This window comes from Eumetopias jubatus, unplaced genomic scaffold (genome assembly GCF_037043125.1).
Source record: "Eumetopias jubatus isolate StellerSeaLion01/CBP00866 unplaced genomic scaffold, mEumJub1_p1.0 scaffold_1, whole genome shotgun sequence".
Lineage (NCBI taxonomy): Eukaryota > Metazoa > Chordata > Mammalia > Carnivora > Otariidae > Eumetopias > Eumetopias jubatus.
The window spans coordinates 129,222,062-129,366,240 of record NW_028274807.1 but is presented as its reverse complement, the minus strand read 5'-3'; the positions used below and the strand labels follow the sequence as shown (position 1 = coordinate 129,366,240).

At 40.3% G+C, this 144,179-nt stretch overlaps 2 protein-coding genes across 2 annotated transcripts; both read left to right on the top strand.

The window, feature by feature from the left end:
• The first annotated feature begins 18,053 nt into the window (after nucleotides 1–18,053).
• LOC114205667 (large ribosomal subunit protein eL42-like) lies at nucleotides 18,054–18,390 on the top strand. The gene has a single exon (XM_028099205.2). It carries the CDS (start codon nucleotides 18,055–18,057, stop codon nucleotides 18,373–18,375), a length of 321 nt encoding a protein of 106 aa, XP_027955006.1. The 5' UTR covers nucleotide 18,054; the 3' UTR covers nucleotides 18,376–18,390.
• Nucleotides 18,391–42,262: 23,872 nt separating this feature from the next.
• Nucleotides 42,263–142,734, top strand: COL6A5 (collagen type VI alpha 5 chain). Its single transcript, XM_028099230.1, has 40 exons — nucleotides 42,263–42,329; nucleotides 43,558–44,157; nucleotides 56,190–56,822; nucleotides 61,909–62,469; nucleotides 65,715–66,269; nucleotides 68,294–68,869; nucleotides 77,998–78,573; nucleotides 80,301–80,641; nucleotides 80,751–80,832; nucleotides 82,727–82,869; nucleotides 83,452–83,544; nucleotides 85,119–85,172; nucleotides 86,999–87,070; nucleotides 87,415–87,441; nucleotides 87,550–87,594; nucleotides 87,682–87,735; nucleotides 89,617–89,679; nucleotides 90,565–90,630; nucleotides 91,087–91,140; nucleotides 94,813–94,848; nucleotides 95,341–95,403; nucleotides 96,858–96,920; nucleotides 97,959–98,021; nucleotides 99,344–99,406; nucleotides 100,871–100,921; nucleotides 101,043–101,078; nucleotides 102,439–102,501; nucleotides 103,747–103,809; nucleotides 106,193–106,228; nucleotides 106,345–106,381; nucleotides 109,925–109,936; nucleotides 112,007–112,491; nucleotides 114,880–114,973; nucleotides 115,521–116,180; nucleotides 119,469–119,556; nucleotides 121,746–121,954; nucleotides 134,840–135,529; nucleotides 136,902–136,998; nucleotides 137,714–137,955; nucleotides 142,706–142,734. Exons 1-40 carry the CDS (start codon nucleotides 42,263–42,265, stop codon nucleotides 142,732–142,734), a joined length of 7,842 nt encoding a protein of 2,613 aa, XP_027955031.1.
• Nucleotides 142,735–144,179: the final 1,445 nt, after the last annotated feature.

The window sequence follows — 144,179 nt, the reverse complement described above, 5'->3', positions numbered from 1 at the left end:
CTTGAAGCAGTTTACATAAATGGCTCTATTTAAATCTCACAGTAATCCTGAGAGGTCAAAAAATAGATGTGTTTATTACCACTTCATTGATAGAAAAGTTGAGGCTTAGAATTAAACCCTTGTGTAGGAGCACATGCTCAGCACAGAGCTACTCTAGACCTTAGCTTTTCTGGCACCCGGTTGACCTCCTTAATCAGGAAGGGTCAGGCTGTAGAAGAAATGAGAGAAGGAAGATAAGTTGGCATACTTCATTTTTACCATTGCAATAAGGTAAGAAAAAGTTGGGAAAGAGGGAGATAACATAATGAAATTTTGTAATTTCATAATTAAAGATGATTTAATGATCTAAAAGCCTATATACCTGGGTTCAAATCAGCATTTAATCACTTACTAGCTGTGTAAACTTGGGTAAGACATGTAACACCACTATTTTTTTCTGTCTTATGAGGTAATAGTAGTACTCGCCTCATAGAGATGTTGTAAAGATAAAGAACAAGAAATAGTGACTGGTACATAATAAGAAATACATGCATGCTGCAAGTGCTTGCTGTTTCACATAGACCATAGCTAAGAGAAAAACTGGAAATCAATTGAGTTAATTGAGATAACTGACTGCAAGATAAATTTAGGAAAGAAACCAATAGTTTTTCTATAAAGTAGTAACAAGCAGCTAAGAGTATAATGAGAGGGAAATGTCTATTCTCAGTAACAATAAACTACAGAATAGCCGAGAACTATCAATGTGAAATGTGTAGGACTAAATCCTGTGGATCCCTGCTGCCTGAACTTTACCTTTCACCCTCGCTGAAACACACATTCAAAGAAATGCACAGAAAACCTAAAGCATCAGTATGGGTTTTATGCAAAAATACTTCCAAGAAAAAAGGAAGCATTTGTTATATGCAACACAAAGATAAAGAATTGTTCCAGGAAACAGAAGAAAATTACTCTAAACTCTAAGGCATTAGAGAACACAGGTTTTCTAAAGCAAGGGCTCAGAGAAATGCAAGAGGTAATACAAAAAAGACAAAGCCAAGGAAAGCACAGAAAGGACATAAAACCAAAACCCAAATTGGAAGGCATGGGTCAACCTGCTGGAAAATTAGGTTTTGACTTGGAGGACAACTTTTGGAAAAAATCTCATAGATTGCAGAGGGCAAGGACAAAGAGAAAAATGGTTAGAATAATAGTGATATAAAATGAGGGGCGCCTGGATGGCTCAGTCGTTAAACATCTGCTTTCAGCTCAGGTCATGATCCCAGGGTCCTGGGATCCAGCCCTGCATCAGGCTCCCTGCTCAGCAGGAAGCCTGCTTCTCCCTCTCCCACTCTCCCTGCTTGTGTTCCCTCTCTCGCTGTCTCTCTCTCTCTGTCAAACAAATAAATAAAATCTTTAAAAAAATAGTGATATAAAATGAGAGAAATAGCATCAGACTATGTGGATTTTCTGACCAAAAAAAGAGGATAAAAGGAACTGAAAATAAATATAAAACATATTGCATGTCTGTGATCTCAAATTATCATTAATGTCAAGATGTACCTTTGATTTAAAAATAGTTTGGGGGCAAATAAAAAGGAGCAATAAAACTGTATATTAAATAGATGTGTCACAAACTATTTCTCATTTGAGAAAGATTAATTAGATGAAAACTTTTCCAAAGTAAAAGAACATCTGCATTAGCAGGTCAAAAGTTTCATCATATTCTGAGAAAACAAAAAACCCCAACCCCAAATAAGATTAGCATGGTGTTATTTAAGGAAAAAGAATAAAATATTCAAGCAGAAAAATAAAAAAATAAATTAGACTGGCCATATAAATGATCTTAGCAGCATCAGATTTCAGAAGACAATGACTCAGGGGTGCCTGGGTGACTCAGTCATTGGGCGTCTGCCTTAGGCTCAGGTCATGATCCCAGGGCCCTGGAATCGAGCCCCACATCGGGCTCCCTGCTTGGCGGGAAGCCTGCTTCTCCCATTCCCGCTCCCCCTCCTTGTGTTCCCTCTCTTGCTATGTCTCTATCTGTCAAATAAATAAATAAAATCTTTGAAAAAAAGAAGACAATGACTCAGTGATGAGAGCTTAGAGGGAAAATGGCAGGAATGAGACCAGGGAATTCTATAGTCACATTCAGTAGATGGCTTGTGCTATATTTTCATTAAACACCACTGATTTAGATTGCTGTGGATGGCAAGTGGGAAGGTATCAGAAAGACATTCTTCAAGTTATACCAGATGTCAGGACTTATAACCTAATCCTTGTTACTCAGGTGTTTTCTGAGGACCTGCATCCTCTAGGAGCTTGTTAAAAATGCAGAATCTCAAGCCCCACTCCAGAGCTACTGAATCAGAGCCTGCATTTTAACAAGATGCCCAGGTAATTCTTGTACACATTAAAGCTTGAGAAACACTGTCTTCCTTAGCCACTTCCTAAAAGTTGTCTAGCCCAGTGCTTTGTAACTGGTGTGTGTCGTAAGGATTGTGGATCTGCTGAGACATTGATCTCCTTAGCCTGTGGGGTAGAAGACCTTGGGCTGAGGACCTAAAGAATAATGTCATTTCCTTTGTGTATCATGATCTATGGCTTTGCTGTCCAGTATTGGTAACCACTCATCATATGTGACTATTGGGTGCTTGAAATGTGAGTAATCTGAGTTGAGTTATGCTATAGGAGTAAAATACATACCAGATTTTGAGGATTTAAAATGAAAAAAGAATGTAAAATGTTGTGTTAATAATTATTATATCGATTACACATTGAAATTACAGTATTTGGGGTATATTGAGTTAAGTAAAATACATTATTTAATTAATTTCATGTATTTCTTTGCTACTGTGGTTGCTAAGATATTTAAAATTGCATATGTGGCTTGGGGCGCCTGGGTGGCTCAGTCGTTAAGCGGCTGCCTTCTGCTCAGGTCATGATCCCAGGGTCCTGGGATCGAGCCCTGCATTGGGCTTCCTGCTCAGCAGGAAACCTGCTTCTCATCCCACTCGCCCTGCTTGTGTTCCCTCTCTCGCTATGTCTCTATCTGTCAAATAAATAAAATCTTTAAAAAAAAACAAATTACATATGTGGCTTGCATTCTGTTTCTGTTGGACAGTGCTGACCTGGTTGCTTTAGGTGGCAAAAAGAAAAATCAAAATAAAGAATCCAAGAATGGATATGGACTTTGCCTAAGTAAAGGAATAAACCTAAGGTTTATTCCCTAACCAAAGAGGTAAAGGATCTGTACTCTAAAAACTACAGAACACTTATGAAAGAAATTGAGGAAGACACAAAGAAATGGAAAAATGTTCCATGCTCATGGATTGGAAGAACAAATATTGTCACAATGTCTAGGCTACCCAGAACAATCTATACATTCAATGCAATTCCTATCAAAATGCATCAACATTTTTCACAGAGCTGGGACAAATAAATCCTAAAATTTGTATGGAACCAGAAAAGACCCCAAATAGCCAGAGGAATGTTGAAAAAGAAAAGAAAAACTAGAGGCATCACAATTCCAGACTTCAAGCTCTATTACAAAGCTGTCATCATCAAGACAGTATGGTACTGGCACAAAAACAGACACATAGATCAATGGAACAGAATAGAGAACCCAGAAATGGACCCTCAACTCTACGGTCAACTAATCTTCAACAAAACAGGAAAGAAGGTCCAATGGGAAAAAGACAGTCTCTTCAACAAGTGGTGTTGGGAAAATTGGACATCCACATGCAGAAGAATGAAGCTGGACCATTTCCTTACACCAGACACAAAAATAGACTTAAAATGTATGAAAAACCTAAATGTGAGACAGGAATCCATCAAAATCCTAGAGAAGAACACAGGCAGCAACCTCTTCGACCTCAGCTGCAGCAACTTCTTGCTAGACACGTCTCCAAAGGCAAGGGAAACAAAGCAAAAATGAACTATTGGGACTTCATCAAGATAAAAAGCTTTTTCCACAGCAAAGGAAACAGTCAACAAAACTAAAAGGCAACCTACAGAATGGGAGAAGATATTTGCAAATGACATATCAGATAAAGGGCTAGTATCCAAAATCTATAAAGAACTTATCAAACTCAACACCCAAAAAACAAATACTCCAGTCAAGAAATGGTCAGAAGACATGAACAAACATTTCTCCAAAGAAGACATACAGATGGCTTATAGATGTATGAAAAGATGCTCCACATCACTTGGCATCAGGGAAATACAAATCAAAACCACAATGAGATACCACCTCACACCAGTCAGAATGGCTAAAATTAACAAGTCAGGAAACGACAGATGTTGGTGAGGATGTGGAGAAAGGGGAACCCTCCTACACTGTTGGTAGGAATGCAAGCTGGTGCAGCCACTCTGGAAAGCAGTATGGAGGTTCCTCAAGAAGTTAAAAATAGAGCTACCCTACCACCCAGCAATTGCAGTACTATGTATTTACACCAAAGATACAAATGTAGTGATTTGAAGGGGCACATGCACCCCAATGTTTATAGCAGCAATGTCCACATTAGCCAAACTGTGGAAAGAGCCCAGATGTCCATGGACAGATGAATAGATAAAGAAGATGTAGTATATATATACAATGGAATGTTACTCAGCCATTGGAAAGGATGAAATCTTACCATTTACATCAACATGGGTGGAATTGGAGGGCATTATGCTGATTGAAATGAGTCCATCAGAGAAAGACAAGTATCATATGATCTCATCGATATGAGGAATTTGAGAAACAAGACAGAGGATCATAGGGGAAGAGAGGAAAAAACGAAACAAGATGAAACCAAAGAAGGAGACAAACCATAAGAGACTCTTAATCATAGGAAACAAACTGAGGGTTGCTAGAGGGGAGGTGGGTGGGAGGATGTGGTTAAGTGGGTGATGGGCATTAAGGAGGGCATGTGATGTGATGAGCACTGGGTGTTATAGAAGACGGATGAATCACTGAACACTGCATTTGAAACTAATAATGTACTATAAAGTTGGCTAATTGGATTTAAAAAAAAATGGATATGGACTTATAGGGCACATTAATTCTATTTAAACTTAGAAATAAAATTGAAATAGTTGTGGTATTGTGATCACAGAGCAAGAATTATGTTCTTAAAAATAAAAAGCTGCAGTATAAAAACCCTAAAGTTTAAAAGATAATTTCATGATAACAGATCGGGAGACTTCTCTTGCCCCTATAAAATTCAATCAAAAAATGAAAGAAGAGGGGTGCCTGGGTGGCTCAGTCATTAAGCCGCCGCCTTTGGCTCGGGTCATGATCCCAGGGTACTGGGCTCGAGCCCCACATTGGGTTCCTTGCTCGGTGGGAAGCCTGCTTCTCCCTCTCCCACTCCCCCTGCTTGTGTTCCTCTCTTGCTGTGTCTCTCTCTGTCAAATAAATAAATAAAATCTTTAAAAAAAAAAAAAAAAGAAAAAGTTCTGTAAATAAATTGACTAAGTGGAGTTTGTTCTAGAAAAGCAAAAATAGTTAAATATTAAGAGCTGTAATAAATTATTCACTAATATTTTGTTAATAAGTTCAGTAGGTAATACGTAGTACATGCTGAAAAAGTCTTTGGTAAAATTTAGCAGCCATTCTTGATCTCCTTAAATCTTAGGTTAAGATAAGAAAAAAAAAGGGATATTTTCTTATTTCTATGATTAGAAATATATATTATAAATTTCTATGATTAGAAATATATATTATAAATATATATTATAAATAACAAAATATTTACTGTCAGCATATCACACTTAATGGTGAAAAACTTGAAATATTACCATTAAGTTAGGAACATTAACACCATTATTTAACATTGTTGTTGAAATTCCAGTAAATGTAATAGTTTAAGAGACTAATATATGTACATTTAAAAAGAAGGGGCCAATGTATCATCATTTGTATTTAAAAGAAGAGTATACTAGGATAATCTGAGTTAGGAAGGTTCAGTAAAGTAGCCGGTACAAATAATAATTTAGTGAGGTGAGTAAAAGAAAAGATTCCATCTATAAAGCAATGAAAGTAAAAAAAAAAAAAAAAAAAATCCAGCACTGTGTAGATTCATAAATTTTAAGAGTGTATCCAGATCAACGCAAGACAAACACTCATGAGGGGAAATGGGTAAAGATCTTAAGTATACAGTTCATAAGAGAAATATAATTACCAGTCTCACTAATAATCTTGCAAATTCAAAGAGCCATGTGGTAATATGGAGTTTCCTCCCTCTAATCAGGATTCCAAAACTTAAAAATTGTGTGGTGAGAATGTGGAGAAATAAAGACTCCCATATGTTCCTGTGGGAAAACACGATTTGGCATAACATTTTTTGTTACAATTATCTAATATTGATTATAATTTTAGATATGCATTTCCTTTGACCCAGAATTTCCACTCCTAGTAAGTGATTCTATAGAAATACTTCCTTCACTGTGCAATGCTGTTTATTGTGACATTGTTTGGAATTGTGAAAAAATTGGAAACAATCTATAGAGAATTGGTTAAATAAAGTAGGCTGCATCAATATAATGGAGTACTATGCAACTATTAGGAAGAATAAGGTAAATACAAAACTGATATTAAGAATATTTAATGACTAGGCATTGAACGATCAGAATAGGTGTTGGTTTCAACCAGTATGACTATACTGGTCTGTAACAATTATTGAGGATTCTCAAATAGTTAAATAAATAAGGAAATAGATTAACAGATAATATGAGTATTAATAAAATTTAAATTAGGAGGTGCATTTAGGAGGAGGAATATTTGAGCCAACAGTTGTTTTTAAAATTAAAAAATATATATATACCAGGAAGAATAATAGAGATTGTATCATAATATTAAACTTGTATAATTGTTTAGTGTAGAGTTGGCAACCTGCCACCAACTAGAGTTTTACTGAAACACAGCCGCACAAGGCCAACTTATCCACTACGCACAGAAGGCACCGTGTCTAGGGACCCCAGTACTTTTAGGGCCTCATGAAATGCTTTAATTTCTTTAACAATCAATCAGAAGGAAAAAATTAAACTTTTAGGGTCAAAAATATTTAAATTTTTTCTTAACATAAGGGCCCACAAAAGTCTGTTAAGTTTTGCCCATGACAGAAAAAAGAACATTTTTAAGTATCAAAAGTTATATCAAAAATAATTTTTAATTAACTTGATTCTGATGGGAACCTCATAAGGCAAAATTTCAGCGGCGGGACCCACCGCTGTCCTAATGGAGCTCTGCCGACATGCTCATTTGTTTCCATGGATTGTCTGTATTCGCTTTTGCAAGGGTAGAATTGAGTATTTGTACTGGAGTCAAAGCCCAAAATATTTACTGTCTGGCTCTTTACAGGGAAAGTTTGCTGACTCTTGGCTTAGTGTGTTAGCACTCACGATATAAAAACAGATTATCTTTAGGACCTGGATTTTATCCTTACTTATTACTGCCACCTACACCATCAATCTTTCAAGACAAAAAATTCTGTTTTTGAATTCCTCACATTCCTTCAGCCTTTGTTAAGGGGCGGGGGGGAATGCCCTTTATGTCAGCTCAAAATTTTAAGAGAAGGAAAATCGCCAAGTAGTCAATATTTATATTAAATTATCTTCATCCCATACATCATAAAGAATATAAAAAGAATGGGAAAGGGCGCCTGGGTGGCTCAGATGGTTAAGCGTCTGCCTTCTGCTCAGGTCATGATCTCAGGGTCCTGGGATTGAGTGCCGCATCAGGCTCCCTGCTCCTTGGGAGCCTGCTTCTCCCTCTGCCTCTCTCTCTCTCTGTCTCTCATGAATAAATAAATAAAATCTTTAAAAGAAAAAAAAAAGAGAATGGGAAAATGAGCAGTGTTAAGGAAAAAAATGTATCTCCACATAACATGCTCTTTCTGAATGTCATCTGCAAGCGAGTATTTGCTTTGTGTGGCATGAATGCAACACAGTGGCCTCAGGAATAATCCAGCAGATGACCGTGCTGAGAATATTGTTCCTGAACTGTAGTGCCAATGGCTTATAATTCCGCTTCTAAAGTTTTAAGAAAATAATACTAGTTTACAAGTTTGGCATAAAATTTCAGATTTATTTTTGGATCCCTCAGGTTTATACTATGATGCGGCCTCAGTTTTGACTATATATTAATGTTAAGAGTCAAGTTTGCTTTTGGTTAGCATGCATTATGATTCATTTATGAGTAGGAAAGCTTCTCAAACAATAATATGCAAACTAGTGTGAGTTTGATCTGTAAGGAATGGGAATATGTATCGGTACAGCAAGGTGGAGGTGTCTTAGAAGTAGTCCATGCAACTTGGAAGGAATAGAGTGTTACTGACATTGATTAGAATTTCCAGCTCATGGGGTTAATAAAATGCAGGTCAAGTTGGTTTTATTACTGTCTTAGTCACCCAGAGTCTATAGTTTACATTATGGTTCACTCTATAATGACCTATATCCACCATTATAGTATCACACAGAGTAGTTTCACGGCCCTAAAAATCCTCCATGCTCTGCCTATTCATGCCTCCTTTCCCCACTCCTGGCAACTGCTGATCTTTTTACTGTCTCCATAGTTTTGCCTTTTCCTGATGTTTCTACAGTTGGGGTCATAGAGTATGTAGTCTTTCAGACAGGCTTCATTCACTTAGCAATATTCATCGAAGCTTCCTCTGTGTCTTTTCATGGCTTCATAGCTCATTTCTTTTGAGCTCTGAATACTGTTAGTGTCCAGATGTCCCACAGTGTATTTATCCATTCCACTTGGTGAAGGACATCTTGGTTACTTCCAAATCCACTTTCAGATAACACTGTATCTCTCCATGGGTACTGCCAATACCTTATAATAACCAAGTATCCCTACTTCATCCCTCCTGTCTCTTGTATCATTGTTATCTTTCATTTCACTTATATATAAACTATAATCATCAATTATATTTTTATTTTTGAGGATATTATTATTATTTTGAACAATTATTATTTTGAACAATTATTTCTTAGGCTGTTTAAGAATAAGAATAAATGTATTTAGCTTTACTTATTCCTTCTCTAATGCTCTTATATTAACTACATTTTCTTAATTTCTGTATTCTTGAGGCTCTGGCATCTGGAGTCTTGCTGACTAGGGAGGGACTGCCTCTCCCCATGGTTGACTAATTCCTAGAGATAAGGAAAGAATTTGCCTGCAAGCCTTTCTTTGATAGTAAACCAACCAAACCGGAGTCCATACCCGCACTTGACTACTCTTACTGGGCTCTTGAACTCTGGGGCATTATCCCCTTTTCTTAATCATCCCAGGATTGTGCTAGACAACCAGGGACCACCCTGACAGCCCAGAGCCCACTGAGATTATTCAAACTATCCAATTCTAAATCCACCTGGCTTGTTGACTTGGCCTCACTCATTCCTTCCCAGGAAAACCACAATGGAAGCTCCCACTCACAGTTCCTTTCTCTTTCTCTGCCTGCTCCTCTTGCCTTAGTTCTTCCCTAGATGGTCTTTTGTCTTGTGCTTTGCCTCCTGTTACTAGGGGGCTGAAATAAATGCTTCTTCCTTCATGACAATCATTTTAGTGTCTGCATGTTTTACTATACCTGATTAAAATAAATCCTGGATACCATTAAAACTTGAATCTTTATGTAGATTCAAGTGTCTGGCCTCTATTATTTTCTTTCCCTGAAGAACTTCTTTTAACATTTCTTGCAAGACGAGTCTGCTGGTGATAAATTCTATCCATTTTTGTTTGAGAAAATGTGTATTTTCCCTTCACTCTTGAGGGATAATATTCCAAGATGCAGAATCCCAAGTTGGTGGTTTTTTCTCTTAATACATTGAATATTCCACTCCATACTCTTCTTGCATGGCTGGTTGCCGAGGAGATGTCAGATATAATAATTATCTTTGCTTCTTTATAGATAAGGTTTTTTTTTTTTCTTTCTACTGACTTCTTTCAAGACTTTTGCTTTATCTTTGATTTTCTGTAGTTGGAGTATGCTATGCCTGGGTATAGTTTTTGTTGGTGCTGTTGTTTGTTTTTGTTTTGTTTTGGCATTTATCCTGCTTGTTAGCCTCTGTGCTTCCTGGATCTGTGATCTGGTGTCTACATTAATTTAAGGGAAATCCCAGTCATTATTGTTTCAAATATTTCTTCTGTTCCTTTCTCTCTCTCTTCCCCTTCTTGTATTCCCACTACAAGTATGTTCTGTTTTTTGTAGTTGTCCCACTACAAGTATGTTCTACTTTTTGTAGATGTCCCAAGAACATCTAGGGATGTTCTTGCATATTCTGTTCCATTTTTTTTTCCCAGACTTTTTTCTTTGCTTTTCAGTTTTTGAAGTTTCTATTGACATATCCTCAAGCTCAGAGATTCTTTCCTCAGCCATGTCCAGTCTACCAATAAGCCCACTAAAGGCATTTTTCATTTTGTAATGACGGGGTTTTGGAATATAGGTGAGGTTCGGTGGGGCGAGGTCCAGAGCCGACGACAAAGAAAGAATTTTTAAGGCATCTTTGGTGCAGAATGGTGGTTTATTAAAGCACGGGGACAGGACCTGTGGGCAGAAAGAGCTGCTGCCCTGGGGTCTTGAGGAGTGGTGATTATATACTTGGCAGTTGGGGGAAGTAAGAAAAAGGGAGGTTTCAAAAGAACTTTCATATGCTAAAGAGGACCGACCTACAAGATACCAGAGGTCTTTTGTTGTTGTTGTTGTTAGTCACCATACAATACATCATTAGTTTTTGGTGTAGTGATCCAGGATTCATTGTTTTTGTATAACACCCAGTGCTCCATGCAGTACATGCCCACCTTAGGTCTTGCCATTGTCAAGTTAAGGTTGTTTTCCCCTCTAGCAAGGTATTAACATTTAGTTGGGAGATCCCTGGAAGAATGTCACACATGTCCCACCCAAGAGTGGGGGGTAGGGGGAGGTTACAGGGTCAGCTTATGCTTTGTCTTCAGCTTGCCTTCTGCTCGCTCATCAGTAACAGTGTTTTTGACCTCTTGTGTTTCTTCTTGATTCTTGACAGTTCCATGTCCTGCTTACATTTCGCATCTGTTCTTGCATGCTGTCTACTCTTTCCATTAGAGCCCTTTGCATATTATTCAGTTATTTTATATTCCTAGTCTGATAATGCCAATATCCCTGCTCTTTCTAAGTCTAGTTATGCTGCTTGATCTGTCTCTTTAAACTGTTTTTGCCTTTTAGCTTGCCTTACAATTTTTTGTTGAAAATTGGATATGACGTAGTGTGCAAGAGGGACTGCAATAAATAAGTGTTTAGTGATGTGGTAGTGAAGTGTGGATGGAAGGGAAGTGTTCCATATTTCTATGACTGGGTCTCGGTCTTTTAGTGAGCCTGTGCTCCTGGCCTGTGAACTTCACAGGTGCTTCTCAGGTTTTTCACCCCCCTTTGCTGGGACAGGATGGCTACAGGGGGCTGGAGCTAGGTATTTCCCTTCCAGGTTGATTAGGTTCTGGTAAAACCCCAGTAGGTTAGACTCTGGTAAAATAGTGTCTCCTGAGGGCAGGTCTTGTTAAGAAGAACAGAACTCTGGAATATTTCAAAATGGTTTCTCCCTCCCCACCCCCCACTGGCCCTCCTGCTGGAAGCACAGCGGTTTTTCTGGGATCCTCACTGGGAGAATGTGGTAGAGCTCCTGGAGGTAAAACTTACAAAAGTGTAGGCCTTCCCCTGGAGTTTTTAATGCTCCTATTTGTCCACATTGAGCCTCCAACAATTTGTCAATTATAGTTAAGTTTCCTGTACCCTGGCACTGTGGTTCCCATAGAGGTATCCAGAGAGATTTCTGCACATGGGATTCTGCTCTGATGAGTTGTGATTCTCTGTATCCACCTGTCTCTGCCTCTAATGGAGCCGTGGTTTACCCTCTTACTTCACTTATCTGATGGATCTAAGAAGAGTTGTTGATTTTCAGATGGTTCATATTTTTACTTGTGTTAGGACGTAGTAATGACTCTCAAGCTCCTTACATGCCAAACTGGAAACTGAAAGTCCTGGGATGCTTTTAAGAGAGAAACAGGATGCTGTTAATCACTATACTGAAACAACACAGTCTTTAATTTGGTATTATTCTAGAAAACGGCATCACATATTTGTGGATTATTTCACCCAATTTTTTGTTTGCTTTACTTAGGAAAAAAAATTTTTAATTTAAGAATCAACTAAAAGTGTCCTCAACCCCACATCCTAAAAATAAATATATTTGACAATTAAAAAAAATTGGGATCACACTCCACACACTCAACTTTGCATTTATCCCCTAACCTACTGTATGCTTTTAATTAAATTTAGCAAGCATTTACTTGCTTTGCATTGTATTTGGAGAACCCAAAAGTGGACTAAAACATGATCCCTTCCCTCAAAACTTACACTAAAGATGAGTCAACCAAACATGAACAAAGAAAGAAACAATACAGATAATAAAATACACACATGAGCTATTAAAAACTAGTGGTGTAGGCTGAATGTTTGGGGAAAATGGGAACATGGAAGGTAGATGCAGCCACAGTAGTCAGGGGACAGGCCAGGCGGTCTTGAAGTCTAGCTGTGATTTTAAGATGTCTATAAGACAAGGGCTATTCAGGCTTGGGACAGAGGAAGAAACAGTGTGGGTACCATGGAGTTTGGTCAGCTCCAGAGGGATTGGGAATTTGAGAGCTCTCTAGACACTCTGGTTCTGCAGAGTTGCAAGAAGGAACCATTCTAGAGGCCCCAATCCTGAATTTTCCAGTGGGTCTAGTATCTAAGCATATTCAAAGGTTGTCAAGTGCATGTTGGTCCAGATTCTTTTGCCTGTGAACTATCAAACTAGCTCAAGCACAAAATGGGATTTATTGACTAAAATACCTAAGGATGAGCCAAGGACATGTCAGGCTGATCAAAGTGTTCAGTTGATGTCATCACAAACATGTCTCTCTTGATCTTGTGGTTCTCCTTCATGGTGGCAAGATGACCCCAGCAGCTCTAGGCTTATATTCTACCAGTTTAGCATCTTTGCAGCAAGAGAGTTTCTTCCTCCCAGTAGATCTAGCAAAAGCCCATGTATTGGCTGATGCTTATTGGTGTTGATGGTCTAGGTCAGGTGCTCATCCTTGGATCAATCAGTGATTAGAACAGTGCTGGCTTAAGTCAGGTGTTCTTTCCTGGAATAAGGGCAAGATAATGATTACAGCAACTACATGGATTGAAAGTAGGGAACATAGCTTCTCAGAAGCAGTTGTGAATGTTGGGACACCAAATAGATGTCTACTGCAAGATGCCATATATATGTGATCTCATATAAACATCTCAACAACACAATGCTACAACCATTATTGATCACAACTTACAGATAAGGTCATTGAAGTACAGACTTTTTTCTCTTTGCGAATGTACCCCTGTACTCTCTATAGAGAGCTTGTTTAGGCCCTTTAGGATGGCCTAACCCAGTGGTTCTCAGTCTTGGCTGAACATCAGAATCACCTGGGGTGCTTTAAAAATAGCGCTCTGGCCACACCCCTGACCAATTGAGTCAGAAATTCTGGGAATGGGACCAGGCATCAAAATTTTTTTAGTGGTTATCTAGTGTGTAGCCATGGCTGAAAACCACCAGCCCAGAGGTTGTTTTCTTTTCAGAAAGTTGTAATGAGAACGAAGAGCAGAGCCACGTTCTTTTTTGTCAGCAGCAGCACCAATAATGAGGCACAGACTCAAGGAGATAAACTACTGCAGGAAAGCAAACTACCACTCCAGTAGAAATCAGGCAGTGAGAATATAGATGGAGATATAACTAATTGGGGAGTTTTATGATATAAAGGGCATCTATAGTTCAATGTCATTTATTCCTATGTGGATATAACAAGCCTTCTGAAGTTTTAGCAGGTGGAAATCTTAGAAACATAAGCAAGACATTCTTCTTTCTGGGGATGTTTATTAAAAAATAAATTTGGTCTGTAAGAAGGTTTTGGATGAGATGGTTGAAGGGTAATTAATAATACTTGAAAAATGAAAATTTCTGATGCCTGGGGCCTCTGTTATAGGAACCTTCTGGATGTACTCATGTGTTTTCTGCTCATGTTCTGGTAAGAAGGATGACTGCCTCGTCTGAGAGGTCCAGACCTTGGAGGGATGGACCTGCTTGTTTTCTGTCTTCATCAGAGCCTGTCTTCAGCAGAAGAACCAGGTTCTGATTCACAAAAGGAAGGCTTTTTATTGCTGAAGTTCAACCCTCTTGTGCATATTAGGGAACCAAGTCTCAGAAAGGAGATCACAATTTGAATTATGAATTCCAATGATGAATTTTTTCCCAACCCTTGATCAAACTTGTAGAAGTTGTTAGAATATATCAAGTGTTTTTATATGCTTTTGTTGATATTTTTCATAAAACAAAGTTTTATTTGTTTAAAGTTCTTTCTTACTCCATTCTTTATAACTTATTCCAAAATATCATGTTCATTTATTCTTTCCAGTAAATATTTACTATGCATCTAGTGTGTGCCAGGCACTGGAGTAGGTGCCATAAATCATTATTGTATGATGGTGTCTACAGTGACATTTTAGAAACCAACAAGTTCTGACCCTTACTATACTTTGGAGTTTAGTATTTGGTGCTTTTTATATTTTATCTTTTCATACAACTATTCCAGCTCCCTAAGTAGGCTATATATTCTTGGAGGGACTATTTAATGGCTTTTACTCTTTGTGTCCAAGAGCCTATTAACAGTTCCATTAATTATCAATAAATGGCAGTATTGGATGACTGGGCAAGTGACAGCTGGTAGATTTGTTAATTAAGCTGCAGCCCATGTTTCTTAGGTGCCTTATTTGTCTTGGTTTTAGAAGACAGTGGCATCAACATTTCTGCCTTCAGTCCTAATCTAATTTGCTCTGATGAAGATGTCCTCAGAATGGGATACCAGTCCTTCCCCAAATAAGAAAAAGCTGAGAAACTGTTTCCTTGTACTGATGCTCTGCACCACCAAGCTATGGGCTCCTCTGTATCTTAGGTCTTTGATCTCTCTTCTTACCCTTTGGGCATAAGGTAACCCCTTGGTTTGGAAAGTGGAGCGAGGGGCTGTCTAGTCAAAGTGCTGCTGATGCAAATATCAGCACTTCCACAGTATCCCCAGGGAATCTCCTTGCCTCCTCTTCCTTCAAGAACCATCATCAGCTCATAATTGCCAACAGAATAGAGTCACTCCTAAAATGCTCCTTGCAGCCTTTAGAGCCCTCTGCCATCTCGTCATCCCAACCCTTGCCTTTTTCTTTAGCTGTGTCTGCCGTCCCTCCTCATTCCACATCCTGCCCCACAGCCAAAGCAGAAGCCGGCAGCCTCTAGGACACACCGGCCGCTTGCTGCCATCCTGCCATCCTCGAGATTTGCTGTCCCAGCACCATGGACACCAGAGCCATCTCCGCCCATTATCTCTGCCTTTTGATATTCTAGGCATCCATCAAGTCTAATCCAAATGCCACCTCTTCCTTGAAGATTTCCTTAATTCTGCTGTTTCCCTGCACTCTGTTCAGGCCCTTGTTGGAGAGGACACATCATTTTGGCTTATTTTAGAAGTGTTTGCCTCAGTGTTTGGCTTCAGACCTTCCTTCTCTCCTTTCTTTCTGAGCACTCTCTCTGTGCTGAGCACTGGGGATGTAAAGATGCAGCAAACATGCTGTGGTCCCCACTCCAAAGAAGTTTACAGTCTGGAGGGGGAGGCACACATGTGAGCAAGCAGCATGAAAACTTCAGGAGAGTGAAGATTTTTGTCTCTTTTATCCCCTACTGAATCCAAACTGCCTACAACAGTCCAGAGAACATAGTTATTCTCAAGAAGTGTTTGTCGAGGGGGCGGAGCAAGATGGCGGAGGAATGGGAGACCTAGATTTTGTCTGGTCTCAGGAATTCAGCTGAATAGGGATCAAATCATTCTGAACACCTCCGAACTCAAGAGGAGATCGAAGATAAGAAGAGTAACAACACTCTGAACAGAAAAGCGACCACTTTCTGGAAGGTAGGACGTGAGGAGAAGTGAATCCAAGGCGATATTCGGGAGGAGAGACAGTGGGGGAGGGGGCCTCCGTCGGCCTCTTCTGGCAAGTGATAGAGCCGCGGAGCACAAAATCAGAACTTTTAGAAGTCGGCTCCGCGGAGGGACGTCGCTCCAGTGGCTAAGCGGGGGGTGGAACCCTCGCGGGGACAGTGTGGTCTCAGGACCCTCGGGGTCACAGAAAGACCGGGGGTGCCTGAGTGTGGCAGAGCTCCCAGGTATCGGAGCGGGGAAGCTGGCTGCAGAGACTGAGCTGAGGCGCGGGCTCTCAGCTCGGGGTTGCCATAAACTGTGATCTGCGGCCCAGTCAGGCCACTGCTCCTCCAGCAGGGACCCAACAAGCGGCAGAGCTGGGGAGACTCCCCTTCCTCCCCCAAGAGGAGTGGTGCAGGAGTGCATCTCAGGGATCTGATGGGTTTGGAGACTCCACACCGAGTCAGGTGCCAGAGATAGAAACGCTCGGTCAAAGGCTGGGTGAGAACGGAGTGCGGCCAGAGACTGGGGAGACGGGAGTGACTGACTGCTTTTCTCTGGGGGCGCACTGAGGAGCGGGGCCCCGAGTTCTCGGCTCCTCCGGGTAGAGATTGGGGGCCCGCCATTTTCACTCTGGTCCTCCAAAGCTGTACAGAAAGCTTTCAGGGAACAAAAGCTCCGAGAGCAAACCGGAGCAGATTACTTAGCTGGACCAGCAAGGGCGGGGCAATTCTGCCTCCAGCAAAAACATTTGGGAACCACGGCAACAGGCCCCTCCCCCAGAAGATTAGCACAAACAACCAGCCAAGACCAAGTTTACCGATCAATGAGAACGGGAGAACTCCAGCGCTAAGGGAATACTGCACATAGAATTCATGGCTTTTTTACCATGATTCTTTAGTCTTTCAAAGTTAATTTTAACTGTTTTTTTTTTAATTTTTCATTTTCCCTTTTTCAACCAACATCTTATCAATCCCTTTTTTAAAAAAACACTTTTATTTTTCATTTTTAGAGTCATATTCTATCCTTTCATAGTACTTACCCTTATTTTTGGCATATATATATAAGTTGTTCTCTTTAAAATTTTGAGTTACAGTTTCTTCTAACAGATCAAAATATACCCTAAATCTCTAGTGTATGGCTTTGTTCTAGTCTCCTGCCTGATCACATTCTCTCCCCTTTTTTTTAGTTTTTTTTTAATCCTCTTCTTTCTTTTTTCAAACACCTTATCAATTCCTTTTTTAAAATTTTTTGTAATTTTCATCTTTACAGTCATATTCCATCCCTTCATCGTATCAACACTTATTTTGTACATATATGTCTTTCTTTAAAATTTTGGGAGGCACTTACTTCTAACAGACCAAAAGACACCCCAAATCTAGTGTGTGGCACAGATCTATGCACCAGCCTGATCATATTTGATCATACTCTGTTTTTTTGTTTTGTTCTTTTTTTTTGTTTTTATCTTGTTCTTTTTCTTTTCTTTTCTCTTTCTTTTTTCTTTCTTTCCCTTTCTTTTCCCCTGGTTTCAGGTCTTTTCTGATTTGTTTAGAGTATATTTTCTGGGGACATTGTTAAACTGATAGCATTTTTTTCTCTCATTCATCTATTCTCCTCTGGACAAAATGACAAGACAAAAAAAATCACCTCAACAAAAAGAACAAGAGGTAGTACCGACTGCCAGGGACCTACTCAATATGGACATTAGTACGATGTCAGACCTAGAGTTCAGAATCATGATTTTAAAGATACTAGCTGGGCTTGAAAAAAGCATGGAAGTTATTAGAGAAACCCTTTCTGGAGAAATAAAAGAACTAAAATCTAACCAAGTCGAAATCAAAAAGGCTATTAATGAGGTACAATAAAAAATGGGGGTACTAACTGCTAGGATAAATGAGGCAGAAGAGAGAATTAGTGATAGAGAAGACCAAATGATGGAAAATAAAGAAGCTGAGAAAAAAAGAGATAAACAACTACTGGATCATGAGGGCAGAATTCGAGAGATAAGCAATACCATAAGACGAAACAACATTAGAATAATTGGGATCCCACTTTTCCGTGCCGATAGCACTCTCGCAAACATGGTGAACGTTCCTAAAACCCGCCGGACTTTCTGCAAGAAGTGTGGCAAGAACCAGCCCCACAAAGTGACACAGTACAAGAAGGGCAAAGATTCTCTTTATGCCCAGGGAAAGCGGCGTTATGACAGGAAGCAGAGTGGCTATGGCGGGCAGACTAAGCCGATTTTCCAGAAAAAGGCTAAAACTACAAAGAAGATTGTGCTGAGGCTTGAATGTGTTGAGCCCAATTGCAGATCTAAGAGAATGCTGGCTATTAAGAGATGCAAGCATTTTGAACTGGGAGGAGATAAGAAGAGAAAGGGCCAAGTGATCCAGTTCTAAGCTTCATATTTTGTTAATATTATGAAGACAATAAAATCATGAGGTTATGTTCACTTCAAAAAAAAAAAAAAAAAAGAATAATTGGGATCCCAGAAGAAGAAGAAAGAGATAGAGGGGCAGAAGGTATATTGGAGCAAATTATAGCAGAGAACTTCCTAATGTGGGGAAGGAAACAGGCATCAAAATCCAAGAGGCACAGAGAACCCCTCTCAAAATCAATAAAAATAGGTCAACACCCCGACATCTAATAGTAAAACTTACGAGTCTCAGAGACAAAGAGAAAATCTTGAAGGCAGCTCGGGAGAAGAGATATGTAACCTACAATGGTAGAAACATTAGATTGGCAACAGACGTATCCACAGAGACCTGGCAGGCCAGAAAGGACTGGCATGATATCTTCAGAGCACTAAACGAGAAAAATAGGCAGCCAAGAATACTATATCCAGCTAGGCTGTCATTGAAAACAGGAGAGATAAAAAGCTTCCAGGACAAACAAAAACTAAAGGAATTTGCAAACACAAAACCAGCCCTACAAGAAATATTGAAAGGGGTCCTCTAAGCAAAGAGAGAGCCTAAAAGCAGCATAGACCAGAAAGGAACACAGACGATATACAGTAACAGTCACCTTACAGGCAAATCAATGGCACTAAGGTCATATCTTTCAGTAGTTACCCTGAATATAAATGGGCCAAATGCCCCAATCAAAAGACACAGGTTATCAGATTGGATTAAAAAACAAGACCCATCGATATGCTATCTGCAAGAGACTCATTTTAGACCGAAACACACCCCCACATTGAAAGTGAGGGGGTGGAAAACCATTTACCATGCTAATGGACACCAAAAGAAAGCTGGGGTGGCAATCCTTATATCAGACAAATTAGATTTTAAACCAAAGACTGTAATAAGAAATGAGGAAGGACACTATATCCTACCTAAAGGGTCTATCCAACAAGAAGATCTAACAATTGTAAATATCTATGCCCCTAACATGGGAGCAGCCAATTAGATAAGCCAATTAATAACAAAAGCAAAGAAACACATTGACAACAATACAATAATAGTGGGGGACTTTAACACCCCCCTGACTGAAATGGACAGATCATCTAAGCAAAAGATCAACAAGGAAATAAAGACTTTGAATGACACACTGGACCAAATGGACTTCACAGACATATTCAGAACATTCCATCCCAAAGCAACAGAATACACATTCTTCTCTAGTGCCCATGGAACATTCTCCAGAATTGATCACATCCTAGGTCACAAATCAGGTCTCAAGCGGTACCAAAAGATTGGGAGTATTCCCTGCATATTTTCAGACCACAATGCTTTGAAGCTAGAACTCAATCACAAGAGGAAACTCAGAAAGAACTCAAATACATGGAGGCTAAAGAGCATCCTACTAAAGAATGAATGGGTCAACCAGGAAATTAAAGAAGAATTAAAAAAATGCATGGAAACCAATGAAAATGAAAACACAACTGTTCAAAATCTTTGGGATACGGCGAAGGCAGTCCTGAGAGGAAAGTATATAGCAATACAAGCCTTTCTTAAGAAACAAGAAAGGTCTCAAATACACAACCTAACCCTACACTGAAAGGAATGGCAGTAAGAAGAGAAAGAAAGCCTAAATCCAGCAGGAGAAGAGAAATCATAAAGATCAGAGCAGAAATCAATGAATTAGAAACCAAAAGAACAGTAGAACAGATCAATGAAACTAGGAGCTGGTTCTTTGAAAGAATTAACAAGATTGATAAACCCCTGGCCAGACTTATCAAAAAGAAAAGAGAAATGACCCAAATCAACAAAATCATGAATGAAAGAGGAGAGATCACAACCAACACCAAAGAAATACAAACAGTTCTAAGAACATATTATGAGCAACTCTATGCCAGCAAATTAGATAACCTGGAAGAAATGGGTGCATTCCTAGAGATGTATCAACAACCAAAATTGAACCAGGAAGAAAAGAAAACCTGAACAGACCTATAACCACTAAGGAAATGGAAGCAGTCAACAAAAATCTCCCAACAAACAAAAGCCCAGGGCCAGATGGCTTCCCAGGGGAATTCTACCAAACATTTAAAGAATTAATGCCCATTCTCCTGAAACTGTTCCAAAAAAATAGAAATGGAAGGAAAACTTCCAAACTTGTTTTATGAGGTCACCATTACCTTGATCCCCAAACCAGAGAAAGACCCCCATCAAAAAGGAAAATTACAGACCAATATCCTTAATGAAGATGGATGCAAAATTTCTCACCAAAATACTAGCCAATAGGATCCAACAGTTTATTAAAAGGATTATTCACCATGATCAAGTGGGATTTATCCCTGGGCTGCAAGGTTGGTTCAACATCCGCAAATCAATCAACGTGATACAAGACATTAACAAAAGAAAGAACAAGAATCATATGATCCTCTCGATAGATGCAGAAAAAGCATTTGACAAAGTACAGCATCCTTTCTTGATCAAAACTCTTCAGTATAGGGATAGAGGGTACCTACCTCAATATCATAAAAGCCATGTGTGAAAAACCTACAGCGAATATCATTCTCAACGGGGAAGAACTGAGAGCTTTCCCCCTAAGGTTAGGAACGCGGCAGGGATGTCCTCCATCACCATTGCTATTCAACATAGTATTAGAAGTCCTAGCCACAGCAATCAGACAACAAAAAGAAATCAAAGGCATCCAAATCAGCAAAGAAGAAGTCAAACTCTCACTCTTTGCAGATGATACGATACTTTATGTGGAAAACCCAAAAGACTCCACCCCAAAACTGCTAGAACTCATACAGGAATTCAGTAATGTGGCAGGATATAAAATCAACGGAAAGAAATCAGTGGCATTCCTATCCACCAACAACAAGACGGAAGAGAGAGAAATTAAGGAGTCGATCCCATTTACAATTGCACCGAAAACCATAAGATACCTAGGAACAAATCTAACCAAAGAGGCAAAGGATATGTACTCAGAAAACTATAAAATACTCATGAAAGAAATTGAGGAAGACACAAAGAAATGGAAAAATGTTCCATGCTCATGGATTTGAAGAACAAACATTGTGAAGATGTCAGTGCTAAGTAGAGCAATCTACACATTCAATGTAATCCCCATCAAAATACCCTCCATTTTTTTCAAATAAATGGAACAAATAATCCTAAAATTTGTATGGAACCAGAAAAGACCCCTAATAGCCAGAGGAATGTTTAAAAAGAAAGGCAAAGCTGGCGGCATCACAATTCTGGACTTCCAGCTCTATTACAAAGCTGTCATCATCAAGCCAGTATGATATTGGCACAAAAACAGATTCATAGATCAATGGAACAGAATAGAGAACCCAGAAATGGACCCTCAACTCTATGGTCAACTAATCTTCGACAAAGCAGGAAAGAATGTCCAGTGGAAAAAAGACAGTCTCTTCCACAAATGGTGTTGGGAAAATTGGACAGCCACATGCAGAAGAATGAAACTGGACCATTTCCTTACACCGCACACAAAAATAGACTCTAAATGTTTGAAAGACCTAAATGTGAGACAGGAGTCCATCAAAATCCTAAAGGAGACCACAGGCAGCAACCTCTTCGACTTTAGACGCAGCAACTTCTTCCTAGAAACATCGCCAAAGGCAAGGGAAGCAAGGGCAAAAATGAAGTATTGGGATTTCATCAAGATAAAAAGCTTTTGCACAGCAAAAGAAACAGTCCACAATACCAAAAGACAACCGACAGAATGGGAGAAGATATTTGCAAATGACATATCAGATAAGGGGCTAGTATCCAAAATCTATAAAGAACTTATCAAATTCAACACCCAAAGAACAAATAATCCAATCAAGAAATGGGCAGAAGAAATGAACAGACATTTTTCCAAAGAAGACATCCAAATGGCCAACAGACACATGAAAAAGTGCTCAACATCGCTTGGCATCAGGGAAATCCAAATCAAAACCTCAATGAGATATGACCTCACACCCGTCAGAATGGCTAAAATTAACAAGTCAGGAAACGACAGATGTTGGCAGGGATGCAGAGAAAGGGGAACCCTCCTATTCTGTTGTTGGGAATGCAAGCTGGTGCAACCCCTCTGGAAAACATTGTGGAGGTTCCTCAAACAGTTGAAAATAGAGCTACCATACGATCCAGCAATTGCACTACTGGGTATTTACCATAAAGATACAAATGTAGGGATCTGAAGGGGTACGTGCACCCCAATGTTTATAGCAGCAATGTCCACAATAGCCAAACTGTGGAAAGAGCCAAGATGTCCATCGACAGATGAATGGATAAAGAAGTGGTATATATATATACAATGGAATATTATGCAGCCATCAAAAGGAATGAGATCTTGCTATTTGCAACGACGTGGATGGAACTGGAGGGTCTTATGCTGAGTGAAATAAGTCAATCAGAGAAAGATATGTATCATATGACCTCACTGATATGAGGAATTCTTAATCTCAGGAAACAAACTGAGGGTTGCTGGAGTGGTGGGGGGGTGGGAGGGATGGGGTGCCTTGGTGATAGACATTTTGGAGGGTATATGCTATGGTGAGCACTGTGAATTGTGCAAGACTGTTGAATCACAGATCTGTACCTCTGAAACAAATAATGCAATATATGTTAAGGAAAAAAAAAGATAGCAGGGGGGGAAGAATGAAGGGGAGTAATTAGAGGTGGAGACGAACCCCAGAGAGAACCAGAGAGACAATGGACTCTGAAAAACAAACTGAAGGTTCTAGAGGGGAGGGAGTTGGGGGGGTGGGTTAGCCTGGTAATGGGTATTAAAGAGGGCACGTTCTGCATGGAGCACTGGGTGTTATGCACAAACAATGAATCATGGAACATTACATCAAAAACTAATGATATGGTGATTAACATAACAAAAAATTTAAAGAAAAAAAAGAAGTGTTTGTCAAGTGAAATAATCAGACGTGTGTGTGGATGTAGATGCACACATGTGTACATGTGTGTACGTATGCATGTATGTGTATATATAAATATACAGACAGGATAAAATAAAGTCCAATGAGACTGCAGAGGAAGGAAGACTTTAATGAGTTTCTAAGTCATGAGTTGGACTTTGCCTGGCAAAAATTCTACACTTGCTTTGGCAAGGACTGGTTCTTAACCTTCATTTTCCTATGTTTCCTAGCCTGAGCTTCATGCATCATGGTAACTCAGTAATGTTGATGGCACTGACCTGAAGCTGTTTCTAGCTAATCTGGAACTCTGGACCCTCGCTTCTCACCTGTTTTGCCTGACCTATTTAAAAGGACATACTGGTCCTAGTATGATGCCAAATCTCTTCCCTCCCGTAAAATCTGCTTCCCTGATGAGCTGACCCTGGGGATTTGGAAGGCCTTTGCTTTTTATTAAAGTGGAACTAGGACTGTCCACACAGTATGACCTCTGCTGCGATGGCAGGCTCCAAAGGACTTTTCTAGAATGGTCCAACATAGCTTTGCTACACAGTTGCTCAGACTGGTGGAATTTGCTTCCCACTCACAGGACATTACTTTAGCAATCTCAGGATACTCCAAGCATGGCCTTCTGCTTCTAGAAAAGCCTGGAATTGCTGCTGTGTGAGGTATGTTGAGTAGAAATGGCTGGACTGATGGAGCTTCTAGCACCGTCTAAGTAATTAATTCAACAACTATTTCTTGAGCACTCACTATAGAGCAGACACTGACCTAGGCAAATGGGACATTCAATAGTGAGGGAAGAAAGGCCAAATCCTGCTTTCAACAAACTTACAGGTATTTGTGGTGTGTGTGTGTGTGTGTGTGTGTGTGTGTGTGTGTGTGTGTGTGTGTAGAAGTAGGGGATTAGGAAAAGTAGGCCAGTAACTACAGAACAAGACAAAATGTGACCATTGCAAAGCAAGAGGATGGTCTCGGAAGTCTGAGCAGCTAGTATGGGGGTCTGAGTGTGTTGATGGATTTGGAGGTGTAGTTAAGAGGGGACATCCTCTCTGTGGAGTGGTGCCATGGGAAAAACAAGAGAAGCATGAAAACCAAGGGCAGCAGAGCCATGTGTCCCCCATGAGGTGGGCATCCAGCACAGGAAAATAAGACAGGGTAATTATCTGGCCTCTCTGTCCCTTCTGAGAGGGAAACCCGTGTGCCTCCCTGATGTTCCCAGAAATGGACCAGAGCACTAGGGAGGCTGAGACCTAGGCTGTAAGCCTCAGCTCTTCCATGGACCAGCTGTGTGACATTGGCCATGCTCTACAACCTCACTGGGCCTCTGATCCTCAGCTGGTAGTGAGTGGGGGCCCACGGGCAGTTGTAGCCTGCTGGAGGCTGTGGCTCCTAAATTGCATCCTTCTCCCCCTGCTGGAGCTCCATATCCTGGTGAGAGCCTGTTCTTGGCCTGCTTGCGGTGCAGGTACCCTAAGTTAGGGATGAATAACCAAGGACGGTGGAGAGAGGGGAAACAGGGTAGGGCACAGAAGGTGAGATGGCCTGAGTTTACTTTCTTACCATCATTCAGTCTGTCTTGCTCCTTTAGCTGCAAAGGGAGAGAAAGAGAGAAATGAAGCTTGGTGGTTGCAGAATGCTGTTTGAATTGTGTTTAATTTAAGATTTAGCAGTATAAACCTCCAATAAACTATTTACATACTTATTTTCAATCCAGTGGGCTCAAGACTGACACCAGTGCCGTCGATGTAACTTACTGCATAATTGCTGTTTTCTTTCAGTGTCTAAACCTGTCAGGAGGTTGGAAGCTTGCACTGCGCCTGTGTATTTCACTAAATTAAGCTTCTTTGTTTCCTTGCTTCACCAAATCACGTTTAGACCTCATGCCTTCTGTTTTAAAACAGACCGCCTCATAGAAAGTAGTTTGCCATTCAGAATGGGGGAGATTTGTGGAATGTAATTAGAAGGGAGATGATTATTCATTATTCCATTATCACTTTCCTATTTTGTCTCCTGGCAATGGTGAAGGAGTTCCGTTCTCCATCTCTCCATGGCTGGCCGACATGCGCGGAACATCCCTATGGGAAATAGCGAGGCCACCTCATTGCCGTCCGGTACTGCGTGTGGGACCTTCTCTTTAGATGTGTGGTTTAGCTACCAATGCGTCCTGAGGTGGGCTTGGGTATTCCCCCTTCAGAGACTGTGCTAGCTCGAATTCCCGATCAGCCTCAGAGTTTGAGCATTTGAAAGTGGGAGAAGGTACAAGTTGGTTCACGTGGCAGCTTTTTGAACTTCGAGTTCCTTTGTGCCCTAAGTCCGGTTTGGGGTAGAAATCCTCCAGCATGGCCGACTGACTTCGCCAAGGTATCACTTGCTCCTGCCGCTCTCGGCTTCAGGACTTGCCATCATAACATCACGGGATCGGAGATACTTAGAGTTAAGACGATCCATGGAGGTGTGAGTCAACCCTCTCCTAGGTGCTGGGATCCCCACTCGGATGTCTTGCGACTTCTTTAGCTTCATCTTTCCTTCCTTTTTCTCTGCTAGTTTGGACAGGTTGGCCATTTATTAGTGGCTGCTGGCTTCCTCTGCCGAATCCAATCAGGAGAGATTGGGGAGTTGAGCCATGGAAGAACCAAGAACCATTGATAATAAATAATTAATAAAGGGTAGCTGCTCAGGAATAAGCACAGGGCCTGGGGTTCCCCACAGGTGTGTGGGGAAGAACTGGGGCTGGGAGGGGGGTTGGGAGTGGAGGGCCTGGGTTACAGCACTGCAGTTTTTCTGCTCTGAGAGGCTGCTCTTTTCTGCCCCTCCCCCCCATGCGGAGGGACACCAGGTTTCACCCTTCTTCAGGAACACATTACTAGCCAAGGGAATGAGAAATGAGCTTACCCATGCCAATTAGTTTTCCCTCAAGAGCGCAAGCAGTGTGAAAGGTAGACAAATTGGAACAGCTTATACTAAAGGAAGCAGAGGTAATAGAAAAAGCAAATAAAAAGGTGAAGTGAAAACCATCAGTTAGATGCCAAAATAAGACACCCCTCACTCATCACCCCTGATCCCCAACAACCGTACTTTGGCATTCATCTCTGAACAGGAGTGTCTTTTTGTGAGAGCACTGGGATCCCTCCAGGAGATTGTGAAACCCAAGGTAGTACAAGACCATGGAGAACCATTTTGAGAAGGCAGGCTCCGGCCCAGGTACCTGACTTGCTAACTGTGGTCTCTGCCACAGACCCAGAAACAGCTTTGTATCCCTGAGAGCTCAGTTACAGCCTCCTTGGCTTTGGTCCTGTCACAAGCGCCATACTCAAGGGACCTGGGCAGAGTCACCCTCACCTGTGGACCCTGAAGTGATCTGGGAATCAGCTCAAACCCCTCTTGGCCATGGTCCAGGAGCCCCTGGATGTGATGCCATAAAGATGGCGACATGGGTTTTCCCAACTTCAGTCCCCTTCTCAAGAAGACTGACTAGCAACTATGCGTAGGCAAGATACCATTGTGAAAACCTCAGAATCACGCCCTAGGCCACAGAGACTGAGAAAGACAACTTTAGAAGGTAGGAGAAGCAGTTTCGCTTTGACCGTGTACCACTCCCTCAGGCTGACATGGGGATCACTGGGGGGAATCTGTGGGACTTGACCACCAAGGATCAGACAGAGATGAAGGGGAACCTGGGTTAGCACAACCAGCACTCATCTTTTTGGATCACATGTCTGCATGCACTAGCCCCTGGGCAAGATCCCAGCCAGCAGCTCTGCCCGTCCACTAAGTCTAGCCCATGGCCCTGTCCGGCCAGGGAGGGATTTGAGTCCCTACCCAATGGCAGAATAGGCCATGGAGCCCATTCTATAGCCTCACCCAGGCGAGGAAGCAAATTCGCAGCCTCGTGCAACTGCTGAGCATAGCCTCTAGCCCTGCCTGAGAAGAGGCCTGGTCAGAGAACCTTGGCAGCTGTGGAACCTTCCTGAAGCCCTGGTCAGGCAGGGAACCAAGCCAGCAGCCCTGCCCAATTGTTGAGCATAGCCTCTAGCCTCACCTGACCTGGGAGATGGAACAGTGACCCTGGGCAGCCTTGGAAGATAGCCTCTGGTATTGCCTAGGCAGGGAGCCCAGCCAGTGACTCTGCCCAATTGGGGTGCAGAGACTGTGGTTTCAATCTACCAAGGTTTCCAGACAGTGACCCCACCCAACCTCAAAACAAGTCTCCAGCCCCACCCAACTGCAGGATCCAGGGGAAGGCCCTGCCCAGGTAGAGAGCCTGGATGGCAGTGTCACCCAAGAGCAGAGCACAGCCAGCAGGCTACCCTATTGTGAAGCTCAGCCTGCAGCCCCACACATTTGACAGACAGCCTGTGCCCCTGCCTGATTGCAGAACAGAGCTTTGTCCGACTGTGAAGCTGTCAAAGGTTTAGCATAGCCAAAGTAAAACCGATGAATCGCCGAAGTAGTAATCGGTAAAAATTATTGTGCACACAGCTTGCAAACCAGGAGCACTCAAACCAGAACATGGAATGAGTCTCAGGTATATTGTTATAAAGCAGCTTAGAGAGTGAGAAAGCAGTGACCCTTTATTCTTCACAGGAATTGGTTACAATATTATAATTTTCAATGGTTATATCATACCAATTATAAATAATAGTTCAAATTTGCTTATCATTTCTAGAGGCACAAGAGAGAAATGATGCAGGTCAAGGTAGCCTTGCAAAAAAAAGCTAAATGAAACTTTGTCTGCATGATTAAGCAGGTTCTGTCTGTTCAGGGAACTTTCAAGACTCCCCTCCATCCATCCTTGATTTCAACAATTCCGTCTGTTCAGGCTTTCTCTTGGCAGGCTGAGAGCGTGTCCAAACCATGATAGCGTTATTCTCCGTTACCACTGTTGATGTAGTCAGGTTGAAGAATCACACATTCGCTGTTTCCATTAGTCAGGTCATCAGGCCAGAGGGCTGTGTAATCACTTCTTCATTATTCATGCAGTTATTGTTGATTTCATCCAGTTGTCTGATCCTGATGGACACCATTTGGCATATAAGAGTGGCTGCAGACAAGCATTTAAAATCTTTGAGAATAAACAGAGCACCTGAGAGGTTGATATGAGAACAGCCAAGGATTTAACCAATTAAATAAATCAAATCGGTTATAATCAGATTCAGGCTTTACCTTTCTAAGCCCCTGTACGGTTTTTTCACAAGTTATTTTACATAACCACAACATGATGTATTAGCAAACACACATTCTCATGACCAGGTAAGGACGGGTGAACTTGAAGTTGTCAGATTTCAGGAGGCCATGTTGCAGGTGGGCTTTCTTCTAAATTAGGCCTCTCTATGAAATGTGAGAAAGCAGGCATTTTAATGAGAGGCATTTCTGTGGAAACAAAAGAAAAACAAAGGTTAACAGTTTGAGCAAATTATAAATTCAGTTCTCTGAGTTTGGAGAGAAGCCAGTTGAGAAGATTTCTAGATGTCAGGTTCTACACATCCTTAGACGGAGGAAGGCAAGCAGTGATAATCAGACAGATTTTCCTGGTTTGCAGTGTGAATATGTCTGGTGACCTTTCTGAGTGGCCCCAGAGCAAAAGGCAAGAGGATTGTTTACACATTGAGCTGTTGTGCTGAGTCTCTGAAGTTTATATCAAGTTGTCCAGCTTTCGCTTGCATGGCTTTGGGAAAAGGGCAGCTTTTTGTTTCATAGTGGTTCCAAGTCAAATTAGTGGGAGAAAATTGAAAATGTTAGTTTGGAGACTTTTAGCCACCTATTGGAGGAAATTAGAATACAGGACCCAGTCCAATTTACAGGTAGAAAACAATCTTCAAATACAATTAACAGTATTAGAATCTGATCTCTATGAAGGTATATTACTGAAATGTAATTTTTTCCTGCATAATCATTTCCTTTCCATCAAAGACAACAATAGCAAGACAAATTTATTTATAAATTAAGTCTAGTTTTAAAAAACTTGGCTTGATTATTTATGATAAGTGCAGTAAAAATAGTGATTGACCATATAGGTTCTCTTAAATCCAGAAAACAAAACATTAAAAAAACAGCTATGTTTTAAATTAAGTCATAAAAATTACAATCATCCTCATTAGTTCCTTTAGTCTTCGGTAATTAATTCATGTTGATCTTGATCTTATGTTGGCAGTTTTAAAAATTCATCTGTTTTCCATCAAAGTTTTAGAAATTCTTACCCAGTTCAGTGCTACGATCTTAAAGTTATCAGAAACCTGCTTTCTGGAATACTTGTCCATGAATTTCTCTGAAGATCAAACATATTTATGAAAGTCTCAGAGTAAAACAGAAATGACAAATGACTTAAAAACGGCCATGGTTAAAGATCAGATAAGAGTTCCTTATCATATAATTGACAGGAAAATTTGGTTATCTGTGATATAAAATATTATAAGACAGTAGCTGGAATTTTGGCTGATAACACTGTATCAGGACAAATCTGATACCCAGGAATTCCGTATGATTTCTGGAACATTTATATGAATAATTTCCATATAAATATTTCTTAAAGAAAGTTTAGTATCACTTCTTATTTGACAGTGCTTCCCATGAAATTTAACAGATGCAAAAGTTACATAGTTGTTAAAAAACAAAGAACAACTTAGCTCTTTTGGTAGAGAAGATTCAGTTTTCTTAGGAAGTTCAAAGACCTGATAGAGACAAAACATAGAATCTTTGTTTTTTTATGCAGAATACACTTATGGTAAAGAAAAACCTTTGTTTACAGACCAGAATCTAAGAAAACTGTGTCCTTTTAACAGAAAGAAAACCATATTCTAATTTTGCTCCAGTATACTTTTGATATCACAATTTTTCCTTTTTTTTTCTTTTTAACTTAACTAAATCTATTTTAATCCTAGCCTGACCACACATAAAATTCCTTTCTCAGGGCGCCTGGGTGGCTCAGTTGGTTAAGCATCTTCCTTTGGCTCAGGTCATGATCTCAGGGTCCTGGGATCGAGTCGCATATCGGGCTCCCTGCTCAGTGGAGAGTCTGCTTCTCCCTCTGCCCCTTCCCCCACTCGTGCTCTCTCTCGCAAATACATAAAATTAAAAAAAAATTCCTTTCTCAAGATTGATTTTCCACAAACCTACCACAGCTGTCTATATTTATATAGGTTTTGTTCTTTTTCCTTCTTATTCTGCAATAATCATTTTACTTTAGGATAAAATTACCTTCTTTTAGTCCTTTTACCAAAAATGCATCTCCATTCATCATACCTTCTTTTACTGAAAACACATTTTCTATTTTTCATGTATAGTCATTTTTTAATCCTTATTATTTCTAGTAGTTATATAAAAACAAACACAAAAACAAAACAAACAAAAAACTTCCCCAAACCTCTTTTATTTTGCTGATAATTTCAACTTTATTAGTTCAAATATTATTTTCTCAATTTCAAAACTTACAAAGTTTATCTAGACGAGAATGCAAGGCAATTGTTGCAGAGTAATTAAAGGTTTACTCTTACAGGATAACATAATTGCCTATATACTATGTTAAATGAGTATGAACTCCTAGGTCATATAGTTAAAATAAAGCATATCCCTTTTGGGAATTACAATATGGGATTCGCTCATGTCTATAGGCTCATCCTGACACTGCTCTTTTGGATTGGGAATGATAGAACGGGTAGGGGCAACAGGATCCCCATGTCATTGCTAAAGAAGTTTGCTCTATGTTGAGTAGGCAGAATAAAGATTTGAAATGGCAGCCCTATAAGTATCTGGGAAGCCATGAGCAGAATTCTCAGCCTTGTAAGCAGTTCTAAGAAATGGGGAAAGTTCTTTTAAACCAAGATTGCTGTCTGGCTACAAACCTGAAAAGAGAAGGTAACGAAGTATGAACCTCTCACAGAGTGATCACAGCCTGGGCGGGTGTGTGTGTGTGTGTGTGTGTGTGTGTGTGTGTGTGTGTGACCACTGTGTGTGTACAGGACAGAAATGGTGATTGGTCTTGTATTGACCTTTTTGGCTGGTTGCACAGACCCTTTTGTTATTCAGTTTATTGTTTTATAAGAGCAGTGGCTTTAAAACATGTTGGATCATTCCATGGCAAGGAATATAGTGTATATTGTGGCCCAGCACATACTTATGTATATAAAACCATATAAGTAACTGAAATAAAGTTTAATAGGCAGGCACTTATTTTCTCCTTTCAGTATATTCCATGTATGTACTCTGTTTTGAATTCTATGAAGTTATTCTCTTTTATTTATATACAGAATATAAATCTATAAATTATAGATAAAATGAAGATATATATTATCCATTTATCTGTATGGATCGATATAGATAATGTGTATATTTTCTATTTAAATAAATATTAATCACCATTCCCCAATGGTCTGAGACCACAGTTGGAAAAACAAGAAGTTACAGTAAATCATTCTGCCATAGGAGAAAGCGCTCATGGATGTTCCCCTGCTTCTCACCTTCCAAAGGGATGCTTGCCTCGTTGCCTGCATTCTCTTAGCACCAATGCACACAGTTTGCAATGTTCATTTATGCTTATTACTCTAAATGTTCTGACAATTTCTCTTTGGTTCATTTTGTATTCTCAGCTCTTCTTCCAACTTTTTTAACGATTTGATAGCTCAGGTTGTTTTCCAGTGAAAATTAGAGAGCACACAATGTGAACTGTCATAGATTAGCATTCTATAGTAGATTAGCCAGTTTGTAAAAACATTTCAAAAATTGTTAGAACCATATCCTTTCTCATAATAAATTTTTTTTCAGTGTGGCATAAAACATGTTTATTAATAGACTCAAATGTGGGTTTTTTTTTGGTCTCTGTACAAAAATTAAAAAGCTGAAAGTAGATAAACTTATGTTTAACATTCAGTGTTTGTCTTATTTGGAAATGATTTAGATACTCAATGAATATCCATTATTCAGTTTAACTTTGTGCAAACTTTGATCTTATTTATATTTACTTAAATTACTTGTTTTTAACAATTATGCTTGGATTAGATCTCAAAATAATTAACCATCATCTTAAATTCTTTTGCTTGTTGACAAATTTTGAAGAAATGCCTACAAATTTAAATTAGCTTTTATTTATCGAAGATTATCCCAGATCATGTGAACTTGAAAAACCTTCAGGTTAGTTTCCATGTTTCTGAGAGTATACTTGATTTATATAAATGCTTAATTTTCTTTGAGCCAATTAAATAGAGCTCTTTACAAATTAATATTGGCAATACCATCTGGAGGTAGAAAAATATCCCATAGTCACAATATACACACATAGTCATGTGTAATGTACAGATAGACACAGAGATCTTATAACTTTTGTTTTAAAACTTTTAGCCATGTCTCAGGTACAAAACTGAAAAAAAAAATAGTTGAATTCAAATTGTGTTTCTGACAGATGGACCAAGTTAAGTACCTGCTCAGAAGGCCAAAGTTTTTTACTACAAATTTTTTTATTTGTATGCTGCAGGGATCCTTTTAGAACTATTTTTGAAGTCATTTTGTCTTTTAGAAGCTTCTGCATATCAATCAAAGAATGAATTCCATTGTCTCTGAGAGGTTTGGGATCCTTTCTTTTAAGGGTGCCACATGAGATGAACCTATCTAAAACAAAAATTCTGCAGAATAGCCATTGTGATTCTACATTATTAAAAAGTTCACCCATTTTGCCAGAAAGGCACAAGATCATGGTCCAAGGACCAGGTAGAATCTATCTTACCTTTGGATATCCTAAAATAGTTAGGATTAACTACGAGGGGCTCTGTTTTCTAATAGCTGTTCTAAAACATCTGGAATTGTGTGTTTTCCCCGATTTTTTAATAGGATGGGTGACTTACCCATCAGCAAACAAAAACAGAAACCAGAAAGCAAAACAGAAACAGAAGACAAGTGTACACAATACAGTTGGAGAGCTCAGAATGCAGAGAGTGGAGCTCAGATCCAAGAGAGACACCTCAAGCTCCAGGGTTGGGGAGAAAGCTGTGAGCTCAGTGGGCTCTGGGTACCAGCACTTCTGTCAACTCCACTGCCACTGGAGTTGTTGGAGGTCTTCCATGGATCCCACTTCTAACTCCATGAAATGTCAAAAGTTCAAAATAACCAACATAAAACCAATGAATCACTGAAGTGGTAATTAGCAAAGTCATACACCATAAAGAGACAGTTTGCAAAAAGACAGTTTGCAAAACAGGAGCACTCAAACCAGAACACTGAATGAGTCTCAGGGGTGTATCGTTACAAGGCAGCTTATATAGTGAGAAAGCAGTGACTGTTTATGCTTCACGGTGATTGATTACAATATTACAATTTTCAGTGGTTGCCTCATATCGATTTTAAGAAACAGTTCAAGTTCACTTATGATTTCTAGAGGCATAAACAAGAAATGATCCTGGTCAAGTTAGCCTCCTAAAATGAGCTAAATTAAGCTTTGCCTGCATTACTGATTCTGTTTGCTCAGGGGACCTTCGAGGCTAGGCTCTATCTGTCCTTGATTTTTAACAAAGCCCAGATGGTGGTTCCACCTTAACACAGAGTCCAGCCAGGGGCACCATCTAGTCACAGAACACAACCTGAGATTCCACCAGACCAAGAGCAATTGCAGAGCCTGTCCCACAGCACTGCTTAGTCGCAGAGTCTAAATGTGGACACCTTCCTGCTGGGGAACACAGCCTGTGAGCTTGCTGGGCCAGAGATGATTACAGAGCCCAGCTGGTGGCTCTACAAAAGTGGAAACACAACATACTCAAACTTCTGGGATGTAGCAAAAGCATTTCTAAGGGGGAGAGTTTACCATTATCAATGCATCCATTAAGACAAAAAGAAAGATCTCAATAACCTAACTTTACATCTCAGAAACTAGAGAAAGAAGAAAAACCTAGCCCAAAGTTAGAAGAAGGAAGAAAATAATAAAGATTAGAACAGAATAAATGGAATAGAGAATAGAAAAACAGTAGGAAAAATTAACAAAAATAGGAGTTGATTCTTTGAAGAGAGAAATAAATTGACAAAATTTTAGCTAGAATCACCAAGAAGAAAAGAGAGAGGACTCAAATAATGCAATTATAAGTAAAATTATAAATAGATGTTACAACTAATACCACAGAAATATAGAGGCTCAAAGAGACTATGGATAGCTATGCCAACAATTTGATAACCTAGAAGAGATGGATAAATTCCTAGAAACAAAAAACCTACCAAGACTAAATCAGGGAGTTATACGCAAACAATGAATCATGGAATACTACATCAAAAACTAATGACGTAACGTATGGTGATTAACATAACATAATAAAATAAAATAAAATAAAATAAAGACTTAATGAAGGAGAAATAGAAAATATAGAGAATGGACCAATGGGTAAGGATACCGAATCAATAATCAAAAACCTTCCAACACAGAAAAGTACAGGACCACATGGTTGTGAATTGTACCAGACACTTAGAGAAGAATTCTCAGACTTTTCTGAGAAATTGAAGAGTAGGGAACACTCCCTAACTCACTGTACAAGGCTGGCATGAACCTGAGACATTAACCTGAGATAAAGACACTATGAACTCTGAGAAACAAACTGAGGGTTCTAGAGGGGAGGGAGTGGGGAGATGGTTAGCCTGGTGATGGGCATTAAAGAGGGCACGTACTGCATGGAGCACTGGGTGTTATACGCAAACAATGAATCATGGAACACTACATCAAAAACTAATGATGTAATGTATGGTGATTAACATAACATAATAAAAAAAAGAAAGAAAGAAACATAAAAAAAAGACACTATGAGAAAACTACAGGCCACTATATCTGATGAATATAAATATGAAAAATTCTTTCTTTTTTAAAAGTTTATTTAAATTTCAGTTACTTAACATACAGTGTAATATTAGTTTCTGATGGACAACTTAGTGATTCAACACTTACATATATAATACCTAGTGTTCTTCACAACAGGTGCAAAATTCTTAACAAAATGCTAGCAAACTGAATTCAACAGTACATTAAAAGGATCATATGCCATGATCAAGTGGGATTCATCCCTGGGATGCAAGAATGATTCAACATATGCAAATCAATAAATGTGATATCTCACATTAGTAGAATGAGAGGTAAAAGTCTTATGATTATTTCAATAGGTACAGAAAAGGCACTTGACAAAATTCTGTGTCCTTTACTGATTAAAACACACCTCTCAACAAATTGAGTAGAATGAACATACCTCAACATAATCAAGGCCATATATGACAAGTATGGCATATCCTACTCAACGGTGAAAGGTTGAAGGTTTTTTCTCTAAGATCAGGAACGAGACAAGAGGGCCCACTATTACCATCCTATTCAACATTGTTGGAGTAGGTAATCAAGAGGACATGACTGCTAGTTGACTCTCAAGCTGGGCCCAGGCAATCAGAAGTTCCTCATCTCTACCCTGTCCTTAGTATATATGCTATACCCAACACTCCCATATTAGGAATTGTCCAAGGACATCACCTCAAGAGAATAAGGTGTGGTTGAGGCCATCTAGACAATATATGTAATTGAACCCAGTTAAGGCCTCTACATAAACTTTTAAGATTCTGGTGGGTGGCTGTGGATATCTACTTATCTTGCTTCCACCCAAGAAAAGCCTCATGAGTAAATTCCATCGCTTATTATTGCCACCTACCAATCTGGAGTGGTCTGCCTCTTTCTTTACTTTCTCCTTGCCCTCTGTGTACAGGGGCCAGTTTGTGAACCAGCAGACATAGTACTAGAAGTCCTACTGCCAGAGCAATCAGACAAGAAAAGAAATATAGTCATCCAAATTAGAAAAGAAGTAAAATTGTCTTGGTTTGCATATGACATGATCTTATATATAGAAAATCCTAAAGACTACCAAAAAACTCTTAAACTAATGAAAAAATTCAGCAGGATATAAAATAAACATACAAAAATCAGTTGCATTCGTATACACTAACAATAAACTCTCAGGAAAAGAAAAAAACCAATCCCGTTTGAATAGCATCAAAAACTATAAAATGCTTGGAATAAATTTAACCAAAGAAGTGAAAGATCTTTACACTGAAAACTATAAGACATTGATGAAAGAAATTGAAGAAGACACAAATAAATGGAAAGATATCTGTGTTCATATTATTATTAAAATATCCATAATATCCAAAGCCACCTACAGATTTAATGCAATCTCTATCAAGAATCCAATGGCATTTTTCACAGAAATATTAAAAAACAATCCTAAACTTCATATGGAACAATGAAAAACCCCAAATAATTGAAGCAATCCTGGGAAAGAAGAACAAAGCTGAAGGTATTATATTTCCTGATTTCAAACTATACGAGAAAGCTATAGTAATCAAAACAGGCTGGTACTGACATAAAAACAGATACATAGACCAATGGAACAGAATAGAGACCCTGGAAATAAACTCATCCACATAGGGTCAATTAATATACAACAAAGGAAGCAAGAATATTCAATGGTTAAAAGGATAGTCTTCCCAACAAATGGTATTGGGAACACAGAACAGCCGTGTACAAAGGAATGAAACTGGACCCCTATCTTACACCACTGACAAAAATTAACTCCAATGGATTAAAGACTTAAAAATATAAGACCCCAAATCATAAAACTTCTAGAAGAGAGCAAAGGGGAAAAACCTCCTTGACACTGGTCTTGGCAACAATTTTTTGTATATTACACCAAAAGCTCAGGCAATGAAAGCAAAAATAAACAAGCAGGGCTACATCAAACTAAAAAGTTTTCTGCACAGCAAAAGAAATGATCAACAAAATGAAAAGGCAACCTATGGAATGGGAGAAATTATTTGCAAACCTATCTGATAAGGAGTTAATATCTAGAATATACAAGGTGCTCATACAACCTGATAGCTTCCCCCTAAAAAACAAACTTGCAAATAGTCCAGTTAAAAAATGGACAAAGGACCTGAATAGACATTCTTCCAAAGAAGATGTACAAATGGCCAACAGGTGCATGAATAGGTGCTCAACATCACTAATCATCAGGGAAATGCAAATCAAAACCATACCTTACATTTGTTAGAATGGCTATTACCCAAAAGACAAAAGATAGCAAATATTGGTGAGAATGTGGAGAAAAAAAGAACAGCTATACACTGTTGGTGGGAATGTAAATTGGTGCAGCCACTACAGAAGACAGTATGGAGGTGCCTCAAAAAATCAAAACTAGAACTACCATATGACCCAGCAATTCCACTCTACATACATATCCAAAGGAAATAAAACCACTATTTTGAAGAAGTATCTGCATCTTCATGTTCATTGCAGCATTGTTTACTGTATTCAAGACATGGAAAGAACCTGTCATTGACAGAAAAATGGATAAAGAAATGTGATACACACATACACACACAGGAATATTATTTAGCCATAAAAGAAGGAAATCCTGCTATTTACAACAACATGGATGAATCTTGAGGGCATCATGATCAATGAAATAAGTCAGATGGAGAATGCAAATGTTGAACAATCTCACTTATGTGTGGAATCTAAAATAACCAAATTCACAGAAGCAGAGTAGAGTAGTAGTTTTCAGGGGGGTGGGGGAGGAATGTGTGAAGGTAGTCAAAGGATACATACTTCCGGTTATAAGGTGAATAAGATTAGGGGATGATTACATCTGTAGTTACATTAACTATAGTACAGTATGGTTAGTATAGTTAATAATACCTTATTATATACTTTAAAGTTGCCAAGAATAGATCTTAAAAGTTCTTAGCACACACACACACACACACACACACACAAAGGTAAGTTTGTTGGCTAACTTTATTGTGGTAATCATTTTGTAACGTATACATTTATCAAATAATCAGTGGTACATCTTAAACTTACTCAATGTAATCTGTCAATTGTATCTCAACAAGTTGGAAAAAAAGACAGTGAATTGAAAATTATGGAACATGCTGTTTGGGGGGACAGGTATTGGAATATTATTTGGTATAACCCAATGGATGGCAGTTTGGCAATACTCATAAAATCTTAAACATACATTAGATCTAGTAATTCCACCTCTACAAAATTAAGTTATAGATATATGCACATATTCGTGAAATGGTGTATATGCAAAGTTACAATATTTATGTATAGTGTTTAGTAAGTGCCTACTATGTGTCAAAAGCTGGAGATATAATGATGAACAAGACAGACAGAAATCCCCATTCTCTTTGAGCTTGATTCCAAGCTCTAGGGAGAGAAAGGCAATAAAAATAAATGAGTAAGACATGCCTGCCTACCTCACTTGCTGCTGCTTCACCATTTTGGTGCCAAGACCTGCAGAGTGGGGACCTCAGCTGAAGAGGGAACTAGAGTGGAGCCAAGCCAAGGCTTGCAGGCTGGAGTGGAACTGCACACAGATGGCCACCCAGGATATCTTCTTTGAGGTTCTAGAACCCACAGGCGAATAGGGCAACTGAGTTAATCCTGGGCTGGGTGCAGCCCAGTCTCACTTTCCAAATATACATCCAACCAGAGGAAGGAAATATATACAGCTCTGAATATTTATTGATTCCTAAATCAGCATGGCTTTTTAGAGAGGCCTTCCTTTTATCCCTGACTTCTAATAATTTCCTCCTCTTGAAAAACATTACTGAAATATGGAGCAAGGAGTTAAAACAAATTCTCTCCTCCATAGACAATCTATATTAATTGATTGGAATGTTTAACATCATTAAAATGGCAATATTGGCGGCACCTGGGTGGCTCAGTCAGTTAAGCATCTGACTTGATTTTGGCTCAGGTTATGATCTCAGGGCTGTGAAATCGAGCCCCTTGTTGGGCTCTGCACTCAGCAGGGCATCTGCTGGAGATTCTTTCTCTCCCTCTCCCTCTGCCTTGCAACCCCCTGCTCATGCTCACTCATGCTTTTTCTTTCTCTCTAAAATGAATAAATCTTTAAAAAATGAATAATAATACTGCACAAATTTATCTACACACTGGAGGCAATCTCTATAAAAATTCCAGCTGCCTTTTTTGCATAAGTTGACAAAGTAGTTCTAGAAGTCATTTAGAAATAGGTGGGGCCCAGAACAGCCAAAACAACCTTGAAAAAGAACAAAGTTACAGGACTCACATTTCCTGACTTCAAAACTTCCTACAAAGGTAGAATAGTCAAGACTGTGTGGTACCGGCATAGGAATAGACATATAGATATAAATGAAATAGAATTGGGAGTCTAAAAATAAACTCATATACTTATGGTAAATTTGTTTTTGTGCATACCAAGACAACTCAATGGTAAAAGAAAAGTCCTTTCAACAAATGGTGCTAGGACAATTGAATATCTACATAAAGAAGAATAGAATTGTATCCCTACCTCATACCACCCACAAAATTAACTCAAAATGGATTGAAGACCTAAATGTAAAAGCTAAAACTATAAAACTCTTAGAAGAAAACATCAGAGTAAATCTTCATGACTGTGGAGTAGGTAATGGTGATTTAGCTATGACACCAAAAGCCCTAGCAACAAAAGAAAAAATAGATAAATTGGACTTGATCAAATTTAAAATTACTTGTGCCTTAAAGACAGCCTTAAGAAAGTGAAAATACAACCCACAGAGTAGGAGGAGCATATTCGCAAATTATATATCTGATAACTGTCTAGTATCCAGTTTATATAATTAGTTCTTATTACACACTAAGAAAAGATAAATATGGGCCCAGTTAAAAATGGGCCAAGTGTTTGAATAGGTGTTTCTCTAAAGAAGGTATACAAATGACCGATAAATAATTGAAAAGATGCTCAATGTCATTCATCATTAGGGAAATGCAAATCCAAACCATGGTAAGATACACTTTTACACCCACTAGAATAAAAAAAGACAGAAAATAACAAGTGTTGGTGACAATGTAGAGAAGTTGGAACTTTTATTCATTGCTGGTGGGAATGCAAAATTGTGCAACCACTTAGGAAAACAATTTGGCAGTTTCTCAAAATGTTAAACATAAAGTTACCATAAGACCAAAAATTCCACTCCTAGGAATCTACTCAAAGTATTTCCTCAAGAAATGAAAACATGTATCCACACAAAAATTTGTACACAAATGTTCATAGCAGCAATATTCATAATAGTAGAAACAACTCAAATGTTCATCAACAGAAGAATAGATTTTTTAAAATGTTGTATATCCATACAATAGAATATTAGCCATAAAAAAGAATGAAGCACTAGTACATGTCACAACATAGATAAATCTTGAAAACATTATGTTAATGAATAATTCCAAACACAAAAGGCCATATGTTATATTATTCCATTTATAGTAATGTCCAGAACAGGCAAATCTATAGAGAAGAAAGTAGATCAATGTTTGCCAGGGTCAGTTGGAAGGAGAGGGTGGGGATTAACCACTAAGTGGTATGGGGTTTCTTGTGGGAAGGGGTCATGAAAATGTTCTGGAATTAGTGATAATGGATACAAATTCTGTGATATACTAAAACATATTGAACACTGTAAAGGGGGTAAATCTTACAGTATGCAAATTGTATCTCAATACTAAAATTAATGAATAAGTAAAATATGTGGTATTTTAGAATACGATGAATATAGATTTAAAAGTCATCGTTGACATGATTCAGCCACTAACTACTGGGGAGCCTTGTTAGTAGCCATCCTTAGCAAGATAAGGGGTTAGTCTAAATGATCTGTTGGGTCTCTTCCAAATCTAGATTCCAATGATTCTTTCAATCTTCCTTAATAATCATCAATTTCAAAAGAAGTGCTGGAAAAGTCAACTCTAGAAGAAAACCCAGCCCTTATACCTTTGGTATCTCACTTAAGGCAGCTCTATTTTTAATATTGGTCATTTGATCTCTTTTCCTCTTTATAAAGAACAACTCTGAATTGATGGAATTCCTAAAAGATTATAATGTCCCCTGAAGATTTCTGATTGATTGTGAGCTGCATGGAGAGAAATGCTGAGCTTAAGTAATTTGTAAAACTGAGTATCTGTAAATGAGAGAACAGTTTTCACAAGGGTTTCATGAAGAAAGAGACATGAGGGGGTGCCTGGGTGGCTCAAATGGTTAAGTGTCTGCCTTCAGCTCAGGTCATGATCCCAGGGTCCTGGGATCAAGCCCCATGTTGGGTTCCCAGCTCAGCAGGGAGTCTGCTTTTCCCTCTCCCTCTGCCTCTCCCCCTGATTGTGCTCTCTCTCTCTCTCTCTCTCTCAAATAAATAAATAAAATCTTTAAAAAAAGAGAGAGAGAGACATGGATAGCCGTTGGCTTTTTTGAGCCAAGGTGTGAACACACACGCTAGTCATTGTTGACATAAAAATAGAAGGTTAAGGTGGCACCTAGGTGTCTCAGTCAGTGAAGCCTGATTCTTGGTTTCAGCTCAGGGCATGATCTCATGGGTCATGGGATCGAGCCCTGCTTTGGGCTCCATGCTCAGTGGGGAGTCTGCTTGAAGATTCTTTCCCTCTGCCTCTCCCCCCACCCCCCCTAAAATAAATAGATAAATCTAAAAAAAAAGTAAAGAATAGGTGATTTGTGAGGACACAGATTTCATATGACACATATGTTTGGTGGTTAAGAGCTTGGACTCTGCAGTCACCTTGTCTGGGTTGGCATCCTGGATCTACCACTTACCAAGCCACTCTGTGCTGGTTCCTCATATGTCACATGGCCAGTGTATTTGTCCCTCCCCGTAACACAGTTGTGAAGATTAAATTAGATGATACTCATAAAGCACTGAGAAAAGTATCTAAGCCATGGCGAGGACTCAGCAAACGTTAGCATTCTCTGTTTGCAGTATATACTCCAAATGCTTCATGAGCATTTTAAACACACCTGGCATTACTTGACAGGTACTTGTTCAGTGAATTGCATTCTAACCCCGATTCTCCAGTAGTTATTTCTTGTTATACAATGAGATTTTTCATATTGTACATAACATTTTTTACAGAATAAAAGCAAGAAACTGTCATTAACAAAATGAAGATCCTGCTAATTATATTCGTCTTAATCCTTTGGACTGAAACATTGGCAGATCAGAGTCCAGGTACCGGTATACTTTATGTTTATTATCATTTAGGAAAAGAAACATTTTTATGCCTTAACTAATATTCAGTTTAATACATAGAAACAGAGGATTTATTTATGTACTTAAAAAATCAAAGCAGACAGCATTGACTGAATCGTAGTTGGAGGCATGCTATGTCAAGTAAACTTAATCTCTCAAAGGTGACAGAAAGCCAGGGGCAAAAGCATGAATTATGCTACACCTGGCTAGAAGAACTTTAATTATTCATTGATTTGCTTAGGTTCCAATGTTCCATGTCTCTGTGAATAGAGTCGACTCATTTGTTTTGTAGGTCAGTCTGCATCCTAGGATTTCCTGATAAACTTCTGAGTTAACTTGGAAAGAGAGAGAGCAATTGTTAGGCATTTACTAGCACATCACTAATTTCCAGCATGAAGGTGGCCAACTGCTAAAGTGGATGCTGGTGGTGCCTCCCTTGGGCCCAGACTCTCTTCATCAGGCTAGTACACTGCTCGCCCCCCACCCTACCTCTGGACCCAGCTGCTGTGAATATTGCCTGTAACAGCTCACAGATATGGCCCACTTTCTCAAGAGACTTGCTCTTGGCTCTTCTAGAGTCAGCTAATGCAGGAGATTGTGCCCATAGCCCTCCGCTCCTTCCCTGCAATTCCTAGGGAGGGTCTGCAGCCAGTGACTGACTGAGAGAAGAGTATAACAAACTGGCCCTCTTGCCTCAGAGAGTGACATGCTCCAGAGTCCTCTCAGATCAGGCAAATATGGTGCTTTGCTCCTCTCCTCCTTCCCTTATCCTGCTTCCCCTCAGTGAAGCTCCTGCCCCCCTAGTCCCTGTCTTAGATCTGCTTCTAAACTCTCCAACCCAAGACACCTGCTTACCTGATATGGTTTCTAAAAGTTACTCTTAATCCACAGACCACTTGGGGGGCTTTCTTGTTTATTCTTTAGTATATTATCAGAGTTTGGAGTTCCACAATCAAAAAAAAAAAAGTCTCTGGTATAGAGTTGAGAAAGAAAAGAATTATTGCTTCATTTTACAAAAGTCCTCTTGTTTGACATTTTCACAAAAACCAGAACAGTTTCTTCTGTTTGACCTCCAGAAGACATTTTCCTTGGGGTTCTGAGTTACTCTTAACTGAGGGCGTAATCTCAAATGAGTATTGTGGTCTCAAATGTAAAGGCTGAACAATCAATTACCCTGTTTAGGTTTGTTGTCATTTTATTTTGATAGGGCCGGGCCCTGAGTATGCAGATATCGTGTTTCTGGTGGACAGCTCTGATCACCTGGGAACTAACTCCTTCCCTTTTGTGAAAGCGTTCATCAACAAAATGATCAGCAGTCTGCCCATAGAGGCCCACAAGTACCGCGTGGCCCTGGGCCAGTACAGTAACCAGCTCCACAGTGCGTTCCAGCTGAGCACCTTCAAGAGCAGGAACCCCATGCTAAACCACCTCAAGAAGAACTTTGGCTTCATGGGCGGCTCCCTGAGGGTGGGCAACGCTCTCCGGGAGGCTCACAGGACCTACTTCTCTGCACCGGCCAGCAGGAGGGACAGGAAGCAGTTTCCCCCGATTCTGGTGGTCCTGGCTTCCGCGGAGTCTGAGGATGACGTGGAAGAGGCCTCTAAGGCCCTGCGGGAAGACGGGGTGAGGATCGTCTCTGTGGGGCTGCAGGATGCTTCTGAGGAGGAGCTGAAGGCCATGGCCACTGCTCAGTTCCATTTCAAGCTCCGGTCGGTCAGGGACCTTGGCGCGTTTTCCCAAAACATGACACAGATCATCAAGGAAGCCACCCAGTACAGGGATGGAGCCGCCCCTCCCGATATAGAAGGTAAGGAAGGCCTGGGTCCCATGCAGGCAGCTCTGCACCTTCCACCCTCATCTTCTGCAGCTTGAGTCCTAGTTCTGGTGATTCGCCACACTGAAGTCCTGGACATTTCTACACTTTCCTGTCAATTCCAACTGCCGTATCTGCTTGTGTCTTTTCTCTGACAGGCACCCTCTTGCACTCATTTGTCTTCTCACAGCTTGGATGACTCCTGACATCATTTAAATCTCAGCCCCGTAGTCTTATCCTGTTGGAAGGCTTTCCTTTCAAATTTCTTTCGTGTGCCTCACAGTTCCTTTGCATGCTTGATGACAGAAGCGCCTCCCAGAGTGAATGATTACTCCTTTTTGTGTTGGTCTCCTCCGCCAATGAACTGGTGGCATGTTGAGGGCAGAACTGGGCACTTAGATGTATCTATGTATTCTTCAGGCCTACACAGTGCCTGACAATGAGCTAGCATTCTATTTCTTTCTTTTTTTTTAAAGATTTTATTTATTTATTTGACAGAGAGAGACACAGCGAGAGAGGGAACACAAGCAGGGGGAGTAGGAGAGGGAGAAGCAGGCTTCCCGCGGAGCAGGGAGCCCAACGCGGGGCTTGATCCCAGGACCCTGGGATCATGACCCGGGTCGAAGGCAGACGCCTGACGACTGAGCCACCCAGGCTCCCCTAGCATTCTATTTCTTAATGAGCGAATAAATGGAAGTCTTACAGATGAAGAAAGAAGTTCCGAGTCTGTTCTCTGGCCCTCACAGTCCTGGCACGGTATGAGGCCCATGGTGAATGCTCCGTAAATGCCTGTCAGCTAATACAGAGTGACACTAAATGGGAAGGATAACTTTCAAATGAGACCAGGCGGAGAAGAGTATACCCTCGGTTGTACAGTAGAGCCACAGTGGGCTACGGTCTTGAGCCCTCCATCTGCTGTGTTGGCTTATCCCCTCCTGCACTGTTTCTTTCTCCTTACACATGAAATCTCTCTAATGAGTGTCAGGACCTGCTAAAGACAGGAATTTGACTCATTCCCCCTCTCAGTTATCCAATCATTTTGTGCTTGTATTTTCTACATCTAAGACACATTTTTCTCCACACATTTTAACATTTTTGACATTAGGATGTGTCTTGCAATAATGCTATTTTTTTTCAGTTTCTAAGAGCTGCCATTAAATAATAGCATACTTGACAGTAGACTGGATCTTCAAATTGAATATTGGAAATATTTCTGACAAGCTTATGGGTATGAACGAGACCCATGAATAGCTCAAATTGAACTAACTCAGCACCCTTTCTTGTATAATGTAGCACCTTAGCTATCACATCCCCCAACATAAAAATTTTCCCCAACTTATTTTCTGAGAGCCACCAAGAGTTTCTCGTATGGCATCACAGGCCCTTCCTCTCCGGCTCCATCATCCATGATGATGCCTGTTGTGTGCACAGCTGCCAGAGAGTAACACCTTACTTCAGTTACTGCAGCTGGTTTCCCTTGGGGGATGCTGTTTCTCAGCTTTATCTCAAAGCAGCCACCCATCAGAACCACCAGGTGCCACATCCGCCTTCCCATCAGCCGCTGCACATCCCTGTTTTTCACACAGAAATGCAAAAGACCTCCTTCTCATCTGCTTACATTCTTGATCCCCTTGGCCAAAAGGAGGAATACTTATGACCCCCCCTGACTTACAATGTCTCACGTGAAAAATGCTTTATTATGTCTTAAGTGAGTGCTCCATGGAGACCTCAAAACAGAAGACTCTTGAGTACAAATAGTTTACTTGGCAGGTGATCCCAGACAGCATTAGGAAGGAATGGGTAAACTGAGACCGGAAGCTGCCTACGCAGTGTTGATGATCAGGCAGGCAGAACCGGCCAGTGCACAGCTCCAGAAAGGCACTCGGTAAGTGTGCCGTACTCATGAGAGGCTCCCACCATTCTCTCCAGAGTAAGGTAGAAAGAGTTCCTGGCAAAATGGATTTTCTTGGCTGCCTCCGCACTTAGTTGGTAATGATGGGCCATTCTGAGCAGGTACTATCTAGTTCTAAGACTCAAGGAAGCCACTTGGTATGGTACAAAGTGCTCTGAACACAAGGTCAGAAGACCCAGACACTGCCACTAGCTGGCTGTGTGAACTTGGGGAATTGATGTCATCTCTCTGAGGCTTGCATCAGCATCCTCATTTGTAAGTGGTAGGAGCTAGGATGACCTTGAAACTTCCTTTCTGCCCCACCATTACTGATTCCATGGCTATAGCTATGGCCTGGTTTTTTAGTAGGACCAGTTCAGGCCTTAATAACATATAGACACTAACATAACATAATAAAATAAAATTTAAAAAAATTTAAAAATAAATAAATGACATATAGATTCCCTGAATAATAGGAAGTTTATTTCCCTTTAGCATTACAGGGCTGCTGATCAAGGTGACCAGCTGTCTCTCCTCTATTTAGATACTTGGGTTGGTGGTGGCTCTTCTATCTTCACGTATAACTTCCAGGGTGCCCTGGGAATTGTGACTTCTGAGGTGCCCTGGGGATTGTTGTACAGCTGGTGGGTGGGGAAAAAAGATGAAAGATCACTCATGGGAAGGTTTTGTGGGATAAGCTTAGAAGAGACACACATTAGTTTTGCTCACATTTCATTATCCAGATTTTAGTCCCATGGCCACACCTAGCTGCAAGTGAGGCTGGGAAGTCATGTCTAGCTCTATGCCCAAGAAGAGGAAATGGGTTTTACTGAGTGTTTACAAGGTTCTACCACAGTTAGTGTTGCTTCTGAGGCACCAGGAAATCCCTTTCCTTCCACTCTCCTGATCTCTCACTCCTGCTGCCTTGGAGAAATAGCAAGTTCTTATGATTTATGTTCTTTTTCTTTCAGAGAAGAAACCCTCCTGTAACCCTCCACTCTGGGGACCTGGGACATCCTTCAACTGTATAGGTGGCTGCTTAGTCTGTGCTCTGCAGGACAGTAGGATTTTACCACCTTCTTAGAGGGTTCTGTGTGCTGATTGTGCTTCTCACCTAATTTACTTCACAACAATATAGTACAACAAGGTTTTGCTTGATGGGATATTATCCTTGCCTTTAGAGGTTAAGAGTAAGAACTTCAGAGTCAAGGAGGTCTAGATTTAGACTCTGGCTTGCCTGCTAATGGCCTTGAATAAGTTATTTAACCTCTGAGCTTCAGTTTCCTTACCCATAATGTGAGGATAGTAGTGCCTACCTTGATATGGGTGAGATGGCTTGTATGGCATTTGGCACACAGTTTACTGTTATTCATAGTAATAGCTATTTGCAAATAAATACTAACCCGAGTAGGTCATGCTGGGAGTTTGTTTTAGCTAACTGCATGGGGTGCAGAGCACATTGATAGATTTATGAGAATTATTTGTTTTTTAATTTTTTTATTGTTATGTTTATCACCATACATTACATCATTAGTTTTTGCTGTAGTGGTCCATGATTCATTGTTTGTGCATAAAACCCAGTGCTCCACGCAGAACGTGCCCTCTTTAATAACCATCACCAGGCTAACCCATCCCCCCACCCTCCTTCCCTCTAGAAACCTCAGTTTGTTTTTCAGAGTCCATCATCTCTCATGGTTCATCTCCTCCTCCGACTTACTCCCCTTCATTCTTCCCTTCCTGCTATCTTCTTCTTCTTCTTTTTTTTTCTTAACATATATTGCATTATTTGTTTCAGAAGTACAGATCTGTGATTCAACAGTCTTGCACAATTCACAGCGCTCACCATAGCACATACCCTCCCCAATGTCTATCACCCAGCCACCCCATCCCTCCCACCCCCCACCACTCCAGCAACCCTCAGCTTGTTTCCTGAGGTGAAAAATTCCTCATATCAGTGAGGTCATATGATACATGTCTTTCTTTGATTGACTTATTTCACTCAGCATAACACCCTCCAGTTCCATCCACGTCGTTGCAAATGGCAAGATCTCATTCCTTTTTATGGCTGCATAATATTCCATTGTGTATATATACTACTGCTTCTTTAACCATTCATCTGTCGATGGACATCTTGGCTCTTTCCACAGTTTGGCTATTGTGGACATTGCTGCTATAAACATTGGGGTGCATGTACCCCTTCGGATCCCTACATTTGTATCTTTGGGGTAAATACCCAGTAGTGCAATTGCTGGATCGTATGGTAGCTCTATTTTCAACTGTTTGAGGAACCTCCACACTGTTTTCCAGAGGGGTTGCACCAGCCTGCATTCCCACCAACAGAATAGGAGGGTTCCCCTTTCTCCATATCCCCGCCAACATCTGTTGTTTCCTGACTTGTTAATTTTAGCCATTCTGATGGGTGTGAGGTCATATCTCATTGAGGTTTAGATTTGGATTTCCCTGATATGAGCGATGTTGAGCACTTTTTCATGTGTCTGTTGGCCATTTGGATGTCTTCTTTGGAAAAATGTCTGTTCATGTCTCCTGCCCATTTCTTGATTGGATTATTTGTTCTTTGGATGTTGTGTTTGATAAGTTCTTTATAGATTTTGGATACTAGCCCTTTATCTGATATGTCATTTGCAAATATTTTCTCCCATTCTGTCGGTTGTCTTTTGGTTTTGTGGACTGTTTCTTTTGCTGTGCAAAAGCTATTTATCTTGATGAAATCCCAATAGTTCATTTTTGCCCTTGCTTCCCTTGCCTTTGGCGATGTTTCTAGGAAGAAGTTGCTGCGTCTGAAGTCGAAGAGGTTGCTGCCTGTGTTCTTCTTTAGGATTTTCATGGACACTTGTCTCACGTTTAGGTCTTTCAACCATTTGGAGTCTATTTTTGTGTGTGGTGTAAGGAAATGGTCCCGTTTCATTCTTCTGCATGTGGCTGTCCAATTTTCCCAACGCCATTTGTGGAGGAGACTGTCTTTATTCCACTGGACATTCTTTCCTGCTTTGTCAAAGATGAGTTGACCATAGAGTTGAGGGTGCATTTCTGGGCTCTCTATTCTGTTCCATTGATCTATGTGTCTGTTTTTGTGCCAGTACCATACTGTCTTGATGATGACAGCTTTGCAATAGAGCTGGAAGTCCGGAATTGGGATGCCGCCAGCTTTGCTTTTCTTTTTCAATATTCCTCTGGCTATTCGGGGTCTCTTCTGGTTCCATACAAATTTTAGGATTATTTGTTCCATTTCTTTGAAAAAAGTGGATGGTGTTTTGATGGGGATTGCATTGAATGTGTAGATTGCTCTAGGTAGCATTGACATCTTCACAATGATTGTTCTTCCAATCCATGAACATGGAACATTTTTCCATTTCTTTGTGTCTTCTTCAATTTCTTTCATGAGTATTTTATAGTTTTCTGAATACGGATCCTTTGCCTCATTGGTTAAATTTATTCCTAGGTATCTTATGGTTTTGGGTGCAACTATAAATAAGATCAACTCCTTGATTTGTCTCTCTTCTGTCTTGTTGTTGGTGGATAGGAATGCCACTGATTTCTGTGCATTGATTTTATATCCTGCTACTTGACTGAATTCCTGTATGAGTTCTAGCAGTTTTGGGGTGGAGTCTTTGGTTTTCCACATAGAGTATCGTATCATCTGCAAAGAGTGAGAGTTTGACTTCTTTTTTGCCAATTTGGATGCCTTTGATTTCTTTTTGTTGTCTGATTGCTGTGGCTAGGACTTCTAGTACTATGTTGAATAGCAGTGGTGATAGTGGACATCCCTGCCGCATTCCTGACCTTAGGGGTAAAGCTCTCAGCTTTTCCCCATTGAGAATGATATTCGCTGTAGGTTTTTCATAGATGGCTTTTATGATATTGAGGTAGGTACCCTCTATCCCTATACTCTGAAGAGTTTTGATCAAGAAAGGATGCTGTACTTTGTCAAATGCTTTTTCTGCATCTATTGAGAGGATCCTATGATTCTTGTTCTTTCTTTTGTTAATGTCTTGTATCACGTTGATTGATTTGTGGATGTTGAGCCAACCTTGCAGCCCAGGGATAAATCCCACTTGGTCATGGTGAATAATCCTTTTAATGTACTGTTGGATCCTATCGGCTAGTATTTTGGTGAGAATTTTTGCATCCATGTTCATCAAGGATATTGGTCTGTAATTCTCCTTTTTGATGGGGTCTTTGTCTGGTTTGGGGATCAAGGTAATGGTGGCCTCATGAAATGAGTTTGGAGGTTTTCCTTCCATTTCTATTTTTTGGAACAGTTTCAGGAGAATAGGTATTAATTCTTCTTTAAATGTTTGGTAGAATTCCCCTGGGAAGCCATCTGGCCCTGGGCTTTTGTTTCTTGGGAGATTTTTGTTGACTGCTTCCATTTGCTTAGTGGTTATAGGTCTGTTCAGGTTTTCTACTTCTTCCTGGTTCAGTTTTGGTAGTTGATACATCTCTTGGAATGCACCCATTTCTTCCAGGTTATCTAATTTGCTGGCATAGAGTTGCTCATAATATGTTCTTAGAATTGTTTGTATTTCTTTGGGGTTGGTTGTGATCTCTCCTCTTTCATTCATGATTTTGTTGATTTGGGTCATTTCTCTTTTCTTTTTGGTAAGTCTGGCCAGGGGTTTATCAATCTTGTTAATTCTTTCAAAGAACCAGCTCCTAGTTTCGTTGATCTGTTCTACTGTTCTTTTGGTTTCTAGTTCATTGATTTCTGCTCTGACCTTTATGATTTCTCTTCTCCTGCTAGGTTTAGGCTTTCTTTCTGTTCTTACTCCCATTCCTTTCAGTGTAGGGTTAGGTTGTGTATTTGAGACCTTTCTTGTTTCTTGAGAAAGGCTTGTATTGCTATATACTTTCCTCGCAGGACTGCCTCGCTGTATCCCAAAGATTTTGAACAGTTGTGTTTTCATTTTCATTGGTTTCCATGAATTTTTTTAATTCTTCTTTAATTTCCTGGTTGACCCATTCGTTCTTTAGTAGGATGCTCTTTAGCCTCCATGTATTTGAGTTCTTTCCGACTTTCCTCTTGTGATTGAGTTCTAGTTTCAAAGCATTGTGGTCTGAAAATAGGGAATAATCCCAATCTTTTGGTATCGGTTGAGACCTGATTTGTGACCTAGGATGTGATCAATTCTGGAGAATGTTCCATGGGCACTAGAGAAGAATGTGTATTCTGTTGCTTTGGGATGGAATGTTCTGAATATGTCTGTGAAGTCCATTTGGTCCACCGTTTCATTTAAAGTCTTTATTTCCTTGTTGATCTTTTGCTTAGATGATCTGTCCATTTCAGTGAGGGGGGGTGTTAAAGTCCCCCACTATTATTGTATTGTTGTCAATGTGTTTCTTTGCTTTTGTTATTAATTGCCTTTTATAATTGGCTGCTCCCATGTTAGGGGCATAGATATTTACAATTGTTAGATCTTCTTGTTGGATAGACCCTTTAAGTAAGATATAGTGTCCTTCTTCATCTCTTATTACAGTCTTTGTTTTAAAATCTAATTTGTCTGATATAAGAATTGGCACCCCAGCTTTCTTTTGGTGTCCATTAGCATGGTAAATTGTTTTCCACCCCCTCACTTTCAATGTGGGGGTGTCTTTGGGTCCAAAATGAGTCTCTTGCAGACAGCATATCGATGGGTCTTGTTTTCTAATCCACTCTGATAGCCTGTGTCTTTTGATTGGGGCATTTAGCCCATTTACATTCAGGGTAACTATTGAAAGATATGAATTTAGTGCCACTGTATTGCTTGTAAAGTGACTGTGACTGTATATTGTCTGTGTTCCTTTCTGATCTATGCTGCTTTTAGGCTCTCCCTTTGCTTAGAGGACCCCTTTCAATATTTCTTTTAGGGCTGGTTTTGTGTTTGCAAATTCCTTTAGTTTTTGTTTGTCCTGGAAGCCTTTTATCTCTCCTTCTATTTTCAATGACAGCCTAGCTGGCTATAGTATTCTTGGCTGCATATTTTTCTCGTTTAGTGCTCTGAAGATATCATGCCAGTCCTTTCTGACCTGCTAGGTCGCTGTGGATAGGTCTGTTGCCAGTCTAATGTTTCTACCAGTGTAGGTTACATATCTTTTCTCCCGAGCTGCTTTCAGGATTTTCTCTTTGTCTCTGAGACTTGTAAGTTTTACTATTAGATGTCGGGGTGTTGACCTATTTTTATTGATTTTGAGAGGGCTTCTCTGTGCCTCCTGGATTTTGGTGCCTGTTTCTTTCCCTAACTTAGGGAAGTTCTCTGCTATAATTTGCTCCAATATACCTTCTGCCCCTCTCTCTCTTTCTTCTTCTCCTGGGATCCCAATTATTCTAATGTTGTTTCGTCTTATCGTATTGCTTACCTCTCGCATTCTGCCCTCGGGATCTAGTAGTTATTTATCTCTCTTTTTCTCAGCCTCTTTATTTTCCATCATTTGGTCTTCTATATTGCTGATTCTCTCTTCTGCCTCATTTATCCTAGCAGTTAGTGCCCCCATTTTTGATTGTACCTCATTAATAGCCTTTTTGATTTCGACTTGATTAGATTTTAGTTCTTTTATTTCTCCAGAAAGGGTTTCTCTAATAACTTCCACGCTGTTTTCAAGCCCAGCTAGTATCTTAAAGTCATGATTCTGACCTCTAGGTCCGACATCGTACTAATGTCCATATTGAGTAGGTCCCTGGCAGACGGTACTACCTCTTGTTCTTTTCGCTGAGGTGATTTTTTTCGTCTTGTCATTTTGTCCAGAGGAGAATAGGTGAATGAGAGAACAAAATGCTTACAGGGCAACAACGTCCCCAGCAAATATACTCTATACAAATCAGAAAAGACCTGATACCAGGGGACAAGAAAGGGAAAGAAAGAAAAAAGAAAGAGGGAAAAAAAAAAAAAGAAAAAGATAAAAACAAACAAAACAAAAAAAAAACAGAATATGATCAAATATGATCAGGCTAGTGCATAGATCAGTGCCACACACTAAATTTTGGGTGTATTTTGGTCTGTTAGAAGAAAGTGCCTCCTAAAGTTTTAAAGGAAGAAAGACATATATGTACAAAATAAGGGTTGATACAATGAAGGGATGGAAGATGACTGTAAAGATGAAAATTATAAAAGGTTTTATAAATGGAATTGATAAGATAAGAAGTTGTTTGAAAGAAGAAAGAAGAAGATTTAAGAAAAAAAAAAAAGGGAGATTCTGTGATTAGGCAGGAGACTAGAACAAAGCCATACACTAGTGATTTAGGGTATATTTTGATCTGTTAGAAGAAACTGTATCTCTAAATTTTAAAGAGAGAAGAACTTATATATAGATGCCAAAAATAAGGGTAACTACTATGAAGGGATAAAATATGACTCTAAAAATGAAAAATAAAAAATGTTTTTTTTTAAAAAGGGATTGGTAAGATGTTGGTTGAAAAAGGGAAAAAGAAAAATTCAAAAAAAACCCCACAAAAAACAGTTTAAAAAATTAACTTTGAAAAACTAATGAATCATGGTAAAAAAGCCTTGAATTCTATGGGCAGTATTCCCCTAGCGCTGGAGTTCTCCCGTTCTCCTTGATCGGTAAACTTGGTCTTGGCTTGCTGGCTGTTCGTGCTGGTCTTCTGGGGGAGGGGCCTGTTGCCGTGGTTCCCAAATGTCTTTGCCGGAGGCGGAATTGCCCCGCCCTTGTCGGTCGGGCTAAGCAAGCTGCTCGGGTTTGCTCTCAGGAGCTTTTGTTCCCTGCAAGCTCTCCATACAGCTTTGGAGGACCAGGGTGAAAATGGTGGCCTCCCACTCTCTGCCCATAGGAGCTGAGAACTCAGGGCCCCACTCCTCAGTGCGCCCCTAGAGAAAAGCAGTCAGTCACTCCCATCTCCCTGGTCTCCGGCCACACTCTGTGCTCACCCAGCCTTTGACCGAGCGTTTCTATGTCTGGCACCTGACTCGGTGTGGAGTCTCCAAACCCATCAGATCCCTGAGGTGCACTCCCGCGCCGCTCCTCCCAGGGGAGGAAGGGGAGTCTCCCCTGTTCTGCTGCTTGTTGGGTCCCTGCTGGAGACGCAGTGGCCTGAGTGGGCCACAGATCACAGTTTATGGCCACCCTGTGCTGAGAGCCCGTGCCTTGGCTCCGTCTCTGCAGCCGGCTTCCCCGCTCCGACACCTGGGAGCTCTGCTGCACTCAGGCACCCCCGGTCTTTCTGTGACCCCGAGGGTCCTGAGTCCACACTGTCCCGCGAGGTTTCCACCTCCCGCTCAGCCACTGGAGTGACGTCCCTCAACTGAGCCAACTTCTAAAAGGTCCGATTTTGTGCTCCGGGGCTCTAGCACTTGCCAGAAGCGGCCGACGGAGGCCCCCTCCCCCGCCATCCATCCTCCCAAATATCGCCTCGGATTCACTTCTCCGCATGTCCTATCTTCCAGTAAGTGGTCGCTTCTCTGTTCAGAGAGTTGTTGCTACTCTCCTCTTCGATCTCCTGTTGAGTTCGTAGGTGTTCAGAATGGTTTGATCCCTATCCAGCTGAATTCCTGAGACCAGACGAAATCCAGGTCTCCTACTCCTCTGCCATCTTGCTCCGCCCCCCGTATGAGAATTATTTTTAATTTGAGTTCTCACTAGGCACCAGGTACTGGAGGGATAGAGATAAATAAGACATATCTTCTGGTTTATAGAGCTCATAATCCTAATGGGTAGCTGTTGGCAAGATTGAGCTTATCTGTTGGCTAACCTTTCCACAGATATCATTCCTCCAGCCGTGCCTGGAGTAGGCATTTTCTGTACATATGATGTACTGTTCCCTGAATTCCAGAGTTATACGACCAACTGCATACCTGGCATCTTCGATAATATCCCAAACTTAGCATGACTGAAATGGAACTCTTGAATCCCCCTTGCAACTTGTTCTTTCTACTGTCTTCCCTGTCTTGGAAAAAGATACCACCAATATCCACTCAGCTGTTCATGCCAAAAACCTATTTTTCACCACTTCCTCTTTGTCTCTTAACACTAGCATCCAATTTATCATCAAGCCCCTCTCTGTTCTACCTTTAATTCATGTATCACAACTACCCTGTTGTTTCATCTTACCTGCTATTATGCTTGTCCAAGAAACATGATCTCTTTCCTGGACTAGGGCAATTGTTTCTTAATGGATATCCTTGAATTTGTTATCTCTCCTCAGCAACTGGGATGATATTTTAAAGATCGTGTGACTCCCATATGACTCCGGAGCCACTTCTCTCTGGTCTCATCCATCACTGTTCCCCTCACACACTGTCACCAGATGCTCTGGTCTTCTTGTTCTCACCTCCTCCTATTCCTTCTGCCAGAATTCCTCTTCCTTCAGGACACATGGCTGAATCCTTCTCTTCGTGCCTCAGCCCAAATGCAATCCTCTTAGAGAGGCCTTCCCTGACTTCTTTTATCTCATGTAAGTTAGTCCTCATCCCACCTCCCCAGAATAGTAACTCAGTTGACTGACTTGTTTTAGTTCCTTGTGAGCACTGAAATAATATAATCTAGTTATCTGTCCTCCCCATAGAATGTGAGCCTCCTGAGGTCAAAGATATTTCTGTTACCCCAACCCTGCCTGGCACTTGAGAGTGGTGGTGGACATGGAGGTGGTGATGGTAGATATGGTGGTTGTGGTGATGGTGGTGGTTGGTGGTAGTGATGGTGGTTTGGGAATAGTTGTTGGTAGTAGTAGAGGTAGAGGTAGAGACGGTGGTGGTGGAGGTATGGTGGTGGTTGGTTGGTGATATTTGGGGTGATAGTAGAAGTGGATGTGGGGGCATTGGTGGGTGTTGATGGTGGTGGGGGTGAGAGTGGTAGCGGTTAGTGGTGGTTGGTGCTGGGGTTGTCGTACTGGTGGTGATGGTGGTTATGAAGATCATGATGGTGGTGGTGGTGGGGAGTGATAGAAGAGTTGGTAAGAAGCATTTTTCAGAGAGAAGGAACATTATTGCAAAGACTCTGAAGTCAGTGACCTTGTAAGTCTTGTTCAGAATTTTTATCTGTTGTTTATTAAAAGAAAACAGTGCTAACTACATCTGTCATGACTACCTCTATTTTCACTAATGCCTTTTGACAATCTGTAAAGTGCCTTCCTCACTCTGGGCCAGTGGTTTGTACTAATCTTCCTGCTTTTTTTTTCTCTCCGTAGTTCCCTTCCCAGTGGCCTGTCAGAAAGATTCATTAGCTGACCTCATGTTCCTAGTGGATGAGTCAGTTGGCACCAGACAAAATTTAAGGTACCTGCAGAATTTCCTCAGGAACATTGCCACCTCCATGGATGTGAGGTACAGCTGCACACGCCTTGGACTTATGAGTTACAGTGATAGAGCCAAGATTATTTCCTTTCTAAATTCAAGCACAACCCAGTATGAATTTCAGGAGCAAATCCAGAAGCTTTTTGTCCAGGCTGGGAAATCCAATGCTGGGGCTGCCATTGAGAAGATGAGGCTAGAAGCCTTCTCAGAGTCAACTGGCAGCAGAAGGGACCAGGGAGTGCCTCAGATCGCAGTCTTGGTCACTCACAGACCATCAACTGATGAAGTGCGCGATGTCGCAATACAGCTTCGGCTGCAGGATGTGACTGTATTTGGCGTGAACATCCAAGGGGCTGACAACACCCAGTTAGAAGAAATAGTGTCTTACCCTCCGAGACAAATGGTTTCCATGCTCAAGTCCTATGCAGACTTGGAAGCTTACAGTAAAAACTTCCAGAAAAAGCTCCACAATGAAATTTGGTCCCAAATTTCTACTCGTGCTGAGCAAATGGACCTTGACAGAACAGGTATGTTTAAAACAAAACAAAACAAAACAATTTTCTTATTATAAAAGTAATATGAGTAATGGCCCAGAGTAGGGGCAGGAGTGAGGACTGACTGTAATGCATGAGGGAACTTTGGTAGTTAGGGAAATAGTCTAAGACTAGATTTTGGTTTTGGTTGCAGAACTTTATAAATTTACTAAAAATCATCAAATGATTACAAAGGGTGAATTTTTTAGTGTGTAGATCGTACCTCAATAAAATGTAAAAAAGTAATATGTGTGAATTATAAAATAGTTTAATAATATTGATGAACGTGAAGAAAATAAAATAATTTATAAACCTGTCTTTCAGATAAAACCATTTTTAACATTTATTTCTCATGTCTTTTGGTTTCTTCTCTCTCCCTATTACTTATGTACACACACACACACACACACACACACACACACATTTTATTTTTATTTATTTATTGACTTAGGAGGGGGAGGGCCAGAGGAACAGGGCAAAAGACAATCTTAAGTGGGCTCCACGTCCAGTGTGGAGCCAGACTTGGGGTTTGGGCTCATGGCCTGAGCTGAAATCAAGAGTTGAAAGCTTAACCTGCCGAGCCACCCAGGTGCCCACATACACATTTTTAAAAGATGGTATAGCATCAGACGTCTTAGTGCTGCCCAACAGAACTTTCTGTGATTAAATGTTCTCCATTGGCTCTGTCCAGTAAGGCAGTCACTGGCCACATGTGACTATTGAGCACTTGAAATGTGACTAGTGTAACTGAGGCTCTGAATTTTAAATTTAATTTTAATTCAATTTAGTTTTGATAGCCACATGTAGCTGATGGCTATTGTACCGTACAGCGCAGGAATATATAGTTGGGTAATACAAATTACATTTGGGTGTGACCAACAGAAATAAAAACAGCAGTTAACCATGAGGATGAAACTATTTTTTTCTGTTTCACAAATAAGTCCTAAGGTAGGTAGACAGAGCTGGTGTGGTATACCACAGTGTCAGGAACCCTGTTTCTCTCTACATTATTTTTTTGCCATTTGTAGTTTTTATTCCCAGGATCATAGTCCAAGATAATTGCTCCTGGTGTCACATTCATATGCAACAAGCAAGAATGATAAAAAAAGAAGGAAGTAGGCAGGCTTCCACCTTTTTCTTCAAAGATATTCCCAGAAATTACACATATCATTTCTGTTTACATCCCGGTGGCCAGAACTTAGTCACATGTCACACCTTTGTAAAAATGGGAGCTGGAAAATGTAGTCTTTATTTAGGACTGCCAGTATCTTGGTAAAAACTGGGGGTTTAATTAGTGTATTATAGGCGACAATAATATTGGGGATAACCAGTATTATCGTCCTTACCCACTTTTCTGTCAACCTTGTATCATGAACTTTCATCCATTTCCTTAAATATTATTTTGCAACATTCTTTTTAAGTTGGCAATAAAATTCCACGGTATGAATGGAATATAATTTGTTTAACATATCCTAAACTGTTGGATACACAGGTCGTTACACGTGTCTTTCCCTTCTAAACATCTTGGATAATATCATCCTTGCACCTATATCTTTATGTACAACCATGAGTATTTTTGCACTTTTTGATCTTTTCTATTATGTTTGTCTTCCATCATTCTAGTGAAGATATCCTAGTTAAGATGCACTATGAATCTGCTATAGTTTTACTAAGCTCTTTTCAAAGGTACATATCAAGAGATACTTGATGTGACTTTGTGTTTACCTAATTCTGAGATACCTGTTGTCTTCATACATTTTCTTTGTGGATAAAATGCTTCTGAACAATTGGAACTGGAATTTGGCAGAACTCACATGGAAAAGAATTGTAATCTTCCAATGGTATTAAAGGCCAATTTTAAACTCAGACCCATCGGTTGAAGGTTTAAGAATTCATCCTGGGCAAGCCCTGGATTTTCTGTGGCATGTATACATTACACACAGGAGCAAGAAACAAGTCCTCTGTTCCCTCCTGAGTGACCTGTGGGGGAATTCCCCAAGGGGCAGCCACCTTGGTCTAGTACCAATTATTAGGGCACAGGAGGGATGTGTAGTGTGGTCTCTTTGGAGACTTTACAATCATGTGACAAATAAATTATTATTTTCATTATAGAAATTCTAAATGGGAAGTTATGGGACCAAGGCTAGAGGCAAGGGCCATCCAAGGGGGATAGCTGTTCTTCATAAGGCCTCAGTAGGTGGCTTTTTATTAATTCAGTGGCTCTCAAAAATTGGTACCTGACTCAGGTTGGGTTCCTCAAAAGTAGATGCCAGAGAAGGCTTTGTGTGAAATTGATATATTAGAAAATATACCCAGGGAAAACTGGAGATTGGTACTAAAGTGAGGGTTGGGACCAGGAAGGGAAGGATGATAAGCCAAGTCCCATGGAGGTTCAATTCTACAGGGCCATTCTAGAGACAGTGTAGGTTAAACCTTAGAATTGTCCCAGTCAGGGGGCAGTGTATCTAGAGAATTTATATTCCAGCACATGAGAGAATGTACATTTCCAGGCACTTCTTCAAGCCCCAGGCAAAGAAGGCTCTAGCATACTGAGCGCAACCTACCCACAAACAGACACAGGTGTGAGCCCTTAGAATGAGAGTGTTAGGAGCCAATGGGCACAGAAATGGTAGAGTTTGAGGGGATACAGGCTAAGCACCAACCGTATCTGCTGCGAACTTATCAGAGTTTCCTGGGGAGTTTATCACTAATTCATTGGCCCAAGCCCTCCCCAAAACCTAATGAATCAGTCTCAAAGTAGGGCCTGGGCACTTGCATTTTAGTAAGGTCCCTTATAAACTCCTGTTAGCAATGTTTGAGACTCTTGATCTTAGTGAATTTGCCATGGTCTAGAGTATGATGGCCAGCTTCATAGTTTCAGAATGGTCAAACACAGAGAACCAATCTATATTGACTTAGTCACTGTATCCACCACATCTGTCACAGAGTAGGTAGCCAGTTTTTTAAATGAGATTTCATTAAATCAAGAAGAGATTCACATTAATCAAACCAAGAGACTGATGTATAGAAAAAGAGTGGCAGTTATATTTATGACTATCAGTGCCCAGGGGCCTGGACATACATGTCCTCTGAGAAGTACATTTTCTGCCTATAGGCATGCATACTGAGAAACTAAATTGAAATCAGGATATTGCTGGAGGTTGCAGAATCAGAGCAATGGAATTAGTTCTATGATTGAAATGTCTAGTATCGTTCAATTGGGTAGATGACTCTATTTTAAAGTCAAAATATACATCTCTCTCTCTCTATCTATCTCTATCTCTGTATAACTGTATGGGTGAGACCTTTGGGCCAGGTGACACATTCTTCTTCAACATTGTCCAAACATTTTGTGATGATGGCAATGTTCTGTATTTACACTGTTGGATACAATAGTCACTAGCTACATGGGGATGTTAATAACTTGAAATGTAGCTAGTGCAACTAAAGAGCTGATTTTTGAATTTTATTGAATTTTAAGTAGTTTAAATTTACCTTTTAATAGCAACGTGTGACTAGGGGCTAGTGTATTGGACAGCACAGCTCCAAGGGCATGGCCTTGGTTACCCACCGTGACTCACATTTTTTTTCTCCTTCATTGCTGACCACCACTGTATTTATTCTGAAAAAAAACCCTGATTCTTCCTCATTAGGTATATAAATCAATCCATTCTGGTTGCTATTAAGTTTTGCTGGCCTGAGATTAATCCTATCTTTTGCAGATAACTGCTTATCTTTGCCCTAATATTTTATGTATTGATTTCATAGTTTAATTCTCAGGTCCCAACTTATTTCCAGTATTTCTGATGTCTTAAGGACCAACTCCCCATAGCCTGAAGTAGTGTCAATAGCTACAAGTTGCCAAAAAGCTGTCAAGAAAGAAAATATTGTGAAATGACTAAATTATCTTGTATTTTAAAGATCTTTTCACAGACTCAACCAGATAATTGCACAAGTAACCTAAATTTTAAAAGTATGCTCTTTCTCCTACCCAATTTCAGTAATTGATAGAGTTGTAAATAGATAATTATTAAAGTTAAAGCATGTTTCCATAGAATCTACTTAACAAAGGAAGGAACATTGAGATCTCTTTTATTTAAAATTTTTTTGTTGAAATCTTGTGATGTACCAGGTATACTAGGTGGAAACAAAGAAGGAGGCAGTTTCTGCCCTCGTGGGGCTGACACTCTGTGGCAGGAAGCAGTCTGTGCTCATGAACAAATGAATAAGATAACTTCAAAAAGTATGGGTATCATAGAGAAAATAAGATAATAGGATAGGCAATGACTGATGTGTTTTAGCTAGAGGGGAAGAGAGGGCCTTTTTGAAGAACTGGCATTTGAGTTGGCATATCCATGATGAGATAAGAAGGAACCAGCTATGTGAATATTTAGGGGGAAGAATATTCCGGAAGAGAGAAGGGCAAGTGCAAAAGCCCTGGGGCACTTTGAAAGTATGGAAAGCAGTCCAGCATGGTTGGAGCACAGTGAGTAAGATGAAGAATTGCTGGAAATAGGGTCTGAGAGAAAAGCAGGGAGAAAGTTCAGGCCAGTTTTTTATTTTTAAATTCTAAATGCAATGATAAACCACTTAAGTAGAAGAGTAATATGATCTGGTTCTAGTTTTAAATATAGTGTTCTAGTTGCTCCAGGAAGAAGAGGTTATCGGGGAAGTAAGAGCAGTAGGTCTTCTCCTCCATTCTATTTCTCAAGAAATGATAAGGCATAAACTGTCCAAAAAGTCACGTGTCAATACTAGAAAAACAATTTAACTTGCAGCCAGGAGACTTGGGAATCTGGTCCTTCCTTTTAATTAACTGGCTGTGTGACCTGAGACAAAGCACTGGAGGTCACTCTGTTTCAGTGATAGGATCATTGTTGTGAATTTCAAAGGAGAAAATGGGCATGAACAGGTTTGATGAAGCAGACAGACTCTGTGCAAATGATGAAGAGTTTTCATTCTCTAGAACCTTCATGGTCTCATGTTCCTCTATAAACCCTCTTGCAAAGTTCTCCCCAGAGTCTCTGTAATTAACAAAGAATGCATTTTCCACTTCCTTTTTTTTTTTTTTTTTTTGCAGGCTGTATAGATACAAAAGAGGCTGATATCTATTTCCTCATTGATGGCTCAACCAGCATACAGAGAAAACACTTTGAGCAAATCAAGGAATTTATGTTGGCTGTGACAGGAATGTTCAGCATTGGCCCAGACCAAGTCCAAGTTGGAGCTGTGCAGTATTCACATAAGATGAGAGTGGAGATTTATATCAGTGACAGTTCTAATTATGTGAACTTAAGAAATGCTATTTTGAACATTGAGCAACTCCAAGGCAACACCCATACCGGGGAGGCCCTGGATTTCATGCTGTCAAGAATAAAAGAGGATAGGAAGCGTAGGACAAGCAAGGTTCCCTGTTACCTCATTGTGCTGACTGATGGGAGGTCCACCGATGAAGTCCTGGAGCCTGCTGAGAGATTAAGGGCTGAGCAAGTCACCATTCATGCTGTTGGCATTGGGGAGGCTAACAAAGCACAACTCCAACAAATTGCTGGGGAAGAAGAAAGGGTTAGCTTTGGGCAGAACTTTGATTCTTTAAGAAGCATAAAAAATGAAGTTGTTCAAAGAATTTGCACTGAAAAAGGTAAGCAAAACAAAAAAGTACAGAGAATACTCTGTACTTCATTAGGTACTTTGGGCAGACTAATAGCTGGGCTGAGACAAGAAGTGATGTGACCAGTTGTCTGGTTAACATTTTGCTAACTTCCTTTATCACCAGGGAGGGATTCAGCACCTTTAAACCAATTGCCAATATTGGAAAATCCCTCTGTAGACAGATGCCCTGAGGCCATCTTGAAAGTCATAAGTAGGAAGGTTGCTGAGAATATTGTGGCCTTGCCAAAGCCCACTGGTGTGGCGTGTAAGAGATTCTCTCCTGTGTGTGCACCTGTGTGCATGTGCGTGTATGTGAATGTGTATGTGCATGTGCTAGTTAAAACAGATGAGCACAGTGGAAAGAAAATGGGCTCTGGCTTTAGGATCCAACTCACTTTCCTACCTGACCCTCAAACTTCCTCATCTACTAAGCAAGGGTAACACCTACATCATAGGATCCTTATAGGTTTAGCATAACACACATCAACCATCATTTCTCTATTATGAATGCATATCTAGTACACATATAACAATTGCTTATTTCTACTTGTAACAGAAACACATAGTTGCATTTTCATTCTGACTAAAACTCATGTAACAAAAGTTAGGAAGAACAATTTGCAAATTCCTCTACCTGATTGTGATTTCTTTTATTAGTAATAGCCACTTACTAATTAAAGATGATATGTGTTGATTGCTAGTATTAGCACATGAAAATTTCATGTGCTGAGGCATGTTAACTTATTGGTTAAGATAAAGGATGCTGGAGTCAATGAGTCAAAGTTCAAACCCCAACCTTATTAGCTGTGGACCTCGAACGGGTTACATACTGTCTACCTGCCTTCATCCCTGTGTGCAGGCCTAGTGAAGCTTGAAGGTGATAATGCATGAGGAACACTTAAAATAATGCACATGGGCACCTAGTAACTGCCACATAAAAAGAAGCTATGGTAGAAGTTGGTTAATGTATTCACTGATGAGAAAAATAAAAGAATTTTCACTTATTTGAACTTACAAAAGTGAAAAAGTTTTGGGATTTTCTGAGTCACTAAAATAAAAAAATAGATAAGCAATGCAACTAATGAATCATTGAATATTACATCAAAAACTAATGATGTACTGTATGTTGGTAACTGAACATAATAAAAAGGCAAAAAACAAAAAAAAAGAACAAAAAAGAAAAATGGATAGCAAATAAGTGGAGCTCACAGCAAAATCCCAAATCACAATATTGTTCATTATTCTCCCCATTATGGACAGTAGTTGGGTCTAGAAAAAGTACAAGAGTAAAAGTTCCCCAACGTTTCCTGGGGTTGATGCAAAGAAAAGTAAAAGGGTTCCAGGAAACAGAAAACAGATTGTATCTCAATCTTTCAAGGGAGACGGGCCTGGGCCAGTGTGAGGAGGTGCAGTTCATCTCCTGTGGGTCAGGTAGTTGCAGTGCAGGTGCCTGAGCACTGCACACCTGAGAGGAGGCAAGCTATGGATAAGGAAATGAGCCATAAGATGGTGAAGAGAGGCAAGGAAACTAAGGAACCAAAGCCTGAGGACCTAGAAAAACACTGACTAGTCTCAGAGCAGATGCACATGGAGTGAGACACAGTGTATTTATTGTTTAGGGGGCAAGAAAAGGGGCTGTAACAAAAAGACCCCAAACTACACAATGAGGGATATTATTTCTCTTTTATATAATGGTCCAGGGTGACTAGTACAGGTCTAGCAGAGAGGCTATTCTGTGCTCAACACATAGCTCCCATCTTTAGGTCAAAAGTGAAGCTCTGGTTCTCTTCACCTTGCATTTGTGGAAAGGGAGAAAGGGCCATATGAGCCCACTACACTCAATTGTTTTAATGTTAAGATCCAGAAGTGGGCAAGTCACTTCTGCTCATATCTATTGACCAAAACTTAGTCACAGGCCCATGTGTAGCTTCAAGGAAGGCTAGGAAATATGGTCTTTTCCTGGGCAGTCATCTGTCTAGTTGAAACTACATTGACATGGAGGGATGGGAGACCGGATATTAGAGGAGGGGAAGCAGTCTTGTCACAAACAGATATAAGGAGGTAGACCTTGTGAATACTAAACCACATGTAAAAGTCTACTCCTTTCCATATGTTTCATGGAAGGGAGGCTTCCACACTTCACAGCAGTGGGGCCTTGCCAAGGCCACAAAGATACTTAGTGACCTCTCTATTGATGACTTTCAAGATGGCCCCAGGCAGCTTGGATCTTAAATGGTGTTTTTAATGTTCCCTGGTGGGCCTTACATAAATTATTAAAAAATAATAAGCATTGTTTTATTCTTCTTTGACTAATGCTAATTGTTTATTTTCAAATAGTATGGGATAGACTCTGTGAGTGTTGAGGGAAGGACCGCTAAGAGAATGGCAGTGACAGCAGGTAGGCCAAAGAGATAAAACTAAGGAGATACCTGCTAATGACAATATATTTACATATTATATAGAAAGAGATAGATAGATGTACTCACACATACCTGTACAATGAATTAGTAACACTGGATTTTTTCTATGGCTTATAGAAATTGGTCTTCGATGTGTACATCCATGTACATACACATATATATGTATACAAAAATATGTCCATTTCCAGTCAGTAGCATATCTACAAATTTTATATATAAATAAAGGAATAGTCCATGCTGAATGGATATGTGCTTACTAATGCACTTATTATCTCTAGTAATAAAGTTTCTCATCCCAATTTTTAATATTGATTTATAATGTTTATCAAATCACTTTAAATTATCCAAGAAAATAATGGCATATAGAGATTGCTTAGAATTTTGTGTTTCTACATTGTATATAAAACCCTGAAATATTAGTCCCATGAGTGTAGGGAACTGATTGCTTTTTCTCGGATTCCTTTTTTTGATCATCATTGCATCCTTTAACACATAACCTGATACTTGGCATTTCATACACCTCAAGAATTATGAATAAATGAATTACAGATAAATGAACGATGCATAAATGAATATATGCTTTGGAGTTGCATTTCCTCTTTAAAACTTCTTGGATTCGGTGGATTTCTGATTCAGGGTTGTAGTCAGCAGGACTCTACTACAGCAGCAGATAAAATTTTCAAATGCGGTAGCAGGTGCTTGAGTTAATTTCTGATGTTTTCTGACTAATGCATTTATTTCTGTCTTATTGTTTCTCTATATTCTGAAAATCATGTCAACCTGCCTCATTTCTGGTCTTTTTGACAACATGCAGGATGTGAAGACATGAAGGCTGACATCATGTTTCTGGTGGACAGTTCTGGCAGTATAGGACATGAAAATTTTGGAAAAATGAAAACCTTCATGAAAAACCTATTAGCTAAGATTCAGATTGGTCCAGACAGAACTCATATTGGTGTCATTCAGTTCAGTGATAAAACTCAGGAAGAATTCCAGCTTAATAAATACTTTACACAAAACGAAATTTCTGATTCAATAGACAGAATGTCTCTCATCAACAAAAACACTTTGACCGGAAATGCACTAACTTCTGTAAATCAATACTTCACCCCTGCCAAGGGGGGCCGTGTTATGGTCAAAAAGTTTCTTATCCTCATCACGGATGGAGAAGCACAAGATCCTGTGAGAGAGCCTGCTAAAGCTCTTCGGGACAAAGGTGTGGTCATCTTCTCTGTGGGGGTGTTTGGTGCCAATAGGACGCAGCTGGAGGAGATCAGTGGGGATGGCAACCTGGTCTTCCACGTTGAGAACTTTGATGATCTAAAGACAATAGAAAGCAAACTCATTTTTCGTGTATGTGCTCTCCATGGTAAGTGACACTGTTATCCTTCAGGACGCTGGGATGTTAGCTGTTGACTTCATAGGGTGAACAGTGGGTTGTACCATGGGCTTAGACTCTATCTGGACTTTGGTGTTAAGTTTTGGTCTTATTTATGTTGTATTAGAACACCTGTGACCTCCAGCGATATTCCAGTTTAACAATCTTGTCAGCCAGTTTGGCAACAGAGCAGTCTGGCTGTGGAGACTTCAAATCTATTCCAAAAAGTTCTCAGAATTTTCCATTGAACTTAAAACTCTTCACTACCTGCATACCTAGATTTTCCAGAAGAAAATTTTGATCCCAAATGATTCCCCAGAATTGTTTCTTGCCTACCTGTAATCATTGTCAAATAGTAAATAACTAGAAATACAAATTCATCTTCCTTTTAGTTAAATCAAATCCAATATCCTAAGCATACCCTCCCCCCAAAAATCCTCTTTATTTTAAAGATATAGTGTGTATTTTCATTCCTTCACCTTATTTTTCTCCACCTCTATCAGTGAGGCATTTTACATTTGCCTGTTTGTGTATCTATCCCTTTGGAAAATTTTAATTTGTTACTTTTTAAAAATGATTGCTCAGGATCATCATTTTTATCTCACACAAACTGTAGTGCTTTTCAGGTTGTGTCAAGCGAATCTTTAGTTTGAGTCCATCAACTTTAATGGTTCTTGGATAAGAACTTGCCATAAATCCACACATAAGACTAAAAACACCTGTGCTTTTAAACCTACCACGGACCGTTATCTGTGTTTTGGATACAACGAAGAGAAAACACTGAAGTGTTGGTAAATTTGTTGTATGTTGTTCCCCTGGCAGCATAGAGACTTCCCTTGGACTATATTATTCAGAATTCTGTGTGAGAAATTTTCACAAAGTTAACAAACAAAATGTCTTAGTGTAAACTCTGAGTTTTAGGCAGTGGCACTGCAATTTCTCTCATAACAGCTTAGTCTAAATGGCAATGATCCTCAAACTCTTGGTAATGTTGAGACACTCTAAGACAGGTTGGCCTTAAGACCACATCCCCACCTTCGAAATCCATGGAGGTCTTCCTGGTATTTCTTCATTTTGATAAACAACGTTTGTGGAGCATAAGATGAAATTTCAGCTGACTCACACATCAAATTGACTCATAAACGTCAAGTCATGTCATTGCCCCAGGTTCCTATGGATATAGTATGGGCTCATCCATAGCATCTTAGACTTGAGAATTTGAGACCTCATTGCCAGAAATAAGGATTGGAGTTACCATATGCGGGTAGAAAATGGAGAAAGTGAAATTGTGGAAGGCATATGGTTAAGTTACATGGGGAAGAGGGAAGGGAAAGAGGGGAGAGAAACCCCACCCTTTGGAGACCTGTCCAGAGTACTCACTTGACTTCCAATGAAGAGGAGATCTTGGGGCTGCGGGGAAGTGATAGGGCCTTAGCTCTCCCAACTACCTGGGGCCTTTCTGGGTTCTAATTCAGGAGGTGAGGGGAAGGAGCACAAATGAATGCAAAGAGGCGTGGTGCACATGGGACAGTTTGTCTAGAAGAAGCTGAAAAGACAGCTGCAGCCAGAGGGAGCAGGACAAAAATCCCAGCTGATACAGAAAGCCTCTGTGCTCTTTAAAAGTGCGGGCCAGTTTGGCAAACATCAGTCATATCTCACCATTATATTGATACTGAACTACCTTCTGATGTTTCCGTTCAGTTGAAAGTCTGCCTAGCAAAACACATCACATGTCCTAATGAGATATAGCAGGACAGAGTGGTGTGGCTTAAGAATCACCCATTGCAGAGTCACTGTCAAGTACAATGTCTGCAGAATCATGGTCTGGGCAAGATGTACATCACTGAGCCTCAGTTTCTTACTCTGTAAAATGGCAGCAGCCACCTCTAACAAGTGAGACGCAGTGTCTGGCACATAGTAGGTTCATGGCAGGGGTTAGTTTTTTCTCCCTTCTCAGCTGTCTGTGTAGAATACACTGGAGAAAGATTGTGATGCCTGCTTTCTTCTTCTTTCAGATTGTAAAAATATTAAAGTGTTGGACATTGTGTTTGTGCTGGATCATTCAGGCAGCATAAACACACAAGAGCAAGAAAGCATGACGGATCTAACTATCCATTTGGTGAAGAAAGCAGATGTTGGCAGCGACCGAGTTCGGATTGGAGCTCTCAAATACTCGGACTATCCTGAGGTTCTTTTCCACCTTAGGAAATATTCAAACAGATCCGCAGTCATTGAGCACCTGAGGAGGCGCAGGAACACCGGAGGGAATACCTTTACTGCCAGGGCCCTTGATTACACAAACATAATGTTCACGGAGGAATATGGCAGCCGCATCCATCAAAATGTGAAGCAGATGCTGATCATCATCACCGATGGGGTGTCCCATGACCGAAATCTGCTCAATGAGACAGCACTGAAATTAAGAAACAAAGGCATTGATATCTACGCAGTGGGTGTAGGACAGGCCGACCAACTTGAACTTGAGGCTATGGCAGGGAGTAAAAACAATACATTCCATGTAGATAATTTCAACAAACTGAAAGATATTTACCCGCCTCTACAAGAAAAAATGTGTAGCAATGCACATGAGTGTAAGTTGTGATTTTCAGATCATATTCACCTTACCCCATTTCAGAACCTCTTGTGCCATTCCATTAATGGTCTCAGTGCAACCACTGAGCACCAGTTGCAGGCCAGACTCAGGGTTGCATGATTTGACAGAGAGACTTTTGTCCTCAAAGATCTAGGGCTGTCTAAATGGGATTATAGGCATTCTCTAGGGCCATAGGAAGTTGAAGTAGTCTAATGTGCTTTTCTAGATAAGAGCCACTAATACAGACAGAAGGATATGGGAGTTCAATATGGAGTAGTGGAGGCTGGTGGGTAGGAACAGGGAGGGAAGGGACCTAAGCTGATTCCATGAGATACCACTGGGGTAGGGTAGGCTGCAGGTATCACACTTGAGGAAAGTGTAAGATTTGCCACTTGAGCTCAAAGTGAGCAACGAATTCATCTCCTTGGTTTCAGATACTAGATGATGGTATTATCTTTAAAAAAAATTGTGACTTTTCCCAAGGCAGCAGGACCTTCTCAATTCGGCCTGTTCTAGCCTGCCCCCAGACTTCCACCCTGAAATTTGGTCTCCTTGCCCTTAGTCGTGCCACCTTCCATTCCATTCTGAACACTGAGTGATATTCCTAACACACACTGGACTATTCACTGCTCTGCTTACAGTTTACAATTTCTGAATTCCTGAGTTCCATCTAGTCTTGCCCACATCGCCAACCTCATCTGTTTCTGCTCCCCACTTCACAGTCTCTCCTGTCAATCTGAAATACCTCTGTAGCTTTGTACACAGCATTCTATCCACGATGAACACACCAGGCCATATTCCCTCACTACGTCTAGTTTGTCATGTTTCAACGTTTATTTGCCAGTTTCCTGACCCAATACCTGACAGTGATCCCAGGGTGTCTCCCAGATTCTGCACCTTCTATTTATCCTGGTGGTAGCACTGAACACATATTTGCTATTTCTTTATCTTTATCTGTCACAAAACTGACTTCCTTGGGCAGGCTTGGCCTCCTGTTTATCATTGGGTCCCCACCAAATCCTAGTACACCACCAGGACTATAGTCTTTTCCTACAAAGATGGAGTCTGTTCTATTCTCATCTCCCATGCCTACCCTTTGGAGGCAGATACTGAGGCAGAGTCTAGGATGCATGGTGTTTATTAGGGATCCACACCTTGTGAAGGACAGTGGGAAAGTAGGATGGGCAGAAGAAGTTGCACAGTGAGGCATGCTTGACAAAGCTCCAAACCTGGCAAAGAGCTCTGGAGCGTGTATTGCCCATTGGTGTTGTCCAGCATCAGACTAAGATGACTGGGTGGTTATGTCCCCTTCCCACTTAGTCCCCAGATGTGGGCTGCCCTGGGAAGGCCATGGTCTTTTGCAAGACTTCTCTCTGCAGTGAGGCTGACCCTGAAGGAGCTGACAGCCAGAGGCCCTCTGTTGACCACACTCCCGCAGCTGGGCAGGAAATCCTTCCTCGAAGATCTATCTGGGCAGTCCATCTTTGTGTCTACCAGACTACCCTTAGAAAGAACTGTGTGGCAGCTGGCATTCTTTTGTCTCAATTGTCTTTAGTAATCACTTTAGTGCTGCCCCTGTCTCAGCCACTGCATTTGATTGAACTGAGGGTAGAATATTATCCCTGGGTTATGGGACATTTCACATTGGATTTCAGGGAGATGACCCTTTGCCCTGTTCACTAGCCATTAGCACTTGTCCCATTACATTCTTTTTCTTTAAAATTTTTATTATGTTAATCACCATACATTACATCATTAGTTTTTGCTGTAGTGTTCCATGATTCATTGTTTGTGCATAAAACCCAGTGCTCCATGCAGAACGTGCCCTCTTTAATACCCATCACCAGGCTAACCCACCTTCCTACCCTCCTCCCCTCTAGAACCCTCAGTTTGTTTTTCAGAGTCTATCGTCTTTCATGGTTCGTCTCCCCCTCCAGTTCCCCCCCCATTCTTCCCCTCCTATCTTCTTCCCTTTTTTTTTCTTAACATATATTGCATTATTTGTTTCAGAGGTACAGATCTGTGATTCAACAGTCTTGCACAATTCACAGCGCTCACCATAGCACATACCCTCCCCAATGTCTATCACCCAGCCACCCCATCCCTCCCACCCCCCACCACTCCAGCAACCCTCAGTTTGTTTCCTGAGATTAAGAATTCCTCATATCAGTGAGGTCATATGATACATGTCTTTCTCTGATTGACTTATTTCACTCAGCATAACACCCTCCAGTTCCATCCACATCATTGCAAATGTCAAGATCTCATTCCTTTTGATGGCTGCATAATATTGCATTGTATATATATATATACCACTTCTTCTTTATCCATTCATCTGTCGATGGGCATCTTGGCTCTTTCTACAGTCTGGCTATTGTGGACATTGCTGCTATAAACATTGGGGTGCACATACCCCTTCGGGTGCCTACATTTGTATCTTTGGGGTAAATACCGAGTAGTGCACTTGCTGGATCGTATGGTAGCTCTATTTACAGCTTTTTGAGGAACCTCCATACTGTTTTCCAGAGTGGTTGCACCAGCTTGCATTCCCAACAACAGTGTAGGAGGGTTCCCCTTTCTCTGCATCCCTGCCAACATCTGTCGTTTCCTGACTTGTTAATTTTAGCCATTCTGACTGGTGTGAGGTGGTATCTCATTGAGGTTTAAATTTGGATTTCCCTGATGCCGAGCAATGTTGAGCACTTTTCGATGTGTCTGTTGGCCATTTGGATGTCTTCTTTGGAAAAATGTCTGTTCATATCTTCTGCCCATTTCTTGATTGGATTATTTGTATTTTGGGCGTTGAGTTTCATAAGATCTTTATAGATTTTGATACTAGCCCTTTATCTTATATGTCATTTGCAAATATCTTCTCCCATTCTGTCAGTTGTATTTTGGTTTTGTGGACTGTTTCTTTTGATGTGCGAAAGCTTTTTATCTTGATGAAATCCCAATGCTTCATTTTTGCCCTGGCTTCCCTTGCCTTTGGCGATGTTTCTAGGAAGAAGTTGCTGCGGCTGAGGTCGAAGAGGTTGCTGCCTGTGTTCTCCTTTAGGATTTTGATGGACTCCTGTCTCACATTTAGGTCTTTCAACCATTTGGAGTCTATTTTTGTGTGTGGTGTAAGGAAATGGTCCAGTTTCATTCTTCTGCATGTTGGCTGTCCAATTTTCCCAACACCATTTGTTGAAGAGACTGTCTTTTTCCCATTGGACCTTCTTTCCTGCTTTGTCAAAGATGAGTTGACCATAGAGTTGAGGGTGCATTTCTGGGTTCTCTATTCTGTTCCATTGATCTATGTGTCTGTTTTTGTGCCAGTACCATACTGTCTTGATGATGACAGCTTTGTAATAGAGCTGGAAGTCTGGAATTGTGATGCCGCTAGCTTTGCTTTTCTTTTAAAACATTCCTCTGGATATTTGGGGTCTTTTCTGGTTCCATACAAATTTTAGAATTATTTTTTCCATTTCTTTGAAAAAAGTGGATGGTATTTTGATGGGGATTGCATTGAATGTGTGTAGATTGATCTAGTTATCATTGACATCGTCACAATATTTGTTCTTCTAATCCACGAGCATGGAACGTTTTTCCATTTCTTTGTTTTCCTCAATTTCTTTCATGAGTATTTTATAGTTTTCTGAGTACAGATCCTTTGCCTCTTTGGTTAGATTTATTCCTAGGTATCTTACGGTTTTGGCTGCAATTGTAAATGGGATCAAATCCTTAATTTCTCTCTCTTCTGTCTTGTTGGTGGTGGATAGGAATGCCACTGATTTCTGGGCATTGACTTTATATCCTGCCACTTTACTGAATTCCTGTATGAGTTCTAGCAGTTTTGGGGTGGAGTCTTTTGGGTTTTCCACATAAAGTATCATATCATCTGCAAAGAGTGAGAGTTTGACTTCTTCTTTGCCGATTTGGATGCCTTTGATTTCTTTTTGTTGTCTGATTGCTGTGGCTAGGACTTCTAGTACTATGTTGAATAGCAGTGGTGATGGAGGACATCCCTGCCGCATTCCTAACCTTAGGGGGAAAGCTCTCAGTTTTTCCCCATTGAGAATGATATTCGCTGTAGGTTTTTCATAGATGGCTTTTATGATATTGAGGTAGGTACCCTCTATCCCTATACTCTGAAGAGTTTTGATCAAGAAAGGATGCTGTACTTTGTCAAATGCTTTTTCTGCATCTATTGAGAAGATCATATGATTCTTGTTCTTTCTTTTGTTAATGTCTTGTATCACGTTGACTGATTTGGGGATGTTGAGCCAACCTTGCAGCCCAGGGATAAATCCCACTTGGTCATGGTGAATAATCCTTTTAATGTACTGTTGGATCCTATCGGCTAGTATTTTGGTGAGAATTTTTGCATCCATGTTCATCAAGGATATTGGTCTGTAATTCTCCTTTTTGATGGGGTCTTTGTCTGGTTTGGGGATCAAGGTAATGGTGGCCTCATAAAATGAGTTTGGAAGTTTTCCTTCCATTTCTATTTTTTGGAACAGTTTCAGAAAAATAGGTATTAATTCTTCTTTAAATGTTTGGTAGAATTCCCCTGGGAAGCCATCTGGCCCTGGGCTTTTGTTTGTTGGGAGATTTTTGTTGACTGCTTCCATTTGCTTAGTGGTTATGGTCTGTTCAGGTTTTCTACTTCTTCCTGGTTCAGTTTTGGCAGTTGATACATCTCTAGGAATGTACCCATTTCTTCCAGGTTGTCTAATATGCTGGCATAGAGTTGCTCATAATATGTTCTTAGAATTGTTTGTATTTCTTTGGTGTTGGTTGTGATCTCTCCTCTTTCATTCATGATTTTGTTGATTTGGGTCATTTCTCTTTTCTTTTTGATAAGTCTGGCCAGGGGTTTATCAATCTTGTTAATTCTTTCAAAGAACCAGCTCCTAGTTTTGTTGATCTGTTCTACTGTTCTTTTGGTTTCTAGTTCATTGATTTCTGCTCTGATCTTTATGATTTCTCTTCTCCTGCTGGATTTAGGCTTTATTTGCTGTTTTTTCTCTAGCTCCTTTAGGTGTAGGGTTAGGTTGTATATTTGAGACCTTTCTTGTTTCTTGAGAAAGGCTTGTATTGCTATATACTTTCCTCTTAGGACTGCCTTTGCTGCATCCCAAAGATTTTGGACAGTTGTGTTTTCATTTTCATTGGTTTCCATGAATTTTTTTTAAGTCTTCTTTAATTTCCTGGTTGACCCATTCATTCTTTAGTAGGATGCTCTTTAGCCTCATGTATTTGAGTTCTTTCCGACTTTCCTCTTGTGATTGAGTTCTAGTTTCAAAGCACTGTGGTCTGAAAATACACATGGAATAATCCCAATCTTTTGGTACCGGTTGAGACCTGATATATGACCTAGGATGTGATCAATTCTGGAGAATGTTCCATGGGCACTAGAGAAGAATGTGTATTCTGTTGCTTTGGGATGGAATGTTCTGAATATGTCTGTAAAGTCCATTTGGTCCAGTGTGTCATTTAAAGTCTTTATTTCCTTGTTGATCTTTTGCTTAGATGATCTGTCCATTTCAGTGAAGGGGGTGTTAAAGTCCCCCACTATTATTGTATTGTTGTCAATGTGATCCTTTGCTTTTGTTATTAATTGGCTTATCTAATTGGCTGCTCCAATGTTAGGGGCATAGATATTTACAATTGTTAGATCTTCTTGTTGGATAGACCCTTTAAGTAGGATATAGTGTCCTTCCTCATCTCTTATTACAGTCTTTGGTTTAAAATCTAATTTGTCTGATATAAGGATTGCCACCCCAGCTTTCTTTTGGTGTCCATTAGCATGGTAAATAGTTGTCCACCCCCTCACTTTCAATCTGGGGGTGTCTTTGGGTCTAAAATGAGTCTCTTGCAGACAGCATATCGATGGGTCTTGTTTTCTAATCCACTCTGATAGCCTGTGTCTTTTGATTGGGGCATTTAGCCCATTTATATTCAGGGTAACTATTGAAAGATATGAATTTAGTTCCATTGTATTACCTGTAAGGTGACTGTTGCTGCATATCGTCTGTGTTCCTTTCTGGTCTATGTTGCTTTTAGGCTCTCTCTTTGCTTAGAGGACCTCTTTCTATATTTCTTGGAGGGCTGTTTTGTGTTTGCAAATTCCTTTAGTTTTTGTTTGTCCTGGAAGCTTTTTACCTCTCCTTCTATTTTCAATGACAGCCTAGCTGGCTGTAGTATTCTTGGCTGCATATTTTTCTTGTTTAGTGCTCTGAAGATATCATGCCAGTCCTTTCTGGCCTGCCAGGTCTCTGTGGATACGTCTGTTGCCAATCTAATGTTTCTACCATTGTAGGTTACAGATCTATTCTCCCGAGCTGCTTTCAGGATTTTCTCTTTGTCTCTGAGACTCGTAAGTTTTACTATTAGATGTCGGGATGTTGACTATTTTTATTGATTTTGAGAGGGGTTCTCTGTGTCTCCTGGATTTTGATGCCTGTTTCCTTCCCCAAATTAGGGAAGTTCTCTGCTATAATTTGCTCCAATATACCTTCTGCCCCTCTCTTTCTTCTTCTGGGATCCCAATTATTCTAATGTTGTTTTGTCTTATGGTATTGCTTATCTCTTGAATTCTGCCCTCGGGATCTAGTAGTTATTTATCTCTCTTTTTCTCAGCCTCTTTATTTTCCATCATTTGGTCTTCTATATTGCTGATTCTCTCTTCTGCCTCATTTATCCTAGCAGTTAGTGTCCCCATTTTTGATTGCACCTCATTAATAGTCTTTTTGATTTTGACTTGGTTAGATTTTAGTTCTTTTATTTTCCAGAAAGCGTTTCTCTAATAACTTCCATGCTTTTTTCAAGCCCAGCTTGTATCTTTAAAATCATGATTCTGTACTCTAGGTCCGACATCGTACTAATGTATTGAGTAGGTTCCTGGCAGACAGTACTACCTCTTGTTCTTTTTGTTGAGGTGATTTTTTCCATCTTGTCTATTTGTCCAGAGGAGAATAGGTGAATGAGAGAACAAAATGCTAACAGGGCAACAACGTCCCCAGAAAATATACTCTAAACAAATCAGAGAAGACCTGAAACCAGGCGACAAGAAAGGGAAAGAAAGAAAAAAGAAAAAGGAAAAAAAAGATAAAGATAAAAGCAAACAAAAACAGAATAAAAAAAACAGAATATGATCAAATATGATCAGGCTGGTGCATAGATCAGTGCCACACACTAGATTTTGGGTGTCTTTTTGTCTGTTAAAAGAAAGTGCCTCCCAAAATTTTAAAGAAAGAAAAACTTATATATGTACAAAAATAAGGGTTGATACAACGAAGGGATGGAATATGACTGTAAAATGAAAATTATAAAAAATTTTATAAAAGGAATTGGTAAGAAGTTGTTTGAAAACAGAAAGAAGAGGATTTAAAAAAAAAGTAAAAAAAAGGGGAGAGAATGTGATCAGGCAGGAGACTAGAACAAAGCCATACACTAGAGATTTAGGGTATATTTTGATCTGTTAGAAGAAACTGTATCTCAAAATTTAAAGAGAGAACAAGTTATATATATATGCCAAAAATAAGGGTAACTACTATGAAGGGATAGAATATGACTCTAAAAATGAAAAATAAAAATGTTTTTTAAAAAAGGGATTGATAAGATGTTGGTTGAAAAAGGGAAAAAGAAAAATTCAAAAACAATTTTTTAATTAGAATAAGAAAAAAAAGAAAGCTAAAAAAATTAACTTTGAAAGACTAAAGAATCATGGTAAAAAAGCCATGAATTCTATGTGCAGTATTCTCCTAGCGCTGGAGTTCTGTCGTTCTCATTGATTGGTAAACTTGGTCTTGGCTGGCAGTTCTTGCTGATCTTCTGGGGGAGGGGCCTATTGCCATGGTTCCCAAATGTCTTTGCTGGAGGTGGAATTGCCCCAACCTTGCTGGGTCCGGGCTAAGTAATCTGCTCGGGTTTGCTCTCAGGAGTTTTTTTCCCTGCAAGCTTTCTGTACAGCTTTGGAGGATGAGAGTGAAAATGGCGGCCTCCTAATCTCCACCCCAGAGGATCTGAGAACTTGGGGCCCCACTCCTCAGTGCGCCCCCAAAGAAAAGCAGTCAATCACTCCCATCTCCCCAGTCTCTGGCCGCACTCCGTGCTCACCCAGCCTGTGACTGAGCGTTTCTATCTCTGGCACCCAACTTGGTGTGGAGTCTCCAAACCCAGCAGATCCCTGTGGTGCACTCCCATGCCGCTCCTCCCGGGGGAAGAAGGGGAGTCTTCCCAGATCTGCCACTTGTTGGGTCCCTGCTTCCAGAAAGTGGTTGCTTTTCTGTTCAGAGAGTTTTTGCTATTCTTTTCTTCAATCTCCTGTTGAGTTTGTAGGTGTTCAGAATGGTTTGATCCCTATTCAGCTGAATTCCTGAGACCAGACGAAATCCAGGTCTCCTACTTCTCTGCCATCTTGCTCCGCCCTCCTCCCATTACATTTTAATATTTGGATTATGATATTATAAAAAACTGCAGTAGAAAAAAATACTGGATTTAAAGATAAAAAGAATGAGGCAGTCCAGGCACCCGCTCCACTGTATAGCAATTGTGTATTCTTAGGCAAGTTACTTAACCTCTGAATTCCATTTCTGTATCTATAAAATTAGATTAATTCCTCATAATATGGTCATGAATATTAAGTTATTGTATGCCAAAAACATTTTTAAAATGGTAATTCTCAACACAAATGGTAGTATTAATAGTAACAGGAATACTAACCATAGTACAGGGGTACCATTACCTTGACTTGGGTGAACCTTCCAATTTGGGTGTGTCAAAGGGATTTCTAGCTTTTGCAATTACTTTTTTTTTCATCCAACAAGAAGCCATAACTTTATTAATGATTTCAATTAGTTTTTAATGAACATATTCAAACTATTCAAACTTCTTTCTCTAAGCAACTTTCAATGTCTTTTCAAATGAATCACATAAATATTAAAATTTGGAACAAAGTCTATTATCTTTCTCCTTCACACTATTTCTCCTTGAGGGCCAATCGGTGATTCTCTCTTCTGTTAACTTATCTCAATTTGCTACTAATGTGGGGATTTAGTAAAGCAATTGAAGAATTCGAGGAAGGGGAAAATTTAGAATAATTCATGAGGAAAATAATTGTTTTGTTTTTCCAAATTGCAGGGTGTGACCTTCAAGAAGCTGATGTGGTTTTCTTTTGTGATGGCTCTGACATGGTCTCCCACTCACAGTTTGTTACCATGACAACTTTCGTGTCAGACTTAATTGATAATTTTAACATTCAGAACCAGAGAATAAAAATCGGGTTGGCTCAATTTGGGAGTGGCTTCCAAAAAATTATCGAGTTGAAAAACTCTCTGACTATACCGGAGTTGAAGACTCAAATTCAAACCATCACCAAGAGCAAGGGGTTTCCGCGAATTGACCAGGCCCTTAAAAAAGTGAAAGTCATGTTCGATCCGTCTTCTGGTGGGAGAAGAAATGCTGGTGTCCCTCAAACTTTGGTTGTTATCACACCCAGGGATCCCCCCTATGATGTGGCAGATAAAGTGAAAATCCTGAGAAACCTCGGAATTTGTGTCCTGGTTTGGGGCATAGGGGATGTTCATAAGGAGCAACTTCTGCCGATAACAGGAAATTCTGAAAAAATAATCACCCTCCAAGACTTTAATAAATTAATGAATGTGGATGTGAAAAAAAGAATGGTTCGTGAAATCTGCCAGAGCTGCGGGAAAACCAGTAAGTGCTCCCCTTGGTCTTTTTTGTTTTTGATTTAATTGCCACCTTCCTGGGGCTTCATTTCCCCAAGGTATCCTGGGGGCTGGCTCTAGTTGAACACATTTTTCGAATAGGATGCAGCGAGAATAGACCTCTCCTCTGTTTCCAGGAAGCTTGGGATCAGCCAGCCTTGCTCAGAGACGAGGAAAAGGGTGCAGAGGCTGGAGGAAGTCCTGGGTTGTGTCCTCTGGTCAGCCCTGTCCCCTCACTGCAAGCCAGCCTTTGTGCCCCTCTTACCACTGAGAGTCAGTCTCCTATTTCTGCTCCCTCCACTTGTGGCAGGCCGAGAATAATGCCTTGTGTCCAGTGGGAAGTAAGTAAAACAGACACTGGCTGGTTGGCAGCTTTACTAAGTTTTTTAAACCATCTTGTAAGGGACTTGGTGTTCCTGTGTGTGTGTCTGTGTGTTTGTCTGTTTGAGCCTATGTGTGGGCATATTTTCTTCTTCTTTTAATGATGGCATTTGTATAATCATAATATAGTAAAGATTTGAATTTGTCCTTAGTGATTATTTGATTCCCAGAGGTCACAAACACCAATGGCTGCAAAGGCCAGGAGGGTAAGGTAAGTGAGTCAAGAGGGCAGGGAGGGAAGGAAATGAAGGGATAACAATGAGCCATCTGATGGTGAGGCCAAAATTCACTCCAGCTGAGAGTCACTGTGTAGGACTCAGGTTCTGTACATTTGGGCTAGGAGTTGAGAGGAGAGTACCTCAGGATATAACATTTTGTGGAATCTGTACAACATGCAGAAATTCCTTGGCGTGCTTCTGTTCCTAGAGTTATGGCTGAAACCACTTCTTTCACAAAATGGGTTGGTCTTTCCAAGCTCTCCAGATCTTCTACACCCCATTTGGGATGCTCGGCCGGAAGCAGATTACAGTGGTGGAAAAGGCTCTGGCACCGGAATCCGAAAGCCAGGGTTCTTGCTCTGGTGCAGTAGCAGCAACCTCCAGGAATCATGATTTCCTCACGTGTAAAATGAGCAACTGGGCTGGGTCAGAAGTGATCAAATGGCGACTTGCAGCTGAGTTGTGTTGGTCCTGTCTGCTGTTGACAAATTGTTAAAATTAGTTGACAGCTTTTACAAACTGAATGTTTCACATGAAAAATAGAAGATTTCAGGCTTTCCTTGGAAAAATCAGGCAATCTGACCACACTGGGCCCCTTCTCCCGCATGGCTACTCTCAGTGGGAGTTGAGCAGTGAACAGATGGGTTGTTGTTCTCCATTCATTCTCTTTGCTTGCTCCCTGTCCCTCTAACTCCTTTACATTATCCACCTGGCCTTCATAGCCATTTGTGTTTGTGACCTCTGGATTAAATAATCTTTAAGGATATTTCAAATATTTAATATGTTATGATTATATGAATCATAATATGTCATCATTAAAAGAAGAAAATAGGCATGTGCGCACATGCACACACATTCACACACACAGCCAGCCACTGAAAATGAGGCTAAACCATGATTGGAGCTTGAAATAGCTATTGGAACTTGAAATATTTGAAAGAGGAGAGAGGAAATACCTGTGCTGATCAAGCAGCCAGTATCTTCCTTCTTGAACACTGGATACTAGGGACCCTCCAGCCCTGGGCCATGCCATGACTGCTCTTCTTTTTTCTGCCTGGTCAGCTCTTCCTTGCTCCTGTCTACTTATTAATCTGGCCTCATTTCCCTTGGTCTCCAGATTGCTTTATGGACATAGTGGTCGGGTTTGACATTTCCACTCACCTGCTGGGGCAGCCGCTGTTCCATGGCCACCCCCGGCTGAAATCCTACCTCCCAGGCATCTTAGAGGACATCACCTCCATCAGGAGGGTCAGCTGTGGAGCAGGCACAGAGGTGCAAGTGAATGTGGCCTTCAAGGTGAACAATGACCAAGAATTCCCTGCCAAGTTCCAAATCTACCGGAAAGCAATATTTGACAGCCTGCTGCAAGTCACTGTCAATGGCCCAACTCATCTGAATGCACAGTTCCTGCAGTCGCTGGGGGATACATTTAAGGATAGATCTAAATCCCAAGGACAGGTACTCATATCACATTCAATCTCTCATCTCCACATTCTTTCATTTCTTCCTCCCCAATTATATATTTCATTTTCACATCATTCCATCCTCTGCTTTTCTCTTCCTCTAGGTGCTACTCATCTTTTCAGATGGTCTTGGGGGTGAAAGCGAGATAATGCTTGAAGATCAATCGACCAGGCTCAGAGAAGCAGGTACTGAGTTGCAAATTTAAGTGGTGAAGCATAGAATATGCTAACAAGTCCCTTCTTACTCAGGTGTTGTAGATCTTGGGGTCTGTCTGGCCACTGGTAGCAGATGCTGTTGATGCCTCCCCAAACCCTGTTGACCAGCCTGTACACTCATCTCCCAAATGCCACAAATGCCATGGCTAGGTACTTATACCTGTGCCCTTCTACAGTCATGTGTCCTTGACTGACCTGAACCATTACCTTGGAGTGGGGGTGGGTTTATACCACGTCCCACCTGGAAATGGAAGGGGATAAAATAAAAATAAATAAATAAATAAATAAATAAAATTAAAAAATTGATATAGGGATAAAAAGCCTAGCACCCATGCCTCAAGCGGGTCAACTCTGATATAGTTTACAACCCGGAGTCCGTCATGAATCATACCAAGTTGAAGATTTTACTGAGACACATTCTTGCTTACAACTTTCCCCTCCCTTTCCTCCACCTCTTTCTCCCTCAATAAACCACGTACACACAAATTCCTCTCTTAGATTCTGCTTCCAGGGCTCCTGACCTAGGACACTCCCTACTGTTTCTGATTATTCATGTGAAAGATAGCCACACAGATCTTGAAAAACACTTCTTAGGATATATATATATCCCCAATCTATGTCAGTTTCAGACTGAACTGGGAGCTAAATGCAGAAGTTGAGAGTCTTATACAGTGACATGAGGCTCCAGTGATTGTCAGATGGGGTGCATTATTTGAGACTTCCTGGGTATAGACTCACACTGGCTTCTGGGGTTTAATGTCCACAAGCAACCTCCCTAGAGGCCACAAAATTTCCTGCTTGATTGCTGGGTTGTATCATTCTCCTTTCCCACTGTTCTGGGCACATCACATTCCTCAGTACAGCCTCTGGTTCTTTACAGGGTCTGGCTCCGCTCCCCACTCTGGCCTTCCCTCACTCCCCACACAGCATCTTAGGCACACAGAGCCACCCCCTTCTTCCTCCAGCACGCTTCACACCTCAGTCCCCCAGGCCTCCATTCCTGGCATACACTTTTCTTCTACCTAGAACTCTCCCCATCTCAGCTCCTCCCCAGTTCTTCTCCACCTTCTGTCTCTGGTTCTCTGCCTTGACCAGCTTCCATTTATCCTTCAGGATCAGCGTAGACGTCAGTTCTTCCCAGAAACTTTCTACGGCTTTCTAAGGCTAAGCTGGGAGCTTTTCCTTTAGGCTTTCAAAGCACCCTGCCATTCCCTCTCAGGACATTTACCACTACACGGAGCAGCCATCTGATTGCTGTCCACCTTTTCCATTGGACTGGACAGAATGTGCCTGTCCTATTCATCTTGTGTCCCTGGTATAATGATTAATACATAATAGGCTTCTAATAAGCCAAGATTTGCTTAATGAAAGTTGGGTAGAGTAAATGGACTAATGAGTGAATTAATGAGTGAGTGAATGAATGAATGAATGAAGTCCTCGCTATGGCCAGGTGTTCACCCTGGGCTTTCCTCAGGCTCATAGGGCCTGGGCACCCAGGGGTGTTTGGCCATGGAGATGACTTTGAGAACGATTATTAATTTACATCGAGAAAAATTCAGAAAACCTCTGAAGATGAACAATGCCCTTTCTTAAAAATTGCTTTCAAATACCCAAGAATTGAATCAAAACTTGGTGGTGAAGCATTAAACAGTTTTCTGCTAGTGTTTTTCTGTCGGGTTTGAAGCCTGAACAAGCAAGTAAGCCTGTTGGGTTCTTCATACATCAAGAGTCCTACTTCTTCTTATGTTTCCTTTTCCCTTTTCTGGTTCTCTGAACATCACTCATCGAGTAGAAATATGATGGGCTTTCCTTCTCTTTCATGTGCGACCCCTTTGGTTTTGAATCTCTTATGTTTACTGATTAGGACTTGATGCTCTGCTGGTGGTGTCCCTAAACACGACTGCCCACGATGAGTTTTCCAGCTTTGAGTTTGGAAAGGGATTTGATTACAGAACTCACCTGACCATTGGCACGAGAGAAGTGGGCAAGATGCTGTCACAGTACCTGGTGAGCTGTGGAGCAGAAATGCAGTTATTCAAAAGGCCATCGGAATGAAATTGGAGTTTTGATGAGTATTTCTAGAGACTGCCTTACTTGCCCCACTAAATGAAGTGCATGATCTTTAGTAGATGAAAAAGTATGAAAGACCAGAGCAGTGTATTTTTATTTTTGTGTGTCCATCCCTCCTTTATCATCTCACCAAATGAATGTACGGGGAATAAAAAAAACAACCAGCCCCTAGTCACACAGAAAAGCTCCCAGCAGTTTATACTGCAGAAATCCCCAGAAAACAAGAGTCTGTCAAGGAGGAGCCAACTAGTCTTGTGCAGACTTAGCCTGCGGCCATCCGTGTGGCAGGTGCCCTTTCTATAGACAGGTCATTTCCTGGGAGAGGGAATGATGCATCTCAGTTGCTAGCTCGGTGCCCTGTCTTCAGTATTAAGTCAAAGAGCACCTCTGATCCTCTGCAGCCCCTCCCCCAAAGAGAGAGGATGGCCGTGTAGGTGGTGCGTTATGATCTATATGAATACGGTTCTTATGCCGTGAAGTTCCTGACCATTGTTGCTCACTCAAGGTTGCTTTTTCCAGGGAAACATTGCAGAGAAGACTTGCTGCTGCACATTTTGCAAGTGTTCAGGGCCTCCAGGTTCTCATGGATCCCGAGGACTACAAGCCACGAAGGTGCCATTCAGTTGTGAAACTATTTTACCCAGTGTGCCTTGATTTGGTGGGTGGGACTGAGGCCAAGTAGTGCACTTTGCAGCTTTCACTTGATGCTGATGTAATTGCTTTGGGGATTTATTCCATGCGATTTCTGTGGTATAGGAGCCAGTTCAGAAGGACTCACTTTTGATACTGCCGTTAAGAATGACTCCCATTTTTCTTACATATCGTTCGTGATGTCGTTCCTTGGTTTTGCAATTTATACTTTCACACCTGCTTTAAACAGTTTGAAGAGTGCAAGAGGTGTTAGAAACAGTGGCGAAGGTTGTATTTCCTCAGTCATGAATGAAATTGAACCTCAAAAAGAGCAAAGCATTGCAGATTAATAGCCCTTTAAAAATGAATTCTAGAAGATCAGTTACACAACAACAGCTTAAATAAATATGTCATGGTGTCTTCATTAATGGAATGCTCTAAGGTGCTGAGGCTGAATGAACTACAGGTACATATAACAGCATGAATAAGTTTTACAAACACAGTAATGGCAAAAACAAAGAAACAAAACAAAACGCAGAAGCATACATAGAGTATGATTCCATTTATAAAAGGTTTGAAAGGAGGCAAAACTAACTTATGTCTAGGGGTGAATAATTCAGTAATAAAGTATAAAAAAGGCAAGAGAGTATTGTCATAAAAGCCAGGAGTGTGCTCCCTGGGGTGGGGGTGGGGGTGGGAGTGACTGGCATTGGGAGGGCAGCGGGCTGCATCTGGGTGCCAGTGATGTCCTATTTCTTGGCCTGGCTGGTGGCTACATGGATGTTCACTTTATAATAATTAAGCTGTGACTTTATATTTCATTTATTTTATGTGCTTTTTCAAATGCATTTTAGATATCATAATTAAAAGGAGTCTTTTTTTTTTTTTTTTAAGAGAGCAAATGTAATACTTGCTCATGAGTTCTGCATTGTGCATCCTTGTGGGTACATGATCTTGGCCTTTTTACCGAGTTACGATGTTTTGTTTAGCACAGTTTCCTCTCTCCTCACTTTGCTCTGGTCAGTATTAGAGTTACATTCCAAGAGCACAGCTCCCAGGTGTACTAAGCAGACAGGCAGGACCTGTGTTACACGGTGAGGAAAGCAAACCTCTGATTAAACCTTTGCCACCAATAAGCCACAAGGCAGTTAAACCACACGTGGCAGAGGGAGAAGTGATCGCAATTGAAATGTATGTAACCTCCTTGTTGGGAGAAGTGCTTTTTCTTCCTTTAGCTCTCAGAAAAGCAAAAGGAAATAAAATGATCTCTGGAAATGTGATCGATTTGCCTTCTAGAAGAGTTGTAGGGGCCACAGCTGCCCACCATGCAGCCCCTCAGGCACAGGATCTGCCCTGACGCCCTGAGCTGCAAAGTGGGCTCCGCAGGTCAGCCTCTGGTAGGAGTCAGGGGTTGTCAGACTCTTCCCAGACTCAAAGCCACCCCTGTAGACGCTGCCACCAAGTTGAAGGGAGGGACTTGTCTACAATGCCTAACGATTTCACAAGTTCAGATTGAAGAAAGCTGGCTGAAATGTATTTTCTCTCTATCCTCCCAGGGTTCTCCAGGTCTGAAAGGCAGCAGAGGACACCGGGGAGAGGACGGAGACCCTGTAAGTTTTTCTGACCCTCCTACCCCCAACACAAGCAATGATTTTCTTTTGCATGGACAGCTTTATGTTCCTACAGAAAGGGTTTTGTTTATATGGGGGGTTTTGGTGGTTTTGAAAGCAGATTGCTTCCCCCCCCCCTTTTTTTTTGGTCTGGATCGTAAGCACTCACCAAATCCACTTTTCAGGGAAGGAGGGAGCAGGCTCACCCACATGTTTCCTGGCATGTTTTTATCAGTGGCAGGGAGCGGGGCATGGTCCTGTCTCCCCTACGCAGGGCAAAGTAGGACTAGATACTAGTGAGAAGCTATCTTTGGACCTGGAGCTCAGTGCTTAGTACATGGAAAGGCATGACTTCATGGTTCCATGCAACACAGAGGTTTTCTAATCTCAGTCTTTGATCCTAAAACCAGAACTCTCCTTTGGTTCATTAATCGAATTATGAGAATAGATTTGAAGGAACTGAAACACTTGAGTGGCTCTGTTTGTGGTGGGGAAAGTTCAGGAAGCATACAGCCTGCATCTCCATCCCCTTAGAATCAAGCTAGCTCTCCGTCTGGGCAGCAATATTTAAAATAAAATTAAATCTGGGCAGGTATAATTAAAAGCATAGGTTTGGTCAGGCAGCCAAGGGCTGACCTAGACAAGAAACCTTAGCAACACACTTAACTTCTTGACTCTCAGTCTCCTGCTCTATAAACTGATATATTCCTCTAAGGCTCTAGTGCTGACCTAGTTTACAAAATGACCACTGAGGGGAATGCTCTAACCCACCCACCACATACCTGCAGAGGGGTCTTGGAGCCCACCCAGGTAGCATGGAGGTCCTTGAGCGTGGCTGTCTGGCCATGAGCCCACATCTGGCTAACAGTCCAGTCAACAGGAAGTCAAAATGTTTCAGCATCTCTCAGCAACATGTGGCCATGAGCAAGGCCTCCTGTTTTCCTGGGAATAATCTTCAGAATAAAGAAAGCAAAGCAGGAGGAAAGAAAATCCCTTCTCCCCTCCGCTACCAGGAAGGAAAGAATCAAGCTCATTGCTAAACAATTATTTATCCCAACAGCAAACCCTAAGCACCCATTCTGCACCCAGATCTGACTGAGCCAGGCACAAGGGACATAATTGGGTAAAGAGACAGTGAGGGGTTCCTGCCCTCAAGGAGCCCCACATTCCTTTTCTCTGGAGATTCATTTTACTCTAGCATTTACCTGTGTTTAAATATTTCCTGGGAGAAACAGGATTGATGGGAGACACACACATCATTGACCTTGAGCACTCTTCCCCCAGTAGATGGTCTGACTTTGGGGCTCTTTTACCTGGTGCTCACCTTTCTGTGAGCACTAGCACTTCCCATCCTTGAGTTCTTGTAGTAGTGGCCTGTCCCATCAATGGCTTCTACTCAGCTCTGGTCCTCTGGGACCAGCTTGCTTCAGTACCATCAGCAGTGCTGGCTTTTCCAGGGCAGCACTGGGACCTTGGGTACTGTGCCAGGGCCAACAGGTATTACTGGAGTATTTGAAAGGTGGCTGGAAGGGGAAGCGTCTTCCAAAACTTTTGTTGTGCTGCCTAATGAGGACAGTGAAGCAACTGGGCTCATCCTGCATCTCTGTGAGATCTTGGGTCTGTAAGGAAGCCCCCAAAGTTGACGGGGAAGGCGTTTGAATAGAGGGGAAAACCAGAGTTAAACGAATGCATTTGTGGAAGGCTGTGCTTTGTGTGGGGCTCAGAGTGCTCCTGTGCTCTAGCTTCAGTCGTAAAAAGCAAACAAACTGCTCGCAACTTCTGGCAAAAGAGTCACTTTGGATACCTGTTTGGTTGCTTTTTCTTAGGGAAGACGAGGAGAAATTGGACCCCCAGGAGATAAAGGGATTACTGGATGTCCAGGGGAGCAAGGTCAAAAGGTAAGGCTCTGCTGGAAATGTGATTTTGAATTCCCTACAACATGCTCTGTGTCTCTCTTCCTTCCCTCCCTCCTTTTCTCTCTCCCACCACCCCCCTTTGCCATTCTCCAGTTACATGTCAGTGTCCTCACCTGTGGACTAATTCTGCTTCTTAGAAATCTCAATGAGTTCAGAGCATTCATTCAATCCATCTATCATCCCTTTGTGGTTAGAGAGCCAGAAGCAATTAAAGGAACACACAATCACCTTCTTTAGGGAGGCAACACCTTCTTGCTCCAACAGCCTGTGAATCCACCTGCTGTCTGTCTTTGACATGTCAGTGAGAGAGATTTCATCTTTTACAGGGAGCCAAAGGATTTTCTGGACGTAAGGTACTGTAGTGTCTTCTCAGTCCAATTTGATTTCCCGATGGGATTAGTTTCCCAAAAAGCATGTGGCAGAGCCCTCCTCTGACCTGATGGCGCTCCATTGTCCCTTAGGGAGAGCAAGGAGAGGATGGGATTGACGGGCTGGATGGGGAAGAGGTAAGCCATCTTTCAGGTTACCATAACATTGTCACGAGGTTGTATTTCTCTTTAAATGGGAATTTTGTTTTCCTTGACTTCTTTTAGGGCTTTCGTGGATTTCCTGGGGAAAAGGGAGAAAAAGGTGATCCAGGATCTCAGGTAACACTTTCAATACATCAAAGAAGGAGAATTTGATAAGAGAGACAGTCTTAACTGCTGTGTAGCAGTGCTTAGTGGGGAAACACTGACAGCCGACTTGACCACAAAATGAAGTTCTGTTACTACTGAGTAGATGCTACAGTCCCGTTTGGGAATTTTCAAGAATTCCAGCGAGAAGGAATCGAGGCATGCAAGGTTCTTCTCTGGGCATATTCCTCAGAAGTCTGAAAATGAATGTTTTTGCCTGTCAGCGGCTTCCATGTTCTCTTTATTGCATCAGGAAAAAAAAAAAAAAACCCAACATAAAAAGCAAGGGAAAAATACAGAATTATTTTGGAGACCTTGCTATAGCAAATCACAGTGAAACATTTTTTACCTTAAATTTGTTTCAATACTTATTAATATGTCCCTACTTAGTACCAAGCAGCTCAGTTTTTATGTTCTGATCCATTTATTTATCCAATATTTTGAATACCTGGCATGTGCCAAGCACTGAGTTAAGTGCTAAAGATTCAGAGATGAACCACACTGTCCTTGTCCTCAAGGATCCCTGGCCGTAGAAAGACAGATATATTAATAGCTAATGACAGTGCAGAATGCGATTGAGGCCATGTTGTAGGCAGCTACATGAGAGTCTAGAGAAGGGCACCTAACTCAGCAGGGTAGGGAGCAAGTCCAGGAAGTCTTCCTAGAAGAAATGGTCCCTGAGCTGAAGATGATAGGCATTAGCAAGACATGGAGGAAGGGATTCCAGACAGAGGGAACAGCACAAGCAAAGACATGCAGGCTTGGGGGCACTGCAAGTTGAGCATTAGAGCTCAGGTAGAGGGAGGTGAGGCTCTAGAGGTGGTGGGAAGAGGTTGGGAAGGCACTGGTGGGTCATGTGGAGGAGTTAGGCTCTTAACCATTAAGCAATTGTGAGTCTTTGAATGATTTTAAGTACAGGGACCACAATTGAATTTGAATGTCAGAAATATTACTTGGCAGTAGTATGGAGGATGTGTCATATGATACATAGATACAAGGCAAAGATGAGAGGATCTAGAATAATTGAGGTGAGAAGTGATGAAGGCTTCAAGTAAAGCAACGTCGGTGAGAACAGACACAAGACTTACGAAGAACCTAGCAGGGCCCGGGCTGGAATGAGCAGCTAGAGCGCAGGATTGAAGAAAGTGCTCATTCTCAGAATTATGCAAAGCGTGAGTGTCTCCCTAAATTTTGCACCCTGTGGTAACTTGCTTCTCTTACTCTAGTTCTGGCTCTGGGACATAAGGTCTCTAGATGTAGGTGATCAGAGACGCAGGAAATGAGTAGTCAGTCAAAATGCCTTCAAGGACCCTGGTTTGGACAAGCTGAATTGGGAACACTTGAGTTTGAGGTGACAAGTGGAACATTCCTGTGAAGGTTTCCAGTGGGCAATTTAATTATAACTGTCAGAAGTTCCTAGACCGGCTGCGATGTCCAATACACTACTACTAATATATGACAATTTAAATTCAAATTAGTGAACATGAAAAATTCTGCTCTTCAGTTGTCCTAACCACATTTCATGTGCTCAGTAGCTACCTATGGCTAATGGCTACCATGTTGGACAATGCAAATATAGAACATTTCTATTACTGCAGAAAGTTCTGTCAGATGTGCCATGCTAAATCATGAGAGTTTTCCCATTGCTCAGCCTCACCATAGGTAATCCTGACTATAGGCTTAAAACTGCACTGAGTATTGCTTGAGAAGTCTGAGGAAACTGGCTGGGAGAGAGGAACATGGATCATTTCATCTGATTGGTTTTCTTGCCCCCAAAACACACACTTGACATTTTAACACCATTATAAAACCCTCATACAAGCTAACTCAGAAATTTATTTTCTTTTTTTCCAGGGCAGCCCAGGTTCCAGAGGCCCCCCTGGGGGATATGGGGAGAAGGGCTTTCCAGGAGATCCTGTAAGTTACTTGGGTCTAGTTGACTCTGAATTGTGTAGTTGCTCCAAGTTGCTCCCTCCTTTCCCATGTGTCTCCCATTAACCTATAGGTGAAGGCTTGTCTTGGGAGTCGGCGTAGTAGGTGTTGACTGAGACTTAACTGCTTATGAAAAAAATCTGTGTGCATCTGATCTTGGCTGATTATATTGGAAATTTGGAGCTGGGAAATGTTCCATCCTAATCACCCTTAGTGTTATGTTGAGACTTTCAAGTTCCTTTTGGGGAGAAATTTCCATAATTTTGCTTATTGGGCTTCTAATCTTACAGATTCCATATTTGCAGACTTGATTAAAAAGGAATCTTATTGCGGGCGCCTGGGTGGCTCAGTCTTTAAGCGTCTGCCTTCGGCTCAGGTCATGATCCCAGGGTCCTGGGATCGAGTCCCACATCGGGCTCCCTGCTCAGCGGGAAGCCTGCTTCTCCCTCTCCCACTCCCCCTGCTTGTGTTCCTGCTCTCGCTGTCTCTCTCTGTCAAATAAATAAATAAAATCTTTAAAAAAAAAAAAAGGAATCTTATTGCATCTCTAAGGGAGTAGCATAAGCATGTTTGGACTAGTGCATCACTGAAGCTGCCAATACAGAGAAGAGAAAATCATCATGGTGTCTGCAGGTGGTCTTTAGCAAACACTCTTATCGCTTCATTTGTCACCAAACCCTCTTCAAACTTGGGGATATATTATTGTCATTTTTTCAAAAATCTATCAGTTGCAAATATGGTGAATTTTCTCTTACCCTTCCTTACTTAACCCAAATTAGCTTACTACTTGAATATTGTACCATGGTATTTGGAAAAAAAAAAAAAGCTGATATTTCTTTGTTCTAAAATACTTTTTAAATCTTCCTCTAGGGTTATCCAGGACAAAACAGTAACATCAAAGGACAAAAGGGCTCCAAAGGAGAACAAGGAAGACAAGTAATTGGATCTATTTTACAGACATAGAATCTATAGACCTATTTTACATATGTATGAATGACTAATTCTGTTACTGAGCTGAGACTTTCATAAAGTCTAAATTAATTACTTAGTAAAATATGTAACCCTTCTATAATTGAATAACACCCCTAAGTTCATATGTAGAAGAGCCTTATTTCCTGAAAACAAGACACATCTGTAGTAGGTTACACTTCCATGGGTAAAATTATTAAGTTTCTGGCAGGTGATATTATATGGGGAAACTGCTAGTTAGCAGTGCATGTTGCTATACCATTTTCCTCTTTAATAGATACAGACCCAATAGTGTTAATATGCAGAAAGATTCTAGCATGATACATTTGTTCTGCTGTTTTAATAGTGCATGAGGTTTTTATGCTGATGTAGTTATTCAGAATCTTGTGTCTTACAATCTTGGGGAAACAATTGTATTTCTAGGGTAGAACTGGACAGAAAGGGACACCAGGCAATCCCAATTCCAGAGGAAGTAGGGTAAGTATTTCCGTGAACGTTTATTTTCTGTCCTTATCACCTGAAGGTGCCACAGAAGCATTCACAATATTTGCCACTGCAGAGCTGGCTGGTCCAGGGCTGATACATTGGTACTATTGTCATTTGGGGCCAGATGATGTGAGGGGCTATCATGTGCTTTTATAGGATGTTTCAGAGCATCCCTGTTCTCTACCCACTAGATGTCAGTAGCTCACTCCCCCCAAGTTGTGATAGACAAAAATGTCTGCAGATTTTGCCAAATGTCTGGGATGAGGGTAGTGGGGAATGGGGGGGGGCGGGCAAAATCACTCCTTCTTGAGAACCTCTGTGACAGTCTGCCTTCCTCTTTCCATCTTCCAGAAGCTTTTGAATGTCTTTGGAGAGTCAGTGCCTTTAACATGAAAGCCCTCCTCCAGCAGCTTAGCATCTTTGAGCTTCTGTAAGAAAATTGGGTAAACATACTCTCTTTCTCTTCAAGTGTTGCCAATGGGAAAGAAGAGTTACAGATAAGTTTCTCCTGAATGAACCAAAACACTGGTGACTAGGGCCAAGCCTGTGGCAACCTTGAGACCCTAGGACAACTTTATAGCATCTCATGTGATATGAAGCCTAAAACAGGGATATTAGATTTTCCCTTCTTTTTAAGGAACAACTAAGAAAATCACTTTTCTTTTTGTGGACTACTGAAGTGAGAGGTGACATTTCCAATGTGTTAGAAACCCTTTTATTGGGTGCCTGGGTGGCTCAGTTGGTTAAGCGTCTGCTTTTGGCTCAGGTGGTGATCCTGGGGTTCTGGGATCAGGCTCCCTGCTCAGAGGGGAACCTGCTTCTCCCTCTGCCTCTGCCTCCCCTCCTCCATCTCCCATGAATAAATAAATAAAATCTTAAAAAAAAAAACCTTTATCATGCACTCAGAATGGAGATTATAAAAAGACAATAATGCACAGAGCCCTAGATTTATTTGGCCCCGAGCTTTATTCAAGAGGGAACTGAAAATACTTGGCTTGCTTTTCTATTACAGATTTGGAGTCTTCTCATCACTTTGAAGGCTGTGGCTGATTGCCTTTCTCTCTGGAATAGATAGTAGAGAAATGTGTTTTAATTCCTCTTGCCTTTGTTTATCTTGAATCATAGTTCTTAAGGGATAAGATCTATGGTCAGATGGCTTAGGTGTCCCGGTGCTTCTGGTAAAAATTCTTTGGGACTTTGCCCTCTCTCCACACAAGAGAATTAAAATTAACTGGAGGAAGCAGCAGAGCAGCAAGATGCCCCAGATGCAATGAATTTTAAAGATAAATAGGTATTTTTGTTGGTTTAAGAGAAAATACTCTTAGTTTGAGAGAACTTTGTAACTGCCACCATCAATCAAGCACTTTTTGAAAAGAGCTGCTAGGGGTGGGGTTGGGGATTACTACTTGGACAAACCAGCCAATGACTTTAAGTCAGTTCAGAGACAGGAGGCTCTCAGCCTCCCTCTCCCATCTTCATCCACATCCCTGCCCAGCTCCTACCTTGGTAACCAGTTTTCTCCTGAATTGAACAAGGCATTGTGAATATAAAACAGCATCAAGCTTTTCTACCTCTTCCCCCACCTTTCCAGTGAAGGCCAGAATTCTCTCTGAGGGTCAGAGGATCTTAAGTAGGTGACAGGTTCTAAGAACACAAGCAAACGTGTAAGACACTGCCTCCTCTGTGACAGAATTCCAACTTAGGCAAGTTAATTGTACCAGCTGTTGCCAAAACAGTGGAGTGATGTACTGAGAACCAGAGGACCTGAAATGACATTCCAGGCCCCTTGGTTTTAGCCTACCACACACAAATGCTTATAAATAATAGCACTTATACTTCTGTAGCATTTATTTTGTGCCAGGTCCTGATCAGATCACTCTCAAATATTAAATCCTCATAACAAACCTAATAGGTAGATACTGTTATTATATCCATTTTACAGATGAGAATACTCAAGGACCCTTGGGCAACTTGCCCAGGATCAGGATAGGTAGCAAGTGGCAGAACTGGGGTTTGGACCCAGACCATCTCACTCCAGAGTCTGGGGTCCTAACCTCCCGGCTAAGACTTATTGCACAATTGCTCTGTGCCACACAGGCTTTAAGGGGCAGTGTCGAGCTCAAGAGTGCCTGACTTCTAAAGACACATCCCTAAACATTGTGCAGTATTGTCTGATGTGGAATAAATGTTCTTTTACCCTTTTTAATGGAATTATGACATCGCAGGATAACAGTGGCCTCAACTTCTGTTTGCCATTTCTTCCCTACTTTCATATGTCAAGAGCTCTATAGTCACCTCAAGGTACAAAGAGCTGACAAGGTACAATGGATAACTTCTCCCAAAGGGCATTTGCATTTTGAAAGGAGAGTCCCTGAGTGGGGGGCAGAACCCCAGTGGAGGAATTCCTATCATCAGCCAACCTGGTGGAGATGATACTTGGTCAGGTAGTTCACTCGAAGGAACTCTAGAAGGTAGGCAGCTGAGAGAAAACCGATTCTCAAATAATTTCCATGGCTACCTTTCTGAATGCATGAATAGAATTATTTTATTTTATTTTATTGTTATTTTTCGATGTTTTATTTTTTAATTTAAATTCAATTAGCCAACATTTAGTACATCCTTAATGTCAGATGTAGTGTTCAATAATTCATAGAATTTTTTTTAAAGTCCTTAGGAGGGCATGTGACGTAATGAGCACTCAGTATTATATCAGACTGATGAAGCACTGACCTCTACCTCTGAAACTAATAATACATTGTATGTTAGTTAATTGAATTTAAGTAAAACTTTTTAAAAATAAAGTCTTTGTCTTGTACCTAAAGTAATCATAGTTGTTTATCACAATACAAAGTAAATTGATGGTTGAGATATTCCACAGCTCGCTCAAAGGGGCAGGGGCGAGGGGGGCTTGAGGGTACAGATTTTATTGTTGCTGTTTAGGCGGAAAGAAGTTAGGATCTGAGATCTGAATCATCTGCCTTGATCACAGTCTGGAAAGGACGGGGCGTGGCAAAACAGCCACTAGGGGGAGAGCCTGAGCTGGCAACATGGAAATCACCTCGGGTTAAGTGCAGGCAGATTTCTAGCTTCAGAGATCAGCCCCTTTCTCAGATGAGTGTGGCAGTGCCATTGGACCACCACATAGTTGAGCAGACCCCATCAGCCATTTCCTTCTTGTAGAATTCCATGGAAACAAACCTCAGCGGGCCCATGTGAAGCACTGAATCTCACAATTTTTACTCTCCCTAAGATACTTTCAGGGCCTCGGACAGAGAGATGGAGAGGACACAGCTTGTTCTCACATAGGAAGCCTCTGATTAGCAGAAAGTACTTGTGGACTTGCTGAAGAGGGAAAGATAGAAGACAGGTTCTTCAGAATGATTTGGTTCTCCAAACAGCCTCCCGAATAGTTGTCAGAGGCTGTTAGACTGGAGCTGGATCTGTAACGACTTTCAGATTGGCTTTCAATCAATCCCCCAAATGTTAGTCTATAATGAAGTGCCCAGTGTGAAAACTTGTCTTTGGAAAGTGCCTTGGGGAAACCATTTCTGTGAGCTACTCATTACTTACGTCTGTCAGGGAATGAAACAGGCTGGTTTGCCTCTAAAGAATCCTCCATCTGGATACATATACAACACTAACACTTTGCCTTTTCTGTTCCAGGGAAGGGAAGGCCGAAGGGGGCCCCCAGGTGTCTCGGTAAGTACCCTTTACTTCCTGCCTTCCATGGTAGACGGTTCCAAGGAGATTTCTTATATGCAGATGGCCCTGGGAATGAATGAGCGTTTGACAAGGACGTTGTAGGAAGTGCAGAGCACTAGACATGGCCCCACTGATGCGGGGAAACACAAGGGTCCATCAGTTCAGCTGCCAGGAACTGGACAGGCCTGACCTAAGGCAGAACCCCCTTCACAGACATGTCCTAGACAAGAGGACTTGCTGTCCATTTGACTGCTTTTCACCCACACCGGGAGTTGACTGCACGAGAGTGAAATTCTTTACTAGAGTCAGAAATGATCTTGTGTTCATTTTTTAGTATGGAAATGAATAAAATCCTAGACCAAGTAAGGGGTGAGCCAAGATTCAGTCAAAATAGTACCAATGTACTATATATTATAGTACTAGATAGTATAAAGAGATAATCTATATGGAAACTGAAGAAAGTGTTAACACTGAAAACTCGTTCATCAGGGGGAGCCGGGAAATCCTGGACCTCAAGGTACCCAGGGAGCTGACGGATTACAAGGCCCACAGGTGTGTTGAAGAATTTTGTAAATATTGATATATAATGCTGAGTTATCCTGATGGGAAGTCGGTGGGTAGTTCTGTATAAACATAAATAACTGAGAAATGTTTAATCTGCTCTCGCCTTTCTCCTTGGACCATGTTTCTGGAATTCTACATGGAAGAGTGATTTTTCTCCGTCAAACCTTCTCCTATTTTGAATAGAGGAAATGGATGCTCTTGTGCTCACCACTATTGTATCAGCTTGTTAGTAATAATGAGTTATTAAAACCTTAATATTATTAGTAATGAATATAAGGATCAACAAATTGGTTTTCCTTATTAACTGAAGCCCTGCACACAGATCCCATGAAGGAAAGTTAGGAATTGGAAACTATTACTCAACTCATCTAAAACTGATTCACAGGGGGTGAGTGTGCTTTTAGAATATTATTGATGGGGCTTTACATGAGCCATTTTTTTCTTGGTCATATCATTACTGATATGAGCGTCGGAGTCAGGACATCTCTGTCTCTCATGTTGGAAAGATGCTGGGGTCATCCCTAGGTAATGGTTTTGTAATACACAAGTATTTAGTTACCTTATGAAGCCCCCTGTAAGCCAGAACTTGTCTGGAAGGTGTGCATAGACCTAAGACCTTCTCAAGAGTTCATTTTTCTTCTAGGAAGTTTCAGATGATTCACACTAAGGTAGAATTTGGTATTCTCTTGAGGATTCCGGGGTCCCTGAACCAAGCCACCAGCTAGCAAATCCTTTAGACTGAGTAACCATGGGATCAGTCTAGATCTATCCCCAGGCTTTGTAGGGAAGGGGTGATGTTACCTCAGCTACTCTAGGGTCCCTTTGATACTTAGGGAGTGAACCAAGGCTAGTCCAGTGGGTGCAACCACCATTTGCACTGGGCAGCTGAGGCCATTTTATAGCTGGTGCTTTGGTAGTGGGAAAATTTATCAGCACCTCTAGTTTTTTCTTCTACGTAAAAGATCTGTATGTGTATTGTATGGTAAATATAGTATATATACATGTATTTGTTGGTAAGTATAGTAGAAAATATGCTTAAATTCCTCTGCTAAAATGTCCTTTTGTGTGAACTTGAAACAACTTTGCTCTCTATTTTACACATTGATGATAAGGACTCTGGCCCAGGTAACCTGCCCCAACAAAGGAATCCATCTGACTGCTATTTACATCTTCCTTCCTTCTTCTAAGGGTTTTATTTCTCCCTTTGCTCTCCTTTTCATTTCTCCCTGTCAGAGTGGGATGCTCTTAGACCCAGGCAAGAATTCCTTGATAAAATCTGTACCACTGAGTCTGGGCCTCCTCTCCATTCTTATTGTAAGATATGCTTAACCTCAGAGTTAAAAGGCTACTTGAAGGGTTGGACCAGTGCTTTTCTGTGGACGTGTTTCATAAGTACGTTTTCATTGCTTCATCGCACTGTATTTCTTTTGTTACCACAAAAGGGGTTAAATGGAATTCCCGGCAGGAAAGGAGAGAAGGGAAACGAGGGGCATAAAGGACCTCAGGTGAGTAACCCAGGAATGGTCTCCAGCAACACCATTTCCTCTTACTTCAAACACATCTTCCTATATAGTTTATTTTATATTATCTACATATAGGGTATTTTATTTTTCAATCAACTTGGGACAGACTTGGGGGGAAAAACTGGGGACAAGTTTTTAGCATAGCTCTGATTCCTTGCATGTCTCTTAAGCCCTCTCTCTCTCCTTCACTGGGTTTTGCTGGGATGGTACAAACCCATCGCCTCAGCCTGAAGAAAGCATTTGGAAGAATACAAATCCTGCTGACTTCTGGACATTTCAAATCCTAACACACTATTCTGGTTTTTCTGACTTTTAAAAATCTATCTGTGCCATGCGTCTCTCCATTGACTGTAGATATTTGAAATTGACTCTACAAAGATCCTTTGTTACCCAAATTGACTTGAATCCTCAGCTCAGCTTTGAATTCACCCTCTGAATCTATTTGGTCCCTGAGTTTCTGACAATGAGTAATACGAGTTCGGATGGTGAGGGATTCCTATGAAAAATGTTCTGAATCTGTTCAGTTCTTCAGCTCTGACAGCAGGAGCTCAGAAGAGAAGGAATACCTGTGTTTGCCCAGTTATGGACCCAGCATGTTCGTGGAAGATACTTTTGCCCATTTGCAGATTGGGACTGAAACACATTCTGCTTTGGACGTGCACATGGTGTAGTGCACACAAGTGGCAATGTCTCATTCTCATAAAATCAGTACATTATAACAAATCTGTGGCATTTAGAACTAACATTTGTCATGTCAAGGGCACCTTTTCTATTTCTCACTAAGGCCCCACATGGACCAGTAGTATCCTTGCAGAGGAAGACTTATGGTCCTCTAACCAGGACTATACCCTGAGTCACCTGTTTTGCGTGCAGATGTCTCTCTCCCCTGGGTGGCTGGGTCTCTTGTTAAGGAGGCATCAAGGAGCTGTTGGAAATGACATGAAGAAAAGCAAAACTAATCTAATGGGTTTTCTAAGAATTGCTACAGGGCCAACATATGTGTCTCACAATTTCATTCAGGGCTCTTCTGGGCCAGTGGGAGCTAAAGGGAACGTTGGAAGTCCTGGGCCTTCAGGAAGAAAAGTAAGTGTTACCTCTTTAAGATGTCAAGTACTGAGAAAAAAGTACCTCCCTTCTTTTCTTGATTTCCATGTTAATTCCTCACATGATCCAGGAACCATCAACCACCCACCGGCTTTCTGCTGATAACGTTCTTTTCCTCCCATTGAGCAAAGAATTTCTAACTGCTTATCTCTTTCCTGAAATGGCCCCATTTCACTAAGAGAGACGCAGTGATCTCAGACATGAAACAACTCTGAAAAATCTCTTCACCTCCCCAGTGTCCTGAATGCAGAGTCCAGGAGGGAGGTAAGGGGTGTCCAGACTCAAATCTGTTTGTGCATACAGTTCTCTAATTCACCCTACTGTCTCTGAAGCGGCTCTGTTGGAGTCTGTCAGATCGCAGACTATTGGCCCATTCAAAATCCCACTCCCCTGGTTCAAATCTTCCGGGGGCTCCCTGCTCCGGGGCCAGGTTTGCGGGCCAGGCAGCTGTGCGGTCACGCTGGGGGCTGAGCTCAGAAGGGCCCCATGCTTGGTTTAATGTCCTGCTGTCACCATCTTGAAAGTCTTCGAATTTGAGGATGGGGCCTATGCTTTCACTGTACACTGAGCCCCACAAATTATGCAGCCAGTCTTAACTTCCCTATGGCTCTTAGGAAAATTTCCAAACTTTAAAGCAGCTTAGAAGGCCCTCTGACCCTGTTTAGTTCTGAGGCTTCAGAGCACTTCTCCCTCCTGCACGCCTGCCCCAGGCTTCTCACCAATGCCTTCCCTCTACCCAGACAATCCTCACTCCTCCCACGATCCTTTTTCTGTCTCACATAACTTAGCCGTCAAGCCTCAGCGCCCCTGCTCCTTTCCTTCAGGCAGCTCGCCTCCCTAGCCCCACCAAATCCAATTTAGATTCCCCTCTCCTTCACTGCTGTAGCCCCCTGAGTTTATAATTGCCTGTCTAATCGTCTCTCTTTCCAACCACATTTTTTTTTTTTTTGGTGAGTCAGGACCACATCTATCTTGTTCAACATTTTATTTTCCGGGAGAGTAAATCCTTGGATGGGCAAACACATCAGCCAATGAATCAACTTTCCCTGGAGATTTTCTACTCTTCGCCTTCTCCTTCAGTCATTCCCATCCCCCAGGGAAAGCAGTGCTTGTGCCCAGGCTTGGGCTGTGCTGCAGTTTTCTGCTTACCTTTGGGGAGATCGTTACTCGTTTCCTACACCCCATCTCCTTGCTGAGCACTGAACCCTCACTGAGAGGCTCGAGTCTCCCCATCTCAACTCCTATGGTGGGAGCCACGTTTTATTTTACTGATCTGAAGCTCTTTTTGTCTCACTTACTAGGGAGAACCTGGAATTCTTGGAGATCCAGGGCCAATGGGGCAAACCGGACAGAGAGGAAGACAGGTATGACATTTTAGGACCCTTAACTTTTCACTGCTCCAAGTGCTCAGTTCTGTGGTAAAGAGAAGGGGACTGATGCCACCAGCCTAAGCGCCTGGGGTATTGAAAGGTATTTTAGGACCTCCTAGGAAGATGCAGGGACATACTCGCACCCCCTGCAGCTCTCCCTCTATAGCTAGTCTGTCTGTTAAAGCACGGGAAAACAGCCCGAGGGAAAGGGGGGCTTGCAGAAAGGATAATGGATAAATTACAGCAGGACATTTCAATATTTTCACAACCAGTATGGCCATATAGATGCATGGCAGTTGAAAAACAGAATTACCCATCTCTCTCCCTGTCTTGCAAAACTCTACGGCAACAGCAAGAAGAGGGGAGTAGAGCCAAAAAATGAGCCATCTGTTCTAGTGGCTCTCCATACCAGCATCTCTGTCCATGGAACAGCCAATATAGGAAAGATTTTTTTCATTTCTTTTCAAAAATAATGTTTATTATAAGCATTATATATCGATATTGTAGAAAATTTACCAAGCATAAAAGATGGGAAATGGGGAAGAAAAATTCCCCATAATCTCACTATTTTGAAATATATATTATTAACATCCTGGAGATACCAAAAAAATTACTCAATTTTTCCCTTTTACCAGTGTATCATGAGCATATTTCCATGTCATTACATTTTCCCCTAAACATCACTTTTAATAGCTTCAAAATATTCTACTGAATGTGTATACCTTAGTTCATTTGACCAATCTCTTGCTATTGAATACCTGATTGTTTTCAATTTTCTATTGTCATAAACAGCACAGCAATGAACATTATTGTATCTAACTAAATTTTTAGACAAAATCATAATTTCTATGTAGAAATTTCCAGAAGTAGCGTGACCAGTTCAAAGAACATGTATGTGCCTATTTAAGTTAAGCTTTGAACTCTTTTGCAAAGTGGCCTCAGGAATATTCAAATGATACAATGCACCCATGTGTTATGTAGGAGAATGTGCGCTTCAGGGCATCCACACCCACAGTGGGCTTTGTCACTTTCTTTTTTTGATCTTTACCAATTAACAAAAAATAGCATCTCATTACTGTTTCAGATTGCATTTCTTTGGTTACTAGTGAGGAGGACATTTTCCCGTATGGCTATCAGCCGTTAGCAATTCTTCTTTGGGGAAATTCCTCAGCATGTCCTCTGAATCAGCTTCAGTATTCCAGGCAAGTAACTGCCGCTGAGTCCCTTGGTCCTGAGCATCCCTCTGCCCTCGGCAGTATTTGCAGGGTGGAGCTGGCCAAAGTACCAGGGCATATAGCAGGAAATGAGGAAAACCCAGCAATGTGCATGTCCCCAGAGCTCAAGGTCACTGATAAGGCCCCCTCCACTGGAAGTCCCCAGTGCTTCTCTCCTGCTACCAGTATAGATTGCAATTAAATTTCACTTTTGAGAAATTAAAATGAACTGGTATGTTCACAGGGAGATTATGGCATCCCAGGCTATGGTCATATGGGACGAAAAGGAATCAAGGTAAATATGGAAAGCAATTATTTCTTTAATTGATGAAATCAACCTAAATAATATAAGAAGAAACGATCATACTGCAGAAGTGGTCTGTTGATTTATTTATGTTCTTTGCTGCAAATTGTAGGGCCCAAGAGGTTTCCCTGGAGATATGGGGCAAAAGGTACTGTGCACATGACCTTGTTTTGAAATTACCATGACCTTAACTTTCTACTTGAGAATTAAGGTTAAAGAAAAAAAGCAAAAAAGCAGGGCAATTGTTTTGCCAGGGCTTCCCGAGTAAAGGACCATACTTAACTACTCTGGACCTTTAAATTGGAAAAGACTGTGCTGTCCTTCGTTGCCTGATGTGCCCGGTCTTGAAACTCCTACCTCTAGACATCCTCTCAAGTCTAGTTCTTCTGTGCTCTTGCTTTCTCTGCCTCGGGAATCTCATTCCAAACTCTTGGCTTCCGCTATTGCTCTTTGTTCTTTATCATTGTGGCCTTCACTTCCCCTTGCCTGGAAGGTGGCAACATTCTTCTCATGGTCTCCATTTCCACCTTCTCCCTGCTTCAGTTAGTCCCAAACACCGCTGTCACTTGGCGTCTTCGACAGAATGACCTACTCGTGTTCCTCTCCTGAGCAAACGTTTCCAGAATCCCTCCTAGCCTTCCAGATTGAAATCCCCCTCTGTGCTCTACCACTAGACATACCTTCCTTTTCAGTCCGAGCAGCCCCTGTTCTTGTACACTGGAATTCTGGGATAAGATTTCCTTTTTCTTTTCTTTTTTTTAAGTGTCCTGTCCAGAAGAGTATCTTCCAATAGTTGGTGCTCAAATTAAAATACAAAATATGGATTACAAAAAATTGAATGTCTAAGCAAATCAAATCAACTACAGGAAAACAGTCCATTTTTGAATCCTCTTAAAAGTGCTTTCAATGGATGAATTACCAGAAGAGATTCTTTTCTTAGCTAGAGAAGGGTGCAAGAGGGAACTATATAACTAACTACTAGGACAACAGTTCTCATTGCAGAAGACCAGTTTTCTAATTTACTGATAAAGGGAGAAAATTAGCATATTTCAGTTTAGGGATAAATGTGAAATTAGTTTGTTGATAAATAGGTACTAAAATTCATTTCCCACCAAGGTCAGAGCAAATTTTTTTTTTTTTACCTTCAGCTTTTTCAGAAATGACTCATGAATTTAGGAAGTAATTATTTAGTATTTTCTGTAGTTAATACTCCATATGTTTTCCCTGATCATCAAGCATTTTTTCTTTAGATATTTTTAGTAACTGATTGGGCAGCCATTTCCTTGATATTCATGCATAAATATTTGTATTCTTAGAAAATTAAAAATAGTTTGGGGAATATTTAGGTGTATCAATAACTTAGTTCCAAGCAACAGGAGAAGGTGACATTTAATGTTTAATATATAGTATAGTTATAAGATCAATTAGGTTTTAGATTAGAGAGAATTATTTTTATTCTTTCATAGCAAATATTTTAATATATTGATTTCTTATATCTGAATCTTTAGGGTGCTGTTGGTGATCCTGGAATTCCTGGGGGTCCTGGACCCAAAGGATTTAGGGGATTAACAGTAAGTGACCTATAATTCCAGAAATAATAAAATGTTTCTTTAGAAGACTGTGGCTTTTATGTTGTAATGATAAATGTGGTTTATTGCTCTAACCCAAGGGCATCTGAAATGCCACTTCCTGGCTTTGTGACCTTCACCACAGCATTTCAGGGTCTCTCTTTCTATAACATGAGACTTGAACTTGACACCAAAGATCACTTTCAGCTCTAAAATTCTATGTTTTCATGAATCTGAACTATTTTAAAGATTTATAGATTGATAACTGGCTATTCCAAGAAATGTCAGTGCCTTCCAGTGTTTTCTAAGCCACATATTAAAGCCCAGAATATTAACCCGGAGTGGAAATGCAGCTGACATCTTCCCGCTGTGTTCCTGAGAGTTTTCTGACCGTTCCATTACCCATACCCAAGGTCATCTAGGGCATTCATTTTAAGGAAGGCTGTTGAGACCTTCTAATTAGCCAAGTGTAAAGTAAAATGTTATAGTTTTTTAAAAAACAAAATGCTGAGACAAGCATCTTTTCATTTGGAAGTGTGAACGTAACATCAGTGGTCATTATCAGCATGAAAGAGATATTTTCCATCTGGCTGGATAAATGTCATTAACATCTGTATCTATCACCTTGAAGTATGGGAATGACACAGCCCACCCATGTCCTCTTATGTATGTGGAGAATTATTTTTTGTATTTGATCCTTTGCAGATGGGAGGTTTTTAATTAGATCTCTGTGTGCCCTAGTATATTTGCTTTTTTTTTTTTTTTTTTTAGCACCAATCCTAGTTTATGACTAATTTAGATTCAAATGTACGGCCAGTGCCAGAGCAAAGTATGTCACTAAATGGAGGGTCTAAAAGGGAAATGGAGGTTTTCCAGTGGTTAAGAATGGCTATTTATATTACAAGTAAGGAATTTACTTGAGTTGAATTAATAGTTGCTTTCTTTAAAAACTTTTTTTTTAAGGGGCACTTGGGTGGCTCAGTTGGTTAAATATCTGACTGCTGATTTCAGCTCAGGTCATGATCTCAGGGTCGTGGGTTCAAGCCCCCACATCAGGCTTGTGCTCAGCCTGGAATCTGCTTGATATTCTCTCTCTTCCTCGCCCTCTGCCCCTCCCCCCACTGGTACACTCTCTAAATAAATAAATAAAATCTTAAAAAAATTTTTTTCAATTATAAAGCCTCATTAAAACTGAGGTCATTTCCATGGATAGACAGTGTGGAAACTAAAACATGTTTTTATCTGCAGCTCACCATAGGCCTGAAAGGTGAAGAGGGACCTCCAGGACCCCCAGGCCCTCCTGGACGGACAGTAAGTACACCATTAGAAATAAGTAGCCTATACTAGTTTCTAGGTTGTTCCCCAAAAGGGGTACAGATTTTAAAGTCAGAGCACTGGGTTCAAGTCCAAATTCTGCTTCTTGCTGGCTGTGTGCCCTTTGGCTGGTCACCTGTTCTCTCGGTTTACTTCTAAAATGGGGACAGCATATTCTGTCCTACCTCCTCAAAAGGTAGCAGTGAGGACCGGATTCTCAAATGGGAGCACTCTTTGTGAATGATAAAGTTTAGTGCAAATATTAGCTGTAACTGTTATTTATTTATTTTTTTTTTACTAAAGTTTAAAAATAGGGATGGGAATGTATAAGCATCATAAAGGTGTCCTGGCAAAGTTCCAGCATGCAAGACAAGTTGATAGTTTTCCAAATCACTGTTGTTGCCTTCCCAACTTCAAAATATAGACTCCAGAGAGATTTGGAAATATAACCACAGCTTCACACTCTGCTTCCAAGTGCAAGAGAAATGTCACCTCTGGAAGCAATCCCAGGCAGAGTCAGGCATATCTCCCAGTGATGAAACGCCCCATATCTCTATTTTAGTGCCTCTTCTGTTATCATAATGATTTAGTTACACGTCTCTCTCCCCTGATGAGCATAGTCAGGTAAGAACTAAAAGTTGCCAGCACCGGGGTTTGTGTAGAAGGCTCAGTAAGCGTTGTGTACAGAGTGGAAAAACAGCTTATCTTGTTCTGTGCACTCTTGAGTGTTTTGTGACTACCTGGAGGAGTTCTTTAACTTGGGACCTCATAGAGAAGACAAAAGCATGGATGTTTAATGGATGACAATAGAGTGAGAGTCAACTGGCTGTAAAGGATACTCTAATACATCTTTTTTTTTCTTTCATGTTAAGGAATTGGTGAATATGTAGTCTCCTGGGTGAGACTCTAGTTTCTGAGTCATACTGATCTGCTCTGGATTTATCTCCTTTCCAGATTCTGGAGTTCTCATGTGGGGTCCCACGTCTTCCCAGCCTCTGTGCTTGGCCCTGCTGGTCCACTAGAGCATGGTTTCACTGTCCTGGGGTTGCTGGTCTACCAGAATGTGGCTTTTCCCTTTTGGGCCTGCTGGTCTGCTAGAATCAGATCAGCTTCTTTGTCTTGGGCTCTCAGTCCTCAGCCTCTGCTTAAGAACTTAATTGAAGTTCTTCTTTAACTCGGTCCTTTAGGACAGATGCTCTGGAGCTCTGATCCTCTGTAAGATGTGGACTGCCTACTCTTACTTATTAGCCAGAAACTGTTCCTCTCTCTGTTTAAATGGCTGTGCATTCTTTTTTGTCTTGTGCCATAACTTAGAAAAGGAAGGTTGAGACTCTGCATTTCTTAGTGAGATATGTAATTTCCTGATTCTGGTCAGGAAGAACCAGTGTTCCCAGTGGGTAGAATTACAGATGCCACAACATTTCTGGATAACACCAGCAGCGCACAATGGGCCGCCTCAGGATTCAGTAGACGTTTAACTGTTAATTGGATGGATGGATGGATGGATGGATAGATGGATGGACAGATGACCCAGTTGTCATTTAGGACAGGGGTTCTTACACTGACATCCCTGGTTGAGCTTCTGAGGCCAGTGAAATTGTATGAGTGTGAGCCTGTAATAGAATTTCTGGAGCCAGCCTACTAGCATTCACCAGTTGCCAAAAGAGACCTATGTGCATTGAACATGTTAAGAACTGCTGCCACGGAGAAGCCTGATCCTGATAGGGGAAAAGAGAAAAAAAGTTCAAGCTTGAAAAAAAGCATTTTTTTTTTTTAGGAAGCTTCCTTGATTCATTTCAGCCAATCATGCGTACTCCTTTGTTTATAACCTCTCAGCATTTATGAGCTTACTCTTTTGTGTAATGCTCTTCTTTTGTATAATGCCCATCTTGCTACGTAATTATCTCCAGTTCTTTCACATATGTAGAGGTGTATGCTACCACCTGCATTTTAAACTCCTTGATTTGTCATACATCTGTACCTCTGAATTCTTAATAAATTCCTTTCCTTGTGGCATGCTTTGGGAAGCCTGCTGTTTACATTTCAACTTTTCTCATGAGAAGTGCCTTTTAAGTATTATATCCTTAGTACAAACATCTTTAAGAAATACTTTTGTTTCTTCTCACCTAGAAAAGTAATTCAGTTCACTCTGGGCAGACATTAGCGTAACTGATCTAACACTGAAACAAAGAAGTTTACACCATTGATTTAAGTGGGGAAATAGCATCATAATCTCCTAGTTCAGGAATACTTTAACCACTCTCTGCCAGCTGTGCTTTTAAGAATGAGGTTTTTTTTTTTTTTTTTTCCTTTACTCTTGTTTTGTCACTAAAGACTCCAGTTCACATCCCAATAACTTGCTCTGGTTTTGTTTTCCTAGGGCATGAAAGGCATGGAGGGGAAGCCTGTATATTCCGTATGTATCTCCTTATTCACAAATGAAAACCTAACCAGTCCACTGGCAAATAAATATGGCCCCTCAGAGGTCATTGTGCTCATGTTTCTGTTCTCTTTCTCTTTTTTTATTTACAGCAATGTGATCTGATCCAGTTCATGCGGGACCATAGTCGTGAGTATCTGTGTGTCAGGGGACGGGGGGGGTTGGTGGATTGGTGAGGGCACTGAGGATGAGTGTGGTGTGGGTATGCAGAATCAGTAAGCTGAATCCACTGGTGGCGTGTGTCCTCTGCAACAGGTTTGTCCTGAGTACTTGCTGTAGGAACAGCTCACATCAAAGGTGGGAGGGAAAGGGGTATAAGTAAGAGACTCAAGAAGTGTGATTCATATAGGAGAGAAAATGTGCTTATGGGAAACAATTGGAATCCATCTCAAAAGGTGTGTGAATTCGCTCACACGATTTGGTACAAAGGTCTGCAAGGGCCTGGTGTTAAAGGGATGAGCATGGAGATTTGGCTTTAGTCAGTTAGTTACTTAGTAAATGAAGTCTCCTTGGACAGGGGTACTTGAATTCAGTTATGGGGAAGTGATGAGGGAGTGGCAAAAGAATAGTTTCAGCAGAGGAATAAAGCAGAAGTCAACAAATAGACAGATTGTCTTTGGTTAGGAAGAAAGGGAAGTGAGGTAGAAGAAGCCCAGTGATCTAGTTTCTGAAAATTTATCCCAAGGAAATAAAGCAAAAGAAAGAAAAATTATATGCAAATATGCTTGTTGAAATATTATTCATTAGAGCAAAATGAATATACCTTTAGACTATTTGCATTTAGAGAATAATTAGGTTATAGTGCATCATTTTCTGATCAAATACTAAGCAGATATTGGTTTTTTTGAAGACTCAATCAGAATATAAATAATATTGTCATTAAAAAGCAGAAAATTAAATTGGATCCTCATTATTTTTACATATAGGTAAATATTTACCTATATGTAAAAGACAGAGAAAGTTCTAGAAGCAAAAGTAGAAAAATGTAACAACTTACTTTGTTAGAGTGGTAGAATTTTAAGTGATCTGTCTTTTTTCATGCTTCCATTGTGACTTACAATGATGCTTATACAATCACAGTCAGAAGAATGTCAGATGGGAAAATTGGAGAGACTTTACCACAGGAGACTGGATAAAGATGTAATCATTGCAAGTGTGGGGCAAGGAAGAACAAAAAGAAAAAAAGTTTGAAATAAGTATAACGCTAGAGCAGGAGAGGCTTAGGACCACTGAGGATGAGAAGGCAGGAGGAAATGTGAAGGGAAATCACTTGGTGGGAAAATAAGATGACTTTAAACATTTTAGAGATAGGGGGATGTCGTATGGGCCCTAAATTATCTACAGGCAGCTAAATAAATGGACTGTCATAAAGGTGAGGATCAAGTGAGGAGACTGTGATGTTCAAGTCACTCACAGACTTGTGGCCCTTGAGGCCAACAGGGATGGGTGACGTCCTAAGGATGTGAAACTACAGAGAAAGAAACAGAAACCCAAGGGATGAATTCAGGAAGACATCTTAGCAAAAAGAGTGGGGCCAAAGGACAGCAAATGGCATTGCAGAGATGAGGAGGTCCAGCAAATGTGGGTAGCCTGAAAAAAAGCAAGAAATGCCAAGGGACAGAAGATGCAAAGGGAGAGGACCCAAGTGAAAGACACTGCTTGAGAATTGAAAGGCTCTCCAGCACACAGAGGAAGTGAGAACCAGGGTCTGGGGTCCTGGGGGGGGGGAGAACAGAGGGAGAGAGCCATTGAGGGGAGGGGAATTCTTCTCAGGAAATCAACAGATATCTTCCCAAGGAAGAAAGAAGGGGAAGGAAGTTGTGGGGGAGGTGACTACTGGTCTGTGGAGGGTTAGGGATTTAAAGACAATTTTCCAACACTGAATGAAAGGAGTTAGCCAAGAAATTAGGGAGCCAGGGGCATGTGGGTTCTGTAACCAGACACGGTGCTGATTGGGGAGCATGGAACTCCAGAATGCAGAACCAAGTTGGGGTTTGGGTGACAGTTCTTTAGAGCTAATTCAGAGGGCCCCGCTTTATAGGTGACATCATGAAGGCCCTGTGGGGTTGAACTCCTGGTCTACCAAGTTTGCTTTTCAGTCCTGCAGCATCCCAGCCCTGCAACACCGGGGTGAGGCCCCAGTCCTGAGCTGGTGATTGGGACTCCACCCCCAGAATAAAATAAGAGCTCTAGGGGGCTGAGGGGAATGTGGAGTGGGGGTGGTTGTGTTAGGAGTTAATTGGACAGTTACGTAGTCAGGGCCAGGGTCCCCAACAAGAAAACAAGGAGCTGGGACAGCTAAGACGAAACTGCACCAGCTTAAACAAAACCACAGCAGCATCCCACCTAGCAGCCTCTGCAGAAGTGACTTTTGTTAATTGAACAAAACAATTAACCATAAAACATTGGTACTATCACAGGTTCACAGGTTAAGGCAGTTAGTCTCCAAATGTCAGCCCAAAAGACCATCAACGCAGGAACAATAACCCGATAGGTAGAAGGGTACATGATCAAAGCCCTGATTGGCACACCTTAGCAGCCAACCCACCAGTTGCAAATAAAATAGGAGGGCTCAAATGATTAGAACTTTGGAGGGAGGGGCATAAGTAAAGAAGATTTTTAGGAAAAATAAAGAAGATTTTTAGGATCACTTAAAGAGATCAAGTAGTTTCCCTGAAGTCAAGCAGCTTTGCCACACTCAAACCCAGACAGGTGCATCTGTTTCCAGAGCCTGGGTTTCTAGCCTCACAACTAGGTTGGAGGTGGACAAATGGAGGTTCTCAGAGAAAAAGGGATCTGCTGCAGGCCTTGAGATGCAGAGGAGGCGGTGGGTTCTGAGTCCTGTCTGCTGGCGGTTAGCATCTCAGCAGCCACAGGATTAAAACAGTCAAAAGGTGCTAATAGGGGTGACGTGAGAGAGCATGAGCTGTGGGACAGCAGGGTGAAGGCTAGGTTGTTGCCAGTGCTAATAAAATCTTTTATTATATCGGAGTGACTCATTTGCTTTTTAAGAATTGGAAACATGAGCAAGGAAATTGTCAGGCCAGTGCTTTCTAAAGATTTACCAACATCTCCCTCTGGTCCCCTGTTTATAGAGTAAATCACTTAGAAAAACCAGATGCTGTTTTGCTCAGGAGAAACCCTTGGGAGTTTCCCTCCTCTCTCTAGATACAGAGATCACTCTAACCCAAGCGCTGTATTTTTTAGCAGAGACCAAGTTTATTTGGAAATCCCCACATTTCTGCAGGAAAGAGAGGTTCCCAAGGTGGAGGAAAATAAGCTCCATATTTTAGCCTTGCCTTGTTGAATGACTCTCAAGGCTATAAGAAGAGAGACAAAACAAATTGAATTTGAGCTATCTTGCCTTTTAATCTGAGGCTCATCTATTTTACTTCTAAGACAAGTGATCAGTGTTTCAGATTTCAGCCGAAATTGTGCTGAAGTCTGCTGGCCATGGTTCACAAGGAGAAAAGGTCAGGAAGTTCACCCATTAATAAAATTCAGTGTATGTGTTTCTCAGGCCTCTAACCTTGACTTCCTGTAATTTGGGAATTAGCCTCATTTGCAAGTAGAGTCAAACAAATGTTAAGGTTTGCTGAAATTTTGTTCTGGGGGATTATTTTGTCTGTGTGCCAAAAATGTAACAGATTCTTCTCTCTCTCTCTTTTATAGCTTGTTGGAAAGGTGAGTGTTCTTACCGTACTGTGCTTCTGGCTGAAGTAATTAGCTGCATTCTGACAAGACCCATTTGAAAGAAACTCTCAGCCCCATGGGAAAAAGGACTTCTTCCTTCTATGCTGACACTTCAATTTTGTGATTATGGCTATAGTTGTCAATGTCATGTTTCTGATTGTAAAATGGTGACACCCAGGCCCAAGCCCCTTCACACTATTGTGCTTTCTAGGTCCTGTCTCAGTTTCACAATTCAGTTTCTTTATGGAGTCGGCCCGCATTGCTGGGGAATTCAGGGACCGGGCTCTGAATGACCACGTTCTCTTGCTCTGTTGCTGACCCTGTGGACACTGGCTTCTTGGACCAGTGATGTTTCTTTTCCTGTCTCTGACCCACACACACATATTTCATCTCACCAAGTGCCCACCTCTTGTACACCTGACCTTGCTGTGGATGGTCTTCCTGGGGCCTGGACTACCAGTGGGTGTCGCATGGCACCTTAGATCCCTTGGACCCCATTGCCGCTGAAGCGGTTATGTCAACGTCAAGAGCTCCTGGACTTCCAGAAGCCTGCTGAAGTAGACCCATAGGGACTTATCCCAAAAGTTTGACCTTATCCCAAATTTGGCATCATCAACTTTAATTCTGAAAAATAAACAGACCAAAAAAACCCCCCAAAACTTACACATATAAGTACCCAATGAAACTTCATGGATTTGAATTAAGTTTATCAGGTACTCTGCTGGGCACTAGGAAAAGGAGAAAATAAAAACAAATAGAAACTGGTTCTGCTTTCTGGGAGAATTTGTGACAATAGGTCAGTCTTGAAGACGCTTGCCTACCGCTTCTTGAATAATTTTTAGTATTAGGGCAAAGAAGGGAAGAATACTTAATTTTTCATATTTTACTGTTCATTATTAGCTTTGATATTTTTTCTTCACTGTAAATTCCTTGATTCAAAACATCTCTAAATCAACCTTTCCTCTCCTATTCTATTGCTGAGAACAGTGGGTTGGAGTATGGGATATTTAGAATCTAATGTGCTTGGGGAGTTAGCCAGCTTGAGGATAGTAGAGCAGCCTATGTAGGTGAGGGTGTTTGTTTTTTAAATAATCCCTTTTTCTCTTCCTGTGTTCAGACTTTAATAGCACCTTGAAAAGTTAGGTTTGATACATAGGGCAGATTCCCTATGAGGTTCCTAAAGTTCAATCACCAGAAGATTATTAGCATTGAGTTGGAAATTGCAAACAGCCCCATTTTATAACAGCTCATTGCAAGCCTGCTGTGGTCATGTTGCTCCCTTCCTCCAGCCACCTTTGCTTTCATTTAAAAGCTAGCTTCTGAGGGTCCCTCAGGGCTCTCAGGGTCTCTCAGGGCTCTGAGGGCCCCTCTCTTGGGAAACAGCCTCTTTGGCCTCCAAATGCTCATGAAGAATAATAGTCACTCTGTACCTCTCCATGGAGCAATCATCTCCAGGATAGATTCCTTGAGGGCAGGCTTGAATTTGGGTCATCTTTGCATGTATCTCAATGTATGTCACCCTGCATATCACCCAGCATGCTACTTAGTGAAAATTTATTGCATAAGTGGATGAAAATCTTCTGACTGACTATAGTTATTAGTAGATCATTTCTGAAGATTTTTGAAGACAGTAAACGCAAAACCCTCAAAGCTATCATTTCCTTTTATTAATTTTTAAAAAATTTTACTTACAGTAAAAATAATTTTTTGTGTGTGAGTTCCATTTCAACACATGCATAGATTCATGTAACCACCACCACGATCAGGATTCAGAACTGTTCTATCAGCCCAAGTACTCCTGTCAATTTCTTTTTAAATAGCAGGCTGATTGAGGGCTGTGAAGTCTGAGTATTATACCACTGCATATGCACACTCTAGACTCATGTAACACTTTAACATGAACAAAGAGTTACTTGTGCGTACCTCTTGTTCTGGAGCTGGAGGCAGCACCTGCATCTCCCTAGTCCTTGGTGTGAACCAGCCTCACCCCTGGAGTAAAAGGAATGGGAAGGGCTTTTGATCAGTGAAATAACGTCATACTTCTGCTTTTCGTGTTTGCAGAAAAATGTCCAGTGTACCCAACAGAGCTGGTATTTGCCCTGGACCAGTCCTACGGTATCTCCGAACAGAGATTTAATGAAATGAGGGAAATCGTTACATCCATTGTCAGTGACCTTGACATCAGAGAAAGTAACTGCCCTGTGGGAGCAAGAGTTGTTGTAGTTTCCTATGACTCAAGCACCAGCTACCTCATCCGTGGGTCAGACTACTGTAACAAGAAGCAGCTCCTCCAGCTTATTTCCCAAATGAAATATCGACCCCCCAGAGAAGCCCGAGACATTGGTAATGCAATGAGGTTTGTGGCCAGGAACGTTTTCAAGCGGACATATGCGGGAGCCAATGTGAGGAAAGTTGCTGTGTTTTTCGGTAATGGACAAGCGGCCAGTCAGTCATCCATCATCACCGCCACCATGGAGTTCAGTGCCCTGGATATCAGTCCGGCAGTCTTTGCTTTTAACGAAAGGATTTTCCTTGAGGCTTTTGAGGTAAGAACTTCTCTTGGCAACCTCTTCATGTGTAACATGGTAAGATGGGGATAGTGGCGAGTATGGGGGGTGGGATCCATGATATTACATGACACATGATCCAGATATTTTCTGCAATTTCCCCAGCTGTGTTGTTGCCAGGGTCCATGAAATCCAATGTCTAATAACAACAGTAGTCAGTAATAACAGTAGCCACATTTGCTCAGCTCTAGCTGTACGCCAGGCACTGTCCCTAGAACTTGACATACATACTCACAGCCCTCTGAAGTGAATGCTGTTGTTATCTCCATTTAAAACACAGGAAACTGAGGCCCAGAGAATTTGAGTGACTTCTCCAATTTTGTACAGCTAATAAATGGCTAAATCAAAATTCGAACTAAGGTTTGTCTGATAGAAGGGACCATGAATATGGGGTTCTGCCAGCCTCCTGCAGATCAGGTGTTTCTCACATCTGTCATCTGCTTTGCTATATCTCATTGAATAGCTGGTCTTAACTTATGGTGGATGAAGTTTAGGGGATCTCTGAGCCCCTAATGTTGTGTAAAACATTTAATGTAAATGAACATATGAACCCAAGAGAGGTTTGGATTGGCAAATTCTTATAGGAACCTATGTTTCTTCCTCTCCCCGCCCCCAAACTGAAGAATTTCTCCATCTACTGTTCTATTGTTTTTAAAGTTATTCGGATTGTCCATGAACGACATGCTCCTGGAGCTGGATGAAGCCATGGTGTCGTCCAAGAGGTTATAAAGGTCTAGATATATACACAAACATCTATATTTCTACTGTAAAAAGAAAAAGAAGCCCTCTATAACACAAAGAGAATCAATCTGCTCATGACAAATCCAGGTAGTTTTTGGGAATAGGAGCCACAGGGAGAGTCACAATAGAAACTGACAAAAAGGATTGAAGGAAGTCAAAGTTTTCTCTATAAAAATAATTACCTCCCAACATACTAGATTATTTACTTATTTGTTATTTTATGGTATGTGTCCCCTACTGCACTATAAGGTAGAGATTTTATCTGCTTTGTTCGTTTCTGTATCCCCAGAGCCTAGAACACTACCTATAACATTACAGGCATTCAATAAGTATTTTTTGAATGAATGAATGAGCGAATGAATGAATGAAGAGCATATGGTTTATTCCTATGAATAAACTTCCTTGATTTACCAAGGCAGCATTTAGTCTTCCCATGTGGGACAAACAAGATCAAATACAAAATAATACCCAAAGCATCCAATTTTCATTAAAAAATAGTAAGGAATTTGGTAAATGCTTTATGATTATAAGACTTAATAATTATAAGTATTTTCAAATGCTCACTCCACACTTTACAGAAAAACAGGGTGCGGCTTTTCTAACCCTTTTACCTTCCCAAGGGAGAAGGGAAAAAAGCATGAGTATCCTTGTGGATTGAGAGATACCTCATCATCACCTGGGAATGATAGGTTTCTTTCATTGTAATGAAAGTATCTGCCTTCCATGGTGCCTCAAACAGAGTAAATGCCCAATAAATAGCTATTGACTCACTGAATGAATGAGTGAATTAGAGAATGAATGAATGCTACATATTGCCCATTTCAGTAAGTATTAATGCAAGAAAAACAATCAAGAGACAGACAAAATCAGGCCATGTACTACCAAGAATTTTGAATAGACTTAGTGTCTTTTGTCTACTATCTTTGGAAATAAACTTTTAAATCAGAATTTGTGATCGAAGAAGTCCACTTGACCTCTGAAAGATATACTTTCTTCTACATAGTGTTATTGGGGTGGAAATAGTTGGGATCACTGCTTAAAGAGGCCAAGGGAAACTTGTATGTAGATAAAATTTCTGCAGGATCCAACTTCAGAAGCTGATGTGTTGTACATAATCAGCTGGTGCATAACCAGAAGCATATAGAGGTGCCTGGCTGGCTCAGTTGGTAGAGCATGAGACTCTTGATCTTAGGTTGTGAGTTTGAGCCCCACATGGGGTACTTAAAATAAAATCTTAAAAAAAAAGAAGCATGTACAATTCAGTGAAGAATTTCAGAATTGGAAATAAGTGTGAGATTTTAATGCTTGCCCCGGTGGGTGAATCTGATGGTTATCATGTGATATTTTTCTCACAATAAAATAAAGATGCTGATACCTGTCTTACATACTTCTTTGTGTTGTCTAGAATAAAAGGGGGATGGTGTGTGTCTGACAGAGAGAGGAAGAGAGAAGCAGAGAGAGAAAGAAAGAGAGAAGAGGTACTGAATAGAGCAAAGGGCTCTAATGCAAGATAATGGTGATTAGTTAGGGGTTTTTCAAACTAATCCTTAAAGTGAGCACACAATAGCTTCCTTATAATGGTTAAAGAAAATGAACAAATAAGCATATACTTGTTTTTCATTACAGTTTGACAACACTGGAACATTTCAGGTGATCCCAGTTTCTCCAAATGGGGAGTATGAGCCATTAGAAAAATTTCAACACTGTACACTTTGCTATGGTAAGACTCATGAGAATTTATTGTGCAGCAACAAATGCCTTCTGAGTGAGTTATTAAATCTGGCTTTATCAGATATTTCTAGTTTTGAATATAGATTCTATTTTAAGTTTCCCCGTCTTCCAACACTATACATCAGGGTTTCAATTTCTGTAATATTTAGAGCTTCCAGAGAATGTGAAAATTGGTTTAAAATACCATCCCAATTGATGTGGATTTTCTTTGGGGACAGTTTGGTAGTGTGTATCAAAAACCTCCCAAATACTGAGAATAGTTTCTAAATGAGTTTAGACGTGACTTGCCGACTTCAAGCATACATACTACCTACATCTGCTTTCTACAAAGACCTTCCCAAATTGCCTCCTAGTAGCCACAGAAATATTGGGACATTGAAAATTCTTCATTAATTTAAATAATGTGAGATTAAAGAGGTATTGATCAGATTATTATTTCTTGGTAATCAGTCACTGAATCACTTGAAAAAGATCTCAAACAACAGTGTCTTGTTGTGCAGACATTGAACCAATCATGTCTCTCTATGTGTTTTCAGATAAATGTTTTCCGAATGATTGCATCAAAGAGATTTTTTTACCTGAAAATTCATACATGGATGTAGCCTTCCTCTTAGACAATTCTCAGACTATAGCAAATGATGAGTTTAAGGCTGTGAAAACCTTGGTGAGCTCTATGATTGACAACTTCCACATTGCATCAGACCCTAGAATCTCAGACTTTGGTGATAGGATTGCCTTGTTGAGCTATTCTCCTTGGGATAGTTCTAGGAGAAAGAAGGGTGTGGTGAAAACAGAGTTTGGATTTACAGCTTACAATGACGGAGTCCTAATGAAGAGGCACATCCAGTCTTCCCTCCAACAGCTAAAAGGAGAAGCCACCATTGGCCATACCCTACTATGGGCTGTGGAGAACCTCTTCCCACAAGCACCGAACTTGAGAAAACACAAGGTCATTTTTGTGATCTCAGCTGGAGAATATCATGACAGAAAGGAATTCTTAAAGAAGGTGGCTCTGAGGGCCAAATGTCAAGGCTATGTCATATTTGTGATTTCCCTGTGCTCTGCATATAATGAGGACATGGAAGAGTTAGCCAGCTACCCACTTGATCACCATCTTATACAGCTTGGGAGAATTCATAAACCAGATCTGGATTATATTACGAAGTTTATAAAGCCAGTTATTTATTCAATCAGACGTAAGTCATTATTTTGTTTTTCTTCTTTGTTTTAATAAATTAGTGTTTGTTAATAGTAACACATCTTTGAATCTATAGCTAACCCAAATATACAAATTAGATGGTGAGATGGGGACAGGGATGGGACACATCCTGCTTATACTTTGTTTTTCCTTGGTCCTAATGTGGTGAGACCTTTTCATGATAGAATGTCTTTTATACAAAATCTCAGCACTAAAAGCACAGAGTGATTGGAGGTCTCTAGAGCCACACCTGCTCAACCTAAAGAAGTTTTAGCAGTCCTTTGATGAGCATTTACATAAAAGTTTGCCCACTGCACCTAGTTTATTTTCAACTGTGGCATGCCCTGGAGACCTGTATGAAGGTTTAAAGACAGCGTAGACCTGTGCTTCCAGAAGAGCATAAGCATACAAATCACACAGGACTCTTATTAAAACACAAGTCCTGGTTCAGTATGTACAGGGTAGAGCCTGAGATTCTGCATTTCTAACAGTCTCCTCAGTGATGTCAATGCTTCTGGTCCAAGAATGACACTTTGAGTAGGAAGTCTTGAGGCCAATGCCCTACAAAATGTCACCCATTAGATGGATAATACCCACAAACTGATCTGCAAGAGAGAAATACATAAATTGAGAATAAGCATCTGCGAACTTTTTTTTAAATTTTATTTTATTATGTTATGTTAGTCGCCATACAATACATCATTTGTTTTTGATGTAGTGATCCATGCTTCATTGTTTTTGTATAACACCCAGTGCTCCATGCAGTACGTGCCCTCCTTAATATTAATACCCATCACCAGGCTAATCCATCCCCCCAGCCCCTCCCCTCTAATACCCTCAGTTTGTTTCTCAGAGTCCATAGTCTCTCATGGTTCATCTCTCCCTCCGATTCCCCCCTTCATTTTTCCCTTCCTTCTCCTAATGTCCTCCATACTATTCCTTATGTTCCACAAATAAGTGAAACCATATGATAATTGACTTTCTCTGCTTGGCTTATTTCACATAGCATAATCTCCTCCAGTCCCATCCATGTTGCTGTAAAAGTTGGGTATTCATCCTTTCTGATGGCTGAGTAATATTCCATTGTATATATGGACCACATCTTCTTTATCCATTCATCTATTGAAGAGCATCTCGACTCTTTCCACAGTTTGGCTATTGTGGACATTGCTGCTATGAACATTGGGGTGCATATGGCCCTTCTTTTCACTATATCTGTGTCTTTGGGGTAAATACCAGTAGTGCAATTGCTGGGTCATAGGGTAGCAATGTAGACATTGCCACAGCATACAAGTGCATGAACAGTGTACTCTGTCTCATATAACAAGATAGAAACCACAAGTGTCAGTCTGCAAAGGATTAGGAATAAAAATACCTTCCCACAAATGGTTTGAGAAACTCTTAGAGCAGTGGTTCTTGACTGGAAATGATTTTGTCCCCCCAAACATTTGGAAATGTCTGGAGATACTTTTTTTTTTTGTCACAACTGAGGGAGAGGGAGAGGATACTAGTATCTCGTACACAGAGACCAGAGATGATGCTAAACATCCTACAATGCACAGGATACCCCCCGAAAAAAAAAAAAAAAAGATACAGCCCAAATCGTCAATAGCACTGAAGTTGAGAAACCCTGCCTCTAGGGCATCCTACAGAATCAGGGCTGAACCCTTTCTTTCTGGGACTCTACCAGGTTTAGACCTAGGTTCTGTTGGAAACAAACCTACCACACTTTAAAGTCCAAAGTGGCCCTGGTATTCAAGGAATCTCCAATAGCACTATCATGACAATATCTTGAGAGTTCACTCTCCATTGCAGAGAGGGCTCCACCTTTTTGCTGTAACTCATATTTGATTGCAAAATCCAGTAACTTCCCCCTTGGGAATATCATGTTATTTCTTTAACTCTAAATGCCTTCAATTGTATGATACACCATTATATTATGTAAAAATAAATAAAAAGTGCTTCCGATTAAATGTTGATACCAACTTGCCTATCTGCAAACTCTAGTTTTGTATGTTATAGTAACTGAAGAGTTCTTTTAGACAAACTGGCAGATGTCACTCTTGTGCATGCATGAACAGGGAATATGTGTGAAATAGACTGGTGGGGGCATTCCTAGCACTTCTTTACATTCAAAACTGGACTCCTGTGAGCTATTTCTTGACTCCAATTCACCGAGATCTATCTTGTTCAATGCAGTATTGTTCTTTATGTCATCAAGATTGATGGCGACACAGCACTTTTAAAAAACTCTATAAAACAATTCAAAGCTGGTCTTGCTGGGCTCTTAAGTTAGGCTTTGCAATGATTAGAGCTAGCTTACTTTTGATTGCCACCTGAACAATGTTGGTAAATATATCCAGTTCAGTGCCTTCCCATAACCACTTGGTTTGTAGTGGTTAAAAGACCCCTCTACTAATACTTCTGGGGATTATTCCTAAACTACTACCCTCATTCTACAAGTTTTGGTACCGGCATGTTTGCTGCTCCCACATGCACAGGCAATGCGTCCTGTATCACTGTTCCCGCCTTACTAACGGCACCTGGCAGATGCAATTGATTAGAAGACTTAGTCTATTTCAGAGAAATGGGGGGTGGGTGGTGGGTGGGGAATGCTCATCTTAGAACAAGAGAAGTACAATTGTTATAAAACCATAAACATTCTCTGAGATATTTTCATGGAATTGTGGATCATTCCATGGCCAAAAGCCTCCTTTAACTAAAAAGTATTTTCCTGAATGAGAAAAATAATGATATACTTTTTAATATAAAACAACAGTGGGAAGGGAATAATGGAGCATATTATTTAGGTCAGTAAGCCAAAATCTTTTTTCTTTGATTATTTTCCTCCTAGGAAATTGGTGTTAATGGGTACAGAAGAACAGAAATAGCAGCATGTAATAAAATGCTACCCTTTCTATGTTTGCTCTATTAACAAAAACACGAGTGAAAAACTTGACAGATTCAGAATAAAATTTCCCTTAGATTCTGTTAGCCTGAGCATGTGGAAATCATGTGTTTCTGCATCACAATTAACCTTAAATGAACAATCTGAGGAGGTTTGTTTTCCATGAGCCTACTAATTCTTTGGCTGCAAAACACTCTAAAATCAAGTTTTAAATGCTGTTTCTAGTTGCTACTATTTTCTGCTTCCACCCCGGCCAAGTTTTGCTGAAACATTTTAGTGACATTGATTGCTTCAAGAAGATTCCTTTTGGGATTCTTTTTCCTTAGCAAACATAATTTCTGATTTAAAAACCTAACTCTAACTTTGCTCTCTCCATAGGAGGATTCAACGAGTACCCACCACCAGTGCTTGAGAATGCCTGTAGACTCATCTCAAGAGGAGAAGCTTATCAAAATAGTGATCTTCTGTGAGTTAGAAATCTCTTCTATTTATAAGCGACTGTTAATTGACTGATGGGTGTATAATTGCTGATGGCAGGTTATTAGGTTGAGGAAGCTAATAAGGTCTCTCAAGTAAAGTCTTCCCATGTATTCCATTTTCTGTAGCAGAAGCTTCACAGCAAGGATGCTTTATGGATTGATGTTTCTATAGCATCCTCATGAACTGTATTACAATTTTGCCTTTCAGTTCATGGTTTCCTGAGCAGTTCCCACATTGAAATCTATCCCAGAATAGAACCCACAATATAGCCTTAGCCACTGCAACCTCACTTCCCATCTCTCTCCAGGATCAGAACTCAATTCTGGCCACAATGGACTCTTATCTGCCTTGTGTGAACAGTTGCTTCACCCTCCTTGGTCTTGGGTCACACCACTTGGAACCCTGTCCCTTCCAGTGAAAGCTTACCCAACGTCCATGGCCCTGACGGAAGCTATCTCCTCTTTGAAGCCCATTTTTACTTTGAAAATCGTTACTTTTGTGTACCTTCTTAACTTCTGTGGAGGCAGTTATTACAGTTTATCCCAATGTCTTGTCTCAGTGAAGTTTGGGGTTACATACAATTCATTGTTTCATCCCCCACAAAAGATAGCATAAAAGATCCCACCATGTAATTGCACATATAAGTATTTTTTCTTAAAATTGTATCCTAAGTAACAATATAAATAATCTGAATAAATCTTGAACCTCAAACAGAATGAGTGGCCCATTTGGTTTCTCTCTGCTTCTCTGTATTTCCCCAAGCTTGGATCCCTAACTGCAGCCTTGCAAAAACCCAGATTTAAGCCCGTAATTACTTCTTCTTCTCAGATTGCAATTAAGCAAAGAGCTTCTCAGTATAGATAAGGTCTCTTACACACATCCAGAAGCACAATGGCAAGATGAAGCGTGCTCAGAATTCATTCAAGTACATATTCCTATAATGTCAGATTTCATTCACTTGGCAGTTTAGCAAGGAAGTGTCCAGCTGCCAACACCTGAAGAACAATATGGCACTGATGTCATGTGAAGCAATATTTCCCAGCATTGAATAGGTCATAAATTCATTTAAAGGCAAATCAATTCTTACAGAACTGCAGACAAAATATAATGTTATTCAGATACATACAAACATAAATATAGCTGCAAATACTCTGTTTATAGTTCTTGTGCAACTATCAGACTAAAATAAATGTGCATTGAATCCATGCAAACTCAGCAAAACACAAATTTAAAACACTAATTTAATAATGGATGATTCTGCTTTGCCAAAATAGAATTCCTGAAAACTGAAAAAATGTGGTAAAAGAAATGTAAAATATGATGCATGTTGCAGAGGTATGCCTGCTTTCAGGCTGCCTACTCTGTCGCATGATGATGCCTTAATTCCTCACCGCTGTCTTCTCCTGTATTCTTGCAGAATTGTCATTCATATTGTGTGTCATATCATTTGGCTTTAGCTTTGTGTGAATGTATTATTCATGTATTATGTCTGACTTTTTTCCCTTTCCTCATTAACTCCCAACAGTTAAAGTAATATTGCCAGGTGCCAAATACTAGTATCAAATACAAATATGAACATGGACATTGAATGACATAAAGGTGCATAAATAGAACAAAAATAAGAATCAACTTATATTGACTATGTTTTCTAACATCGTCTAAATAAAAACACATTCTCAAATTATCACAGAGAATTCTTAAACTCCTAAAAATATAAATGTAGACACCATTTTAAGAGATCTGATGTCAATGAGATAAGTTTTGTATAATCTTATTCTTCTCAGAACAGTTCTCGATTTCTGTTTTCTCTGTTTTCTATGGGGAGTGACATCAATCTGAGAGATTGTATGGTTGTTCCAAATAACCTATGATCGAGTTTCCTGTCATTTATCTAAAACTCTGTGGCAAATCAGACTCAATTTATTCCAAAATAATAGTTATTAGGCTATAAGCAGATGAGGGAAAAGGAAGGCTAAATGGGAATTGTTTATTTGTCAGTTTATTCTTTTTAATAATAACAAATCTTAATAATTTTATTGAAAGGAATTTAGATATTTACCACTTGGTTTTTTTTCTAAGAAATGATTAAGTAACTATATCAAATTGTTGAGATATTTTATTTGCATTCCCCAAAGCTACCAAGATTCATCTCAAACTTTTGTTTTTATCTGCTAGATTTACTCCTGAGCCATATGAGATTTCTTCAGGAGAGAACAGCTTCATTGGCCAGGAATTAAGTGCTGGGAAAGACTCCTCCTTCATGTGGGAGGACAATGGAAGTAACCATTTGGTTTACATACCAAGCCACATGTTCATGCCACAAGAATTAGCGATCACATATGAAAAAGGTCAGGATTCTGAAGAAATTGCAAGTTTAACTTCTGGTAAGGAAACAAAAAGTTATGATGGAATTTTTAAATAATGGGGTCTTCGTCTTCTTTTTGTTTTAAAGATTTTATTTATTTATTTGACAGAGAGAGAGAGAAACAGCAAGAAAGGGAACACAAGCAGGGACAGAGGGAGAGGGAGAAGCAGGTTTCCCACAGAGCAGGGAGCCCGATGTGGGACTCGATCCCAGGACCTTGGGATCATGACCTGAGCTGAAGGCAGACACTTAATGACTGAGCCACCCAGGTGCCCCTAGGTCCTCGTCTTTTAATACTAGCAGAGAATCAAGTAAATGAAGGCTGTTCTCTAAGGCAAATTTTTTCAAGTTCAAGGTGGTAGCTACAGCCACTGCTTTTGTTGAAAATGAAGGTTTACATGGTGATAGGCACCACTGAGATGACCAGTGATATGAGCTCTAAGAAATGTCCCTGATGTTCTCACCAGGCTTAAGATTTCTCTAGAAGGTTAGTGTGATGTAGAAGGAAACAATACAGAGAACATCGGAGCAAAGGACGGATTAAAATCACTTTAAAAGCTGGCTGGACCAGTGCCTCGGACTCTGTGATTGCATGAGAAGGTGTGGTATTTTTGAGGTACTTGGAAATGAGAGAACACAGACCGTCCCTCTGCCCTGCTCTCTACATTTGAGTGGCAAAGCAAGAATACCTTCTGGCAGAATTTAATAGGTTTCAAACAAATCAGATACATAGGATTTTTGTCTGTGTTTTCATTAAAAGGGAGGACATTCTAAATAGACTTCAACCATTTCCAGCTATGCATGTAGAGGCTTCCAAAATGCTCATTTCGCCAGAATAACGGCATTGAAAGCATTATGTCTGAAGTATCATGTAAGTTGTTAGATGATGCAAGTTTAAAAGAAAAAGGGGCCAATTTCATGCCAGTTATTCCTAAGAATGAATCACATTCATTCTCAGCAACTTCCTTGGATAAATACCTTTTCTTTTCCTTGGGTTCAACACTCACATCCCCACACTGTCCCCCTATTTATGAAAGACCAATATTTGCACTTTCACTTTAAAACCACTGACTTTTCAAAGCTAGAATTAATAATAAAAAAGTCAATCATTAGTTGGAAAATAGGCTTAAAAAAAGACGTTAATGCAGTAAAACGAAATGTCTGTAGTACCACGGCATCAAGGTATTCATTGTGTATATTTTTTAGTTAAACAATTTTTATTATCATATAGACATAGCTTAAAGAAGAGAATAAGATATTTCTTCTTTTGGGTGTTCATTTCGATGTTATGGTACAGGAATTTATTATGGTTTGGTTTAAAAAGAAAAAAAAAAAAACGTTGTTTGGCAGGGTTAGAATACCAAATTATCAATTGTGATCATTTTGTTAGAGGTAAGCATCCTAAAGTCTAATAACTCAGAAATGTGAATCTTTTTGGGAAAAGACAGATATGATTGGATATTTAAGAAAAAAAGAAAGAGGGGCACCTGGGTGGCTCAGTCGTTAAGCGTCTGCTTTCGGCTCGGGTCATGATCCCAGGTTCCTGGGATCGAGCCCCGCATCTGGCTCCCTGCTCAGCGGGAGGCCTGCTTCTCCCTCTCCCACTCCCTCTGCTTGTGTCCCCTCTCTCTATTAAATAAATAAATAAAATCTAAAAAAAAGAAAAAGAAAGAAAAAGAATTCATCTTTGTTGCCATTTTTAACAACCATTGTTTAGTAATAATAGAAAGACTTTTTTTCATTTGGTTTACCAGATGTTGGGGAATCAAGATGCTTGTAGCCAGGGGAAGGTTTATTTTGGCTGAAGAAATCATTGTACATGGCTCTACTAAGAAAAAAATGTAGATTATTAGTTGCCCCTCTCCACTTCATTTCTCCTGCGGTGGGTTGAAGTGTGCTGGGAGTTCCCTGGAGGATTATGTAATGTTGTGGTAGCCTGCAAACAGTGTGAGTCTCAGACTTAAGGATAATAGATATTTTTTATCCTCTAAAATAAATCTGAGTTTCACATCACAAGTGTTGTCTAGGGATTTTGTGCTATTCCTTCCTTCCTTCCTTCCTTCCTTCCTTCCTTCCTTCCTTCCTCCCTCCCTCCCTCCCTCCCTCCATCTCTTCCTTCCTTCCTTCCTTCCTTCCTTCCTTCCTTCCTTCCTTCCTTCCTTCCTTCCTTCCTTCCTTCCTTCCTTTCTCATCTTTAGCCAGTTGCCAAAACCTACTGAGGACTTTCTATATAATGTGCCATCCTCATGGAGAGTACATTGTGTGGTTCAGATATTTTATTCCAGTTGCTAAGAGATGAACTTTGATTAGTTCCAGATGTATTGCACAAATAAAATGTTGATAACTTGCATAAGCACCTCCATATGCCGTGCCTGTTCCTCATTTGTAATGTGATTCTTATGGCTGAGGGCTGATCTTTCTGCCCTTGGAACTGAGAGTCCTGGGGAAAAGTCAGGAATCTAAACCTAAAGAAATGTATAGTTTCCAGAGTTCTGTGGGCTGGTAATGAGTTGTGTATCTTCCACGAGAAGCACAATCACTATCTCTCTATCTATGCCTCTCCCTCTGCTTCTTACTACCTGCTCTGATTTCCAAGTTCGTCTTCAATCCATCACCTTCCCTGGCCCTCTCCAATCCTTATAGCAGCTGAAGGACAGTCTGTATCAGAATCACCTGCAAGTCCTTCATAATTGCGGGTTGCTAAGCCCTCCTCAGAATCACTACTTCATATTTAGGGGTGTGAGTGGTAAGGAAAAGGCTAGAAACTTCAAAACCACCATAGGTGATTTTTGTATGTCTGCAAATTTGAGATCCACTATCCCAGGGATTCTCAAAATCTGGTCCCTGCATCAGCAGTACCAGCAGCATCAGCAGAAACTGGGAACTTATTAAAATGCAGCTTCTCAGCACACATCCCAGCCCAACCAAATCAGAAACTCTAGAGCTGGGGCTCAGCAATCTGAGTTTTAACAAGCAGCAAAGGTGGTTCTAATAGAGGTTGTGTTTTAAGAACCACTGCTCAATCCTACCACTTTGGCATGCCGGATTTGCTCTGCGATTCTCAATGGAGCTGAAAGAAATTGAGTACCTAGTACCACAGAACAGAAGTGGGAATTCCTATTTCCAAAGGATTCCAGGTGAACTGCATTATAATTTTATTTTACTCATCTAAAACCACTGAACAGTCATGCTTCCCTCCATCCAACATCTAAAAACACCACTTTTTAAGATCTAAATATATAGAGATAATATCATGAATTTTGACCACAACATGTGCAATATAAAAATTCTTTGGAAAATTCAGTCCTTCTTAATTACTTACCAATGGAATACACATAGTTCTCTGGAATTATGTAATGAAAAATGGGTGGTTTAATTCTAATTAAGTTGCAACTGTTGACCCAGTGACAAGCCTAGCACTTTCATCAAAGATACTAGGTTAACCAATATTTAAGATATAATTAGTTGACTTTCAATATTAAAGGACAAGATAATTTGTATTGAAATGTTAAATACCAACACAAACTCAGCCTGAGGCTCACTCATAGCTTTAAGGGGGTCTCAGGCCATAGGATAACATCATTTCAATGAATTTCACTCAGAAATGGGAAGTAACACCTCTCCCTTTCAACTAGCCTGGAATTGTGCTTTGGGGAATTTACAGAGGCTCTGTTTTACATTTTTTATTTTTCTAACCTTAATCTGATTCTGATCTGCAAATCAGCTTTTTTTTTTTTTTAAACCAATATGTCTTTTAACTTTGATTCAATCACAGGGTATTAGAGCTGGAAAGGTATTTAGTGATCACCTCTTGCAAATTCACCTGGGGGTAATTGCACTCTACCCACCCTGGGAGACATATTGCAATGTCTGGAGACAGTTTTTGTTGTCACACCTGGGAGGTGCTACTGGCATTTAATGGACAGAGGCCACAGATGCTGCTAAACATCCTACAATGCCCAGGACCTTCCCCTCACAACAAAGAACTATCCTGTCAAACTGTCAATAGTGGGAGAAACCCAGTTTTAGAAGAAACTTCATGCCTGCAAGTTCATTCAGGAAGATTCATAATGGGGACTCACAATTCCTACACCCTGTCCACTATGTCCCCGTTATACTGTCAAGATTCTGCTAATTTTTAAAAAATTATAAAAGTACTATCATATATAAAATTTGAATACAAAGAATCTCAAATCAAATAATTGAGCAAAAGCTATTTGTAGTGTGGAATATATTCTTTGGTTTTTCCGTTGGTCTATAGGTTTACATCATTTCATTCAATTGGATATCCTGCTTTTCAGATCATATTATGTCATACATTTTACGTATTGCTGCAAGCTTGCTTCATACTGATTTTCTGTATCTCATAATGTTACTTTCAATGAATGAATTTATTTATCTCATTGAACACTTAGCTTGTTTCTAATTTTTGCTGTCATGTATTGAATTTGAATATATTATCTTGACTTCTGCTAAATTCAAATCTGTCCTGGACTTAAGTGCAGCGGAATTGGCTTCTGAGTCACCTGTGGAAGACCAGTTGAATGTCCTACTTTCATTTCAGTATACATTCTAAAGAGGAGGTCAGTAATAAAATTGTGGTCATATCTGAATTTTAATGACATGTTTCATGAACTCTTTAGGAAATTGCAACCACCTTGATGTTCTCTGGGGAATAAACTGAGTTTCCTGATTTTTTTTTTTTTAAACTATAGACTGAGGTTGTTGCATTTACTTTTACTTGGGAATTTATTATATTGTAATTACAGTTTTGGTTGTCTTCCATGAAGGTTTTGCAGTGGACAAAACTGATGCAACATGATTGTTTGGCGTATGTGGACTATTTGAATTCAAATGAGGTTTCTGTATGTCTCAAGCAATCATTTATTGCAAGTGATAAAGCAGTGTTCTAGAATACTAGTGACATTTTTTTTCATGTGGACCCCTTTCTTATGGAATAAAACTTGGATACTTGTAGTAATTGGGTGATAGTGGTGGTGTTAGAGGGGGTTGTGATGACCGTGTTGGTGCTAGTTGCGGTGATAGTGAAGACAGTGGTGGTGAAGGTGTTAGCTGTTGCTGATGGTGGTGGTAAAGGTGTGTGGTGGAGATGTTGGTGGCAGCGATACTGTTTATGGTGGAGATGGAGGTAGGGGTATGAGAGTGAGGTAGTGATGATCGTGGTGGTGATACTGGTAGTGGTGGGGAGGTGATGGTGGTGGGAACAGTGGTGGAGGTGTGAGGGTGGGATGGTAGTAGTGGGGGTGATCGAGATGAAGGTGACAGTGACAGCCCCCATTGAGGGCTTACCATGTGAAAACACTGGGCATTTTTGTGGATTTTCCATGGTTATTCAGATGTTCTTTCATGTAGCAAATATGTATTGGCTCCTGTTCTGAGTTAAGCCCTGAGTTAGTCTCTTTGGGGGCTTGGAGTGCTTTTTTGTTTTTTGTTTTCTTGTTTTTTAAAGACTCAGACAGAGGCCCTGTCTTCAAGGAGCTTTTGGTCTGACAGAGTATATTCTGTGTGTACAAAAAAATGCATAACACGAGTCAGAAAGTATTCAGTTTAATTAAAAGTGCAGATGGAATGCTTTGGGGGCCAATATTTATTCCCTGCAGTGCAATTCTCAAAGCACCATATGCACTGTCTCACTTGATGATTGAACAATGTGTGAGGAATAATCATAACCACAGAATCTACTGCTTACTTAGCACAACTCTGTGCCAGGCCAATGCTAAGAACTTTATACACATGATTTCATTTAATCTTTACCAAAAAGTCTATCATCATCATCATTATTATTATTATTTTATTACATTTTGTATTTTTTTAAAGATTTTATTTATTTAGAGTGTGCACATGCGAGCAGGAGGAGGGGCAAATGGAGCGGGAGAGAAAGCATCTTAAGCAGACTCCTTGCTGAGTACAGAGCCTGACACTGGGCTCGATCTCACGACCCTGAAATCATGACCTGAGCTAAAATCTAGAGTCAGACACTCAACTGACTGAGCCACCCAGGCACCCCTACATTTTGTATCTTACAGATAAAGACACTGATGCAAAGGTTAAGAGCTTCAAGCTCTTAGCTTTAAGTGGTAGAGCCAGGACTTAAACCCATGCCCACTAACTTTTAACTATGTATGCCATGTTGCCTGGTGATGGCATTGTCTGCATTTACAGATGAAATTAATCCAGTTGCCAAATTTGAGAATAAGTTCAATCACATCATCATTTGGGAGAATTATTTTTAAATAATTTCAGTAGTGCAATTTTATTTCAAAAATTTAATTTCATTAAAAAAAATTCCTGCTTATAAACTCATCCAGAGGCTAAAATGCCAGAATAAACTGGCTTTATAAACTGCTTATAAATTCATCCAGAAGCCAGAGCACAGAATAACACCATAAAGACCAAAATGCTAGATCTGGATAGCTTGGGTCTAAATAATTCCTAAGGCATGTGTCACTTTTTCTCAGTATGCTGGTACCTTCTGCAGACTTGTTTCAGAGTGTGAAGTAGACTGCAAGAGTGAGCCTTTCAGACTAAGTGCCACCTAGAAAAGTCTAGGTCAAGAAAAATATTTATTCTAAGTCTTTGGGGGAAGAGGATGAATCTATGTTAAGACAGTCTCTTCTACTTGTTTAGGCAAATGGGGGAAAGAGGACCTCATACAATAAAAGAAGGGAATTTTAAATATGTCTGTATTTCCCTTTGCATAAAATTCTTGTGCCTCCCTCCCTTGCTGCCCCAGCTTAGAGCCTGGCCAGTGACCTCAGCAGACAGGAGGGAGGACAGGCCTGGGATGGCATCGTTAAATGGAGAGGTACATAAATTATTGCCAACTCCTCTGTAGTTAAACATTCACAAACACAGCAGAATGAGTTTTCTCATTTCTGAGAGCATGTGCGCATATGTGCATGTGCAAGTTGTCTTCCACTAATACCTGTTGACTGCATTTTTTTCTTATGGAAATTCTCATTTGTGAAATATAGTAACATGGGCAGGATTTTCAGATGTCTGGGACTTTTCTATTTATCTCCCTCTAAAAATTATATTTGTGGAGTACTTAGGATATGTTAGGCACTGTGCAAAATTTATTTAATTATCTAAAAAACTTTATTAGGTTTTATTAGTTTATTATTACTGTTTTTTACATAATGAAACTTAAGTATGGAGGGACACAGGGTCGCAGAGGTAACAAATGGCAGAGACAGGACTCAAACAAACTCCAAATGTTCTGCTCATGACTGCTGCTCTACAATGCCTAGAGAAAAAAAAAATTGCAAATTTTATTTAATTCATATGGTTGCCTACTTTTGGAAGAAAACTTCCTCTAGTGGCTTCACTCAGAAGGAATAGCAACTGACCAAGAACCTCATTTTTCACACCAGGTCCCAGGGCCTTTGGTGAAGTGGTTAATATGTCCCTTAATGTGTGCTCTACCCTCATATCTGAGGACCAGTTCTTCTGAAGGAGTTACATGAGTGGGGCTCAAATCCTTCCTCTACCACTTAGAAGCTGTCATTTCTTGGCCAAGTAATTTTCTCTCTCCAAGCTTCTGCTTGCTCATCTGTAAAAGGGGAATGATGGTAATTCCACCCTCATAGTGCCCTGTGGAAGGTTAAATGAGAGAAGACATGCACAGAGCTGAGCATAAGACCTAAGTGAACTGAATGCTCAATCAAATACTCAGACAGTGGAAAAGCAGGAAAGAAAACATTGCCAACCTCATGGGAAGTCTTATAAAACAAGGTTAATTTAATCTACAGTTCATGTGGATAGAAATAGATATGTAAGGTAGCCCCAGTTGTACACGTGGCTTGCCTATGAAGAACACATGGCTAATTTTGGCCCCTGGACAAATTCCAAAGCAGATTACTGGATAACTCATGCATATCTTGAGGTTTACCACAAACGCCATGTAAGGCAGCATAGCTACTCTACAGCATACGTAATCCCAGTCCAAATGGCTCAGGTCTTATAGATTCTCCTTTCTGTCTAAGTTCCTTTTCTACCCCCACTTCTCCCTAAAGTTACTGGAGCACACATCGTATTGTGGCTTAAATGTTGGCCAAAGTTAGGCTAATCGCTGAGGCCACTTCCCTGGAAATCTAGCTGGATCCCTCATTCCTTCCAAGCCTCCTCCACAATAAAATGAACCAGCCTTTCCTCCTCCGCCATTCTGAGGAAATTCTTCCATAGACTTGAAGACAGAAATTTGGCTCCCTGACATTTCCAGAAAATACACAGCATTGCTGTGAGCTATGGATATATTGTGTCCACACTCCTGCCAGGTTTTCTTGAGAGAAAATATTTTTGAAGGCCGACTCTCCCTAAGTACGATGAATTTTGACTCAAAGTAGAATAATCATGCTTCATGTTTGACTAATTTTAGAGTTTCAAACCATAAGAATCTACATTTAGCTTCTTGATTCTCATGCTAATCCTGTAAGTAGGAAGAGAGCCTATTTTTACAGATTTTGTGGGCGAAAATATGCCTCCTTAGAAAATAATTCTTCAGGGTACTTTGGAAAAGGATGGAGATTTTGCTCAGTTATAAAGAGAGAATTGGGGGAAAATCAGTAATCTTTTTGATATGGGCATGCATGAAAAAATATTTCACTATAATAAGTCAATCCTCCTCTTCTATCAGAACATTTATGAAATACTTTTCCTCATGCTTTAACCAAGTGTGTTGATTGTTCTTCTTAAAGAAGCCAAAATACTGTAGTTGGAAAACAAAGATCCTAATGACAGAGCAGGTAGTGGTTAGTCATCTCCAGGACTGTAAACTTCCACATGACGGAAGTGTCCATTTGACTGACCTTCACAGCCTAATACACTATAGCCAAGAACTCTAGAAGTGTTTTTGATGGTGATGTTTTAGGGCTAAAGTATGTTACATAGCTGTCACAGCAAGGAAGAATATGACATAAATGCTTTTGTCTGCACTTCCAATTTCATATTTAATAGTTTAATCACGGGCTTTTATCTTGATAAACAATTCCAAGAATTTAAAACTAGGTTCCTGGTGGGGAATGGGAAGCCCACAAATTTTATACCTGCTTGTGAAATGCAAAATCTTGTCAATTACTACAAATGTATTGATAAAGGAAGAATCTGGTATATAAATGATGAGTTCTTAGTCCTTTTGTGAGAAGGAAGAGAACATAGGAACATCTCAAACAAAATGGCCAGATCTCACCTATTAGATAAATATTTGTATCTCTACACACCAACACACATGAAACAATAGTTTTCAAGACAATGGACATCAGGAAATGAAAGACTGATCCCTGAGAGACAAAAACAAATGAAGTAAAACCTATGATTGCTCCAGCTTACTGCTATGGGGCAGGAAGAAGGAATTGGGGTGAAGCCCAATGCACTCCTTGAGATGAGACAGAGATGAGAATCCAGGGAGACCAAAGTGGTAAGAGTTCCCAGGACAAAATGCCAGAGAGGAGAGAGCTGCACAGACAGAGAACACCAGAGATATGCAAAGGGTCCCCTCAATTATTCAGCAGAGTGGTGAGGGCACATGCATGTGATGAAATGCCCTGAGCCTGGGGGAAGAACCATCAGAAAAGATTACAGAATAGTTCCAGTTGCTCACAGAGGGCCAGGAACAGTGCCTTTTCTTGCCAGAAAGCCTGGAAAAACTCATAATTCATAGAGTATTGGAAAGAAAACTCAGGGAGGTCTTGTCTCAGTAGGGGGAATAATTAGTCTTAAATTAAGCACTGCTCTAGACTAGCCAAACAAATCATAATAGCAAGACCTAAAAGGAACAAATAGTTTTCATGTAACATGAATATTTGTAGTAATACACAAGTATTCCACATCCAAAAAGGAAAATTTCACAATATTTGGAACACAAAGAAGCATGAAAACATGACCATAATCAAGAGCATAATCACTCTAAAACAAACGAGAACTGACACAGATGTTAAAATTAACAAAGATATTAAAACAGTTATTATAACTATATCTCATATGTGAAAAAGTAGAGACATGGAAGATACAAAAAAAAAGATTCAAATAGAATTTGTAGAGATAAAAGTTGCAATGTCTAGGATGAACAATATACTGGATGGGATTAATAGCAAATTAGATTTGGTAAAAGAAAAAATCAGTGAACTTGAAGATGTAGTAATGGAATTATCCAAAATAAAACTCAGGGAGAAAAAGGATTTTTTTTAAAAATGAAAAGAGCATCAGAGTTCTAATACCTTCTCTCAATACTTGGTAGCAGACCAGCAGGAAGACAGTAGTCTTGAGCCACACTAGCAACTAACCTCACCTAATGGATATTTATAGAACACTCCACACAACAACAGAATACATATTCTTTTCAGTACACATGAACACTTACCAAGATAGACCATATTGTGGGCCATAAAGCAATTCTCAAAATTTTAAGAGATTGAAGTCACACTAACTGTATTCTCTGACCAAAACAGAATTAAATTAAAAATCAATAGCAGAAAGATCTTCAAAAAATCCCTAAGTATTTGGAAACTAAATAAGATGCTTCTAAAAAAAATCCATGGTCAAAGAGGAAATCAAAAGGAAAATTAGAAAGTATCTTGAATGAAATAAAATCACAACATGCCAGAATTTGTGAGATTCCACTAATGCAGTACCTAGGTCATCTATAGCATTAAATTCCTATGTTGGTAAAGAAGAAAGTTTTCAAATCAATGACTTCAACTTTCACCTTAAGAAATCAGAAAAAGGAGAACCCTGGGTAAGCAGCAGAAGAAAGGAATTAAAATTAAAGTGGAACTCAATGAAATGGAAAAGAGAAAATCAGTAAAACCAAAAGCTGTTTCTTTGAGAATATCAATAAAATCAATAAACCTATAGTCAAAGTCACCAAGAAAAAAAAGAAGAACTACTAATATCAGGAATGAGAGAGGAAACAAATACTAAAAGGGCAATCAGAGAATATGATAAATAATTTTTTTGCCTATAAATTAGCTTGGGTGAAATAGACAAATTTCTTGCAATTCACAAATTACCAGAGCTCATTCAAGAAGTAATCTAAATAGCCCTAAACCTATTAAAGAAATTGAATTTGTAGTTCAAAATTTCCCATACAGAAAACTCTAAGCCAAAATGACTTCACTGGTAAATTCAACAAAACACCTAAGGAAGAAATAATATCAATTGTACACAAACTCTTATAGAAATCAAAGAGGAAGGAATTCTTTTTTTTTATTTTTATTCATTACACCATTAGTTTTTGGCCAAGGAACACATCATTACATCACCATACATTACATCATTAGTTTTTGATGTAGTGTTCCATAATTCATTGTTTGTGCATAACACCCAGTGCTCCACGCAGAACGTGCCCTCTTTAATACCCATCACCAGGCTAACCCATCCCGCCCCCCCCGAACCCCCAGTTTGTTTTTCAGAGTCCAAAGAGGAAGGAATTCTTTCCAGCTCATTCTCTAAGGTCAGATTACCATGATAGCAAAACCAGACAAAGACTTTACGTGAAAATGAAACTGTACTCCAATATTCCTTATAAACATAGCTGTAAAAATTCTAAACAAAATTTTAAGTAAATCAAATCCAATAATATTACCTTGATTGTCATAAATATTACACAAGGTGTAGTGATATCAAAACACCACATTGTACACCTTACAATTTTTACATAACTTTTGTCAAAAAAATTCAACAATAGATAAAAAAAATAATGTGGAGTTTACCCTAGAAATTCAGAATTATTTGAGCTACAAACATGTAATGGAGCGTTTGCCCTGTTAATAACATTATCTATGGTGGTTTTTTTTTTTTTGCATTCTATTTTATTATTAAGGTTTTATGACATTAATACAGGTTAATTAATTCATTTGTGGGAATTATGAGGAGTAAATAAAGTAATAAATATACAGCATGAATAATGGGGTTGAGCACAAATGGGGATCAATAAATTTTTGCCAGTTAAAAATCTACTTCTTGCTTGATTAGGTTTATAGACACACTTCTTTCACAGAAAAAAGAACATTGGCCACCTACTTCCTGTCTTTCTGAGCTGGCATTTCCTGTTGTGGCTTCACTGACCAGTCACCATCCACATGATTGTGGACATGGTTTTATGATCCCTTAGGCTTAGAGCAGTGCTACTTAAAGTCTGATCTACAGCAAGATAAGGCATTAGCATCAGAATGTAAATCAGGGCACTGTTTCCTTCATTGAGAAAGTCTTGCTACCAAAAAAAAAAAAATAGCCAAACTAAACAGTGTGCTTAGTAATGTTGATGACTTACAACATGGTGCAAGCTCCTTATTTTGTCCTGGGCCAATAAACTGTTTGCAGACTGGCACCTTAAGTACCAACATCTTAGAGTTTTTAAGGTCTTACACAGAGTTTGGATTCTAAAGTCAGCATTTATACTTGTTCTCATGACATCATACTATGGTACATATTTTGAAAAAGGTATATGTGTTTGTGACATCAACAAATATGACTTTGACATATATACTTTTAGGGCCACTGCATAATAATTAGATCTCATGCAAATGTGTACTTCAAATTTTGTAATCATGTGGAGTGCACTAAAAATAGTTATATGTTTCTCATCTTACATATGAAAATAGCTAGAGGATCAATCAGTCCTTTGACAAAGATCTGAAATAGGCTAAGAAATATGTTTCTTTTCACATGACAGCACCTGTTGAATGCCAGTGGTTTCCCATGCAGTGTGTAGAGACATGTTTAGAGAATGCATCTGGGAACAAGTACTGTAATTAACTTATGTTGTCTGCCATGGTTATGGGAATAAAGCATGGCAAAATCCCAAGATGTGTATTGGTCATCCTTGGCTAGGAGTTCCAAGTTTAGTCTTCTACTAAAAAGAGTGACTTGAGCTGTTCTATTGCAGGACATGAAAACCATGGCAGAAAAGAAGAACCAGGTCTTACTGATGAACCTGGAGATACCCCTCTTCAAGAATATTACATGGATGTGGCCTTCCTCATAGATGCTTCCCGAAGAATAGGAAATGATGAGTTTAAGGAAGTGAAAGCTTTTCTAATCTCAGTGCTTGATTACTTTTACATTGCCCCAGACCCACTGACCTCCATGTTAGGAGACAGAGTGGCAGTCCTGAGCTATTCTCCTCCAGGCTATATGCCCAACAGTGAAGAATGCCCTATCTACCTGGAATTTGATTTGGTTACTTATAGCAGTATATTCCAAATGAAACATCATCTCCAAGACTCTTTTCAACAGCTCAATGGAGATGTTTTTATTGGCCATGCTTTGCAGTGGACAGTTGACAATGTGTTTGTAGGAACCCCCAACCTGAGGAAAAACAAAGTTATCTTTGTTATATCTGCTGGCGAAACCAACCCCTTAGACAAGGAAGTCTTAAGAAATGTAGCGCTGAGAGCCAAGTGTCAGGGCTACTCCATATTTGTGTTTTCCTTTGGTCCTATACACAATGACAAGGAATTAGAAGAATTAGCCAGCCACCCACTGGATCATCACTTAGTCCAGCTTGGCAGAACCCACAAACCAGATTTGAACTATATCACGAAGTTTGTCAAGCCATTTGTTCATTTAATCAGACGTAAGTCATTAAACGTTTTCTCTTCTATTGCTTTTGCAGTAGATTTAATGTCTCTGTGTACAATCCACCAATTGGCTTAGTAATAAATCCTTACTTCAACGGCGAGTGGTATAGTCTAAGGTGTGAGTAGGAGGCAGTGAGAAAACCAGAGAAAAATATCAGGTCTTATTGACCTTGAACTTTACTGCTGCACTGTCAAGGTCTTTGCCAGAAAACCCCCATGTAGGTAGAAAGTGTTTTTTAACCATAATCTGTTTACTATGTACTTGGTACTATGTACCAACTTCTTTAAATGGATTATATCATTTAATCCTCAGTACAGCCCTCAAAGGAAAGTACTAGTATCTCCATTTTACAAGTGAGAAAACTAAGGTTCAGAGACATTAAATAAATTGCTCAAAAGCTTACAGTTTAATAGTTGGCAAATTCGAGACTCAGCCCCATGCATTCTGAACCCAGAGCTATGCTCCTGTTCTTTAAACCATATTTCAATTCCTATACCCTTAACGAAGTACAGTGCTGTAATCAGTAATATCCCACTACCATCACCCTCCATCTACTCCAGGACTTCTGTTTTATCTTTCATTGTAAATTACCTTTGGTTATGACTTTAATTCTTTTGAGCCATGGACAAGAATCTCTTCTAGAGCCTTTGTCCCAGACAACTGGCTCAGGCATAGCCAAGCAGGGTCTTAAGGGTGTCTTTTTATAGTGGGGCTTTGAGAGTGACTGCCCCAGCCTCTGTCCGTGAGTTGCAATTTTAGACATGGGTATAGCAGTATACATGAGAGCTTGTGACATCAAGCAATTTCTGGCCTGTGCTGGGATTAGGAGTGAGGCAGAGGCCACATTGAATAGTTATTTGCAGCTCCTGCGAGTTTACCAGAGAATAACAGAGATGCAGATTTGCTGCCACTCACAAAGCCCCAGGGCTCATGTAACCCTCAGGAATTTTGGAAATCACAATTTATGGGTATCGTAGCAGGCTTGTCACTTGCAAAAAAAAATGATGCCTTCTTCCAACCCTAAGATAAATAGGGTCAACAATTTCAATAGCTCAATGTGTCTTCTGGAAAGACCTTCCTTTTAGAGGAAGAGAAATAGGTGTTAGAAGGGATTGAAAGATGTCCTTGAATTGTATCACAAGCCTGTGAAATACAGAGTTTGAGAATTTTTGACTCAATCACTGCTGTATCTCATTGACTTTGCCAATGAGGTATTGCAAATATCAAAGGGTGTCTACTTTGCTGATTACCTTATAAAATTAATTTGCTCTTGAAGACACCTCCAACCACAGGAAAAGATGAACTGACTTTGGACAATAGACTATAGAAGGGTAAAATTTAGATTAACCAGCCCACTCTTTCTCCAGGTGCCATCAACAAATATCCCCCTGCAGATCTGAGACCCAAGTGTGTTAACATCACCTCTCCCAATCCAGAAAACGTTGGCTCAGGAAACAATGTATTGTGAGTTGGCAAATTCACAGTTTGGGTAATACTACAGTTGGAAACAGTCCTTATAAAAATAATTTGCAATGAATGGTGCTTTAGTTTTCAGGATGCAAGTTTGGTTGGTGTGTGTGTGTGTGTGTGTGTGTAAAATACTCCTGGTTTGTGATGACTCACAGATCCGGAGTTAATAGCAGATAGAATATGACCCATATTAGAAAAAACCATGTTTCCATTTCTGTAGCTTTTATGAGAAGAAAAGGCTCTTTGTAATACCTTATATAACACCACTCTAATATTGGGTACTGCCAAAACAGAAAACTTACAACATCAAATGTTAGGTACCACAAGTTTAAAGCAGAAGAAAAACCAAAAGATAAAAAATGGCAAAAGCAACCAAAACATTTGCCATTTAAAAAACAGAACCCATATGAAGACTGGTAAGAAGGATTCTTTTATGTTTGATTTTGCAAAGTACAACCCTTAAGTGTCAATAAAAATTCAGTGGTGAAAATAAGACTTCTTTGGAGTCCTAAACCACTGATACAACATTCTAATTTCCCTTTGGAATATTAAAAAATTGCCCCTGAGTCAGATTTCATCCATAAACTATTTGGACTATTTCAATCACATGCACAAAATTTATTGCTGTTCTATATCTGCCTGTATTTACGTTTAATTCTGCAAGGGGCTTGGCTAATGTATTTTTTATCTCTTTTCTCTGTCACCTTAGGTTTATTCCTGAGGTGTATAAAATAGAGACAGGAAACAGTGAGCTGTTTGATGAATTTGGTTCCCAGGAGCAGCATTCCTTTGTATTAGGGAACAATCCTAGTAATGGTTCTGAGACTACTACTGATTTGATCCAAAAGTTATACATGCTCTTTTCAACTGGAGAACTGATGAACGATAAAGAAGAGGCACATTCAGAAGAAATGCCAGCTCTAGCAGATGGTAAACAACGAGATAAAAAAGGTAACCTTGGGTACAGTAGAATTGAAGACCCTGAAGTACTTTTGTTTGGATTTTCCTCTGGTGGGAGATGAGCAAGGATGAGCAAGGATAACTCACTAGGACAGGTAGAAATGACAGGATAGAGGTGCCTATCATCTAGGGCTGCAAGGGGTTCCCAAAATGAGGAGGCAAACAAGATATAACTCTAGAAAGGCAGAAAAGGGAGTCAATGGTGTTGACAAAACCAGAACTAGAAGTAGGCAATGTTTGGTGTGGTGTCAGGGAATGGAGACAGGAGAGGGATGAGAACAAGGACCACACAGGTCCCGAGTAAGCAAGCAGAGCCCTGCATCCTTGTGCAAAATGCAGGGCGGGGGGGAGCTATGCAACAAACCTCCAGTGTTTGAGGGTCTGCCTTCTCCCTTAGTATCCTAGGCTTTCCTGCTCTGAGGTGTGTGCTTCTAGCTGGTGCCTGGAATGGACAAGGCTGCTGTGGTTTTGAGACTTCTTTGGAGGCTGAGGGCAGCTTCTTAGGCAATGTGAGGAGATGGTTCTGGACCTACAGCTAAAGGGAAAATGGAAGATGGAGAACAGGAAGCTATAGTAGGCTCTAGAGCAGCTATTCACAATTTTTGCTGTGTATCAAAACTATATGGGAAATTATTTTAAAGTAAATATTCTTGGGTGTCTACTAAAGCTGAAAGTATACATATACTATGACTAGCAACTTTAATATATATTCTCAACAGAAAAATATATATTCACCAAAAGTTATGTACTAGAATATTCATAACAGCACTTTTGTAGTAGCCCCAAAGTGGAAACAAAAATGCCCAACAGCAGGTATGATAAATAAATTTTGGCATGATTATATAATGAAATACCATGTATGTATGCAGTATATATGTACAATGCTATGTAAGTATGTAATATATATCAACACTTCATATATACATCTATACTATATGAATTAGATATGGGTATAATGATATGTATAGCTAGTATATAGATATTGAACATAATCAGCAAAATGATGGAAAATAGGAGAGATGAGGATAGAGGAAATATAGAAAAATATAGAAAGGGGAGAGAAGTAAGAAAAGGAAAATCAAGTATAAAAACAAGGAAATATCTGGTTCCGATCAAGATGGACTAAGCCTACTTTAGCCTCAAGATGGACTAAGCCAATATTACCTTTCTCTCCCACTGATTACAACTGAGAACTCTAGAGAAAATACAAAAAGCAACCACCTGAGATCTCTGAAAGGTAACAAAAAGCAGATTTTAGTGAAGTTTCTCATTTTCTTTTCTGTTTTCTTTTGTGGCTTTGTGCTGAGGGCAGACCCCAGTCCTGGAACTGTGTAATGGCAGTGGGTCAGGAGGCTAAAACTCAGTAGAAACCTCATATTTCTGGGTAGAAGAATATAGAAAGGGGAGAGAAGTGTAAGAAAAGGAAAATCAAATATAAATATATATATAAACACTAGGAATAGGGCCCTTGTTTGTCAGAGGTGGTGGAAGAAATCCCCATTTTCCCTCTCTTTCATGTTTTTTTTTTTTTTTTTAAGATCTTGTTTATTTGGCAGAGCACAAGAAAGCGCAGAAGCAGGGGGAGAAGCAGAGGGAGAAGGAGAAACAGGGTCCCCACTGAGCAGGGAGCCTGATGTGGGGCTCGATCCTAGGACCCCAAGATCATGACCCGAGCCGAAGGCAGATGCTTAATGAACTGAGCCACCCAGGCGCCCCTCTTCTCACTATTTCACCCACTGTTTTGTGCTGAAGGTGGGCACCGTTTGGAGCTGGGTAGAAGACTAACTAGCTAAAACTAAAGGGAAACCCTGTTTTTCTGGCCAGAGGAACTAGGAAGAGAGGCCCTGTTGCCCAGCATGTGGGGGTAGCCCCAGAGAGAAGAGAAGTGGAGAAGGGGATCCTATAACTCTAATTATGGGAGCTGCACACGCCCTGGGCTCTCCACTAAGCTGTGCATGGATGAGGAAGATCCAGGACAGGACAGCAAAGGCTTTGGACATTAAACTGAGGATGGAACCACTGCCCGCAGGAGGTAACACAGCACTTGGCATTCTGAACCTACCAAGCTAATTGTCTGCTGACAAAAAAAATTAAAATTCTACACGGAATCATACTAGGATTTAGAGTCTATACAATATAATATTCAAAATGTTCGGGATAAAATCTAAAATTAGACAACATACAGAGAACCAGAAGATGTGAACTATTCTCAAAGGAAAAGACAACCAACAGACAAAGCCCTTGAAGCAGCTATGAGAACTCTATTCCATGAGATAAAGGCAAACAACTTGAAATGAACAGAAATGAACCCGAAAGACATTCTCAGCAGAAATGTGTGGTGATGGGCACTGGGTGTTATCTGTAACTAATGAATCATTTAACACTACATCAAAAACAGGGCGCCTGGGTGGCTCAGTCAGTTAAGCATCTGCCTTCGGCTCAGGTCATGATCCCAGGGTCCTGGGATGGAGCCCTGCATCAAGTTCCCTGCTCAGTGGGGAGCCTGCTTCTCCCCTGCCTGCCATTCCCCCTGCTTGTGCTTGCACTCTCTCTCTCCTGCTCGCTCTCTCACTTGCTCTGTGTCAAATAAATTTTAAAAATCTTTAAAACAATCAAATGCTACATCAAAAACTAATGATGTATGATATGTTGGCTAAGTGAACATAATAAAATAGAAACATAGACATAATAAAAACAGGAACTGAAAGGAAATTTTAGAAGTGAAAAAATATACAGTGTCTGAAATTAAAAAAAAAAAAATCATTGGAAAGCCTCAAAAAGCAGAAGGAAGATGACAGAGGAAAGAGTCAGTGAACTTGAAGATATGTTAATTATATAATCTGAAAGGGATTTTTGAAAATGAACCGAACCTTGAAGACTTATAAAATAATATCAGAAGGCCAACATTTGTTTCATTGGCATTCTAGAAGGAAAGTAGAAAGAAAAGGAAGTTAGATTCAGTTAGAAGAAAATGTATATTTGAGGAAATTATGGACAAAAAAATTCCCAAATTCATAGAAGATATAACTTTACAGAGTTTAAAACCCCACTCAAGACATATCATTAACTGCTGAAAACAGAAAAGAAAAATCTTGAAGCAGCTAGAGAAAATCTACATATTACAAAAGAAGGGAACAATTCTTCAAATGATGGTAGATCTCTCATCAGAAACCATGGAGGATGAAAGACAGTGAAACATCTTTTTCTTTCACATACTGAAATCAAAGAACTCAGAACACAGAATTTTATATCCGGTGAACATAGCCCTCCAGAATGAGGGCAAAATAAAAATATTTCTAGATAAAGGAAAACTAAGAGGATTTGTTGCTGACAGACATGTGTTAAAGGAAAGCAGTGATGGGAGAACCAGGGAGTTGGGGTGAGGCCAAATGACTAAGGACCAGACGGCTGAGAGAACATACTGAGGAGGGGACCCAAGAGGGAAATCAAGGAGGGGATTGGAAAGGGAGGTTGGTTGAATGAGACAAAGTGGCATGTACCAGCTGCAGTTCACCCATGTACAGAGCCATATTATCTATAAGGTAATTTCATATAAATGATCCCATTGAGTTCCCTCCAAACCCCTGTGTAGGAGACAGGAAATAATACCCCTCATATTTGGATGCAGAAACTGAAGCTCAAATAGGTTTAGTGCCTTCCTGGGACTTGACCCTGGTCTGGCAGGTCCTGATTTAGTGTGCTGTCCCAATACTGGAAGAAGGAATCATCTGAGATAGAGAGGGTGGATGTAGGAGGGGATATCTTATTCAGCTCAGGCTACCATAACAAATGCCATAGACTGGGGGTCTTAAACACAGTAATTTATTTTCTCATGGTTCTGGAGTCTGGGAAGACCAAGATCAGGGCACAAGCCAATTTGGTTTCTAATGAGAGCTCTCTTTCTGGCTTGCAGACAACCACCTTCTTGCTCTGTTTTCACATGGTGGAGACGGTTCTAGTGTCCCTTCTTCTAAGGTCACCACTTTTATCAGATCATGTCTCTATCCTTAAGACCTCATTTAACCTTAGTCACCTTCTTAAAGGCCCTATATCCAATATAGTCATGTGTGGGATAGGACTTCAACATATGAATTTGTGGGAACACAATTCAGTCCACAGCAGGGCATATAATTAACAACATAATCACAGGAAGGAACCCTATAAATCAGCATTTCCCAAGCTTGTCTCTGCATTATAATGACCTGGGTGTTTGTTGACAATTCCACAGTCCAGCTCACATTCCACATCACTTAGGTCATATTCTCTGGGAGTGAGACACAGGCATCCATTTTTTTTTTTTTGAAGCCCCAGAGAAATTCCAATGTGCATATAAGTTTGAAAAACACTGCTATAAATTTCTATTCAGTCAGTCCTGTTAGATATCTTGAGGTGAGATGGCTGCTGAAAATGATAAGGTTGGTAATTCAAAAGGATTATCAAGTGAGCATTACCGAGACCTTTCTTGTTTGTTATTATTCTTCCAAATTTCTTTCTTCCAGAAGTTTCCTCCACTTTTCTACTTAATTATATGTCCTACAACTAGAAATCTCTTTACTCATTTCCCTCTGAGAGTTCTAGCCAACAACTTGATTTGGTGACATTTGGCCGGCTCTGCTCCTTGAAGTCAGTCTGAGTCTCTTTAGGAAATGTTAGTTTGGCTTCTTTCTTGAATCATGGAAGATTAGAATTTGAAACTGGAATGACTTTAGAAATCAGTGAGTTGTCCTGTATCTTTTTATAGATGAGGAAATGGAAGCTGCAGACATCTAAAAGTGTCTTACCAAAGAATATTCACAGCACCTAGTCCAATACCATTTTGTCACAAAGATTTATACCCTACAATTATGTTTATAGAACACATATTCACCTTAAAGTTAATCCATGGAAAAAAGATAATAAAATCTTTATCTGAAAAAAAAATCATTATCTGGGTTGTTGAAAGGTTGGAGATGATACATATGAAGGTCAAAATACACACTGTGCTTGGTACATAATCAGCTGGTATTATCCTACATGAATGATCTAAGTCTGGTAATATATTTGACAATTAAAAATAAAAATCCATTGTGAAGAATGATCAGCCCTTATATGCTTATCTTTGCTATGCTTATCTTTGTTTTCCCAAAGAGAGTGGGCTTTTCTTTTCAAAAAGATAAAATCTTTTCAATTTTATCCATCAACTTAATTTACAGATTATTTTGCTCATTATAATGTACATTTGCGAGATTTTAATGTGAATTTTTAAAAATTATAACTGTATGCCTTTTCCCATTATGCCAATTTAGGGCTTGTTTCTTTGTTTTTATTTTTCTAATATCAAGTGTGGTGTTTTTCGAAGTGTAGTCCCTGGACCATCACATCAGCAACATCTAGGAAGTCATTGGAAATGCAGATCCTTGAATCCTACCCAAGACCTGCTGAATCAGAAACTCTAGGGCTGGGGCCCTCCCGATGATTCTGATGCAGGCTAGAGTTTGAGAACCACTGACCTAGTGTTACAAATATTGAGCCTAAACGAGTCTTCTTTAATGGGAGTCCTTTCATTAGCTATTAATAGGTAATTGGGGGGAAATTTTTCCTGTAAAACACTGATAAGTAGGTATCATTTTTGCAGGACTTCTCAATGCCTTTATTGGGCTAATCTTCACTGTGATTCTGAGAGGGGCTATAGTGAAACCACTATGACCACAGAATCTTGTATCAGGGAGCATCTTATTGGACTAGTATTTTACAGAAACCCTTTGGGAAGCAGTAGTTGAAAGAGTGAATCCAGGGATCACTGGATGGGGACATGGATTTGACTCCTATTTCTGTAGTTACTGCTCATATGATCGTACGCACATTTCTTTGTCTTTCTGAGCTTCCGTTTCCCTATCTGTAAAATGGACATAATAGAGCCTACGTTGTAGGGTAATGTGATCACTAAACAAATGTGAAGTGCTTCAAACAGAACTTTACATAGAGTGAAAGCTTAATACATGTTAACTATTATTTAAAATTATGATGATGATGGTGATGCCCGTGATGATGACAAATGACATTAGATTTGATGGCCATGGTAGAAAGAATGCCAGATTGGGAATGAAGAGATCTGGATGCTAATTTTGGTTCTGTCACCAACTAACTTTGTGATCTCAAATAGTCACCTGATTGCCTTAGTCTTCAACTTTCTTATCTGTGTAATGAGGAGCTTGGGAAGGCCAGTGTTTTTCATA

Coding starts and splice junctions, on each gene's coding strand:
- LOC114205667 (XM_028099205.2), top strand. CDS start 18,055: ATGGTGAACGTTCCTAAAACCCGCCGGACTTTCTGCAAGAAGTGTGGC.
- COL6A5 (XM_028099230.1), top strand. CDS start 42,263: ATGAAGATCCTGCTAATTATATTCGTCTTAATCCTTTGGACTGAAACA. Junction 99,407..100,870: donor CCGGACAGAGAGGAAGACAG/GTATGACATTTT, acceptor GTATGTTCACAG/GGAGATTATGGCATCCCAGG. Junction 121,955..134,839: donor AATTGCAAGTTTAACTTCTG/GTAAGGAAACAA, acceptor GTTCTATTGCAG/GACATGAAAACCATGGCAGA.